General features: G+C 41.7%; 1 protein-coding gene across 1 annotated transcript; it reads right to left on the bottom strand.

Moving 5' to 3' along the window:
- Window positions 1-2337: 2337 nt before the first annotated feature.
- On the bottom strand, window positions 2338-118078 carry LHCGR (luteinizing hormone/choriogonadotropin receptor). Its single transcript, XM_075864558.1, has 11 exons — window positions 117576-118078; window positions 87959-88033; window positions 62365-62439; window positions 61580-61654; window positions 47769-47843; window positions 44061-44138; window positions 41048-41116; window positions 38554-38628; window positions 35855-36040; window positions 5571-5660; window positions 2338-3711 (listed from the first exon to the last, which is right to left on the bottom strand). The coding sequence occupies exons 1-11, from the start codon at window positions 117731-117733 to the stop codon at window positions 2571-2573; spliced, it is 2097 nt and encodes a 698-aa protein (XP_075720673.1). The 5' UTR covers window positions 117734-118078; the 3' UTR covers window positions 2338-2570.
- Between the last annotated feature and the right edge of the window lie 2438 nt (window positions 118079-120516).

The raw sequence follows: 120516 nt of genomic DNA, 5'->3' as shown, positions 1-120516 counted from the left end.
CAATAATAAAGGATATGCAGGCAGCTCCCCTCGGTGGCGGCTGCAGGCATCTAGTATGTTATCATTTAACTCTCTGGGGATTTGGAGCTCTGGATCATAAAAACAGAATCTGTGCAGAATGTTGGGCCTAAAGACGTGATTTTTAAGGTGGAAATTTTACTTTAATGTACTACATTTATTTGTCCTAGTTTAACAATATGTCTATAGTACATGGCTCCTCAGTGAAGGATAAAGACAGTAACTGATCTGATCATTTATCTGTATACATTTATTTTTTTGTAGTAAGTACAAAGTAATTGCAATGAAAAAATATATTTTGTTATTTGCTTCAGTTGTTTGTACTGTTAAGTTATTACAATTCTCTTTAGCCGTTTCTTCTTTATATCATTTGCTTTTTTCTTTGTTGTCCAAAAGTGACAACCACTATTGCCACCCAGAGTCTTGGAACAGCATGCAATATGCAACCGTCATGGCACCCGCCTTTCATAGCAGCAACCGAATAGGGTTTTCTTTTGTTGTTATAAGTTGTATTTTATTTTCACATCTGGTCAGAATGTATGGTGTTTTTTTTTTGTTTTTTTTTTTAAAGCAGAAGACCTTTTCACTAAAATTTCATATTGGTCTGTGCTTATTGTTAAAACCTAAATGTATATGCTAATATTATCGTTTTGTCATTTGTCAATATCAGCAATAAAAAAAAAAAAAAGTCCTGTCCGATTTATTGAAATCTATAAAAAAATAACAAAGTAGATTCACACATCGTGGTTTTATAGTGTTTTTTTTTTTTTTGCAACTGCCTCTGCAATATGACCACATGTGAATACACCCTTAGGCTCTGTTCACATCCGCATCATGGCTACTGTTTATAACAGAACACAAGACACAACACCGTGCCGGATCAGTTGCTTGATGGATACCGGCGGAGCTTACGGGCCGCAATGACTCATAATGGGTTGCGTTGTGGTTTCTGTTTTGACGGGAATGCAGTGTACGCGGTGCTTTCTCTTCAAATCTGATTAAATTTGTGTTGGAAAACCTGCCCTTATTTCTGACACGTGCACGGCTTTCTAAAAGAAAGAGTTGTGATACACTCAACATCATGACATGATTAGGGCAGGTTTTAAGCCTTTGGATATAAACTAGAATGTTCTTGTTTACTGACAGCAAGCAGAGATCTAAAAACAATTGTGAGAAATTGATACACAAAGTATATTAGAAAGCTGTATAATTTTTTCATTATATAATGATTTTACTTAATTGACAGGATTATAAAACCTTTTTATGAGACAATCCCGAGTTTGATTCTAGGAGCATGTACGGAGAAGCATATTGTTGTGGATCTGTAGGGATTTGCACGTTTTGAGAACTCTTTTACAACATCGGAAACAAAAAGAACAGATATTTTCTCCTTGTGTGAATTCATATTGGACGAGCTGCGAGTGGTGAGTTGTCCATTATGTACCACTTAACAGAAAACTGCAATCTACGTCCCAAGACCATGCATGTCCCTAAAGTGTATGTCCCTAAAGTGTATGTCCCTGGCCATACACTTGAGATTTCTGCTGGATCGGCCACTAATGTGTATTTTGAAAAACGATCATTTTTGAGCAAGTTATGAACAATTTTAGATTTATGCTAATTAGTTTCTTAAAGACCAACTGGGTGTGTTTTTACTTTTGACCAAGTGGGTGTTGGGGTATGTGCACACACACTAATTACGTCCGTAATTGACGGACGTATTTCGGCCGCAAGTACCGGACCGAACACAGTGCAGGGAGCCGGGCTCCTAGCATCATAGTTATGTACGATGCTAGGAGTCCCTGCCTCTCTGCAGGACAACTGTCCCGTACTGTAATCATGTTTTCAGTACGGGACAGTAGTTCCACGGAGAGGCAGGGACTCCTAGCATCGTACATAAGTATGAGGCTAGGAGCCCGGCTCCCTGCACGGTGTTAAGTCCACTACTTGCGGCCGAAATACGTCCGTCAATTACGGACGTAATTAGTGTGTGTGCACATACCCTTGTAAAGAAGTGTATGAGGCTGACCAATCAGTGACCAATCAGCTTCATACACTTCTCATTGTTCCAGTAAAGATTTTCAACTTTGTTTAGAAGGAGAATAATTGGATAGACTTGAAAATGGACAAGCCAATTAGATCTCTTTCTAGAGCGTTCTGATGCTGTTTTCCCAGTTGCAGAAAATTTTAAAATGGAAGAAATCTGGCTCCGCGCACCGATGCGCTAGACAATCACAGATGGCTACGGTTTTCCAGATATTTTCACTTTTTAGCAACATTACAATATTTGTTAGAAATTTCTGGTGTCACCACTTTGCTTGGGACATCATCAGACTTTTATTAACACTTTTTCTTTCTCCTAGTACAATTTCTATCGGCGCTTGTTCCTTTAGAACATTTAATAAAAAAATACATGTTTACAGCAATTAAAATAGCAACTGTCTAGTTGCACCTCCTATATACATAAATAGATGTACATATTTACATAGTGATCTCCCTTTAAAGGAATGGTTTGTGCAGTTTGAATAGATATCACAGCTTGGGTCGGACACTTAAGAGTCTGTATACTCTGGTTTATCATTTACACTCAAGTATTGGCAATCGAAGGTCGTAAGATGCAGATCGGACCGGGAGGTCTTCTTTGGCCCAGTATATAAGCTGTCGGTCTTGCAGTTGGAGGTATAGGCAGTAAAATTGTTGACTCTGTAAAGTTCTGCTTGAGTCTTGCAACAACCAAACTTGCTCATAAGCAGAAAAAAATCCCTTCGAAACGCTTTGGTAAAGATTGCATACAGGAAAGGATTGGCGCATGAATTCACAGGGTAGAATAAGACCAGCAAGATCTTGGAATTGGTCACAGTAATGAGTGGAACTTTAAAGGCAGCTGAAATGGCAAAGAACGATATCGGTGCCATGCATGTAAAGTCAGTGAAGATGAGTACTGCCATTTTCTTGGCTATTTTGGTATCTTTGTTGGTTGGCGTGAGCTCTGGATTCTGCACAGCGATGTAGATTTTAATGTAACAGGCGCATATAATAATAAAGGCTATGACGTTGAGCACCAATATGATGATTATGTATGCCTGCGAGAGAGGGGTTTCTATGTCCATTGGTAGGCATATACTGACTTTAATGTAATTGCTTACTCCAACAAGTGGTAGAAGAGCAATGAGCAGAGAAAATATCCAGCCTCCTAGCATGATCAGAATCGCATGTCTCAACCGGAGCTTTCGGTCAAGTTGCATTGCGTAGGTTATTGTGTGCCACCTCTCGAGGGTTATTACGGTCAACGTGTATACAGAAAGCTCACTGGCAAATACAGTGAAGAAACCAGCTGTACTGCAGCCACTCCCGGTCTGCCAGTCAATCGCATGGTTATAGTACTGACTTTTAGTCTTGGAGTCGACTGACGCTATTAGCAGTAGATATATACCCATGCAAAAATCTGCAAAAGATAAGTTGCACATCAGGAAGTGAGGGACAGTGAGCTTGTAATGACTGGTCAACAAGACGAAAAAAACCACTGCGTTTCCTGCAATAGCAAGTATACTTATAAACCAGATTAGCACTCGGAGGAAGTCGTAGCCCATGATGTCCTCACAAGGGTTGAAAGCATCGGGCTTTGGTGTGCATTTGAGGGTTCTCGACTGACATAAAAAATCAGTAAACAAATAGTAGACGGTCAGTTCCACACTGTAAGAAAAAACAAAACAAGCAATTACGGATGGCTACAGATACACATCCGTAGCAGCCCGCAATTTTGCACGCACCCATACACTTCTATGGATGAGTCCGTGCCGAAATTGCGGACAGGAATAGGACATGTTCTATATTTCGCAGATCATTTCTACAGCCTGGACACACGTCCGTAAATATATACGGAAAGGTATATGCGTCCACAGATTATACGTAATTAATAAAAACCACGGTCATGTGCATGCGGCCTTAGTAGAGGGAGGTCTCTTCTTCAGGCCTACAACCTGGATGTTCCATGCACTATATGGACAGGTCATTGATTTCAATGGCCACCATGTAGTCTTCAATTCCAGCGTGGTGGCTTGCTGCCTGCTTCCCCCCACATATTACAGAAGACAATGTGAACTCCTGTGATCCGCTTATTTCTGTAGTACCCTTGTTATAAAAAGAGATTGGTTTTACACTTTTTTTTTAATAGTCTTTGCATATCAATTCCTAAGGCCTTATTTACACGACCGTGAAAAACGTCCATCAAACGGCCGTTTTCAGAACAATGATGTTCTATGGGTGTATTCACACAGCCGTTTTTCTAATGGCCGGTGAACAATGGCCGTCAAGAAATAGGACATGTCCTATTTTTGGCCGTTTTAACCGCCTGACCACCCCCATATAAGTCAATGGATCAGTTTTTAACGGCTGTCAATACATATAACTACCGTTAAAAACGGATCTGTGACATGGGGATTGGCAAGGGAACTACTAGTCCCTTGCTATCAGTGGCTCGATTACACACTCACCGATGCAGCGCCGACCTCTTCAGGTGTGGTCTCTCGTCTTCACAGGTTCTGCGAAGGCGACGTGATGAAGTAATCGCGCCGCCTTCGCATATCCCGTGAAGACGAGATAACACGTGAAGACGAGCTGCATCGGTGAGTGTCATCGCGTCGCCCTCGCAGATCCTGTGAAGACAGCGCTGCATCGGTGAGTATGTAGGGCATTCATGGGCTGTGTGGCATCATATACAGGGAGTTGCGTGGCATATAAAGGAGGGCTGTGTGGCATCATATACAGGGAGGTGTGTGGCATCATATACAGGGAGGCTGTAAATAGTGTCTAGGTGAACATGTGACCTTCCTTTGGGTGTTTTCAGGGGGTTGGGACAAAAAAAGCCTGCCCAATGAAATTCATCAGTTTCTTTAACGGCCATGAAAAACTGATGCAAAACGGATGTCAAACGGTCATTAAAAACGGACAGACAGACTGGAAATGGATGAAAATTTAGAAACACACGGATGCAAAATGGCCATGAAAAACTGACAGTTTATCAGTTTGTAATTGAATTTTTTTTCACTGTTGTGTGAATATAGCCTAATAGTTTAAGATCTCTGCTTGTAGCCATTGAATGGAATCCTTTACTGTTTTCTTCCAGAGGATACAAATCTGTTCTATTCATGTAATGATCACACAGATGCATGGCTCAGTCCTATTCCCATGCGGAAGATTTTGTTTTGTTTCTGCAGCAGGTGCGACGATTTCTGTAAGTTCCATTCAGATAAATGGCAATGATCATCAATCGCGAAAATTTCTACAACAAAATCTGCCATGTTTAAATCCACCTTTATAAGCTGTGCACCCCCCTGTGGTCATCACATTTCCAGGACAGATTCTCAACTTCTGGTTCTCAATTCAATGACTACAAGCAGAGATCTTGAAAACAGTGAGGTACTGATACACAACGAATATTAGAAAACTGCTGATTTCTTACAATGAATACGCTTTATTTACTAAAACCAGAAAACCGCTATAATGTCAGATGAAGATGAACAGTTTCACTAAACAAAATAACGGTCACTCACTTGTACTTTGTGTCATTTGTTTGCTTCCTTGGCAAAATATCGCATTGGTTTGTTAAGTTTCCAAAGTATGCAAGCAGAGAGGAGTTAAACCTGTAGGGGCAGAGCATAATAAAACATCAAATAAATGAACGCACTCTTCTATTGATTTTAAGATATAAACAGTAAAGCGCAACATAGAATACAGCTGTACAAAGAATACGAACAAAACCAGCAGGAAATCTCTGACAAAAAGAAATCCTAAAGGGGTTTTCCCATGAGAGACATTTATGACATATCCACAGAGTATGTCATAAATGTCACGTAGATGCGGGTCCCACCTCTGGGACCTTCACCTATCTCTAGAACGGGGGCCCCTAAACCCTGTTCTAGCTTTATCTGCCTCCCGGCCACCTCCTGGTTATATGGTCGGGAGTTAAAAAAGCAGCGTAACTCGCTGAGCTACGCTGTTTCCGTAACTCCCATAGTAGTGAATGGCAGTTACGGAAGAAGCGTAGCATGCGAGCTACACTGTTCCCGTAACTACCATTTAGTTCTATGGGACTTACGGAAACAGCGTAGCTCAGCGAGTTACGCTGCTTTTGTAACTCCCGACCATATAACCTTTTTCATGGCCGGAATTCACCTGATTCAGCCACAGAGCGGCAGAATGGGTTTAGGGGACCCCGTTCTGGAGATAGGTGCCGGTCTCAGAGCTTGGACCCGCATCTATCTGACATTTATGACATGTCCTGTGGATATGTCATAAATGTCTCTCATGGGAAAACCCCTAATACTTCAAAAATAACAGAGCAATGAAAACTAGACCCACTATAATATAATATAATATAAAGAATATAAAAGAAAAAATACAGATGTAGAAAGTAATAGGAAAGGCAGGAAGGTTGGTCAGGCGGGACATAGAGGCCAGGAGAGAACAGTCGGGAAAGGAATCTGGGAAAACACAGGTTGGAAATCAGGGACGGATCTACTTATATTACCTATAGGCACAGTAATGAATGATGATGAAAGATAAAGTCCCCCATCCAGACTACTTTTTAATGAATTCTCCGTAATATAAATAGAAAAGAAAAGTAGATCCAGAGTTTTTTGTATATAAAATATATTTTATATACAAAAAACTCCGGTTCTACTTTTCTTTTCTATAGGCACAGTAGTCACATGCCTATAGGTGGCTCTGAGGAAAGGACGCCTGGTAGAGGAAAATTTCACATAAGGCCCCATGCACACAACCGTAGTTTTTATCCATAATTACGGATAATCTGTGAATCCATGTCCTACGATGTGTATCCGTTGCTGTCCGTAATTGGGCAATTCCCCAAGATAATGGTGATCATGTGACCTTTTCAAGGGGTTGGGACATGTCGGTGACATCATTTGTAGCCTTCCTTTTTTTTGTGGATCCATAAATACGAATGCACTATGGACCATATTTGCGGACAGCGTGCCAGATATGCGGATGACTTGCGGACAGTAAAAAACACTACAGTCGTGTTCATGAGGCCTAAGTAAATGATGTGTGTTATGACAGTGTCAGATGATACTTCCCACCGTTTTCTGCCATAATTGCACTGAAAAGAATTGTGTTTAACATGAACACCTTATTTACCAATCACCTTCACCACTTTTTCTGGGTGTGGACTTCAGTAAATATGCCGTATTGATCAAGACATGTGCGCCGCCTTGTGGAATAGAGACCACACTGCACTGTAACTACTTACCTGTGTAACTCTGTATTAGTTAATATGTCTGATTGTAACCGGAGCCCATTCTGCCGAATAGGTGTATATAGCTATATGCTTCCCAAATACATACACCAGGAGAGTATAGTGGGGAGGGTTAGCAATGCGGGACATTTGACATCAGTCTGCAGTCTTTCTGTGCATCGAAGTTGAAGCATATATTTTGCACACAAAGCAATCTCTGTCTCTGATTGTAGGTAAACATTTCAAAGCCATACGCGACTTATAGGGGTTTGTCTGATGAAGACAACCCCTTCTCTATAGATAGTCGCTAGGTAAGCAGTTGATCAGCGTGGGTCCGGCTTGTGGAACCCCCAATAATCAGCATTTTCTGACGGGTAGATGTAGTATTACATTCAGGCCGTTCATATGAATGGTTGACCATGTAATGCATTGACGGGTCAGGTTCGCCAAAGTGGAAGATGTTCTTTATTCCCCTCTATGGCTAATAGACAGGGGTCCTGAGCAGCGGACCACCCTCTATGATGTCATTATGTCCTAATTCGACATTTTATAGCATACAATTTATAAGAGGGAGCTGTATAGAGAGGAATTCCTCGGTGGAGGAGAACAGTTGTAGTTCCATTACATTAATAGATATACAGCAAAGCATAAATATTTCGTTAACAGGAGTTGTGTTTGGTATTACAGAATAGGTCTCCATATAACCCATTTATACGAGGATAGCCTTCACATTTTTGGACAAATGAATTATGAGCAATTTAAAAAGTAAATCAAGAGCGCACAACCTGCAGCCCGTTATGCCATTCTGTGCTGGCCCCTAACAATCAAGACACTATATGGTTGCTTGTGTCTGATAGATGCTGAATATTTCCCATGTCACAGAAAAGAGGAACGTCGGCGAGCGCGGGAGCAGGGACAGGTAAGTACTAATGTCCGGCAGGCCCTAATGGTGTACATTGAGTGGCTCGCACTGGTTTGGTGGGGCACTATATGGCTGGCACTGTTATGGATGGTGAAGGGGCATGGTGTGGGTGGCACTTTTATAGGGGGCACTGTAGGGCTGTATGAGTTCTTTTTTAATCAACTTACAGACTAAGGCCACTTTCACACGGCAGTATTTTGGTCAGTATTTTATCAGTATTTTGCATCAATATTTTTAAGCCAAAACTAAGAGTGGAACCTACACAGAAATAAAGTATAATGGCAAGATTTGCACCTCTTCCATGCATTGGACCCACTCCTAGTTTTGGTTTACAAATACTGATTCAAAATACTGACCAAAATACCGATGTGTGAAAGCAACCTAAGGGATATGGCGGGTATATTAATTCTGCAAACATAATGGTTTCTTTGTTTGCATGTAGGGTGAATAAATGCCTTATATCACCTTGTTAGATAACAATATCTTGGCTTGCGACTACTATGGGGCCCCTACATGTTGTTACACTCATAGCAGCTGCAGCCACCACTTGGGGGAGCTCACTGCATACAGATTTATTCAGTTCATATCAAGTTCAATACTAGCAGTATGAATCCATATGCCATTAGCTCCCCCTAGTGGTGGCTGTAGGCAGACAAAATGATTTAATTTATCAAGTCAGAAAAGCAGAGCTCCTATACACATATATAATAAAATTATACAGCAATTTGGACATTTAATTACATTTTTAGTAAGTCAGTCCTGCTTTGGGCCCCTATGATCTGGTGAAGTTAATTCTTCAGCAGCCAAAGGATTAAACTTAAAGATAAGAATTCACACAAATAACACTTAGAAACCTGATGAACGCTGTATACAGTAATATTGTGCTGTCTTTGTGCTCTCAATTGATTGACAAGAATATACATGTATATTATAAAGAAAGCAGAATACCTTTGACAAGTCGTGAAACATAAGAAGACTGTAGACAATAGTTTTGTCTTTTTCTTCTGTTCAAGCATTAAAATTGGCCTTTTAAAATATGCAGGCGTTTTTTTCAGGCATAATTCGAGGCGTAAAATGGCCGAATTACGTCTGAAAACACTGCGTGTGAACATACCCTAATACACGAACATATTACACACATCACATACACAAACATAAATTTCCTGCTCCTGCCGCTGGTCTACGCTCCTCTTCCTTGCACCTTCGCTTCGTTGAACATATGGCCGGAAGCCGCTGCCGGAAGTCGTCATCTTACTGTCCGGCAGCGGCTTCCGGTCCACATGAAAATGGCGCCGGATTTCGTTCTATGAACGAGCTTCATTTTGGTCTGTGTGGGAGCGGCGCATGCGCCGTTCCCACACAGACGGCGCACGCAACTGCGAATGGAACGGCTCCTGTTTGCATTCTCTATGGGTTTGTATGTGCTGTATTCCAGCTCTGTATGACATACAGAGATGAAAAAAAAATGGCAGCCCCCATAGAGAAGTAAAAGTCAGAAAACATAAAAAAGTAAAACATGAGAACACAATTTAATAAAATGTTTGAAAATATTACATTAAAAGCAATATTATAAAAAAAATAAAAATAATTCATGACACCTTCCCTTTAACCCTTTTAAAGGCGTGGTCAGCGATTGCTGGCTGCTGGTGGGTTGTCATGGCAGTCGAGGATCTAATGAAGGCCCCCAGGTCTGCCATTAGTACACCTACCACTAAGATGCTAATAGGCTACTTATAGGATGCCTGCCAGCGTTTTTGCTGCCAGACATATTCAAAAATACAACTCGTCCCACAAAAGCATTCGTACGGCTATGTAGACAGGAAAAAATAAGTTATGGCTCTTGGAATACGATGATGAGAAAAAGATAATAAAAAATCTCTGTGTCACAAAGGAGAAAAGCAGCGTTTTTAGGCAAAATAAATTGTCCCAAAAAACACAGCTAAAAACGCAACAGGAGTAAAATGTGTACGAATACAGTCTAATAGAGGTCAGGGAGCATGCCGGGACCAAGCGTCGCGCGCAGCATGGCCATACGCTCAGGTGGACCACTCGAGTCTGTTGAAATCAATGGATGTCAATGTATTGTTTAATTTTCTCTGCTGCGTCACTGACGTCAAGTCAAACAGCAGTTAAATAAATACGTAAAACATTTCAAATTTCATAAGTTATTATCTTCCAGCCAACTGGTGAGAACGCTATTCGTTTTATCATTGTAATTATCAATGTGGTAATCAAGTCTTGTTTTTATGTATTTGGGCAGCTAAATCATCGCCGCATTATTGGACTTAATTGTCTGCCAGGTTTAATCCCTTATTTACGTAATTATGGATTTCAATTATACATCATTAAAACAGTAAAAGCTGTTCCTGAGAATCTGTATGGATGTATTGAAATGAAGCATAGGGGTTACATGACATTATTACTTAGCAAGTGGGGACATTATGGAAACGACTGTATGAGAAAACTGTTGTTTTGTTGTGGATCCTTATACACTTTACAATATAAGTTCATTCTGCAAAAACGAAAAGAAAAAAAAAATACAGCGCAGTATACGCTTTTTTACAGTGGGAGTCAATGGCAGATGTATGCAACTGTATCGGCCTTTAATCGTATATACTGTACGTCTAGTGCATACATTTGGGGGCACCGTCAAACATGTTCTCCAAATGCATGCCCCAATTCCATTGTGAAAAGAGCCTAAGTAATTCCACTATTAGCCATGGGGGGGGGGGATGAATGATTTGCATGACTGCACCCACTAACCTAAATTAAGGAATAATCTCTCGATATTGGGATCTGTGGTTGAAGTGATGATTATAATTTTCCTACCAGTCTACAAATTCAGACCTCATATACATTGCCTGCTATGATCCCTTATACTTCCATGTCCCTCCGATTTTATTTCCATGAGAAAAAAATTGCAGTATACTTCATCGCATGCAATGCTACAGAGTACGGTAATTTTCTAAAGGCATTGGCACCATACGGCAGCGCACGCAATGCCAACAGGTTCATCATATGGCCATACATGCACGCTCACTCAATATTGAAATGAATGCAATACATGTAAAACCAAAACGGCTCTATCTATCAATCACTCTTTCATGAAATTGATGAAATGTTTAGGGTATGTTCACACGAGGGAGTCCGTAACGGCTGAAATTACGGGGATGTTTCAGCCTGAAAACATCCCCGTAATTTCAGCCGTACCGGCATGTGCAGGCGCTTGAACGCCGCGTCAATTACGGACGTAATTGGCGCTGCTATTCATTGGAGTCAATGAATAACGGCTCCAATTACGGCCAAAGAAGTGACAGGTCACTTCTTTGGCGCGGGCGTCTATTTACGCGCCGTCATTTGACAGCGGCGCGTAAATATACGCCTCGTGTGAACAGACAAACGTCTGCCCATTGCTTTCAATGGGCAGATGTTTGTCAGCGCTATTGAGGCGTTATTTTCGGACGTAATTCGGGGCAAAAATGCCCGAATTACGTCCGTAATTAGTGCGTGTGAACATACCCTTAGACGGGAAACCCGTTTTGGACTCTTGCTCATTTGTGGACGCCATTTATCTTGACTCCAATTTCTCACGATACTAGTTAATTACAATCTCACGACATGATAATAAAACACATAGCAATTCACATCTCAACCACTGTGTGGCCACACATAGACACATATAGCATAGACATCTCGCAAGAGAGTAAGGCGAAATTCATATGAACGTGTGCGTTTTGCGCGCACAAAAACCGCTGCATTTTTTGCGCGTTGCAGTTCCGTGTGGCATCAGTGTTTGGTGCGTGGCTGAGTGTTTTTTGCGCGTATGGCATCGTTATCACACGTGGTTTTGATGTTTATAAACAGAAATGAAGGAGGTAGTTTTATTATTCCCTTCATTTCTTCAACAACTGTAGCACGAATCACGCGCGGCACATGGAAGTGCGTCCGCGTGCCGTGCGCGGTTTTCACGCACCCATTGACTTCAGTGGGTGCGTGATGCGCAAAAAACGCTAAAGTATAGGACATGCTGTGAGTTTCACGCAGCAGACACACGGAATGTCTGAACGGCCCCATTGACTAGCATAAGTCTGTGCGACGTGCGTGACTTTCATGACTACGCTCATGTAAATAAGGCCTAACGCAAAATCATGTTTTTGTTTTTTTTCATAGCTGGTCATCTCGTGCTACTAATCTCGGAATGTCGAGCTAAGAGGAAAGGTAAGGAAGAACACATCTGTAATTCCAGTTATTGGTAACAAGTTACAAATCCTCTACACTGTTGAAAATAGTAGTAGGGGGAAAATCATCGGTTGATCTTGGTTGAAATCACACATTATCATTCACTATCTGTGAATGTAGTCTAAAGGTTATTTGGGTCGGACGGGGCTAACAGCTAAAAGCTACTGATTTCCATGTGGATAATGTCAACAAGTCATCTATAAGGGTATGTGCACACACACTAATTACGTCCGTAATTGACGGACGTATTTCGGCCGCAAGTACCGGACCGAACACAGTGCAGGGAGCCGGGCTCCTAGCATCATACTTATGTACGATGCTAGGAGTCCCTGCCTCGCTGCAGGACAACTGTCCCGTACTGAAAACATGATTACAGTACGGGACAGTTGTCCTGCAGCGAGGCAGGGACTCCTAGCATCGTACATAAGTATGATGCTAGGAGCCCGGCTCCCTGCACTGTGTTCGGTCCGGTACTTGCGGCCGAAATACGTCCGTCAATTACGGACGTAATTAGTGTGTGTGCACATACCCTAATACTGGTGACATCAGCAAGAAGGTCCAGGGGAGAGATTACGCATTGATAACTCCCATCATCATGCCTGGCCAGTTAATATACAGTCACGATCCAGAAGAGGCCTGATTAGGCCTTATTCACACGAACGTATTTTACGTCGCACGGACCCATGTTAGGCAATGGGGACGTTCAGACTGTCTGTGATTTTCACGCAGCGTAAAACTCACAACATGTCCTATACTTGGCCGTTTTTCGCGCAGCACGCACCCATTGAAGTCAATGGGTGCGTGAAAATCGCGCACGGTACATGGAAGCACTTCCGTGTGCCGCGCGTGATTCGCGCTACACTTGTAAAATAAATTAATGAAAAAATAAAAGCACCTCCTGCTTTTATGTTTGTAAGCATAAAAACAGTGTCATAACGATGCCTTATGCGCGGAAATCACGCAAGCACGCACCAAATACTGATGCTACACGGAACTGCTACGCTCGCAAAACGCCGCGTTTTTTGCACGCTCAATAAGCACACGTTCATGTGAATAAGGCCTTAATTTGGTGAACGGCCCTTGTTCATATAGTTTTCAAGCAAAGCTTAGATATAAGGTAAATCTTTTTGGCTTAGGGCAGTGAGTCGGTATGAGTGAAGATATATTTAGTACATGGGTCTCTGAACACAAGTAATGCTCAGTGTGGAGGAGAATTCCCTTTTATTTCAGTCTGATGTTCGTTGCCAAGTAGAGGAGGATTTTGGTGATAGTAGGATTTCATTTCTCACAGTGTATCAAAAAGATGTCAAGGGAGTGCGGGTTTTACGATTTGCTACTTCTTATTTCAGTTTTGCAAAATAATATAAATTAAGTAAGAGTTCTCTCTGAAAAAGAATGAAGTACTTAACGTAAAATGATCACTTCATTACATATGCCATATATCTGTATAGTGGAAAGAGATATAATGTATCTTACAGTAAGACTTTATTCAGACGGACGGGAATTACATATTAGTCTATGGGGCCGTGCAGACATGTTCGTGATTTTTACTCAGCGTGGGTACGCTGAAAAAAAGTCACGACATGTCCGTTCTTTGGGCGTTTTGCGCGAATCACGCACCCATTGAAGTCAATGGGTGCGTGAAAACCACGCATTCCGCACGGAAGCACTTCCGTGCGAACTGCGTGATTCGCACAACAGCTGTCAAAAGGATGAATGAAAACAGAAAAGCACCACGTGCTTTTCTGTTTACAAACATCCAAACGGAGTGTCATTATGATGCCGGCTGCGCGAAAAGCACGCATCCGCGCATCATATGCTGATGCCCCACGGAGCTGTTAAGTGGCTTTTGCGCGGGCAAAATGCAGCGTTTTTGCGTGCGCAAAAACGCCACGCTCGTGTGAATCCAGCCTCAGTCTACACTATTTCTCTACAATGCATGAAGAAGCACTCCCTTGTCTCCTTTCATTTTGCCCCTAACATGTCATCTGTACCTCATCTTTCCCCCACGGGGTCATTCTTTTGGAGAATTCCAGGCACACTGATTAAGGTGTACAGATGTAGCCACATTTATCTTGACTCTTAATGCATTAAATACACAGTGGCAAGAAACTTGACTTTTTCAATGACTTTTAAATGGCTTTTGTTGTGTGATATCAAGCTACAGCAAGTTATCAGAGTCAAGATAAACTTGGCTACACCTGTGTCCAGTTGTAATCTCCCACCTGATCTGACATTGGACATGGGGAGAAGCTACTGTATGTTGGATAGTACAATTATAGTGGCAACAGCACAACACCCAGTAAGTTTTGTGCATGGGTACTATTAATTAGAAAAAGACCCGAGCATGATACTCTCTGGGCGTCATACGTATACCACAGCAACCATACTACCCAGCATGCAATAGCATCTCCAGTATCGAATATCAGATCGGGCAGGAGAACACAACTGGAGGTACACTTTAACTCTTTCCTTGGCATAGCTTTCTGGACAATGAAACCGCTGATAACAAATAAAACCTGACCTTTGACTGTGATTGTGATCTTGCTAGAACAGTATGTACAATAGAACCAGGGGAGTTGGAACCAGCGCTGAGAGTATAATTTTGTTAAAACGGAAATCAAATTTCCAAGTTTAATAGATCTTAGTAAAAATCGGAGCACAGGGGCTACGATCAAAAATTAAGTGACAGGTAGGTATAGTCCGGAGTACAGAGAGAAGGAGAGGATAGGCGGTAGCCTACGCGTTTCAGACCCTCGCTAGGTCCTTAGTCATGGCTTATGATCATCATAAGCCATGTAAGGACCTAGCGAGGGTCTGAAACGCGTAGGCTACCGCCTATCCTCTCCTTCTCTCTGTACTCCGGACTATACCTACCTGTCACTTAATTTTTGATCGTAGCCCCTGTGCTCCGATTTTTACTAAGATCTATTAAACTTGGAAATTTGATTTCCGTTTTAACAAAATTATACTCTCAGCGCTGGTTCCAACTCCCCTGGTTCTATTGTATCTTCTGCGTGTGCCGACACGAGGATCCGTGTGCTGATTCCTACATCCTTCTCGTGACAAGGTGAGCTGGAGGACTTCTTTCATATTTTTTCCTGTAGAACAGTATGTAGCCAGAGCATAAGGCCTCATTTACACGAACGTAATATACGTGCGTGCGACGCGCGTGCTTTTCACGCGTGTCGTACGCACCTATATTAGTCTATGGGGCAGTGTAGACGATGCGTGAATTTTGCGCAGCGCGAGTGCGCTGCGTAAAACTCACGACATGTTCTATAATCGTGCGTTTTTCGCGCATCACGCACCCATTGAAGTCAATGGGTGCGTGAAAACCACGCATGCCGCACGGAAGCACTTCCGTGCAAACTGCGTGATTCGCGCAAGAGCTGTAACAGGATGAATGTAAACAGAAAAGCACCACGTGCTTTTCTGTTTACAAACATCCAAACGGAGTGTCAAATTAGAGATGAGCGCACCGAACTTCACCGGGTTCGGCCGAACTCGTTTTGACCGAACCCGGCAAAAAATGTTCGGGTACGCGACGGCAGGAGACAGTCACTGTCCACGGTGCTGAAAGAGTTAAACTGGTTCAGCACCATGGACAGTGACTTCCGATCACAATATACATATACGTGTAAAAAAAACAAGAGGTTCTGACTTACCGATAACTCCCGGCTTCTTCCTCCAGTCCCACCTCCCGGGATGACAATTCAGACCAAGTGACAGCTGCAGCCAATCACAGGCCAAGCACAGGCTGCAGCCAATCACAGGCTGCAGCGGTCATCCTGGGAGGTGGGGCCGGATGACAAGAGAGGGACGCGTCACCAAGGCAACGGCCGGGAGACCTGACTGGAGGAAGCAGGAAGTTCTTGGTAAGTATGAACGTCTTTTTTTGATTCACAGGTTGGTGTATATTGTGATCGGAACTCACTGTCGAGGGTGCTGAAAGAGTTACTGCCGATCAGTTAGCTCTTTCAGCACCTTGGACAGTGACGGGCGTCGACTAGCCTCATCTCTATGATGGCGGCTGCGCGAAAATCACGCAGCCGCGCATCATACACGGATGACACACGGAGCTGTCAAATGCCTTTTGCGCGCGCAAAACGCAGCGTTTTTTGCGCGCGCAAAAACACACACGCTCGTGTAAATCAGGCCTAACAGTTACGGGCCTGGCTAGAAATACCTATAACTGCCATTATGTAACTGTTATGTATGTGGCATGGAAGGGGTTAAAACAATTTAAGTTCCCCAATATGTCCAGTCAAGCATGTCATCACTAATAACATATATATTCATGTATTTATTTGTCTTTTTAACACTCTTTTTTAGAATGTATTCATGCAGAAAGCAGCAACTGCTTTTCTCAGCCTTTGGGAGGGTCAGTTTGCTTGTCCACCTATTTCTAACCATAGACAACCCTGTACAAACCGTGATATAAACATTAACCCCTTAAGGACGCAGCCTAGTTTTGGCCTTAAGGCTCAGAGCCCATTTTTCAAATCTGACATATTTCACTTTATGTGGTAATAACGTCGAAATGCTTAAACCTATCCAAGCGATTCTGAGATTGTTTTCTCGTGACACTTTGGGCTTCATGTTCGTGGTAAAATTTGGTCGATATATTCAGTGTTTATTGGTGAAAAATTGCAAAATGTAGAGAAAATTTTGAAAAAATTGCATTTTTCAGAATTTAAATGCATCTGCTTGTAAAACAGACGGTTATACCACCCAAAATAGTTACTAGTTCACATTTCCCATATGTCTACTTTAGATTGGCATCGTTTTTTGAACATTCTTTTATTTTTCTTGGACGTTGCAAGGCTTAGAACATAAACAGCAATTTCTCATATTTTTAAGAAAATTTCAAAAGCCTTTTTTTTAAGGTACCTCTTGAGTTCTGAAGTGGCTTTGAGGGGCCTATGTATTAGAAACCCCCATAAAACACCCCATTTTAAAAACTAGACCCCTCAAAGTATTCAAAACAGCATTTAGAAAGTTTTTTAACCCTTCAGGCATTTCACAGGAATTAAAGCAATGTGGAGGTGAAATTTGCAAATTTCATTTTTCTTGCTGAATTTCAATATTATTCCATTTTTTTCTGTAACACAGAAGGTTTTACCAGAGAAATACTACTAAATATGTATTGTCCAGATTCTGCAGTTTTTAGAAATGTCCCACATGTGGCTCTAGTGCGCTCGTGGACTAAAACACAAGCCCCAGAAGCAAAGAAGCACCTAGTGCATTTTGAGGCCTCTTTTTTATTAGAATATATTTTAGGCAGCATGCCAGGTTTGAAGAGGTGTTGAGGTATGAAAGCAATGGAAACCCACCAGAAGTGACCCCATTTTGGAAACTAGACCCCTCAAGGAATTCATTTATGGTTGTTGTTATCATTTTGACCACACCGTTTTTTCACAGCACCTATTTGAATTGGGCTGTGAAATTAAAAAAATGATATTTTTTCCATTAAGATGTAATTTTTGTTCAAAATTTCTTACTTTCACAAGGAATAAAACACCCCATTTTGTTGCCGAATTTGTCCTTAGTGCGGCAATACCCCATTTGTGGTGATAAACTGCCGTTTGGGCCCATGGGAGGACTCAGAAGGAAAGGAGCGCTATGTGTTTGTTGGAGTCCAGATTTTGCTGGATTGGTTTTCGGGTTCCATGTCGCATTTGCAGAGCCCCAGAGGTATGAAAGCAATGGAAACCCACCAGAAGTGACCCCATTTTGGAAACTAGACCCCTCAAGGAATTCATTTATGGTTGTTGTTATCATTTTGACCACACCGTTTTTTCACAGCACCTATTTGAATTGGGCTGTGAAATTAAAAAAATGATATTTTTTCCATTAAGATGTAATTTTTGTTCAAAATTTCTTATTTTCACAAGGAATAAAACACCCCATTTTGTTGCCCAATTTGTCCTTAGTGCGGCAATACCCCATTTGTGGTGATAAACTGCCGTTTGGGCCCATGGGAGGACTCAGAAGGAAAGGAGCGCTATGTGTTTGTTGGAGTCCAGATTTTGCTGGATTGGTTTTCGGGTTCCATGTCGCATTTGCAGAGCCCCAGAGGTATGAAAGCAATGGAAACCCACCAGAAGTGACCCCATTTTGGAAACTAGACCCCTCAAGGAATTCATTTATGGTTGTTGTTATCATTTTGACCACACCGTTTTTTCACAGCACCTATTTGAATTGGGCTGTGAAATTAAAAAAATGATATTTTTTCCATTAAGATGTAATTTTTGTTCAAAATTTCTTATTTTCACAAGGAATAAAACACCCCATTTTGTTGCCCAATTTGTCCTTAGTGCGGAAATACCCCATTTGTGGTGATAAACTGCCGTTTGGGCCCATGGGAGGACTCAGAAGGAAAGGAGCGCTATGTGTTTGTTGGAGTCCAGATTTTGCTGGATTGGTTTTCGGGTTCCATGTCGCATTTGCAGAGCCCCAGAGGTATGAAAGCAATGGAAACCCACCAGAAGTGACCCCATTTTGGAAACTAGACCCCTCAAGGAATTCATTTATGGTTGTTGTTATCATTTTGACCACACCGTTTTTTCACAGCACCTATTTGAATTGGGCTGTGAATTAAAAAAATGATATTTTTTCCATTAAGATGTAATTTTTGTTCAAAATTTCTAATTTTCACAAGGAATAAAACACCCCATTTTGTTGCCCAATTTGTCCTGAGTGCGGCAATACCCCATTTGTGGTGATAAACTGATGTTTGGGCCCATGGCAGGACTCAGAAGGAAAGGACCACCATTTGGCCTACTGGAGCTTTTCTTGTGCTAAGTCATGTATGCAGAAGCCCCTGAGGTACCAGTACAGTTGAAACCCCCGAGAAGTGACCCCATTTTAAAAACTACACCCCTTAAGACATTCATCTAGTGGTGTAGTGAGCATTTTGACCCCACAGTTATTGTGTAAAAGGTAATGCGCAGCAGATGGTGCAAAGTGAGATTTGCAATTTCCTATACATATATGCCATTTCAGTGTCTGATATATTGTGCCCAGCATGTGCCACTGGAGACATACACCCCATAAATTGTAATGTGGGTTCTCCCGGGTACGGCAATACCCTACATGTGGCTGTTATTCGCTGCCTGGGCACACGACAGGGCTCAGAAGGGAAGGACCACCATTTAGCCTACTGGAGCTTTTCTGGTGCTAAGTCATGTAGGCAGAACCCCTGAGGTACCAGTACAGTTGAAACCCCCAAGAAGTGAACCCATTTTAAAAACTACACCCCTTAAGACATTCATCTAGAGGTGTAGTGAGCATTTTGACCCCACAGTTATTGTGTAAAAGGTAATGCGCAGTAGATGGTGCAAAGTGAGATTTGCAATTTCCTATACATATATGCCATTTCAGTGTCCGATATATTGTGCCCAGCATGTGCCACCGGAGACATACACCCCATAAATTGTAATGTGGGTTCTCCCGGGTATGGCAATACCCTACATGTGGCTGTTATTTGCTGCTTGGGCACATGGCAGGGCTCAAAAGGGAAAGATGAGGGGGATAAGCTGTGCGGAGTGCATCAGGGTAAATTAAAAATCAAGGGATGTATGGTAAATTTTAAAACAATCTTTCATACAGAGCCCTGGTTTTTCGGGACACGTGTCGCATTGGTATGTTGTGTCCTTCCTTATCCCCCTCTTATAGCACACTTTGCACCTCTTTTGACTTTTTCCCTTCTTGCCAGTTTGGGGAACTTCTCCTGGAAAGTGTTGCCCTGGTACGATGCGTGTGGCCTCGCTTCCAGAAGTACTGGGTGCCCCTCCTTCCTGGTCGCCAAAAATTAGGTTCTTTATAACCACCTCTTGAAATTCCAGGAAAGTTCCCCTCTGGCCTGCACATCGACGTAGCACGTACGCATTGTACAATGCCATCTGTATGATGTACACGGCCAGCTTCTTATACCACACCCTCGATTTCCGCATAGCGATGTAGGGCTTCAGGACTTGATCTGACAAGTCCACCCCTCCCATGTACCTATTGTAGTCCAGGATGCAATCTGGTTTGGGGGTCTCTGTACTGGTACCTCGTACAGGTACATGGGTACTGGTGTGGCCGTGTATTGTTGTCAATACAAGGACATCTCTCTTGTCCTTGTACTTGACACACAATATGTTGCTACTAGAATGTGCCCTGCTCTCACCCCTTCTGAGTGTTTGCCCAAGCAGTGTTTTAGGGAGGCCTCTAAGATTTTTTCTAGCAGTGCCGCATGCCGCAGTCCTTCTGGAAGCGAGGCACTTGAAGAGTGGGACGCTGGTATAAAAATTATCCAGGTAGAGGTGGTAACCCTGGTCCAGCAGTGGGTGCACCAAATCCCACACAATTTTTGCGTTAATTCCCAGTAAGGGGGGGCATTCTGGGGGCTGAATACTGCTGTCCTTCCCTTCATATATCCTGAATTTATATGTATACCCTGATGCACTCTCGCACAGCTTATACAACTTCACGCCATACCTTGCCCTCTTACTTGGCAGGTACTGGCGGAATTGAAGCCTCCCTTTAAAATGTACCAGGGACTCATCAATGGAAATACACTTCTCGGGGGTGTATGCTTGGGCAAACCGGGCACTGATATGGTCTAATAAGGGTCTCAGTTTATATAAACGGTCAAAACTGGGGTCATCTCGGGGTGGGCACTGCTCATTATCGGCATAATGTAGGAAGCGAAGTATTGCCTCATAACGCATCCTGGACATGGCCATACGGTACATCGGGGTGTGGTATAGTATGTCCGTGCTCCAGTAGGTCCTAATGGATGGCTTTTTTAGAAGCCCCATGTTCAAGAGCAGTCCCCAGAACTTGCCCAACTCTGCTGCGTCTACAGGAGTCCACCTCTGGGATTGGGCATAAAATGAGTTGGGGTTCTTGGTGATATACTGTTGGGCATATAAATTAGTCTGGGTGACCATTAGCTCTATAAAGTTATCAGTGAAGAAGAACTTGAAAAAGTCCATCTCACTGAACCCTGCCGTGTTAAATTTGATCCCTGGGCTGCCCGTGTACTCAGGGATTTGGGGTTCATAATGGTCTGGTGTGGGCGTCCAAATGGGGTCACTTCGCTCAGGGGTATCACTTGTTGTGGGGTCACTTCTCTCAGGGATTTCTACTATGGTGGTGGTCCTGGGGCGTCTCCTAGGGGGTCCCTCCTCTTCATCGCTGGATGAGGAGGTAGACAAATAAAATAGTGTATCGCCATCCGACGAGTCTGTGTCGGAGGCCAGAAATGCATACGCCTCTTCAGCAGTAAATGTCCGTTGGGACATGCTTGTTGTGCTAAGACAAAATTTATATACTGCAAAAAAATAAATCCCTAACTGGGAGCAATAGGATAGCACAACTAGCACAAATGTGTGTTTTGTTTTTAGAGAGCAAGTGGACTTCACCGACACTAAAGCTAACTAGGGCGAGGGTTCCTAACACTAAACCTAACTAAATTTTATGTGGACTTCCCTAACGCTAAACCTAACTACGGCGACGATTCCCTGACACTAAACCTATCTAGATTATTTCAAGCTTCCCTGACACTAAACCTAACTACGGTGACGGGTGCCTGACACTAAACCTATCTAATTATTCCGAGCTTCCCTGACGCTAAACCTAACTACGGTGATGGATCCCTAACGCTAAGCCTATCTACGGTGACCGATTCCTGACGCTAAATTCCCTGACACTATACCTAACTACGCTTTTTGACGGTTCCCTGACACTAACTAACCCTAATACTAAACTAACCAGTTAAATTTTCAAAATTGGCTAAACTAACTATTTTTTTTTGTTTCTTTTTTTTCTTTTTATATATTTTTTTTTTGTTTTATGTTTTATATAGAAAAAAATGAAAAAAAAATACCCAGGGACCAAGAAATGTGGTCCTGAAGACTGAAAAGTGGTCAGTGATAGGAGATCACTGACCAAAAAACGTGGGTAGAACTCAAAGAGGAAGGGAACAGGAGTGGGTAGTGGATGGGGTGGTGGGAAGCAAAAAAAACGTTGTTTTAGAAACTTTTTTTCACTTTTTTTCACTTCTTTTCTCTCTGACTCTCTGCTCACAACCGATCTCAACGCCTCGCTAACTCCAACAGGGCGTTCAGGGCGGTTGCAGCAGGATGTGAGGTCAGAGAGAGGAAGTGACGAGAATGATCGCTGCTATTGGCTAGTTACTCACTGACTAGCCAATAGCGGCGATCGGCGAGGCGGGACCATAGTAAATGGTCCCGGCCCATTATGCTGTGATAGCCTGCTGTCAGAAACAGCAGCTATCACAGCTCATGAACGCGCCGAGCGCGCGCACCGCTGTGCTCAATGAGACCGATCGCTGATATTGGCTAGTTACTCACTGACTAGCCAATAGCGGCGATCGGCGAGGCAGGACCATAGTAAATGGTCGCGGCACATTATGCTGTGATAGCATGCTGTCAGAAACAGCAGCTTTCACAGCTCAGGAACGCCGGGCTCGAGCACTGCTGTGCTGAATGAGACCGATCGCTGCTATTGGCTAGTTACTCACTGACTAGCCAATAGCGGCGATCGGCGAGGCGGGACCATAGTAAATGGTCCCGTCCCATTATGCCGTGATAGCCTGCTGTCAGAAACAGCAGCTATCACAGCGCATGAACGCGCCGGGCGCGCGCACCGCTGTTCTAACTGCAAGACGTACTATTACGGCATGGAGCGCGAACGATAGAGCTGCCATGACGTAATAGTACGTCAAGGAGCGGGAAGGGGTTAACAGGATCTTTCCACTCACTAAATGTCAGTGTGCTCCCACTTTGTAAAGCAGTAAGTGAATGGGCACCACAAAATATCTATCTAGAGTGCCAGTCAACGTGTATAGAAACAAAGCAAGACTATAGAACAAAAAGACACAAACAAATTTAAGAACATTTAAAATCGCACAACCATGTGCTGGAGCCTAGTCCTGGCCCCCAATGGGGCTCAAAGACAAATCACTTGTGGAAGAGACAGGTTATAATGAGTCATGAATCATGGATCCCAAAAATATATATATGAACACATGTGCCCAAAATTATCACGGATTTGACCCCCTAAACAAATAAACTTATAAGCCCAAAAAAATTATATAAATATCCTTAAAATACAAGAAGAGCAGGTAGAGAATGATATGACAATGTATACAATCTCACAAAGGTTATGAGAAGATAGGGGAATCGGTTCACGACTGCGGCTCCATGAGGGAACAAGGACCCCACGGGTATCGCTGTGCTACCGGCTTCCTCAGTGGTGCAAGTCCAAGAGATGCAATGTCTATTAAATAGTGTTCTACGCAAGGTCTAATAAAAAATATGGAAGAGTAAAAACTCTATTTGTAGAGGAATGTACTCAAAAAGGACGGTAAAAATTATCGGGATCCCCACCACCAAGGTTCGCGAAACAGCCAAACAAATTCAAAGTATTATATATAAAAGTGTTGGCGAATCCCTACCTGTAAGAGGAAAAAATTTGCACTCATGCAACGTATCTGCAACACGTGTACTCATGTAGTGTTCCTGCAACACGTGTATAATGAACGAGCGATGGCTCACTAGGCATGGTGCCGCGGAAACCACACATGTCCACGGTCATGTCAACCTAGTATCCCTCCGGCGAACCACACCAAGTAATTCAATTTTTTTTTGTCTTTTTGCATAATGTAATATGGCAATAAAGTGATTTTATTCGTACTAGAGGTGCAGTCTGATATATGTGTTTTCTTATTCTATAGTCGTGCTGTGCTCCCACTTTGAATAGTAAGAAGATGAATTATCTAATTGTTAGATGAATCACTATTTATGGGAAGCAGAATACTTGACCTGCAGGTCCTGTAACAGGCATATTACATTAGGCAGATGCAGCAGACGTGACAAAGGAGCAGGGAGGGCAAAGTATCTGAAATATTGTCCCAATCAACTCTTTACTTCCAGTTACAGTCCATAGGAATATATTGAGCCATGCAACAGTGTAAGTTACACGTGACTGTGACACAACTCTATTTCTAAATACAGCTATATCAGATGTTTCAGTGATTTGAAACGGTTGTTTAACTTTCCCTCATAGAATAACATGAAAATTACAAATATCACTTTCTCTAGAATGAAGGAAAAAAATTTCCACCTAAAACCAATATAATCTTAGGGGCGACTCGTGTAATGCAACCCTGCTGCAAAGAAAATTGTGTCAGAAAATTCTGTGTTTAGCCTCAGCCTGAAATAAGATGAGAACAATATGGGCTGTGTTCACAGATGTTGGTTTTGGCGCGTTTTTTTTTTTTTTTCAAACCGCTTTATTTCTGCAGTGTGTGAACAATGAGCAACAGGGTTATATTAAAATTGCTTGCGATATGGTGCAATTGTAATGTTATGCATGGTGCCCATAAGGAGCCACACGGAGCCCTTATTTAGAGTGGCACGCACTCTTTGTGCTGCTGTATGGTGCACCATATTCCAGATATAGTCTAACCTCGAATCAATAGTAGCATCTTATGAATCACACTATGATTTCTTTTCTTACGGATTTTAACAGGAAAAGCCTCCTTATGAATTCGGAGTCATACAGAGGTACAGTAGGGCCCTTAGACTTCTAAGCCAAATTACGGCTCCATACAACCTAGGGAGTGCATTACATTGTACTTAGTATAAAGATCTGTAGTCATAGAGGCGTTAGGGGTTAATGGTAACCGGTTGAGGGTAAGAAATAACGTTTTGGCATCATATAGTGGTTTCTCCTGTTGGAAACTAAAGATTGTTTTCATTGCCTGGAGAACATTCATCTCTTTCTTCTGACCTGTATGACCTCTGTCCTTTGTAGAATTTTGGAAACTAGAAACTGAATATGATGTTCTGATTAAAGCAAGTATGGAAGCTAATGTTATTTGTATGTAGATTTGTAAGGAATTTGTGCACACCTGCTGTGAAGACCTGGCATCTGTGTGATCTGACCGTCCAAGGCCCTGGTTTAACCATTAAAATAGTTAATGAATGAGTAATAGAAGTTCTCACTTTGTAACAATGTGTAATTATTGGATTATTTATTTCTTAAAGGGGCATTATCATCATAAAAAGGATTTTAGAAAATGTAAAAGAACCAGGGGGTTAATTTATGTAGCCCTCTAGGCCAGTTTTCTGGTGTAGAAAAGTCGCAATTTGTGCAAAAACATTCAAAGTATTGGGCGAGGCTTAGTGGAAGGGGCGGGGCCACAACAGCACAATAAATTTACTATAATTTACGCCAGAAAATTGGCAGAAATTATTGTGCCGATCTACTCCAACTAAAAGCTGGATTAGATTTGATTTTCTTGTGCAAGGACGGTCAGAGCTGCGCCTAATTTATTAAGATGCATGCACCTCTTAATAAATGAGGCGCATCTTACATCTTACTCCAACTTTCTTTAGATTAAGACTGGCGTATGAAATTTCCCCTAAGTGTTAATAGTGTAATAATGATATTTTTTTTCTATAATTCAATTATTTTATATTAATTTCTATTGTATTATTCCTTGTTTACTTTCTGTATGCAGTTCTCAAGTGATCTTCCCCCACTACCTCTTCGCAGCAGAAAAGAGCTGCTTTACAGCAGAGGTGTAGCTAGGGTTTTAGCCCAGGGGGGGAAAAACATATCTGAGTGGGCCCCAACCCAGTGGGCCCCCGCTAACGTATGTTTACAACTGAAGAGGCACATTCTAATTATATACCAGCCATCATCCCTGAATATACCAGCCATCATCCCTGTATATAACCCCCATCATCTCTGTATATACCAGCCTCGCTAGTATGTACAGGTAAGATGGGGGTTATAAACAGGGATGATGGCTGGTATACACAGGGATGATGGGGGTTATATAAGAGGATGATGGCTGGTATAGACAGGAATGATGGGGGTTAAGGCAGGGATGATGGCTGGACTACCCATCATTCCTGTATATAAACCCCATCATCCCTGTATGTACCAGCCAGGCTCTTATTTACAGGGATGATGGGGGTTATAAACAAGGATGATGGCTTGTACATACAGGGATGATGGGTGTTATAAACAAGGATGATGGCTTGTACATACAAGGATAATGGGAGTTATATACAGTGATAATGTCTGGACCAGTCATTATCCATGTATATAACCCCCATCATCCCTGTATACAACCCCATCATCTCTATATATACCAGCCATCATCCCTGTATGTAATCCCCATCATCCCTGTATATACCACCCATCATCCCTGTATATACCACCCATCATTCCAGTATATAACCCCCATCATCCCTATAAATACCAGCCTGGCTGGTATATACAGGGATGATGTGGTTTATATACCGGAATGATGGGTGGTTAAATACAGGGATGATGAGTGGTATATACAGGGATGATGGGGATTACATACAGGGATGATGGCTGGTATATATAGAGATGATGGGGTTGTATACAGGGATTTGAGGTTTTGCATGTTGAAAAGGGTTGTGTGGTGAATAAAAAATGTTTTTACACCAGCTCACAATGGTGTGCACAAAAGAAAAAAAAACATACCTCACAAATCCCCCGCCGCTCCCGTACCGACACTGCCACTCTCTACTTGCTGCAGTGATAACGTTCCGACACGGTCACATGTAACCGGAAGCAGAGACCGGCGGGGGATCGGCATCATCAGTAAGGAAGAGGCAGAGGATTGGGGAGTATGGCTTCTTTTTATTTGTGCACACCATTGTGAGCTGGTTTAAAAATATTTTTTATTTGCTGGACATCTAAGGCCCTGTTTACACTGAGTTTTTTTAACGAGTTTTTTGACGCGGAGACCGCGCCGCAAAAAACGACCGAAAATGCCTCCCATTGATTTCATTGAGGACATGCCCTATCTTCGGGCGTTTACGCCTCTGACCACCAATGGGAGGCAGAGAAAGCGTATTTTGCGGCGTTTTATGCCTGCGGCGCTCAATGGCCGCGGGCAAAAAGCGCAGTGAAAATCGGCATGCAGGCAGAGGAAAATCTGCCTCAAAATTCCAAACGGAATTTTGAGGCAGATCTTCCTCCTCCAAAAAACTCCATATGAACTCCCTGTTCGCACTGAGTTTTTTGACTAGTTTTTTGGGGCAGAAACCGCGCCAAAAAACTCCTCAAAAACCGCCTGAAAATGCCTCCCATTGATTTCAATGGGAGGCAGACGAGTTTTTTTACCACGAGTAAAAAAAACTCGTCGTGTAAAAAGAAGCAACATGACACATCTTGCGGTGGTTTCCGCCTCCAAAACCCCATTTCAATCAATCAGAATGAGGAAAAAAAAACCTCGACGAGTGTTTTGACGAGTTTTTGTCAAACCTCCTGCAAAAAACTCCGTGTAACAGTTTCAGTTTTGGGATGTGGGTTATCGCTCTTAAGGGGGTGCCAGATTTATAAGGTGTATATTTTTTATGACAAGAAGCTGCTGACCAGTCAATGCCAGGCTAGACCATTGAAACGTTGTTGAGAAATTCTGCTAAAGAAGCAAAATGTCTGAGATGCTTTCCATTTTTTTTTTTATGCCGTTTGGGTGGCATTTCAGGTTTTAGTAAGCATGCTCCAACATAAAGAAGTAGCGCCAAATTCTTAGATATCCATAGGACAATTTTGTGCATTTGGCACAAGTCATGAAAAATTGTGCGCCATTTTGCTGTAGTAACTTATAGCAGGAGGGGTCTGGCGCTCAAATGCCCCAAACATGAATTAAAATTCCAGGATGCAGAATCTGTTTTCGAGGGATCTGCAGTTCCTTTTGTTGTCTGAGGAATGGGAGTATGTTCACACTGTTAATTTTCAGCCGTTTTTCGGAGCGTAAACGCCACGAAAAACTGCAAAAAATGCGGAGGCTGAATGCCTCCAAACATCGGCAGTGCTTTCATTGGGAAAAGCGGCATTTCAGTCCCACGGGGCAGTTTTTTACACGGTTGTTTGTTAAAACGGTGTGTAAAAAAAACACCCTGTAAAAAGAAGTGCATGTAAATTCTTTTCTTCATTGTCTCAATAGAAAAACGGCTCCAAAAACGTCTCCATAAAAAACGCATCAAAAAATGCTTGATGCTTTAAAAACGGCTGAAAATCAGAGGCTGTTTTCCTTTTACAGTCGTTTTTAGTTTGAAGTGTGAACATACCCTTAGAGGTTGGTGTAGGAAATAATGAATAGTTTTGCAACTTTCTAATATACTTTCGACATCATTTCCTTGCAGATTTCAGGATGTTGTAGTTGTAATTTAAAGCACTCGTGCCCCAATGCAGAATCTGTAATACTGCCTCCACCTACCATGTGCCATTAATAATACTGGTGTCTCCTTATGTGGCACAAGGGACTTTGGACCCCCCCCTATAGCAACAGTGCCCAGGTGCATTTGCTACCTCTGCATCCTATAGCTACGCTCCTGCTTGCAGTCAGTTAACCTTCATTGTTTACTTCCAGAGGACGAGAATCTGTCCTGGTCATGTTCTGGACCCACAGGTGCACGGCTTGTTACAGTTACAGCACATCATAGCTCTCTCATATATAACAAGTTGTGCACCTGTGTGAGCATCACATGTCCAGGCAATATTTTTTTTATCCTCTGCAAGTAAATAATAAAGTTTCACATTTACTGACAGCAACCAGAGATCTTGAAATCTGCAAAGAATTGACAAAGTATATTGGAAAATTGTATAACTTTTATATAAGACAATGAATACGATTTATTTGAAGCTGGAAAACTAGTGATGTGAAATCTTTTCCGTGTCCTGAGATATGAGATAAGTCATACGTTTTATGGATGTTCAACAAATCTTGGGAGAATAAAGTTGTGTCAATCCAGAGCATAGTAAAAGCTCAAAAATTCTCAGCGAGCTAAGCAATGCCATTAAGTAGCAGAGGTCTCCTCCACTGGGAAGGCTATTGTTGCTTTGCAAGTTTATGCATCAGTGGAGATGATGATTTTATAGGTTGGGCCATGAAAAGTTATCGCAACCTCAGAGACGACTTTCTCTTTTTAGAAAGATGACAAATCTCAGAACACTGAAACAGCATTAATGGCCGGATCCAGGTTTAAACATCAGCACGTTCTCAGAGGATAATAAAGCCATTTATGTAGATTTTCTACAGCTTTTATCAGGCTGGATAAGGGAGAGCTGCTATTTGAGCCAATTTAATAAATGGCATATAGCAAAGTGTTAGAATACTGTAGGGATGTATATAGAGGTGATGTTACCCATGGCACTGTATGGCATAATACTCTACATCAGTGTCACGGGGCCAGTGGACATTCTGTTACGGGGCCAGTAGAGGGCGGTGTGAACTCGCTTTGTCACCAAGAAATTTGACGTGGGGCTACATCCGGGAGCTGAGTCTAAGGTAACCCCGGTATTCACTCTTTAAACCCCGTACAGGGACCTGGACTTCGCTGCAGTGGAACCCCAGGTCGCTTCCCCAGAGCATTCTCCAACGTAACAGGTACAGTGCCAGTAAGCGTGGTCTGGTAGAGCAAAAAGTCACGGTAGACGGCAAGTTTCGTAACGGGTAACGTACCAAATGGTCAGGGCAGACGGCAGGGTTCGTCAGGGGTCACTTAGCAAGAGGTCAAAGTTCTCTAAATGCAGCCAGCTGTGTGAAAAATAGATGTTTTCATTTTGGATTCCATGTCTACTGTATGTCCAGGGTCATGTATCGTTTGTATGTGAATATACTCCTTTTTTAAGTTATTCAGTTTAAATATTGTTTCTTTCCTCTCTGTTTCTCAAAATAGGCACTGGCAGGGTCGGTGTCAGCACCAGTCAAATCTGGACAGTTTCCAGGGCCCACTGGGCTTGAGCTGCCCATAGCTATCTGGGTCAACAAGCTCTATGCTTGTCTAGCTGAGGTTGAGCTAGGTAGGGCCCACCTATCCTTGGAGCCCTGGCCACTGTTTGCAACCATTAGTGATCCAACACATATTGACAACTCACATAACCCAGACTTGTAGGTGACACATCTGTCCAATTCTGCATGAATGGAGAATTTGTAATTTTTTTTTGTCCCCCCCTAGGGAACCTGAACAAGCAATCGTTTGATTGCTGGTACAACCCTCTGCAATACCTATATATTGAGGTGTATTTAATTTTTAGGCTTCTATTAAGCCTTTAATAAGAGCACAAACATGGCTGACCTGGGGGCTTTCCTTAGGCCACCAGGCTGCCATGACAACCATCGGCAACCAGGGGGTGGGGTGATGGGGTGACTGAGGGTCCCCACTTCTTTCTAAGGGATTAGATGCTGTGGTCGCTATTGACCGTGGCATCATAAGTAGTGAATGGCTGGGATCAGAGTAGCATACAGCTGAAGCTCACGGAGTATGGAGCGGGCTTAGCCCGTGAGCACCCCTTTGCGGCCGTAACATACAGTTACGTCACGTGTCGTCAAAGGGTTAAATGTTTTTTTTTCCACTTTAGACATTTATAGCTTATATACAGGATATGCCACAAATGGCTGTTAGGTGGGGTTCTCCTGCAAGGAAAGGTGGTGATCTATGGGGACATCCCAGAGAGGACTGAATGGAGGGGTATGTGGCATGTGTGCAGCTCTCTCCATTAAAGGCTATGAAAATTATGGAAATAGCCCAGAAATCTTGGCTTCAATGGAGAGAGTCACCTCTCCATTCAGTCTCCTCCTGGACTGAGCCCCTGTTCTCCAGATCGGTGCGGGTCCCAGAGGTAGGACTTCCACCTATCAGACATTTATGGCATATCCTGTGGATTTGCAGGATACTTGGATACTTATTTTATTGCAGGACGAGTTATAGTATTTATTTGTACCATTTTGGGGTACATATCATTTTTTGGGGGTGCAAAAATGTAAAAAATATTTTTATTTTATTGACACCATGCGCCATGTGGTATAATTAATGGATTATCTTTATTCTACGGCTATGATTGCTGCAGTACCAAACTTTTTTTTTCATTATGGTGTAGTATTTTAACAAAAAATGAAAAAATTAGTTTATACATTTTTTTGGGGAAGACTTTTTTCTTTTTTTTTAATGAACTTTTATCAAATATAATTTGACTCTTTTTTTGTCCTATTAGGGGACTTGAAGCAGCGAACCTTTGATCGCTTGTATAATGCTTTGGAATACTTCCTATTCTAAAGCATTATTGGCTGTTAGGCGATGCGATTATGTCACGGGGTGCTAATGGGCTGACGTAGGGAACCCCATTCCTTTGTCAAAGACCTAGATGCCACAATCGCTCCCCTTGGCTTTTTCCAGGCACCGCATGGTTAGCCCTCGACAATAATGGGCCGACTATGCAGAATCTTTAGAGTGCTGGGCAGAAAGCTGCCATTTCATTATAGCGATCAGCGGGGGACACATCGGTCGGGCTCTACTGATCAGACATTGATGGTACATTGTATCATAGCGATATGACATCAATGTCTATCCTAAGATAACACTTTTACAATTATACATAATTCACTATCTCTAGGCAAACTTGAGCTGCTATTTATTTTCATCTGTGTTAGTCACATCTATGATCACTTACTATTAGCTGTACTGTCTGGGGAGTTTTATGTGGTCTAAATCTACCTCCCATCCCAACTTAATGATCACAGGCTGCTGCTCTGTCCTTCACACATGCTTTACACTGCAGCTCATTTTAATAACATGTCTCTTGAAAAGTGTAGCACACTAAAATACATTTGCTGTAATGCTACGACCCTTTAAGTATAACGTGAGGCGCCTAAGAGACTGCAGAGTTGTCAATACTTTTATAATACAGGCTATTTGCGACACTATGAAAATGTCTTCTTTTGGAGTCATCATGTATAGAAGCTGAATTGTAGCGTGACTCAAATTTTGGATCATTGATCACTACCCCGGATGGTCGCTGTTTTTCAGACGAGTATTATTACAGAATACAGGTCAGTCCTGACATCCACAATTTTAGTGTTTGCAATATCCCTACGTTTGGGGTTTTTGCTGTTACATACATAATAGGGAACTGTCATTTTTAAGATTAATATATAACAGACACTTAGTGTACAAAATTAAAGAACTGTTGCCTGCAGATCCCCTGCTGTTCCTATGACAACACTCCCTGCACTGTGCTGTGGCACATAAACTTTCTTATATGAACACTTGGAGTGATGTACAAACAATTATGCCAGTTTTTGTAATTTGTTATGATAAACTCGGATGTGGCTTTCTCATTGCACCGATCTAACAATGAATTATGCCAAGTACAACCCACTTTGTGGATCCAAATCACCATTCACATTAACGTCGGCATCATATCTAATTATAAAGAGGACCTGTCATCTTTCCTGACATGTCTGTTTAGTTCCCCATAAACGAACACGTCTAAGGCAATCTTTCCTTAGGACTCTATGTTGTGTCATTCCTCTGTTATTCCTCCTGGAAATGTATGAATAAATTGATAAGTGGGTGTTATCCTTCCCCTTGTCAGTAGTGTGTATCTCTACATAATCTGGGACTGTCCAATCAGTACTGGCAGTGTCAGACTGTGAAGAGACAAGGGGACTGGTGACCAGTTTTTAAATTTTTCATACATTTTCAGGAGTAATAACACAAGGGACAGCACAAAGTAGAGTTCTAAAGAAAGAGGTTCCCAAATTGTTACAGTATTTCATGGGGAATTGATTAAAACATCAGTGAGATTGATTAAAAGATCAGTGAGAAAGAACTGTCTTTTTTAGATTTGAAAATCACAAAAACATCAGATGGCACAATCCACACTAAGGTACATAGGAAAGAAACAGCAACAAATAGTTTCCTGCAATGGAATAGCTGTCATCCCCATTCCCTCAAAAGTGGCATACCAAAAGGCCAATTTATGAGAGTACGTAGGAATTGTAGTTCTATGGGTGATTTTGAGTTCCAGGCCAAGGAGCTCAAAACAAGATTGAAGGACAGAGGTTTCCCCGAGAGGGTTATCAGGAAGGCCTATGAGGGAGCAAGGGATGCTGATAGGCAATGTCTTCTGGTCCCTAAAAAACGGAAAGAAGAACAGGTCACAAGACTCATAGGTACCTATGATTCCAAACAAAATGATATTATGCAGATACTGAATAGGTATTGGCGTATTCTCAGTTCTGATACAGATCTGGTAGATCAAATCACACAGAGGCCGTCTGTCACCTACCGGAGAGGGAAAAATATAAGGGACAGAGTCATGCACAGCTGTTTTGACCCCATTTCACCTAGGGGCACGTGGCTGGACAGACAAATACCAGGCACCTTTAGGTGTGGTAGTTGTAAAGCCTGTGATTTCATTCTTAAAGGTAACAGCTTCACTAGCGTCACCACACAGAAACAATATACTATTCGGGATTATGTCAATTGCAAGACTGCGGGAGTGGTCTACCTAATCACATGTCCATGCCCCCTTAACTATGTGGGAAAAACAGCACGACAATTTCGTCGCCGTATTAGGGAGCATGTTGGAGATATTGTCCATGATAGGGACACCCCAATATCTAAGCATGTGCATGCCAAACACCAAGGCCAGGCAGCATGTTTAAGGTTTCAAGCTATTGAACTTGTTAGACCCCCCAAAAGAGGAGGTGATTGGGATAACCTGATTTTACGCAAAGAAGCACAATGGATCCACAGACTGGAATGCATACATCCAGCAGGTTTAAATGAGCAGACTAATTATACATGTTTTATTTAACACTCCGTATGGACGACCTATCTCCCTTGGGTTGCCCAGGGGGTGGGTGAGTTCATTTTTGCCTAACACATGTAGGTTTGAGATGGCCCTATTGGTCTGCCGTTTTTTAACGGCGATCGTCTCTCGGTCCCCCATGTTATGAGGGATCGTATTTCCTTCCACCCTACATGTGATTAATTACATTTTTAGTTGCTTTGTGAGGTAGCCTACTTGCGGTGTTTAACTGTCCCGCGAGATTTACTTACAATCCATTATCGTGTAGCGCTTACCTTCTCCTATTTTGGCAGTCTGGGCGAATTGTCCCTGACTTCTACTGCGCCTGCGCGTGCGGCTTGATGCGGCCGATGATGACCCCTGGTTGTCAGCTGACGGCGGGGGGTCACATGGGCAGGTGTCACTAATCGTGAGGGTGTGGGGATTGGTCAGTTCATGTTTGCCGCTAGAATTCGAGGGGTGGAGTTTAGCGTTTATAGTAACGTAGCGCCTGCAATGAAGTATGCCGTTGACATCAATACGTGCATCTTTGCCGTGACGCACAGCAGAATATCTGCTGTTAAAGGATTCTATCGCTGGTGTGAAGGCCAGAGTTACCATTATACGGACCCCTGAGGATGAGTACCTGAAACGCGTAGGGTCGTTGTACTGTTTATGGAATGTTTGCATTGGGGATAGTCATATCGTGTTACACCCAGCACTAGGAGACCCGATCTATTCGGACGCCTGTGCTTTATTTTGGGATTGTACTACTGATGTGCCCTGGATATATGCTGTTTCCAGACATAATATTGTTATAAACACCGAGTTAGATGTATCACAATGACTCAGTGTTTTTTGTTTAATACGTTTTTTAACAATCACGGTGGGGCTTATGTCACAGTGGTGTGTTACCCCTGTTTTTAACTAGTTACTAATTAAAAGGTATTTTTTACTTTATTGTTACTTCAGTGAACTATATAATTTACTCATATTGTGGGAGCACAATTAGATTTCTATCAAACTAGACAGTGAAATTGGAATTGATTAAAACATACAAGTTATTGGAGATGACAGATCATTTTAAGAGCCATGATTACGATATCATTGTTCATATAGTCCCCCAGTTGCATTCACCCCCAGACGAAGGCATTAGCGCCGAAACGTGCGTTGGGGTGGACCTTGGCTGCACTCATTCTGTTGATTCATCATGGGTATGTGAGACCTTATCGATTTGGTGTAACTTTCCTTACCTTACTACGGAACTTTTGCATGTTTGATCCCATTGCACTTATAATGACATATGTGCTGGTACGATTATTGTACCATGACTACAATCTTAATATTGTTAAATCATCTTGATGACTATCGGGTGTGATTCTATTTAGTCTGCAGTACTCTGCACTCATATATGTACATAGTTGAACCTATTTACTTAAATAGACTATACTTTCAAAGACGTTCACATACATTTTTCATACTAATTTCAATCTAGGGATGCACATGTGTCTCATTTACTACCCATGTTTAGCTATATGTTGTTGATGATGCTCCAGTCAAGGATCCGTGTTTTTACTGTGGGTTTATGGATTCTTTTTATATGTCAATAAAGTATTTTTTGTATTTTCATTACTTCTCTGTTTCTCAGCATTTTTTCTTTTGGTCTCAAGTCATTGGAGATGACAGATCCTTTTAAGAGCCATGATTACAAGATCATTGTTCATATAGTCCCCCAGTTGCATTCACATTTACCCGATACATAATATGCTACTTACTCCTTTATTCTCATGTCAGTAAAAGCACAGCAGTGACTGGGATATGTTAGCTGTGCATCCATCAAGTTTGGTAGTTTGTCCAGAGCCGGTAATTTCTTCAGATAATAGCATTGTTCTGCTACTAAGACTTGGATGTATTCCAGTCCATGGACAGGGAGATGATCTAATGGTGTTGATGCGATGTCTCTAAAAAACAAAAACATATCTACATCCAAGTTACTTCATAAAAACCTATTTAATGTACAATCATATATTCTACATATTTTCTATATACAGCATTTTCAGTCTCACTTTAAGGATAAGATTTGATATGTGTGTTTTTGCTAAAAATGCTAACTTGAAAAGTCTGTTTTAGTAAATATTTGCATTTCCCATAAAATAATAATTCCAGTGCTTATGGTGGCAGACTGTGTAGGGACACACCCTGTTGACAAGGGGAATGGTAATTTATTTATACATTTCTAGGAGGAATAACAGAGGAATGACACAATGTAGAGTTCTAAGAAACAATGCTCAAGCGGTTATTTTATGGAGACTACAAGTATTTACTAAAACAGACATGTCTGAGAAGATGATAGGTCATCTTTAACATATTTTTAGAGGCTTTTCATTTATTTTGGCAAAAATCGGATTAATATGGCAGTAAAAATCTGGCTCGAGTGCTTCCTTGAGTATAAAGGTCCTATTACATGGGCCAATGATCAGGCAAATGAGCGTTCATATGAACGCTCATTCCCAATAATTGCCCTGTGTAATTAGGCTGATTCATCAGCTGATCTGCTTTTTTATGCAGCATTAAAAATCAATGATGTTGGCAGCACATCTCCCTCTGTGATGAGGGAGATGTGCTGCCAACATGATGAAAATGTACAGGGACGAGCGATCAGAGCAACGAGCCCTCCTCCCTATACATAAGCAATCATTGGCCCGAGTGAAAGGAACCAACAAGCGCCAATCAACGAGGTGCGTGGGTGCATAAGTAGGGTCCCAACCCGATTCAATGGAGAAAAAGCACTATGCACAGTACAAAGACCATAAAGTCCCTTCTGCATCGGTCATATTATGGCAACCCATTTTCTGCGAATGTCAGTCTCACGGGCTGTCAGCACAGAATACTGCCTGTCCTGTCGCAGCGAAGCTGCAAAAATATTATTTCTCCCCGTGCCACTTCCGCTTGTAATTATTCTGGTAATATCATGTTAGAGAACAATTCCTTAATTAAATGATTGTGTTAACTGAACAATCTCCATGCATGGATAATTTGGATCGTCGCTTGCTAAAGGTGCAGGAAAGAGTTTAATTTGGGTAGCTGCAGCATGTGCGGTAGGAGGTTTCCTTCATATAGCCCATCAATGTGTTTTCTTTGAATTTGGATAATTCTTTCAGCACAAGTTTGTGGAATTGCCGTAGAAGCTTAGCAGTGGAGTAAGTCTGGTGGTTTCTATCAGTTCGAGCGACTGGCCAGAAGAGTTGCAAGAGTCTCCAACAAACAGTCATCTGGTTTACTAAGCTTTGGTACCATCTTGAGTATTTGGGAGAAGGCTGTAGTTGCTTTTGCCCTGGTTGAATGACTGCCAGGAGTATTCAAGACTGAAGATGACCACCAACTATTTGGGGGCTGTAAATGTGGCAATCTTGTAAGCAGTGGTAGCCCTAAGTGCAGTTGTACACGACCGAGTTCGGGACGTGAAAAACGTTTCCCGGCACCAGCGCTGTACAGGTGAACGGGGCTCCTGACATCATAGACATTTATGATGCTAGGAGTCTCTGCCACTCCACGGAACTGTTGTTCTATACTGTATCATTTTGTTCAGTACGGAGCAGCGGTTTTTCATGGCCCGAACCCCATTGTTTGCATGAGGCCTAAGTCACCACTAAGTTAGTAATTAAACCCCTTTAAGGCCAGGATCACACACACAGTTTAGATGCAGTTTTTTGAGCCAAAGCCAGAAGTGAATCCAAAAGCAAGGAGACGTATAAAGAAAAGACTGATGTATCTACTTTCTTTTGAGTCCACTTCTGTGTTTGGCTAAAAAAACTGCACCAAAAACTGCATCAAAGCCGGCCTAATGGGGAAGAAGTTCAATCCCAAAAGGGCCCTCCGGTTGAACGCTCACATGTGCCCCAACACAATATAATAAAGTGGTATTCCCATCTTAGACATTGATGGTATATCCACGCTGGCTGCCGCATCCAGGCAAAACATTAATGGAGTGGTGGCCACATATGTGAGTGGATGTCTCCATCCATTCCTTTAGGAGTCGCGGCAGCCGCCTAATGGACAGACAGCTGACCCCCGTTCTCTTGATAGGAGCGGGTCCCAGAGCAGGGGCCTGCATATACCAGACATTTATAGCATACTCCGTGGATATACCATAAAGGTCTAAGGTGTAAATTGCCCTTTTAGACGATCCAAACCAGAGATTCCATTCTATATGAAATGCTTTTTGATATCCTTTTAATTAAACGTCTGCAATTCTTATTGCTACCTTTATAATGTAAAATGAACAGGACTGCTCAAAATAATTGATTCTCATTCTGAACGTACATTACTAATTTATGGACTAGAAACTAATAAACTGAATTGTGCTGAGCTGTATGGATCACGCATTCTTAGATTGTATTAATTGAAGAAATTATTTTTTTAGAATTATTAATAAATGTCTGAAATGAATAAATTAAATGACTATTGTACTTACAAACGCTTTGGTCCAGTAGCTCCCTTTAAGGCATCATTATGGAAACGTTGTAGATTTTTGTTGTCATTAAGAAGCCTGCATGCAACAGATATTAATTACACTACATCTTCTCCATAGAAATTCAATTTTAATAGTCATGAGTTCCTGCATACTAATATTCTGCATAGAGGGAAATTACTTCTCCTGTTGTGATTGAAGCTAAAAAAAATTATCCAAAAAGTATACAACTGGACAGTTCTAACAAGTGAATATCATGTTTTTGCAGACCCTTCCCCAATAATAGGATCTTTAAGGGTCTATAAGACCTCATGCACACGAACAAGTTTTTGGGTCCGCAGTTCAATCTGCGGGTAAATTGCAGACCCATTCATTGCTGTGCGCCCATGTGCACGACCGTTGTTTCCACGGTCCGTGCACTGGCCGGAAGCCTCGACTTCAATTATGGGCCACATTTGCGGTCCAGGCTCATTGAAATCAATGTGTGCACTGTCCGTGATTTGCAGGCAGCCCGCGGGTGACATTCCGCGACCGTCCGTCATTTAGTGGCATTTTTGGCCCATAGACCTACCTGGGTTTTTTTCCTCGTGCAGCGATCACATGGGATGCAACGGCATCCCAGCAGGCCAGAGTGCAGGAAGAAGGAGAGCCTTCTTGGTAAGTTTGATATTATTTTTTTTCCAGAAAAAATTTGCAAATCCACCGCAAAAGTCGCAACACATGGCTTTCTATGCGAGTTTTGCATTTCCATTGAATTCAATGGGGAAAACCGCAACAGAAAAGCCGTTGTTTGTGTGCCGTGTGAACATACCCTAAGGGTATGTTCACATGCTTAACAAAAAACTGCTGTAAAATACGGAGCTGTTTTCAAGGGAAAACAACCTCTGATTTACAGACGTTTTTTATGCATCAGGCGTTTTTTGATGCGTTTTTTTAGCTATTTTTCTTTTCGGAAATGAAAAACGGCTCCAAAAACGGCTCAATAAGTGACATGCACTTCCTTTTTACGAGGTCATTTTTAAAAACGTAAAAAACGCCCCGTGGGAACGGAACGCCGTTTTTCCCATTGAAATCATTGGGCAGATGTTTGGAGGCGTTCAGCCCCCGTACTTTCAGACGTTTTTTGGGGTGTTTACGGCCCGAAAAATTGCTGAAAATAAGCCGTGTGAACATATAAGTAGTGTAGATCACAGCCGAAGTTGCAAGTCGCTCAGTTGAGCACTTGTGCCCCTTTGTTTCAGCAATGATGGGGCTCTCTGCACCTGGACAAGCACCGATCAAAATTTTTGATAGCTATGACATATAAAACATTAGTGGAAAGTGCACTTACTCTTTAGGGTAGGAACACACACAGCGTATTCAGGGAGGATATGCTGCGTCAAGCTGCGCAGCATATTCGGCCTGAACACCGCAGGGAATGCCGTCCAAAAACCCGTACCACGCTGTGGTGCATTTTCTTGGGCGTAAATTCCGCTGCGTAAGGGATCGCACATACTTACCCGCTCCCTCCTCTGACGTCCGCTACGGCCTCCCTGGATGACGTTGCAGGCCATGTGACCATTGCAGCCTGTGCTTGGCTGCAGCGGTCACGTGGCCTGCAACATCATCCAGGGAGGCCAGACTGGGGAAGAAGCAGGGAACTCTGGATAAGTATAATTTTATTTTATTTTTTCTTATTTGCGATTTTTGTGACGGAGTCACTGTGATTCCGCCGCAAGTATCGCAAAACACACACCACTTTGTTGCGGGTTTAAGCACCCCATTGAATTCAACGGTAAACCCGCAACGGAAGAGCTGCGATTCCGCAGCATTAATCGACATGCTGCGGTTGAAGAAACCGCACCGCAGGTCAATTTTTGTGCATTTTTTTCCGCTGCATTTTTCCACAGTGTGGGAACGAGATTTGTTGAAATCTCACCCACATTGCTGCTACTGTAATACGCTGTGGATTTTCTGCAATTAATCCATTGCGGAAAATCCACAGTGTTTACGCTGTGTGTGTGTTCCTACCCTTAAGGCACAGAACCATAAAATTCATCTGTAATTACGGACCCATTAATTTCTATTGCCCACGGACACCTTCCCGTATGTTTACGGGAAGGTGTCCGTACCCTGTAGAAAGGCAGAAATAGGACATGTCCTATTTTTTGCTTTTTAGGACCGTGCTCCATGGGTGGCTGTATGCGGCTATCAGTGGCTGGCCGTGCCCGCAATCACGGACCGTAATTACTGGCATGGTCGTGTGAACGGGGCCTGAGGGCATGTGAACAAAGGGCGTATACGCTGCATATTTCCATCCGACCTGGAACCTGCAGGGAATTCCAGCCGAAAAAAACCACACCAAATTGCAGATTTTTGAGAAGTCTAATGGTAACTTCCAGTATGCTTCTCTATTAGTCTCAATGGTCTGATATATAACAACATTAGTAAATTAAACCAGTGGACAGCAGGCACAGGGTTAAACTTCCATAAGCAGACAGCAAATACTTCTACTTACAGTTGATCCAGCTTTGTGCCATTGAATGCATAGCTGTGTATTTCTTCAAATCCATTTCTGTAAAGTTTCCTAAAGCATAAAAATGCAAAGGGTCACCGTAACACGGACAGGACGGGCTAAGCAGTAAATGGCTTCGTAAACAAGTTTTAACTATTTGCTGTACAGAAATTCTATTTTCAAATTACCTACTTCTTATGTATGTACAGATGTAGCCAAGTTTAACTTGACTCTGATAACTTGCTGCAGCGTGATAAGTTAAAGTTTCTTGCCACTGTGTATTTAAGTTAACAGTCAAGGTAAAGATGACTACATCTGTACCAGATAACCACAAGCTTTGCAGAAGCCACCAAAACTTGGTTAAATAGAAGCCTTACCTTTGCTTAACATTGTAGTCAGCGAATGTTATCATTATCATCTTGGTAAAGGGGTTTTTCAGCCCCATAAAAAAAATATTAAATTAATTCAATGTACAGGGAGGGCCATTTATATGGATACACCGAAATAAAATGGGAATGGTTGGTGATATTAACTTCCTGTTTGTGGCACATTAGTATATGGGAGGGGGGAAACTTTTCAAGCTGGGTGTTGACCATGGTGGCCATTTTGAAGTCGGCCATTTTGTATCCAACTTTAGTTTTTTCAATGGGAAGAGGGTCATGTGACACATCAAACTTATCGAGAATTTCACAAGAAAAACAATGGTGTGCTTGGTTTTAACGTTACTTTATTCTTTTATGAGTTATTTACAAGTTTCTGACCACTTATAAAATGTGTTCAAAGTGCTGCCCATTGTGTTGGATTGTCAACGCAACCCTCTTCTCCCACTCTTCACACACTGATAGCAACACTGCAGAAGAAATGCTAGCACAGGCTTCCAGTATCCGTAGTTTCAGTTGCTGCACATCTCGTATCTTCACAGCATAGACAATTGCCTTCAGATGACCTCAAAGATAAAAGTCTAAGGGGGTCAGATCGGGAGGCATTTCTTCTGCGGTTTTATAAGTGGTCAGAAACTTGTAAATAACTCATGAAAGAATAAAGTAACGTTAAAACCAAGCACACCATTGTTTTTCTTGTGAAATTCTCGATAAGTTTGATGTGTCACATGACCCTCTTCCCATTGAAAAAACTAAAGTTGGATACAAAATGGCCGACTTCAAAATGGCCGCCATGGTCAACACCCAGCTTGAAAAGTTTCCCCCCTCCCATATACTAATGTGCCACAAACAGGAAGTTAATATCACCAACCATTCCCATTTTATTTAGGTGTATCCATATAAATGGCCCACCCTGTAGATTAAAAAAAAAAGAAAAGAAAAAAAAAGAGTTGTACTTTCAAATCCCCTGTCACCTGCACTGACTGGTATCGGGTACTCTACTGCAGCGGTGACATGTTGTGTCGGCGGTGACAAGTAGGCCGCTCTGCGGCCAGTGATTGGCTGCTGCAGTCACGGGCCTAGACAACATGTTATTGCTGCATTACTGCATTAGAGTAAAAAAACATGGGACTAAGTGATGGCCCCTAATAGACCCGACTGTATGCCACAAAAGTGGAACAGGTAATTAATAAATATGGCGCTCATATTTTTCAATGTATTTACACTATACAACTGGCATCAATACAATGTATAATCTCTACCATACAGCTCTAAATCCCCTGCTCCCCTTCACACAGTACATGGTAAAACTCTAGCTGCCGGCAGCCACCACTAGGGGGAGCACAGGGCATATTAATTTATACATTAAACTCAATGGAAGCTGTAAAAATCTCTATACACTGAGCTTCCCCTAGTGGTGGCTGCAGGCTCTAAATCGGGTAGTAGGAGGAGTTCAGACCTGGGCCCCCTTCTCACTACGGCCCCATAGCAGTGGCATGGTCTGCCTCTATGGTGCGTACGCCACTGTACACTGTAGATTTTGAAGATAATCCGTGGCAGAAATACGCAGTTGAAACTAGATTTCTGCCACGTATTGGCATGTACATCTGCATGCTGACTAGCTCCATCGAAGATTAATGGAGCTAATCCGCTGCTTTTTAAAGTGGAGTCCATGTCAATAATAAACATGTTGCATTATGTGAAAATGGTGCCACAATCATTCCACGCTGATATTTCATGTGCATTGTTGGGGGAACACTTGAGAATTCTGTCCTGATGGAATCCACCATGTGAACATGGCCAATAGCTCCTTGTTGACAGTTTCCAGGTAGCAGGAGATTTCTTATACACTACACAGAGAATAAGCAAATGGAAAAGTAGGTGGAGGCTAAAAAAAGAGGTAATAAATATATATTACAAAGATTTTGCACTTGTTGACTATAGAGCCAATATTCAACAATGGTCGAGCTTTAAAGTGAGATTGAAGATGGATAAATCACGAAAAAATTCAGCGTTCACAGACTGTGGCCAGAAGATAATTAAAGGCAGATCAGTTTGATGTATCAAAGCAGAGATAATCTATATTCAATAAATGGAATAAAATTGGAGGCTTATACTATAGATAGACGCCCTGGTCATTTAGTGTTTTTATTTTTATTTTGTGTCATTCAGTAAAGTTGTTTTTCCAGTTTTTATATATGTCCTATAGAGAAGCCTATGGAAAAAAACCTCAGTAGAAAATGCCAGTTCCACATAGGGTTCCATATATTTTGGCTGTATGCACAACCCCTGGAGATGCAAAGCGGCCTTATTTAAGATCCGTTGGATATGCATCCCCTCTATGATAGTCCTTATCAGACTATCAACCTCACCCCAAATGCCCCGCTCTATGTTCATATGACCCCTGTTGGGTAGTTATTTATTTCTGTTACTTATTATTTATTTCTGCTACTTATATAGCGCCAACATATTCCGCAGCGCTGTACAGAGGTCCTCTTTTACTGTCCTCATCGGGGTTCACAATCTCGGGGTGATGACAGCATAATTGGAGAATGCAATCTGCATATAGTTTCAGCTCAGGAATCCAAACACTATATAGAAGGCAAACATTTGTGAAATATATTTTGGTTACTCACAATATCAAAGATTCATTGGTGATTTCTTGGAAAGCATTTGCAGGTATAGCAGTTATATGCAAATTCTCATAGATTTCCCTGAAGAAAGAGAAACATTTAAAGACACAGAAGAAGGAAGGTGACGTCATCAAATACTCTCCAGAGGAGAAATGTGTCTCTTAAAGGGGCTGTCCAGGATTAGAAAAAAAGATCTCCTTTTCTCCAGAAATAGCGCCACTCTTGTCCATGGACTGTGTCTGGTATTGCAGCTCATCTCCATTCTTGTGAATGGGGATGTTGTAATCCTGGACAATGCCTTTAAATACAGCACAACATAACAATACATATACTTGTTACCTACTGTGCAAACAGTAGGGCGACTAAAGGTCCTATTGCACGGCCCGATATGGGCCGTGAAAAGAAGCGCCGATCAAAGAGGCAGCTCGTTGATTGGTACTCATTTGCTCCTTTCACAAGGAGCTATGTATGAGGACGAACGCTCGTTACTACGATCAGATCATGCGTCCCAGTACATTTCTATCATGTCGGCAGTACGTGTCTCTGTTTACATGGAGAGCTGTGCTGCTGATAACGATAATATTTATTGCTGCATAAACAAGCATTTCAGTCGATGAACGAGCATTTTCTCATTCATTGGCTGATTGTTGCCCTCTTTACACATGGCAATGATCGGGAATGAGGGTTCATATGGCGCTTGTTTGACCGATATAAAAAGGCCTTAAGACTGGTCATACACATAAGATAACTGGTGGATGAACGCTCATTCAGCTGACATCTTTTTCCCCTGACCTCCCTATAAACAGGGGCATAGCTAGGGGGGGGGGCACAACTAAGAGGGAAGGTGGGGATAGCGCCTGGAGCGCACCGTCCATGACAGCGGCCTGCTGCCTCTCTGAGGGGGCGGCGGAACCACTGAAACCAGCCGCCACGCCCTCCTGCACTGTAGGCGATGAACGGCAGTGAGCAAGCAGTGAGATTACCTCTTTGCGCTGCTTGCATCGTTGAAAGGCGCTGATTGACAGGGCAAGTCATAGTGCCCTGACAATCAGTGCCTTTCATAGATGCAAGCGACGTGATGACGGCATCGTGCCGCTTGCGTCTATGAATGGCGCTGATTGGCTGGGCAGAATAACTTGCCCTGTAAGTCAGCGCCTTTCAACATCGCAAGCGGCGCAAGGATGTCAGAAGAGAGCTGGTCTGCATTGACACCGGATGGCGCGGGAACGGGATTAAGGCGAGTATGTAAAGTTTTTTTTTTTTTTATCCTAATAAAAATGTAAGTGACATTATCTACAGGGGGCACTATCTACAGAGGGCAGGCTCTATCTTCAGGGGGGGCTATATACAGAGGTCGGCTTTATCTACAGGGGGGCTATATACTGAGGTCGGCTCTATCTACAGGGGGGCTTTATACAGCAGTAGGCTATATATCGAGCACTATAGAAGGAGCTATATGTGAGGCACTATATACAGAGGTGGGCTACATGTGGAGCACTATTTATAGGGGGAGATATATGTAGGGCACTATCTGCAGGGGTGGGCTATATGTGGAGCACTATGTACAGGGGGGCTATATGTGGGGCACTATCTACTTGGGGGGCTACATGTGGGGCACTATCTACAGGGGTGGCTATATGTGGGCACTATCTACTTGGGGGGCTACATGTGGGGCACTATCTACAGGGGTGGCTATATGTGGGCACTATCTACAGGGGGATCTATGTAGGGCACTATCTACATGGTGCTCTATGGGGGGCACTATCTACAGGGGGCACGGTGTGTGTCTGTGTGTGTGTGTGTGTGTGTGTGTGTGTGTGTGTGTGACACAGTGTATGGTGCTAATATAATCGGGGACAGTGTATTGTGCTATTATAATTAGAGGTACAATGTTTTTAAGTATATTTAAGTGTCTGGCACCATAACTTTATATTTGTTTATAGGTGCAGAACTGTTTGAATAGTGAGAAACTGAAGACATTTGAGTTGCAAACTGCAGAAATGGGCTGTGGTCGGGAGAAGTCATCATAGAGGTCTGGACCGGATGGAGAAGAAAAGAGAAACAGAACTAGAATCTGAGATGTCACCGGTGAGTCACTTAATGTAAATATTTATTCTGCCTCTAATCAGTACTGTATTCACTGTATGATCTGCAGCGAGATGATGGGTGGTATGATTTTTTTTGTGAAACAGCAACTCCCAGTATATCCTTACCATTGTTTGGGCCATGCTGTGAGCTGTATACAATTTAGTGCAAACCTATACTGCAGGGGTTGCACTAAATTGAGCTGTATTCGTGCTGGTGTTGTATTTATGTGCTGAGCTTGGTTCTGGGGCTGTATTTATGTACTGAGCTTGGTTCTGGGGATGTATAGATGTACTGAGCTTGGTTCTGGCACTGTATATATGTACTGAGCTTGTTTCTGGAGCTGTATATATGTACTGAGCTTTGTTCTGGTGTATATATATACTGAGCTTTGTTCTGGTGCTGTATATATGTAATTAGCTTTGTTCGGGTGTTGTATATATGTAATGAGCTTGGTTCTGGGGCTGTATATAGAACTATATTGCTTGTAAAATGTACAAATGGCTTTATGCTCGAGTTACACCTCATTGATTGTTAGGGAAAACAAACATGGCAAGGGGGAAGGAGATGTTGGGAAAGAGGTTTGGGTAGGGGAGCGCCACACTGAATCTTTGCCCCGGGTGCTGGAGTACCTAGCTACGCCTCTGCTATAAATATGTGTTTGGCTCGGCCATTGCCTCCTGTACTGACCTCCAGCATAAATAGATTTCAGAACAAGACAAGACACTAAGCGCTGTCAACCCCTGGTTGGCTGATAGAGTATATTTTCTGTGCTATCCTACACTAAATTTGCTCGGCTGAGGTGAGTTAAAGGGGTTTTCTGAATTTATATAAATAAGTAGCCGAGCATGTGATCTCCAGAGAAAGCCATGAGACGAAGTAGCACAACACTCTTATATAACCTCTATCACTTCATTGTAGCGATCACACGGAGTCATACCGATTGGACCCCCAACCATAGCACATTGGTGCAATTTCCTAGTGATATGTCTATGCTGAGACAACACCTTTAATAATAAAATCAGTATAGATTAGTGGTTAGCATGGGATATGGAGCCTGATTCTTTTATTCCTCTTTTTTTGTTACTCCGTATTAAACCCACATATTTTATTAATAATGAATAGCCTTGGATTCGTGGTGTTTTTCTCATATTTTTTGTGCGGGAGGAGGGGGGGGGGTAAAACATTGTCGCCAGATGTTAGTTTAAAGTATCTATTTAAAAAAACACAGCGTTTTGGCTTTATGGCATTTTAGTGGTGTTTTTTGGGTCAGTGGCATTTTTAGGTGTTTTTTAAAAAAAAACACAATCAGAAAAACCCTTTATGAACCTAGCCTTACAGTTATAAAACCCGGAACTCCCACAGTTCAATTGAATTGAACTTAGAACGCGAAATGACACGAAATCTGTCTCAGTAGAACCATGGGAAGTCCGGGTGTTGCGACCATAATACGGATGCAAAAATGTATCTGGGTTATGGCCATGTGAAAGCCGCTTACTCTTTGTACTCTTGCACTTTTGTTAATTTTAGAAAAAATATTGAATTTAGAAACAACCTTTTCATAATATAATAATAATAAAATAAAATAATAAGATATTAACAATATTATCTAGTTGTTATACTTACAAAATAAACCTTATTTCTATTGAGAAGATTTTTGTGACATCTGGAAATTTTCGCATTCCTGTATTACAAATGCTCCTGAAAGATATTAAAAAAAAATATGTGCAATGCAAAGTACAACAAAAACAAAGTGTAACTAATATTGTTATTATGTTCTATGGTAATTGAAGATCCCATATACTCTGCAGATATGTGGCGGTAACAAGAGCGGAGGCAAACATATTTCCACAAGTAGCTATTTTCAGCTGGAAATCACTGCAATAAATATGTAAAGTGAGATTGTATGATGTTCTGATGGTTCTTTTATTAACCACGGTCTATAGATTTAAAAAATAATTGCCTATTAATGCGGAGTAACATGAACTTGCAAGTAATGATGAGGGCCTTAAATCTGGTGGGACGTTTCCTCTGAATACATGCCTTGCAATTTAGGTGATTAATTTACAGGCTGCTATTCAGTTCTATAATACTAACCCGAAGATGTCAAGTAAAGAACACACTTCATGATTAAATGAACCTGCAGCGCAACAGGTCATCCTTCAATATGGAAGCGGCAAGGCAAATGTTGAAGTGCGGATCCTAATTAACTAAGATAAGGTCTGTAGGTTGAGTTTCAAGGCAATTTCTGGACATCTAAAGGGCGAATGTGTGTTGTTAATCAAACAGCGGAGGTCATTCCAGACCTTGTACTTTTATGATATTACAGTATTAATAAATAATGAAACTGCTGACAAGTTGATGGCTGTTTTATAATGTTGTCATCATTTTATTTTCCTTTGTAACATTATTGTGTGATGAGATTATGACTGTCAGCGTCTGACCGCTCAACTCTTTAATTAGTATTGTAAGAAAAGCATCCTGATAATGGAGGGAAAATTAGAGCCGTGCAATCATAGTTATGGTTATATATTATGGTTATATGATATATAAGTATATCATAGTTATATACTGACATAAATAAATTAATATATTTATTTATTTACTTAAATTCTCTAAAAAAACAATAAATATATATACATATTGTGTGTGTATGTATGTATCTATTTATATATATATGTATATATATATATATATATATATATATATATATATATATATATATATATATAGTTAAATAATAAATAAAATGCTGCCTGCACCCACCAGTAGATGGCACTCACTGCATATGAATTTATGAAGTCATAGTAAACTCATCTGTAAATCTGTATGCTGTGAGCTCCCCCTAGTGACAGTTGAATTGAAACAACATTTTATAATTTCACTTAATGATGGTGTGAAGGGAAGCAGCAGGAACAGTTCAGTGTGGGTTCCCCTTTTACTACAGCTCCATAGCAATGGCATGGTCTGCCTCTATGGTAAGTATGCCTCCAAATATGGGAAACCATGCATGCAGCTGTAATATGAACTCAAGTGACTGAAATATTAGATGATGCTCCCAGCATTTGAATTGCTAAGCTGTCAGGAGCCCTTAGATGGTGCACCCCAGAGCAAACACTATGGCTGCTTTGTCAGACATGCTACTTGCTGCTTCATAGTCTTCCCCCTTTTTGCAGCGCCTTCTTCAATTGTCCTCCTGAGGAACACTATCATTAGAAATGATATAACCATGTATTATTTGTATTGTAATGCAGCATTTGTTGTTCCATCTAACCCACAGTGCAGCAGCCATTCCAACTGAATTGAAGCATTTTCTCTCTTATTCACTTAAAGGGACACTCTGGCCAAAACGAAACTTTCCCATGGGCACCATTATTTTATTCCATGTGTCAGTCTTTCATCTGTTACTTTTCTTGCTGCTCTTATATGTATGTATATATATATATATATAGATATATATGAAAAAAATGAAGAAATCCATCAGAGAGAGAGCACAAATGTTAGGAGTGGCCAAATCAACAGTGTGATACATTCTTGAAAAAAAAAGAGCGCACTGGTGATCTCGTGAACTCCAAAAGGCCTGGACGTTCACGGAAGACAACAGTGGTGGATGATCGCAGAATCCTTTACATGGTGAAGAAAAATCCCTTCACAACATTTACCCCAGTGAAGAACACTCTCCTGGAAATAGGTGTATCAGTATCTAAGTCTACCATAAAGAGAAGACTTCATGAGAGCAAATACAGAGGGTTCACCACAAGGTGCAAACCATTAATCAGCCTCAAAATAGAAAGGCCAGATTAGACTTTGCCAAACAACATGTAAAGAAGCCGCCCATGTCTGGAACGGCATGAAACTGAGATCAACCTGTACCAGAATGATTGGAGGAAGAAAGTATGGAGAAGGTTTGGAACGGCTCATGATCCAAAGCACATCCTCTGTAAAACATGGTGGGGGCAGTGTGATGGTATGGTGGGGGCAGTGTGATGGCATGGTGGGGGCAGTGTGATGGCATGGTGGAGGCAGTGTGATGGCATGGTGGAGGCAACGTGATGGCATGGGCATGCATGGCTGCCAAAGGCACTGGGTCACCAGTGTTTATTGATGATGTGACTGAAGACAGAAGCAGCCGGATGAATTCTGAAGTGTTCAGGGATTTACTTTCTGCTCAGATTCAATCAAAAGCAGCATGGTTGATTGGACGTCGCTTCACAGTACAGATGGACAATGACCCAAAACATACTGCGAAAGCAACCCAGGAGTCTAAGAAAAAGAAGTGGAATATTCTGCAATGGCCGAGTCAATCACCAGATCTCAACCCGATCGAGCTGCTATCATCAGCTGCCACTGATACTTAGACAGGTATAATGTAAAAGAAAATAGTGCAGCCTCCCTGGCTGTATACTTATGGTTTCTCAGCTTATTTAGGAGGATATAGGGGGAATGATAATCAGTGTCCCTCAGCATGCAGAAATGGTATGGTCTTTAACTGGTCTGTGTATGTGATGCTGTGCTGATGCATCATGGGATTGATAGCAAATCAGAGAGGAAGAGAAAGCTGGGGAAATCGCAGAATCAAGATGGAGGATTTTAAAAAAGAACAGGGAGGCAGCAGTTCAATAAGTAAGTACAGTATACATAAAAGAATTGTAGAGGGTGTTATACAGTCAGGTGGGGAATGCAGACGTGGAAAGTTGTGTTTCCACTTGACATCTACTTTACTGCATGTCCCCTTTGGTCACAGATCAGGCCTTGCATGACACATAACACATTTGCTTCAGTCTGTTTCTTTGGCAGCATTTAATTTAATTAAAGTGATGGGTTAATTAGTTTTTTTTGTCTGTTAAATTATATTGAGTGCAGAACATTTTTTACATCAATGTGCCCATGTAAATGCTCGCCTTATTTCACCTATCCCATCCAGTGTGTGATTGAGGAAGTTATTTTTTTTGTTCACTACTCTATGTATTAACTGGCAGGTCACATGAACGCCTTTACACACTGCAGGATACCATTTAGGGGACAGGTGAGGCTCACATCCAGTTACCTGGTGTGACCAGGCATTCCCAACTTAAAGGGAAAGGGTCTTCAGAAAATCACCTATTATTTCAATAACGTTTTTATGCTAAACATATTTTGTAAGAAGGTCAGCGTACACCCCCTTTTTTGGATGTCACACGCCGAGTAGTATGTGAACTCACCTGTGGAGTTATTTGCCACACATGCACGATTCATCTGCACCATGTTTATGCCGAAGAAACCCAGATAAACTGAGACCTCTTGGCTGATATATATGCGGCTTGTTCCTTCTCATTCTTGCTTGAAATTGGTATTATACACCATATGTGTAAAGGATCTGCCAGACACAGCTTCTGTGTCGATGCCCGTGGTTAATCAGTCTGCATCTGCTCCTAAGTCTGATAGAGTGACTCCATCTGCTACCACTCAGGCTGGTAGTCTGAGGAGTGGGAGAACCTATCACAGCCTGGCCAGACTGCTCTTCTTTGCCTGTGATTCAGTCTGGTTTCCTGGCTCTGCTGTTCCTGCTTGTACTATTGACCTCAGCTTCATTTTGACCCTGGCTTTACTGACTACTCTCCTGCTCTGCGTTTGGTACCTCGTACACTCCTGGTTTGACTCGGCTCGTTCACTACTCTTGTTGCTCACGGTGTTGCCGTGGGCAACTGCCCCATTTCCCGTAGCTTCTGTGTACCCTTGTCTGTTTGTCTCTCGTGCACGTATTGAGCGTAGGGACCGTCGCCCAGTTGTACGCCGTCGCCTAGGACGGGTCGTGCAAGTAGGCAGGGACTGAGTGGCGGGTAGATTAGGGCTCACCTGTCTGTCTCCTTACCCCATCATTACAATATGATCTACAAAGGAACTTTATTGGGACGGACAATCTCCTCCAGTTACTGCTATTACCTTCTATGTTCTCTTCTGGCTTTTTTCTTTTGGCTGCTAGCCACAACACGGACTGCTGGAAAAAGCACGGACCTGGCAAACCAACAGATCGATACTAATATGGAACTCAGTGCTCATTCCCTGATCTACATTCCAGGAGTTATATCATCTGACGATGAGTATATGATTTGATATATGCCATTGGATAATAATCTCTGCTGGTTTTCGCCTCTATTTATGTTCATGTGATCGATTGCAATTCTTTGATACAACAAGCCTTATGGGCGATATATGTTGATACTATTATATACGTGCATTAAGAGATTATATTCATTTTATATCTACAGCTGATACTAATTTCAATCCTTGTGTGGCATATATTTATTGATGGAACGGCCCACATACTACTCTTCACATAACGGGTTTATTCTTAGCTCACACTTATATATGTCCTATTAAATTTCAAACTACCAGATATTGCAAATTATATGCTACATTATTTCTGTATTGTCTATGTCATTATATATGAATGGTAGAGATAATTTATATGAGCTAAATATTAGTAACCCGGCCGGGCTTGTGACGTCTATTTTTGCTTGCTCATTCAATGTGTTTGTGTTGTGTTTAATTTGTCATTTTTTTTACACAGTTTTGCACTCAGTGCCACCTCTGTCATATTTTAATTAATTGTTTAATAAATTTTGATACTTTTATAAACATGCTGAGCCGAGTGCCTATTTACCAGTGGTAATCCCTGCTAATTCCTTATTTCTCCACCCTTTTTCCCGTTCCCTCCACCAATTTTTTAAATATTTTGTAAGAATTTTTAATGTTTTTTTTTTACATTTTATAACTATCTATTTAAAACAAATAATCCTAAAATCTTGCAGTTCTCACTCTGGCCACTGAGCCTCACAATAGACTGACACTTCCTGTTCTGTATCGATCGCTTCTCTCATCTCATTATCATCACAGGCAGGATTACACTGAAATGTAACATCTTTCTATAGATAACACACTATCTACCATTGACAATAGGTGATGGACACAGCTCCCCTCCTCCCCCTCCCTGCACAACGACCTGTGGACAGGTCACTCACAGAGCATGCACACAACACTCTCACATATAAGTCAAGTGTCCCTTCCTGTTCACAGGTTCCTATAGTCCATGCGGCTGCTGTATAGCATATCTGTAAATGCTATTAAAAGCAGCTCAGGAAAGATGGCTGTTCCCATAATCATGTATAGAACATAGAATAATAAAATCTACAATAAAAAAATAAAAACAGATTAGAAAAAAAGTTTATTTTTTAATATCAGGTTTTAGTTAGAATTTTTTTTTATAGGTGATACATTCCCTATAAAAGTAATAAATACATAAGGAATTAATTTGATCGAAAAAAGACAGATATATGTCATGACATATCATGAGAGCTGCAAAAATGCATTTTCCTTATTGCAACATACTTTGCCGGGGTTATCCAGTTATACTATACTAGTCGTCTTCACGAGCCACCTTCTGGTATGGAATCTTAATTCACAAACTCTCACCTTGTCTTGATAATTTCTTACCTTGAAGTTGTGTCCTATCTTCTTATGCCTTCTTCTGTCTGAGTGTGGCCTACAGCAAACCAGGGTAGCATGGAGATGCAGTATATTGTCTACTTAGCCACTTCCATACATGTGTGATGTGAACCCAGGTTATTGGACGTTTTGTGATGACACAGTGTCCTGATATGTTGTGCTGTGTCTTTAAAATGTTCTTTTGCAGGAAGCTGAATCAGAGCCCCTGCAGAAGCAGATTGGACGGTCAAAAAGTTGTAAAGTATGTTATATCATGCTGTGCTTTGATATGCATGATGTAGCGTCCAAGGCCGCGGATTACTCACCCCCCGGCGGCCGCAGCCATGGATCTGTGAGCGCTGGCCTGCATCTCCTCCCCAGGAGACGCCAGCGCTCACTTCCGGAGCGGCCCGCTGTGTCCCGTAGGGTGCGCGCGCACGCTCGTGCCCGGCCTTAAAGGGCCAGTGCGCACATGGGAATTATCACTAATTAGCCCATGATCACCCTGGACTATAAGAAGGGCCCTGCCCCTTTTTCTCATTGCCTGAGCGTTGTTGTGTTTTCCTATGTTAGTCTTGCAAATGGTCCCTTAGTGTTATCCTGTTCCTTTTGTTTCCCGTGCCCTGCTACCTGTATCCTGTATCCCGTGCTTTTTGTTCCTGTGCCTAAGACATGGAGTCGTGTTGTGCCACCAGTTCCGCCTGCTGTATTACATCACGTCTAGTGTCTGCTGTCAAGGTCCCATCTGTGCCTAGCCGTTGCTACTGTCTAAACCACTACAGGTACCCTGTTTTTGGACTATTTATGCATTGACCTGGTACTCTGTTGGCCAGCTGTTATCCCGCTATGGCGGTACGGCCTAGTGGGTCCACATACCCACGGATCGTGACACATGACATTAATTCTCCCTTGTATTTGCAAGCTATGTGATAATGTAATGTACTGTTTCTGCAATGTTCTTTAGGGGAGGAGTATATGCTTGATGTACAGATGCAGCAAACTTTCAATTTACATTTAACACATCACATGTATTTGAAATGAATGGTATCTAATGCGTTAAATGTAAATTTTGCTACATCCTTAACTCAATGCACTTTATGTACAACTGCAATGTTACGTGTGGCCACTGTAGGCTATGAAACAGGAATCATAATTAGAGCGTAGCTGAGACCACACAGATACCTGGGGAGTCTGTATAGCCGGAATTACAGCCTGAAAGCACCAGGAAGCTGGCTCAAATTGTGACGTAGTAGCGAAAGACAGAAGTGTCTGAGCGAGCCGCCTGGGTAGGGCAAGCGGGAGAAGAGAGCTTCGGGTCCTAGTAGAGGATTCGGGTCAGAGAGAGATGGTGGAAAGCCGGGCGGGGTGTAAGCCGTTGTAGTTTAGATGAATAGGGTACAAACTGCCATCCGTGAGCAGGGTGGAAGATGTTGAAGATAAAGAGGGGCCTGAGAAGAGAGATGGATTAGCTGTTGTAGGGGGATCGTGCGAGGCCCCCACAGAATGATGCAGGTGTAGGACTGGCCTGAGAGAAGGAAGTGAGTACTGACAGAAATTGTTGCTTAATTGACTGAGTAGCGAGTTGCTGTACCAGCATGGAAGACTGGCTGGCCGCAGGGAGAAGTATTCACAGTGCCGCAAGCTAAAATTATTACAAGTACCATCACTGTGTCCTGCCATAGTCCCAAAGTCTGTAATTAGGTTGAATACTGTAACCGCCATGCATTTGTGCCTCCTAGTGAGTGAAACCATTAAGCATTGAACTGTTTTGTAACCATCAAGAACTGTGCCTATCATGCAAACCATCAAGTGTTAGCCCCAGGTGCAGTAAGGTTGTGTTTGGTATATTACCCTTGTGTCATCTGTCATTCTTGCTGCACCATTCCTCTGTGGGGCAACGCCCCAGGCCTACTGTCCCTGTCTGGCTCATTACATGCAATACATGTAGCTACATGTAGTGAAATAGTGGTCACCCAGACAGGGAGTCATGTGGTTGCTAGGCAACCTGAAGTTCCATAGCCTTTTGAAAATACTAATGAGGAGCTACTAGAAGAGAAATGTGTATAATTTCTGTAAATACATGCATGTGCTGCAGTACAGCTAGGCTCTAGGTAGAAAGAATGTAATATTTCACTTATTGTTCTGAAATGTCACAATGTATTGAGAGCCTTAGCATAAGCTGCTTTAGCAGATTTCAAACTGTTAATATTCTCATTTTATTTTGTACTTTTCTATGACCTCCGTGCATTCCTCAGTGGATCCTACTGTGTCTACAATGAATTCCTGGTCAGTGAATAAGTATACAGTCTGTGTCAAACTAACTACTGAGCAGTGTTGGCGGACTACATCAGACTCTGCACTCTAGATGCTCACATTCAAAAACCAGCAGCTGAAAAGGCAGAGGAAACATTTGGGCATGTAACTGCTCACAACCAGAAGAAAACATTGACTAACCATGGAAAAAGAGGTGGGGGTGGGGGGGAATAATAGCCAAACTGTAATTAGTTGATAAGCGATCATTTAATAGGTTTTTTCCCTCTTTCCTCTGAGAATAAACTGATCACAGAAGGTGCTACTCCTGGTAACCCCAGCAATCCGCTTTAATCTGCTGTGTTCAAGTGTTATATTTCCCTGCAGCGCCACCACAGGAGAAATGAAGCACACGGTGCTCTGTGTAATATATGGACATGTTGGGTCCTCCAGAGAGAGAGTTTTTGTAACCACTCTCCACAGTGGCTAAAAGTTGAAGATCCAATATAATAAAGGAAACAAAATAAATAAAGATTTACATGGTGCCCATTGATATAATTTGGCTGCTTGTGTAATACATGGACGTGCTGGGTCCTCCAGAAAGAGAGAGACACTTCATTTTTTCAATGTAATTTTTTCATCTCTGCCTTCCAAGAGCCATAACTTCTTTATTTTTCCATTGACATAGCCGTATGTAGGCTTGTTTTTTTTTGTTGCAGGATGAGTTGTATTTTTTAACTGCACCATTTATTGTAGCATATAATGTACTGAAACCGAGAGGTAAAAATGACATATTACATTCATTATGGAGGTCAGAACGATTTCTACAATACCAAACGTATATAGTGTTTTTTAATGTTTTACTACTTTTGCTAAATAAAAAACAATTTTGGTAAAGAAATACATTGTTTTGTGTAGCCATATTAGGAGACCTATAATTTTTTTATTTTCTCGTTGCTGGAGCTGAGTAAGGGTTTGTTGTTTTTTGAGGGATGAACTGTAGTTTTTATTGGACGTTAATAAGACTTTTTGATCACCTTTTTCCTTTTTTTGTGGAGGCAAATTGACCAAAAAGCAGAAATTCTGCCATTTTTTTTGCAGCCTTCACAAGATAAATAACTAGTAATGTTTCCTTTTCTAACCTTTAATTGTTTTTAATGTATTCTTGAATACTTTATGAAACTTCTTTTGACATTTTTTAGTCCCTGCCTCACGCATGATCTAATAGAAGAACTAAGATGGCAGACCTGGGGGCCATGAGAACCCATTGCAGATCGCGTTGCAGGGGTCTATGGCTGACAGAGTAGGCACTGCTTTGTTGAACCGCTCTGATGCTGCAGTATCTAAGTGGTTTAACAGCTGATATCAGAGTTATCTCTGATCGTGTCCGTTAGAGCAGGGTGTCAGCTGTAATATACAGCCGATACTTGCGGTACATATAAAGCGGAGGTTGCCAATTGGTTAAAACCAATATACTAGATATTATTACTATATTGTGTTTGATGTTCTCTGCGTTTTCAGAAATCCAGTAAATCATTGAGCCATTTATCAAAAAAAGCAACAATTACATTTCAGGCCATTCATGCTTGATGTCTCCTGACTAATAGCTTAACGTTGGCTACAGTAAATACTTGCATTGAATTTTTCTCTGTGCTGTTCCTGGGGTAGAATACTCCTATGTACATACACTTGTAAGTATTCATTATTATATCAAATTTGCGGCAGCCTGTTATGGCATATGTGCGCTGTTACCAGTCATAGATGTTTTTTCTTTGCCATTAATTCTGTCGTCCCTGGTGACCCTTTGAAGCTTCACACGTCATCAGACTGGCTTTTGTTTCAACCGTCATTAAATGGCATTTTGTCAGCGACCAGGGATAATCAGTAACTGGACAGCGAGTGTATATAGACTATTGTGGCCAGACGCTGCAACACAAACCAGAGCCCACTCTGATATTCTGGACCAAATTAATCTGTTTCATTATTTCCTATGAAAAATAAGAGCTCATGAGAAGTTATTAAATAGAGGTTGACTTTTTCCATCAAACCCCCCTCAATATAAAGAGGAAAAAGGATGATGATGATGAGCCTATGCATGTATATAGTATATATTTTTTTGTGAAGGTGACAAATTGAATGGCAGCCACATAGAAACATGTGTTTTTCTGTATGAGTAAAACAAACATAATTACCAAATGTGAAATCTGATTGACTTATATATGGCCGTCTGTATGTTTTTGATAAAAATCCTGTTTAATTGGAAAAACATTTTAAAGAGGACCTATCAATAGGTCATATAAGTTGAAGTGATTAACCGATCTGAATAGCGCTGTCTCCCTGATTCCAGCAGTGTTTTTCTATTTTTCCTGAATAGAATAGCGCAGTATGATACTGATCATCATAAGCGACAGAAACATGATGGAAGCGAGCTAAGGCTCTGTTCACACCACATTTTGCATCCTGTTGAAAGCGCCTGTTCAATTTTTTTGGTCAAATTTACTGTAAAAACAGGATGCACAAAGATGCCAGCTTCTTTTTTCTGTCCTATTTAAGAATAGGAAAAATAAAGAGATCCTGTTATTTGTGCACTAGAGATCAGTGGAAACAGGATGCAATAGGACAGGCATATTTTTTCTAATCTTGGGAAAAAAAACAAAAACCTGTTATTTCAACAGGATGCAAAAAGTGGTGTGAACAGAGCCTAAGGCAAGTGTAAAGAATATTACCATTAACAATACAGGTCTGTAATAATCCATAAACCAATTACGAGAAGCTGTATAAAACATATGTCATGTAATATATCACTAGTTGTGACATTTAAACTGTTCTAACCTAAGCACATGGATATGTGACCACAGGGAATGACTACGTTTTTTGATTGGCCTCAATCCTTTATTAAACATTTATCTGAAACAAATAAGATGTCAGTCCAGAGCATTACACCACGCCAGCTTCTGATATCTATGGTCAGAATAAATAATCATGAGAAAGTCCAGGTTATTCTATTCATGGTAAAGGTCACAAGATCGATTCCCCGGTTCAAACTGTTGTGTATTCTATAATTTACTGACAGCTGTCGTTATAGCAGAAACAAATGATACATATCAAACAGCAACTATACAGCATAATATTGTTTGAATATAAAATGTTGCTAAAAGGGGGTTGTCTGGATTAGAAACCTCATTTTATAATACCTTCTTAGGATTTTTGGAGTAATTAGAGTGGAAGCGCCAACTTTATCCCCCCTTAACTACACGAAATAGAACACCTTTTCTCTGGAGGACCCAGCATGTCCATGCATTACACTGCCAGCTCATTGATTTCAATGGGCACCATGTAATGCTTAATTTCCCCTGTGGTGGTGCTGCAGGGGAATGGATCACTTGCTGTCAGATTCTCTTGCAGATAACAGTTGATCGCTAGCAGTGGGACACCCTGCAGTTTATTTTTGGGGACCCTTCTATCAAAATAAATTATTATAAACAGACAAACCCCTTTAATGTAAAGTTTGATGTGCCAGGTCATTGATCCTTTGCAGATCCAATATTATTCTCTTATATTATCATTTCAAAAATCAGTTCAATGTTACAAAATGTTTCCTTATGTAAAAATCCACCTCATAATGGCAGAATAGATGTAATCATTTCCCGTCGATCAGAATGCAAAAAAGGAAAAATCATTTTAGCTTCTTTAAGACGACCGTAATAGGGGCGATTTTTAGCATCCTTATTATGGCTGCAAAACACAGACCTCTATGGTGATCTAAGTCCAGTTAAGTAGAACCACAAGAGGTCCAGGTATTGCAGTCGTAATACATATGCCAAAATGCGCCCCTATTATGGTCATTTGATAGCGGCCTTAACTACGGCAAAAAACGCAACTATTGCATTTCTACATTTACCCACATGACCATAGATGGGAATTGTTATTCAGACCATCAGTATATCTATGTCCACTAGAGATCATCGTCATGTCATCACATCATATCTTTTGCCTTTGTATCGGCTATTAAACATGTCCATGAAAATCTGTTTCTATTGTACTTTTGTGGGATGGTTGTCATGCCTTTAGCACGGTTCAGTTCTAATTTACAGATGTATCTGAGCCTAATTTGTTTTATGATGGATTATCTGTGGTTTTACACAGGACTGCAGCTCCATGTGTAAAAACAATGCAGCTCCAAATGATTAAACAACAATTTGAGCTCTGCTGCATCTGTACTATAGTTGAGGAGAGAGAACTGCTGTCCTTTTGCTGGACAGGAAACAATCCCATATATATATACGTTTCTGTATTATTACATGCATTTCCTGGAGCTAGTAAAGTTCTAGTAGAAAGTTACAGTATCTTTCTCTTCCTGCCTACATTCTTAAAATATTCCATCTCATTTCATGGTAAAAACTCCATTAAATTAAATCTTCCTTGGACGAGGTGTTATGCTGAAATGAACTGGTATAAATGATTTTGTAATAGGATTTACCTGTCAGTGATAACGGTATCTTATATAAAATGAGGATCGATTGCTGCATACCTCAACCAAATCTAGGAGAGTTTTCTTCATAGGTAACCTGTCTCCGGGATAGTTTCCCATAAGATTAGGTCATCTGTAGCCATGAGTCTTGCTGTGCCTGGTAATTACTACTCAGCCCCATTCACTTGAATAGGCTGAGCTGCAAGTACCAGGTACAACCACACTCACATGGTTGTCACAGTGCCTGAATAAACAATTAAAGGACCACAGTTCTTTGTTCTGCTGATTGGGGGGGCTTCCCAGGGGTCAAACCCCCACCAATCACACATTGATGGCCTATCCATCCGTTATAAAGCCCTTTAGTACGATACCCGATGCTAGAGAAATCTCAATTCACAATCATTCATTACAATCATTTCCAAGCCCACTATTACTTCAGATGTTCCTCATTCTCTGAAATGTCCAGAATTATAGTGCGGAAGTAAAAGTGATAGAAGCATCAGGAATTAATTTACAGGGAATGTATCATCAGCAAATTACATATTCATTTGGTGGTGCTTTTTAGTTCGTTTATGCGGCTATTCAAAAAAAAAAAAAAATCCACAATAGACTGATATTTCCTGTTTTATGTAGCTCACTGGTCAGCTTTGTTGTATAGACTGGGGTATGGTCAGCAGAGTCTTCTCATTATTATTAGGTGCCAGGGGATTTAATGGTAGCATTATTGTACCGCTGGACGCCTACATAAGGTGAGATATCAACATTATACACTATACACACAGTGTCCGTGGGGAGGGGTTGTGCTCCATCACTTCCTGTAGACTGTACTTTTCAATTGACATTTCTGTCCACTAACTCCCATTCATTTCAACTGCCACAAAGTACACACACCCTGCCACACAGTTAATACAGGAAGGAAGTGTTTATCCCCAATATGAATGCCTCCAGGAAAATTTACCTAATTCATGAAAGTAAATTAGATACATGGGACATTCCCTTTAAAACTCCTTTGGAGGAGCTAAAGTTGTTAATTCCTCATCACAGTTTTTTTTGTATGTCAGAATTGGTATTTACTGTGTATATATAATGTATATATCTATTATATTGGAATTTTAGTACCTGTGTATACAGATGTTCAATGCTGTGAATATGAAAATATTCAAGGAAGTCTTCCTGGTACTGCCGATGTAAAAGTAGAACAAAAGTATAGCAGTGACTGCAGAATATAAATGGCAAAAATGAAATAACTTACAAATATTGTAGTTTTGGTAAATTAGCAAAGGCTTCGTGTCCAATATGGATCAGGTTTTTCGTGTTTCTGATAGTTCTACAATGAAATAAAAGAGTTTAGGATTTTATTTCAGGTTAGACCCCTAATGGATTCATAGGTTATTTAAAGATGTTTTCTAGGATCAAATATTATTTTTGCATTGGCCATAAGTGGATCTTTATAATAAAAATTCAGCTCACTTTTTTTTCTGTGAGGTCCCATGTAGCTGGCCGCGGCTCAACACCAAGAGGGACTCCCACCCTCTCCCCATACATCACATAGAGCACAACTACATACAGAAGACATGTGGGCACTAATAGGAATAGAAATACAATGGCAGATCCATTGGATAAAGCGGCCACATGATGAGGTCACATGGCAGCTATATGAAGCATATAATGTATGGGGAGCCAAAGATGATCTTTGTAACCACTCTTTTCTTAGGCTTATAAATGAGAAGCCTGATCTATAAACTCAGAATTTATGAATAGGATCTTTTAAATAAGGGAATAATATCATCCAACTCCCATAACTATTGTTATGTTACGCCTAGATGGAAGGGGCAAATACTTTTTCACACCATAGTATAATATTATATATATATATATATATATATATATATATATATATATATATGTATTCATTTTTATTTTTTTTTTAGTGGCCAGAACAAAAGTACGGAAGATTTTATGAACTTATGTGCTGTTGTATTTATTCTTTCAATAAAGTTTGTAAACTATAGATAAATAAAAGCAATTGCTACTTACAATTCTCTCAGGTGGAGAAGTTTGGCAAATGCTTGATACTGAATCTTTTCCAGTGAATCACTTTGGGATATTGCGCTGTAAAACAAAAACAAAGAAAATGATGACAAAGTGTAGTTTTACAAGTTCTAGTTAAATTAAAACTTATCCTCTGATCTCGCCTGATAAGGTCTTACATGATTTAGTTTTCCCTATGTCATAGGTTTAGGTTATACTTACTTCATAAACAAACTAGATACATGAAAATTGTTACTCACCTCACCCCGCTCCAGCCATATCTCTCCTCCTGCCCACTGGGCTGGTACTGCACACCGGGCTTGTGTGTTTGGGTGGTTTTGTGTCTCCATGGCATCACTGCAACCTTTTTTCTCGACCACTGTCGAATCCTCCTCTCTCGCCTATTGACCTTGTCTACATTGCGTTGTCAACGCTTCATGTCTGTGCATCTCTGATGAGGTCATCAGGACCTGGGCATTTTCCCTTAGTAGGTCAAAACCCTTGTCAGGGGGTCAAGGGTGATGACCAGGGAATACCTTAGACTCTAAGGCGCAGGTCTATTATCTGTAGAGTGTACCAGTGGTTCTCGCACAGTGGGACAGCATCATAATTTTAACAATACAAAATAAAATATTTGAGAAACTTGGATATTCAGAAACCTGACCTCAATAAGAACTGGAACGGACGAGCAAGAAAACACAATGTTCTTTAAAAGCTTGATAAAAACATTGTTCCTATCTCTTATAATATATAGGACAGAAAGTGAAATCACTATTTATGAGCATGAATTTTAAGATATATTTTTCATTTAAAAAAATAATCTTTAAATTGCCTTCAAGAAGAAGAAATGTTTCCTCACTTATCTAGATATGCAATGCATTTGTTCTATAGACAGGGCTCATAAGTGATGTTGTAAAAAGGGGATATAGTAGTGTCTAAACACTTGATGCTCAAGCTATGGCCTGGGGAGCACCTGCAGTCCTCCAATAATTTTCTTGTGGCCTTAAAGGGGTTGTATATAGTTTGTACGGTGCATGTCCGCCCCGCTCCGGAGCATTGGCAGTGGCCTGTCCTATAGGACTGTTGAAGTGTTGCCAAGTACGTTTTGTAGAATCTGTGACTAAGAAGTCAGGAAGGAAGAACGGGATGGAAATATTAATTCAACCTGCCATAAATTATAGTGGAAATCTACGCAACTCCCAACTGGCATAGAGTTCACTCTGTGTGCATAGAAAGGTAGGTAAATCCCACCCATCAGACTCCCCCCACATCAGACAATTAAGAAAGAAGAAGTATGCTGATCTCACCAGTCCTCTTCTCCCCTCCGGATCCTTCAGCCTGTTGCAGCTCATGTACTGACGCTGGGCAGAATCAGGATGTTGTATGTGACGCAGCACTGATGACAATGAAATAAAGCCTCATGCACACAACCATAATCTTTATCCGCAATCATGGATCCGTAATTGCAGATAAAAATACTGCTCCATTCATTTCTATGGGCCACAGACACATTTCCTTATATTTATGTGTGCCCGGGCCGTAGAAATGACCCGCGAAAAATTAGGACGTGCTATTTTTTGCATTTGCGGACTGTGCTCCTATACATTTTAGGGTATGTTCACACGGCCTATTTACGGACGTAATTCGGGCGTTTTTGCCCCGAATTACGCCCGAAAATAGCGCCTCAATAGCGCTGACAAACATCTGCCCATTGAAAGCAATGGGCAGACGTTTGTCTGTTCACACGAGGCGTATATTTACGCGCCGCTGTCAAATGACGGCGCGTAAATAGACGCCCGCGTCAAAGAAGTGACCTGTCACTTCTTTGGCCGTAATTGGAGCCGTTATACATTGACTCCAATGAATAGCAGCGCCAATTACGGCCGTAATGGACGCGGCGTTCAAGCGCCTGCACATGCCGTTACGACTGAAATTACGGGGATGTTTTCAGGCTGAAACATCCCCGTAATTTCAGCCGTAACGGACGCCCTCGTGTGAACATACCCTTAATGTGAGCACGGCCCGCGGCCCGTCCATGCCGCAAAAACTGCATGGACGTGTGCATGAGGCCTAAAATGCTGCATATAAGGCCCTGACCTTGCTCAGCGTCAGGACCTTGTATGAGCTGCGACGTACTGAGGGAGCCTAAGGAGACCTGGAGAGAAGAAGAAGAATCATATGGCCGTGGTAGTTACGGCACAATTGAGGACACATCGGCACCAGGCGACAGAGGCTACATCGACTTACCTGCAAACGCCGATGCTGCTGCAGAATGAACTGTAGCCTCTGTCGCCTGGTGCCGATGTGTCCTCACTCGTCCGACACGATGCAGGACCTGGGGCAGGAAGTGACGTCACAGCGTGATCTCTCGAGAACACGCTCTGTGTCTGTGCACTGCCAGAAGCTGGGTGTTAACGAAGAGAAGTGGATGATGCTGATTCGTCAGCATCATACACTTCTATTCACAACGCCCAGCTAGAAAAAGAAGTAAAAACGCCCAGATGTGTACACACAATACACGCCCAGTTGGACATAACTTTAAACACGCCCAGTAGTACTTTAGAAAGCCTCATTTACATAAATATAAAAATGGTCATAACTTGGCCAAAAATGCTCGTTTTTGAAAAGAAAAAAACGTTACTCTTATCTACATTGCAGCGCCGATCTGCTGCAATAGGAGATAGGGGTTGCAAAATCTGGTGACAGAGCCTCTTTAACTACTGCATAACATCTACAGTTCTTTCCAACAGTTGATAAAAGTTAGCCTCTATTCACACTAGCATCATGGCTACCGTTTATAAAGAAAAAATGATTTCTATGATGAATTAGTTTTCCAACGAGTCCAAATCACTCGGATAAATCCTACTGACTCTATTGGTATTCTGTTATTTTCGACGGCAAGAAGAGCGCTACAGACTGCTCTACAAATACCGGAAAGCTGAAAGGAAACTCCGGAGAACCCCCTAAACAGTAGTGTGAACAGATCACAGAGCAATTGCTTGTTAACAGATGAGGCACCCTATTCCTATTTAAATACCAATCCATAAATAACCCCCCCTGAAATATGTGACGTGTTAAATTACAGGGGGAGATTAATTAAAACTGGTACAAAGGACAAGTAGAGTAGTTGCCCATAGCAGCCAATCATATTCCACCTCTCATTATTCATAAGAGCTTTGAAAAATAAAAGCAGTGACCTGATTGGTTGCCATGGGCAACTCCTCCACTTTTCCTTTGCACCTGTTTTGATAAATCTCCCCCGCAGTCTCTAAAAATGAGTCTTTTTTATGATAGGTAACTGCAGCTAGATTTGTGAAAAACACCTACACTACTACCGTGGCTTACAAGACCCATTTATCACCAGAGAAGAATGAAGCTGTTAAATATAACCTTGTGTCAGTTCAGCCAGTGAGAGGAGCTGAGTGACACATGAATGCAGATCATGCTGAATGAGAAGGTCGTTTAAATAGGCCATACATCATACAAACGTTATTATCGAGTCACAGGACCAAATCACCAAGGCTTCCAACTTGGCACGCTGCTATTGAAACGGAGATGTTCCCATACAACATTACATCTGCACAAATCCCAAAGTTATTAAAAGTTTAAATCATTAAAACCTGCCCACGATCTGTCTGTCTATCTATCGATCGATCGATCGATCGATCGATCGATCGATCTATCTATCTATCTATCTATCTATCTATCTATCTATCTATCTATCTATCTATCTATCTATCTATCTATCTATCTATCTATCTATCTATCTATCCTAGTATATATAGATATATACTAGTATATATCTATATATACTAGTGTATATATATATATATATATATATATATATATATATGTGTAAAAATAAAAAACCTGGCCGAGGTATATATAAGAGTTTGTATTATATAATAACATTGTGACGAGGTACTGTGGAACAGATTATACACTCCTCAACAATGAAATTGCAACACCAAGAAGGAAATATTTTGGAAATACACCCACATACACGCCTTGGCATGCAATCAATGAGGTTATGAATGGTTATCTGAGGAATGTTATGCCACGCTCAATGCACTTGGGCACGTAAATCATCAAGATTAGCTGCTGGCAGCTCCCTTTGCAATTGCCATCCAATGACGTCCCAGATCTGCTCGATGGGAGACAAGTCTGGAGACGCTGCAGGCCATGGTAGCATGTGTAGGCCACAAAGGCTGCTTACAGTAGCACGAGCAACATTCAGCCTGGCGTTGTCCTGTTGAAAAATGGATTTGGGACACTTTGGAGAGATGGCTGTACAACTGGTTCCATGACCAAATCAATGTAACACCGAGCTGTTAGTGTACCTGAAATGTAGACTAGAGGGATTCGGCAACCGTACATTATGCCACCCACACCGTCACAGTGTGAGGTTCCCTTGTGAAGGCCTCTTCATGGTGTTGCCCATGTGGTCCTCAGACCAATCTCTGGCCATCATTGTGTCTGAGACAAAAGTGGGACACGTCGCTGAAGAGGATAGCCCTCCATTCAGGGGCGTAACTAGGAAAGACTGGGCCCCATAGCAAACTTTTGACTGGAGCCCCCCCTCCCCTGGGTGTCACACAACCCCCCCCCTTGTAGATAGTGCCTTTTTTACAGCCCCCCCTGTAGATAACTCCATACAGCCCCCCTCTGTAGATAGCGCCATACATCCCCCTGTAGAGAACGCCATACAGCCCCCCTGTAGATAACGTCATACAGCCCCCCTGTAGATAACGCCATACAGCCCCCCTGCAGAGAACGCCATACAGCCCCCCCTGTAGAGAACGCCATACAGCCCCCCCTGTAGGGAACGCCATAGAGCCCCCCCTGTAGGGAACGCCATACAGCCACCCCCCCCTGTAGGGAACGCCATACAGCGTTCCCCCCCCTGTAGGGAACGCCATACAGCGTCCCCCCTCCCAAAAAAATGCGACCTACAGTGTGTCCTACAAAATACATGTATCCCCTCTCCACAGGATCTCCACAGGATAGGGGATACATGAGTGATCGCTGGCAGCGATAGGGAGAACGGGGGACTGAAAGTCCCCTGAAGTTCTCCATGACTAACCTCTGACTTCCGGCGTCTGCGCAGCTCAATAAAAATGAAAGGAGCGCTGGTCACGCATGCGCACAAGCACGACCGGCGCTCCATTAATTTCTACGGAGCTGCCGACACAGATCCCGGAAGTCCGAGGTTTGTGATGGAGAACTTCAGGGGACTTTCAGTCCCCCGTTCTCCCTATCGCTGCCAGCGATCACACATGTATCCCCTATCCTGTGGAGAGGGGATACATGTCCTGTGGAGAGGGGGGGGATACATGTCTTTTGCTCTATTTTGCTCCTTCAGGACCAGATACCGTTTAGCCATTTTTTAGCACGTGTTAGTTAAATGGCTATAACTTTTTTATTTGTTGGGCTAACGACGTGATTTCTGCGACGTTTTTTCCGTAGACAATGCAGGTTTCATTTTTTATCGTTTTTATACACACCTTTTTTGCTATTTTAGAATTTTTATTCATAAAGTTTGAAAATAATAGTAAAAAAATAAGCTTTTTTACATTTCAGCTATTTTTTTTTGGTAATAACATAGTTTTACCCTAAAATAGACCTTTTATTTGTGATCGTCATTGTCTACCATAAATTTTTATATATTACATGTCTATATTAGGGTAATTGGGTCAGCGCTAGCGTTACAACAATGATTGGCGGGGGGGGGGAACTGTTTTTTTTTGGGGTGGGTATTTTATGTGTATTTATTATTTACATTTTTTTTGCACTTTATTTTATTCTTTTTTTATTACTATGGTCTGTCCCCCAAAGGTCAAAGAAGACCTTTGGGGAACTTTATATATTTTTTTCTTTCTTTTACACCATGTTTTTCCACTGTAACTGGAGCTGCACAGCAGCCCCAGATACAGGGGAAATCAGCCCTCTCATAGTGACGATTGTCACTAATAGGGCTGTGCTGGGTCTTGTAAGACCCAGCAGCAGCCTGCCACTAACGGCACCCGGCGATCATGTGACCAGTCACATGATCACCGGGAGGAATAGAGACAGCGCCGCTGCTGCTGTCTCTATTCCTGTACACAGCGCGCATTGAGCGCTGTGTACAAGTGATCAGAGAAGACAGAAGCAGCGAAAGCTGCTTCTATCCTCTCCTCAGGGTCCCCGGCAGTCACTGACTGCCGGAGACCCGACATTCAGCTGCCCGATAGCGCGGGCAGCAAGTTAAAACCTGCGCCGTAGAAAGTCTATGGCTCGGGTTTTAACCCCTTAGTGACCAGCCCATTTTAGGCCTTAATGACCAAGCTATTTTATTCGTTTTTCTATAGTCGCATTCAAAGAGCTATAACGTTTTTATTTTTTAGTCTACATAGCTGTATGAGGACTTGTTTTTTTGCGGGATTAGTTGTGCTTTTTAATAGCACCATTTTTGGGTACATATAATTTTTATATTAACTTTTATTAACCTTTTTGGGGGGGATTATAAAAAAAAACTGAAATTCCGCCATTGTTCTATGCGTTTTTAAATTGACGCCGTTCACTATGCGACGTAAATAACATGTTACCTTTATTCTATGGGTCGGTACGATTACGGCGATACCACATATGTAGAGGTTTTTTTATGTTTTACGACTTTTGCACAATAATAACACTTTTGAACTAAAATTATTTGTTTTTGCATCGTCGCTTTCCAAGAGCCGTAATTTTTTTATTTTTCCATCAATGTAGTGATTTTTTGGGCTTGTTTTCTGCGGGACAAGACGTAGTTTTGAATGGTACTGTTTTGGGGTACATGGGACTTATTGATTCATTTTTATTATGACTTTTTTGGGGGGCAAAGGAAAAAAATGGCAATTTCGCCATCGTTTTTTGCGTTTTTTTTTACGGTGTTCACTTTGCGGTTTAAATTACATATTAACTTTATTAATGGAGTCATTACGGTCGCGGCGATACCACATATGTGTATAATGGTTTTATTTATTTTTTTACTGTACTTTTTATTAATAATCTTTATTTCACTTTGATGACTTATTTTATTAGTCCCACTAGGGGACTTTACTGTGCGATGTTCCGATCTCTGCTATAATGCTTTGGTATACTTCGTATACCAGAGCATTATTGCCTGTCAGTGTAAATCTGACAGGCAATCTGTTAGGACGTGCCTCCGGCGCGTCCTAACAGGCATATGTCCAGGGCAGACCTGGGGGCTTTTATCAGTCCCCCGGCTGCCATGACACCCTATCGGAGACCCGCGATTGCATTCGCGGGCCGCCGATGGGTGACAGAGGGAGCGCACTCCCTCTGTAAACAAAGTTAAATGCCGCGGTCGCTATTGACGGCGGCATTTAACGGGTTAAACGGCCGCGATCAAAGTAAACTTCGATCGCGGGCGTTGGAGCAGGAGCTCAGCTGTCATCAGACAGCAGAGCCCCGGCTCCTGCCTGCACGGGAGACCCGTGCAGGACTTAGACTAGGCTGACGTGAAAAGGCGTCAGCCTAGCCTAAAGCCCATTAGTGAATGACGTAAAAAGGCGTATTAGTGGTCACTAAGGGGTTAAGGTCCCTGACCGCTGGCCGTAAAAATACAGCCAGCGGTCGGGAACCAGTTAATGGCAGAGCGGGGAGATACCTCCCTGCTCTGCCGTAGTGTTCAGTGGCGTCCCGCTGTAGCAGCCATAGCGGCTGCTAGCGGAGCCTCCGGCCATGGTGGGGGCCCGTGCCGGCGGGCGACACGGGCCCCCTCATGCCGCGGGCCCCGTAGCAGCCGCTACTGCTGCTACGGCGGTAGTTACGCCACTGCCTCCATTCCAGCCTCCATTGCCGTCTTGCTGTGCAACATGATAGCCTTTGAGAGTGGTTGCGTGTGGTCAATGAAACACCTGTAGCTGGACATCTGGCTCGTAGCCCAATGTCGTGCAAACGCCTTCTGATGGTTTTTGTCCACACTGGTTGCCACCCTAGGCTTAAGATGTGATGTCCAATTTCACTTGCAGTACAGAATGGATCATTACGCGCCATTCTCCCAATCAGACAATGAGTCCGTACAGAGGTTCGCCTCTGTGCACCTCTTGCTGTCATTCCCATTTGTTGCTGTTCTCCCAACCTCTGGGACACGCAACTTTGAACAGGGCTGACATCTCGGCCTAGGTGCGTAGCGACCTGCCGGAGTGATAAAACAAGGTCTCTTAGTTCAAGGATTGAGAGTTCCTCTCAGTTTGTGACAAGTGGCGAAAACTGGCACGTCGACGAACGGGAGGCGTCACACAATCATCCCACACAACTTGATCCGATTTTTGAGCTTTCATGTGGCTAAAAAACTTTGCTTTCAATCTGGCTTTTATTCCCCTCACACATGCCACAGATTGGAGCTACCATATGTAGGTGCTTGAAAATGTGATAATTTGCAGATCTTAGCGACACCTGGACTTCCACGATTTGCATAACCTTACGGCTTGCCCTTCTTGTTGCAATTTCAATGTTGAGTGTAGAATGCTGTGACACAGTGACAAGGTATAAGACATTATATTATAACATGGTGAATAGGTATATAAGATTATATTATAACACGAACATAAAGTTTAAAACAGGAGTGCACAACCTTTTTTTGGTCCGAAGGACACATTGCCAGATTTTGCCACTTCCAATGGGGTATTCCTACGTGAGACACATCACCAGTATATACCATATATGTCTGATAGGTGGAGGTTCCACCTCTGGGACTTTCACATTGGCACAATGGTTGTCTCCTGTTCCCCTGTTCAGCACTCCAGAAAGCAAGAGCCAAGTGCGTCAAGCATAAGCACAGCAATCTCTACTGTAAATCCTATAAACTACAATGGAGAGAGCCGCATTCATGCATAGTCACCTCTCCAACTTTTAACCTCCTTGTCTGGAGTGCTAAACTGAGAGGAGTCCCCAAATATGGGGGTGCCAGAGATGGCTGGGGGCCGGACGAAACAGAATCGCAAGCTCCCGGGCCACAGGTTGTGCACCCCAGCTATAAGGCCTAATTCACACGAGCGTATTAAACGTCCGTGCGACGGCTGTTGAAACAGCGGCCGTCCCACGGACCTATGTAATTCAATGTGGCTGTTTACACAGCCGTTGTTTCAACGGATCGGGTAAAGGGTCTGTGGGAAAATAGGACATGTCCTATCTTTTCACGCATCACGCATCCCTCCGTAGACTCTCAACTATGGGGGATACGAGATATCGCGTCCTGCAGCGCCGAGCACGGATGCACCACGGCTGTGAAAAACTATAATTTTTCACGTCTGAGGTGCGCAACGCTCATGTGAATTACGCTTTAGAGATTATTTATTTGATTATGCTGTGATTAGGTATAAGAGATTATGTTATATAATAACATGGTGAAGAGCTATAAGAGATTATATTATATAATAACACAGTAAACCTGTATAAGAGATAATATGATTACACAGTGATAAATTATGAGAGATTATATAATAACACAGTGAACAGGTATGAGATATTATATAATTATATAACAATAAATGTTGAAGGTACAGTATTTTGTTCTTTTGACCTTTTTAGATATTCTTACCACATGTACGCGCATTGTATCATTGTTATTACGTAAAAAGTACAAGCTGTGTTGATAATTCAGCCTTCCTCTGTAAGAAGCATTTACAGCATTGTAATGGGGATATGTCATTGAAAACACTTATAGACAATGAGCTTGACCTTTGTAATTCCATGTCCAAACACAAACTGGCTGTGATTTTATTTATCACATTTCCTGTAGTTATGGTATAATTTGCTTTATTCAACGCATGGTGCAAATAATTTGCTTGTTCAGCACAAAACATATAGTGAACTCTATTTTGCGTTGCCCTGTAGATAGATGTTCAAGTTATTTACCCACAAAAAGTTGATAACATGGAAAACATGTCATAAAACACTGATTGATTGGAGTCTGGCTGCCGGGACCCCCCCCCCCCCAATCATGACAGCACCTTCTGTAACTCCATTTTACTAGATAATGACAACAGATGCGCCGCCTTTTGTCACACAGAAGTCCTGTTCTTGGGAATTGTGGTGTGCCAGAGGCTGAACCCCTGAATGATCAGTGTTTTATGACTTCCCAGATTGGGGAACTACCTTTAAAGGGGTTTTCCGGGAAGTGAATTTTTTTTCATAGGGGCTGCAAATCAAACAAAAAAGCAATACTTACCTATCTAAGCCCTCGGCGATCTAGCGCTGTCACTCTGGTGGCAGTCCCGGTGCTTGTTTACATGCACGTAGCATGTAACCGCTGCAGCCAGCAGGTCTCTGTGGTGACAAATGGTTTTTCTAGCATAATGCCAGAAATACCACGTATGGTCGCTGAGCCCTCTGATTGGCTGTGGCGGTTACATGCTACATGCATGTAAACAAGCACCAGGACATCGCTAGATCGTAGGGGGCAAGCATAGCTAAGTATTGCTTTTTTGTTTTATTTATTTGATTTGCAGCCCCTAAGAATTTTTTTTTCACTTACCGGATAACCCCTTTAACCTTTGGAAACACAGCCAATTTTAGTTTTATCACTTATGTTTTTTCCATTGTTGCATTCCAAGAGCGATAACTTTTGTAATTATGTGTCAATATGGCCATAGTATTTTAATTTTTAAAAGATTTTTTAATAATGTTAAAACTTGTTTTACTTTTTTTTTTAGGGACTTTGCTATGCGGTCATTACTGATGTAGCAATTTTTAACTTGACTTTTAATGCATTAAATACACAGAGTCAAGAAAAGGATTGCCACATCTGTAGATCACTCATGCAATACACTGTGTATTGCCTTTAGGCCGGATTCACACGAGCGTGTGCGTATTGCGCGCGCAAAAAACGCGGCGTTTTGCACGCGCAAAAGGCACTTGACAGCTCCGTGTGTCAGCCCCATATGATGCATGGCTGCATGCTTTTCGCGCAGCCGCCATCATTATGACACTCCGTTTGGATGTTTGTAAACAGAAAAGCACGTGGTGCTTTTCTGTTTTCATTCATCCTTTTCACGGCTGTTGCGCGAATCACGTGCGTCCCACGAAAGTGCTTCCGTGTGGTGCGCGTGATTTTCACGCACCCATTGACTTCAATGGGTGTGTGATGCGCGAAATACGCTCAAAGAACGGACATGTGGTGGGTTTTTCGCTGCGGACTCACGCAGCGTAAAAATCACGCACATGTCTGCACGGCCCCATAGTCTAATATAGGTCCGTGCGAGGTGCGTGAAAATCACGCGTGTTGCACGGACGTATATCCCGTTCATCTGAATAAGCCCTTATAATAACTCTACTATTAAGGCTTAATAACAGGGCACTGGTTGGTAGAACTGGAGGACCTTTATTGGTCCTTCCGCTGCCCTGACAACCGATCGACACTGATCGTGGGGGGGCGATAGGGGGACAGAGGGAGACCCCTCACTCTGTCTATCCACTCAGATGCCGCGGTTGCTATTAACTTCAGCATCTGAGCGGGTTAAGTGGCCTGAGCTATTTCCGATCTCTGACGGTGCAGGTGGATGTTGTTTGAAACAGCCAGCACCAACCATGTATGGCACAAGTACAGCTCCTGAGCCCGCACCATCTTGGTCAAGTGCACATAAGACGTAACTTTACGTCGGATGTTGCCAAGGGGTTGAAAAGCAAATCCATGAAATAAGAGTACTTGAAATAAAAAACAATTGTAGTTTGCAGGTACATTTATTTAAGGGTTTGGCGCATGGTAGTCTGCTAAATAACCATAGGCCAGATTATGGTATAAAACTACAAGACTGGAGTACATGAGGAGCCTGTTGTCAGACTTTGAGTGTACAGATGTAGCTGTCTTTATCTTGACTATTAATGCATTAAATACAAAGTGGCACAAGTAAGTTATCAGAGTCAAGATAAAGATGGCTACATCCGTATCTAAACAAATCTGAACCTTAGAGAATTCAATGATTCTTATCACTGCGTTCTGAGGGCCATAACTTTAAAATGTTTCCATCAACGTAGCTGATGGCGGATAGTTTTTTGTTGAACGAGATGTATTTTTTAATGGTACCATTGTGGGGTACATATAATATATTAAAAACTTTTATTAGCTTTATTTTGAGGGGAATTGAAAAAAAAAACAATAAAGCCATTATTTTTTGGGTTTCGTTTTTACGTGGTGCACCGTACACCGTGCAGTAAAAATGACATGTTAACTTTATTCTCCAGGTCGTTACAATTAGGGTATGTTCACACGCAGTGTTTTCAGACGTAATTTGGGCGTTTTACGCCTCGAATTACGCTTGAAAAACGCCCCTAATACGCCTACAAACATTTGCCCATTGCTTTCAATGGGAATTACGATGTTCTGTTCCCACGAGCCTTTATTTTACGCGTCGCTGTCAAAATACGGCGCGTAAAATGACGGCTCGTCAAAAGAAGTGCCGGACACTTCTTGGGACGTTTTTGGGGGCATTTTTCATTGACTCCATTGAAAAACAGCTCCAAAAATGGCCGTAATAAACGCCGCGAAAAACGCAAGTTGTTAAAAAAACTTCTGAAAATAAGGAGCTGTTTTCGCCTGAAAACAGCTCCGTATTTTCAGACGTTTTTGGTCACTGCGTGTGAACATACCCTTAGAGTAATGGCCACAACAGAGGTGGTGCGTAAGAGATCGCTGTTTTGCTTACATCACAAGTAGTGGAATTCAATGTGGCCGCGTTGCTAACTGCACGATGCCAGAACAGTCGCAAAAAGTTGAGCAGGTTTGGATTTCTTGCGACTGTGGAATCCGGTCGTGGCAACATGCGGGTCGCAAAGCAACCACATAGACTTTCATAACCTCCGATGCATGTAGGGCAACACAGTGATCTTTGGGTACGCGACTTTTGTCACCATCAAAGTGGCCATGTAGCCATTAAAAGCGAGTCATGACTTTTTTTTTTACCGTCATCAGAGCTGTATAAGCTGTATAAGAGCTTACGCATTTGAATGGCACCATTTTGGGGTACATATAACTTATTGATTAACGTTTATTAACTTTTCTTGAGGGAGCATTAAAAAAGAAAACCCAGCTATTCCACCATAGTTTTTTGCGTTCTAAATTTATGCTGTTCACCATGCGGCATATATTCTATGGGTTGGTATGATTGCGACGATACCAAATATATATATATGTTTTTTTTGTGTTTTACCACAATAATAACACATTGACTGGTGCATGATGACTGGGTGCAGTTGCTTCCGTGGGCTGAATTCTCATACCATAATCCCACCAGCGAGTCCACAAGAAATACACAGTTCTTTATTGTCTATGGCCAACACCCACGTATTCCTCTCCTGGAGTCTGATACGTCCGAGGTACCAGCTGCTGACACGGCTTTTAGTGACTTTCTGCAGATCTGGCAGCAGACTCCTCCAGCCTGCTGGCGGTCGACCGCATGAAACGGAAGGTGGACACAACGAGAAGAGAACCTCCTCAGTTTCTACCTGGCACGAAGGCCTGAGCGTACTGTCACGTAGGGTTCGCGCACCCTACAGGACCCGGCAGAGATGAGTGGAAGTGAGCGCTGGCGTCTCCTGAGGAGGAGACTGGGGCCAACGCTCGCAGACCCATGGCATGCGGCCGTTAGGAGGTGAGTGAACCTGACGGCCCGCGGCCATGGACATGACACTACAGCAGTTTGGTACAAACACCATTAATTTTAATGAAATTCCATGTAACGGGGGCAACAAGAACGGAAAACCATGCGTTTCTTGTAGTGCAGATGTACACACTTTACTGAACATTGTCTCAAACAATTTACAGAACACGGGTTAACTCTTTTTTGTAGTGCACAATGTTTAATGGTTACAGAATAAACTCAGAACTATTCTCTGTTTTGCAGGAGGAGGATCAATATGTTTGAACTTGTTTTATTAAATACTTTATTACATTTTCTGCCCTCTTAGCACACCCAGTTCATACACTCTGCTTCACTTGGGTGAAGGTCTCGGGGCAGACAGTCTCTATTTGCTGGACACTCTAATGCAGGTCTGGTGCATCCACAGCCCACACTTGCAATGGCTCCCCAAAGTCTTTCTCCTTTGGAGATGCTCCTTCTACTTGGGCCTTGTCCTTTCTCAGGTTACCATGGCAAGACACATGACCTCCACGCCAACAGATTCTACTTCCTCCTTCCTAATCAACCTTCCTACTGGTCTGTTCTCTACTGCCCCCTGCTGCTCAGTCACAGGTACCACAGAGGACAAATAATCTCACCAAAGAGGGCAAATCATTGGGGTTCATATTGTAATTTAAAAAAGGCTGTGTCAATTTACAATTTTTAAGGAGCAGTGTCACATTCCAGTAACAGTCACATGAGTAGGTGGTGGTAAGACTTACCCACCCTTCTATATGGCAGAAAAACGGTGTATATTCAGAATAAACCTCCATCATTGTGTCTCCTTCTGACGCCCCATTTAAGCTCAGTTCACACTGAGTTTTTGAGGAATTTTGAGGCAGAATTTGAACTGCCTGCACATATTTTTCCACGTTTTTTCACAGCATTTATTGCCAGCGGCCATTGGAGATAATGCAAGGACCGCGGGCAAAAAACGCAGCGAAAAACACTCACAAAACGAGCTGCAGGTTTTTTCTCCCTCTCATTGATGTAAATGGGAAATGAGAGGAGGAAATTGCGCAAGCAAGGACATGCGTTTTTTTTTTTCTGCTAGCGGCCAAAAGCCGACCGGGAAAAAAAACCTGCCTCTGCTTCCCATTGAAATTAATGGACGTTTTTTGGGTTCTGATTCTGATGCTGTTTTTGCGATAAAACCAGCGCTAAAAACTCTTGTGTAAACGGACCCTTACCCTCTCCCAACATCAAACAGTGAAAACAAATAATTGCACTTTCCTTATACACCGTGCCTCAGTGTTGGGGAGTGGCGACCATTTTGCCCTGCACGGGGCTGGCATGCTGGCGGTACATAAAGAATAATGCGGTCAGAAAGAATCATCTTAATGTGATCTTTGGACCAGTTTTTTGTTATATTTTGGTACTTATACGGTTTCGCGGCTAAGACACTAATACAGGTGCATTATGATGGGGTAAATCATGCCTTGGGATAATTGCTATTCATAATGTATCTATGACCAGGGTTATTAAAAATACAGATTTCCGGCAAGAACCGTAAAATGCCCGTCACTATTATTACTAATGTTTGTTAAACCCCTTTAAAAAGATAATTACTAAATAGGTAAAAGGGACATGATACGATGAGCAAAAGACAAATGCAACATACTTTATACTGCAGTACTGCATGGTAAACTCATTAAATGAGTATTATATGCTAATTCAGCTGACAAGCCAAATAACCTTGACGTGTTTATTCTATATGCCGGTGGAAGAGTAAATATTTCTGTCTGACAAAAATTTCACGGATCTCTGACATCACTGGAGCTGGCTCCAAGCACTCAGGAATGCGGTGGAAAGGAGCAGATGACCATAATAAAGTGATAATCGTGCACTGGTTAAACTGCTCTATAGATTGCAGCCATGTCCAGTCAATAATGAACAAATAAAAGTCACCGTAATGTTCAGACGACTGCCAAAATAAATCATTAGCTCTTATATTTGCAACTTTTCAATGTATAAGGCAGTTAAAGGGGTTGTCCAGGCACGGAAAACTGATGACCTATCCACAGGATAGGTCATCAATATATGATCGGTGGGGGTCCGACACCTGGACCCCGCACCGATCAAATGCTCCGGCTGCCTCGGCCCTCGATGTCAATGCAGGAAGCAGATGGCTCCGGTCACGGAATAGCATCTACGTCCGGCTCCGAATACTGCATAGCCTGCATGGCATCCAGCACACGGAAGCAGCTGATCGGTACAGGGTCCAGGCTCATAGACTGATGACCTATCCTGTGGATAGGTCATCAGTTGTCCGTGCCTGGACAACCCCTTTATTGTCCATGGTGATTCAGTAACACAGGTCTTATTATGGAAGGAGTAGAGTCTTAGTCTGACTGGTTCTACAGCAATGCTTGAGTGGTGGATGCCTCAATATGTCACTAGGAAGGTTCGCCACTCAGAAGTCTGGATGTCAACATCTTTAGGATCTGGTGACAACTTTTGAATACCATAGAATTTTTGTGTTCATTCAACATACTGTCAAATTGATTTTCGGAGAAGCTAATTCAAGAGTGACAAACAAGTTTACTAGTGTATGGCTATTTTTACGTTTTGGGTGGAAATGCTCTTTAAAAGGGTTGTCCACTTTGGTCAATCCCTTTTCGTTGGAAGGGTCTGCCAACATTAAGCTGATCATAGAGTGTTCTGCTGCTGCTAGGACCCCCGTGATCAGATGTTATCTGCGGAGGAAACTGACAGCGAGTGTTCAATCTCCTCAGCACCACCACAGGTGAAATTAACTCTTACATGGTGCCTATTGAAATCATACATGGTGTGATGCAGGGTCTAACAGTACGAGAAGCACGTTTTGCAGCCACTCTCCGCACTGGTTAATAGATGACAGTCCTGAACCATGGACTTCTTTTATAAAATCAGAATTCCCTAAATGGACTACTTAAACCAAACAATACCTTTAAGCAAAGCCCTGAGAGTCTGGAGGAAGGTAGAAGGTGCCACAAAAGAAAACTTACTAATATGAATATTAAATTGTTATTCACAATAATCATAGTAGATTTCCTAAAACCCCTGACTGATGGGTGTATGGTTAAATTCATTCTTGGCTATGGGGCCCCTCAACATGTCCCTATCATTAGCATATGTGATGTGGTTCTATTTAGCCCCCGATCAGTAGGCATCATTGGAGGGTCACCGGTACATATGCTTCTTATTGTGAAGTATTGATACTGTAGATACATGCTTTTGACTCTACACATTAATTTCGAACTATCTTTTTATATATGTATAATACACTCACGCTTTAATCTTTTATTCTTAGCTACTACTCTAACTCTCATGCTCATTCAATTCTTTATGAATTCTACTCTATATCCAAATCATTTTAGCTTTTTTCCTTTCCAATTGTGTTGGAAGAAGATACAGATTTCCTTTAAAAAATTACTAATTTCAAGGGTAAAAGACTTGTCCTTTAGAAATTTCAGTAACCTTCATGACTCTCATATTCCCAGCTTCTGGCAGAGAATGATGGGAGTATAACGACATCTGGAGAATCGCATTTCATCCAATGAAACCAACAAAATAATATTGGTAAATATCAATGCAGAATATATAAGTTTTTATTATGTAAACGAAATTTTCCAGTATTTCTCCATACACATTTTATATGTACTTTCAATAAATAAATAATAAATGAAAAAAGATGCATTGTAAGGATAATGGGAAAATCAAAATAGGCATCCAAACCCATAAGCTACTCCACCAGAAGTAGCCTCATCAAAATCCACCAACAATCTAAATAGAGGGTATGGTATGGGAACTACCAATGCAGGAGACATCAATAGTTGTCCAAAGCCTGAACATGGTGTCTCTCCCATCTCTATATGAGTCTGTAGTTCGCTACAATTTGTTCACTATATTGCACTAAAGACAACCTAAAAATGGTTGCCCACTGTTCAACAGCATAACCTACAACAGCCTCTTATTAGGTATTTAGACACAAATGAGAGTACAGCAAGCATTGTATGAGAAGAAATGCAGAAAAACATAGCGTGGTTCAATAGCTGTAAGAGTTAGGACAACTGGTTGGACATCTACTGTTTTACCCAGAGGTCACCTTCATATCCTATCATCTCTTTGCACACGTAGGTTGACTAACTTTTTTAGTTTGTATTTCCATGGGAAATACCCACTCATACGTATGTTCTTATGTGAGGTCTTACGAGTTTACTAGTCCTAAAAGGTTTTGTTTTATAGAGTATGCTCATTCATACGTATTGAAGAGAAAGAGCAAAAGACACACAGCGCCACCTTGTGCAGGTCAAAATGTTGAGTGGGTGAAGCAAGAGGGCAAATACCATGCTCACCTAGGTAGGATGTTTAAAGCGTAAGGGTAAATCCACAGTGCTGCTGCCAGATCCGGATCGGTTCCCCGAAGGGACCGCTTGCTTGTCGGAGAGAGAAGGAGAAAAATATGGATCTTATGGAGGCGCTGCTACGCGGCGAAATTTGTAGAAATGAAGTCCAGAATATAATAAATAAGAATCATTTATTTCAATGGGTGGCTACGCGTTTCAACGCTGAACAAGTGTCTTCCTCAGGCCTGAGGAACCTTCTTAGGCCAGCACAGTGGCTCAGTGGTTAGCACTGTTGCCTTGCAGTGCTGGTGTCCTGGGTTCAAATCCAACCAAGGACAACATCTGCATGGAGTTTGTTTGTTCTCTGTGGGTTTCCTCTGGTTTCCTCCCAAAAACATACCAATAGGGAATTTAGATTATGAGCCCCAATGGGGACAGTAAAAGAGGACCTGCATAATATTTTGGCGCTATATAGGCAACTGAAATAAATAAAACCTGAGGGCGTCCCTGATGGTGTTAGAGGTTCACGAGTCCTTTTGGGTTGTGTTTACAAGGGGTATTCTCATTCAAATGTATGACCTCGTGGTTAGTCCTAAAAGTTCACTGATCCTTTTAGAACGTGTTTCCGCAGGGCATGCTTGTTCATTTATATGACCTTATTTATAGTCTTAGATGTTTATTAGTCCATTTAGGTTAATTATTTTCCACCCATTGAGCCCTCTGCAGTCAGTCAGATGCTCAGACCCCTCTCTTGCAGTATAATCCCCCCTTAGAGCCCTTGCAGTATAATCCCCCCATAGAGCCCTCATTAGTTAATGTACCGCAAGGGAAGGGGTGTCTGGCTGCTTATAGAGTAACTAAACGTTTATAAAACGTTTGACATATCATAGTGATATGCTGGAAGTTTTGATAGGTGGGGATCCGAGGACTAGGACCCCCACTGATCGCTAAAATGAAACATCAGAAGTGCTCGACTTTGTTTCTGATTGTCTTTCCTCTGAGAGCCGAGCAAGCGGCCAAAGCCCTTTTCGAATGTTCGATGGTTGAATAACATAAATTATGTCCAGTGGATTTTTATGAGCTATTTTAAAGCACGTTTCTTTGCAATACTTGTCATTTTAATAGTATTCTAGATGCTGTATTACTTGTTAGTTATTACTATCTTTAAATGTTATATATTCCAAGAGTTTGGGCCATTTTCTATTTTCATTGGGATTTATGTGTCCCGGTCAGAGTAAGTTCATGGAAATTACTAATACTTCTCCATTCTTTGGAAACAGCTGTACCTCCTACAAAGCAAGGCCAGACATTTAGGGCCTTTCGAAACCACAGCATGTAAATTTATCTCGCGATTCTGCTTGCGAATTCTATGGCAGTAGTTGTACAGAAATACGCAGCAAAACCCGCAGCATGAAGATACTGCAAATTACGCAGCAAAATGTAAAAAACGCACCGAAAAACACATAAAAAAACGCGCCTTCGGTTTTGCTGCGTAATTTGTGCATGTAGCCTTAAGGTTACCAGAAATACTAGTACTCAAATAATCACATTAAATAGTCTTCAGCCAAATGCAATTAAGATGGGAATAATATGGACTGTTTTATAAGCTGTCAATGATTGAGACTTTAAAAGTGAAGAAGTTTAACTGTGAAAATAATACTTCTCCTTACTAGATTCACGGTCTCTAATCTTCAAGTCCTTTTCCCTGTCATTACAAGCAAGGATAGAAATGAGGCAGATGTGAGGGAGTGAAGAACAAGCGGAGCAATGAAAGGTCCTCAAGCAACGGAAAAGTTTTAATATGTACTTGACAAAGCAATGTGTTAACACTGCAGATTGAAATTTTGGAAAAATGTCTCTCAGTGTTGGACTACCTAGTTGTCAAACTATCAAATAAATAATATACTTTCTTAAAGGAGTTTTCCAATGAGAATAATTTGATGGCCTATCAGGAGAGGCCATTAATATCTGATCGGTGGGTGTTTGACTCTCAGCACGACCCACCGATAAGCTATTTTGAAGGAGAGCGCTTCTTTCCCTTCATTCCCTTTACTGCTCTGTACTGGGAAACGCCGGAACACTTATAGTGGCGGTACACCGTATTGCGGCCTTCTACCATTGATTTAAATGGGAAAAGGCTGTAAAACTGTGAACCGCCGCTACATGTGTATCAGCGCGTCACAATATGGAGCAGCGACACAAAACAGTACCTAATCTGGAATGGTTTTACTGAACGTATGACTAGTAAGAATATAAAGGGGGTCATTGCGCTGATATTTCAGTATGGGGCACCTCTTTTTCAGGGCAGGCTTTATAGAAAATGGTGCCCGAACACAGACCCATGCTAAAGCATAACCATCAAATGCATGGTAGAAAGTTTTGTCTAAGATAAAAATAAAAAAAAGCTGGTGAAGCTTTATACTCTGGACTGAATTTAGCATTGTTACAACTATTTATCAAATAATATTTCAGTAATTGGGTACTAAGAAATATTGATTACTTAAAATCTGTGTCGAACTGCAGTATATTGTGCCTACAATAGAAATTGACAGAGGAAATAACTCCATACAATATCCAAATGTCCAAGTAAAATTACCCACATATCACTGTAATATTTCGTATTGTACTGGCATTCAATGCCTAAATCAAGCTGGTATTCAGTGTCCAAATAAAACCACCATAGTATGTCTAAATAGTGAAGGGGTTAGTGGTAAAGTCCTGGGTGATCCAGAGCAATGAAAGTTTTCATGCTACAGTCACAAATTGCTCTTGCGGGCCTCCTAGAAATTTGTTATTCTCTAAACCCAGTCCTGCTTCTGTCCCCTGAAAGCATAAATCGATTCTGTATACAGTTTTTTTTTCAGGTCAGTACTATACTTTAATGAAGAGGCAGAAAACAGACCAATGCTAAAGCACAACCATCAATTACATGGTAGAAAGTGTTTTCTAAGATATAAAAAAAATATCTGTCAATCTGTCTAAATACCCTGGACTCAATTTGGCATTGTTACAACTATTTAGCAAATAATCTTTCAGTCATAGGGTACTAAAAATCATTGATTACTTAAAATCAGTGTCAGCCTGGAGTATATTGGGCCCACCAGATAAATTGACTCTGAGGGCTCACCTTCCATTCAGTTCCACACATAAATAATATGGTCATATAATGTACACATAAATAATGCTGCCATATACTTTATACATAAATAATACCACCATATACTGTACATATAAATAATACCCCATAAACTGGATGTAAAATAATGCCACTATATACTGTATATATAAAAAATACCTCCATATAGTGTACATATACATAAAACCACCATATACTGTACACATACATATCTCCATATACTGTACATATACATAAAACCACCATATACTGTACACATACATATCTCCATATACTGTACATATACATAATACCACCATATGCTGTACATATGAATATTACCTCCATATACTGTACGCAAAAAAACTCCATTATATACTGTACACATAAATAATACCACCTTATACTGTGCATAATGATACCTCCATATACTGTATATACAAATACTGCTATATAATGAAACACAACAAAAATGTGAATTCAACCTAACAGAATTGTAAAACCTACAGGTTAAAACAATTAGGCATGATTGGGCAAATGACGTGTACTAATTTTTTATTTCTGAATAGCTGATCTGATATGTTAACCCCTTCCCGCCGTAGCCCCTTTTCAGATTTTCATTTTCGTTTTTTCCACCCCACCTTCCAAAAGCCATAACTTTTTTATTTTTCCGTCGATATAGTCCTATGAGGGCTTGATTTTTGCGGGACGAGTTGTAGTTTTTCGTAGCACAATTTATTGTGCCATATAATGTACTAGGAAAGGGGAAAAAAATTATTTGAGGGGTAGAAAATGAAAAAAACTGTGATTCCTCCATGTTTTTTTGCGCGTTGTTTTTACGGAATCCACTGTGCAATTAAAACAGCATGTTATCTTTATTCTGTGGGTCAATACGATTACGGCGATACCAAATATGTATAGTTTTTTCTATATTTTTCTACTTTTGCAAGTAAAAACCTAAGTGTAAAAAAGAAAATTTATTTTTTGTTGTCAAATTCCTAGAGCCATAACTTTTTTATTTTTCTGTCGATTAAGTGGTATGAGGGCTTATTTTTTTGCAGGATAAGCTGTAGTTTTTAACAATACTATTCCGGGGTACATGCGACGTTTTGATCACTTTTTATTTCATTTTTCGTGGGAGATTAGGTGACCAAAAAAGAGCTATTCTGCCGTTGACATTTTTTTTTTACGGCGTTCACCGTGCGGGTTAAATAATGATATATTGTAATAGTTCAGACTTTTACGGATGCGGCGAAACCAATTGTGTTTATTTATGAATTTTTTTTTACTATGCTCTAGGGGCAAAATGGGAAAAGGGGGTTTTTTTGAACTTTTAATTTTTTTTTTAAAATACATAAAAAAACTATATTTTGCTAATTTTTACTTTTTTTATTAGTCCCCCTAGGTGACTTCAACCAGCAATCGTTAGATCGCTTGCACTATATACTGCAATACTAATGTATTGCAGTATATCGTGATTCTGACAGGCTTCTATAAAGCAGCGCTTAATAGGAGCACAAAGATGGCGGACCTGGGGGCCTTCATTAGGCCCCCAGGCAGCAATAGCAACCATCGCCACCCCGTGATTGCATTGCGGGGGGCGCGATGAGCTGCTAGAGGGGGTCGCCCCCCTCTTTCTAACGATTTAAACGCGGTCGCTCGTTACTCTGAAGTGTCGGCTGTAACAAACAGCCGACACCAGCATCGTATACAGCGTGTTCACTCCGTGAGCCCGCTCCATACTTCCCCTACCCGACTTTGGCGTATGGATACGTGAAATGTCGGGAAGGGGTTTTAAGTAACATCCAAGCCACTTCGGTTCTCAATAGTGCGTTTTTATTGCCTTTTTAACTTGCGTTTCTTTGTTTTGGACGAGTCGCAGCAAAACAAAGGCGAATGTCTGTCAATAGGAGATAGGTTAATTGTATTTTCATATTGCGTTTTAGGCTTGGAGATTATACAGTAATTGACTTGGTGCTGGTGAAACTACATTTTCATGCCGCAAGTTCATGTGCGGTTCCGTGGTTGTGTGGTAAGACGTTAAGGAAGTCAGAGGAATGTTGTCTGTGCAAGTTCAAGCTGCCTACCTATTGACGTATAGACATAAATGTGTCCATACATAGTTCTCTGGAGGTTATTTTTTTTTACAATGCAGAAATATTATAATGAATACACCTTTGGTTTTCTACTCTTTATTCTTTGTAAATAAAGTTGTTCTTTTTAAAAAGCCAAATTGGGCCTCAATTTAATGGACAAACGCCTACAGATATAACGCATGTTAAATAAAAATGCGTGACTAATTAACGCAACAAAACAAATGCAACTGAAATGCAACAGTGTCAACCCAGCCTAAAGGGTTGTCCCATTCAGACAACCCCTGTCCATATGCGCTATTAGGACACTTCATGGGCATAAATACAGATGTAGCCATCTTTATCTTGACATTTAACACAATAAATACACAGTGGCAAGAAACTATTTAACTTGACTTTTTCAATGAATTTTAAATGGCTTTTGTTGTTTGATATCACGCATCTTGAGTGTGTCAACGCAAAATGGCCATAGGCTTGCTCCACATCAAACAGAACAAGGTCTTGAAATAAAGAGGTTTTTATTACCGTAATTGGTGAGTGCCCCGAATTTTTCTACTTTTTTCATGCTATACATAGAATGTTTTCACTGACAGTTGTCTTTATCCACTGTAACATACTTATCCCATCGAGATCCAGCGCCGTCTCTCTGCCGGCTGCCGCAACTATTCTCGGCGGGGCTGGCAGGGATGTCGCGCAGTGCATGCACAGAGTACACGGCCACTTGTCCAGTCAGACTGCTAGGCGTCTTATTTAAAGCCCCAGCGCGCTGGCCTCAGTGGCAGTTATAGGTTTCCTTTTTTTCCTTATCCTGGTTGTGTGATCTGACTGTCTCTAACCTTGAATATTATTGTTGTGACGTGTTTTGTTTCTGACTATTTTCCTGGATTATCCTCTGTACTGCATTCTCGAATCTGCTACATGTATGGACGAGAGGGTGGGGGATCAGAAGTGAGTGATATTCTGTAATTTTATTATATTTCTCAATATTCACCAAGGCCTTTTAATATTTCTCCACGTTATTGCATGTTTCATTTTCTTGAATGTAAAAAACACAACTATGGGCTTCACTTTACACTGCGGAATCAATAGGCGTCCAGATTTTCAAGCACTTCTGTGCATGTGCAAACTATGCATATTTTTAAGCTGCCCATATACTTTAGATTAATGTGAGGGAATCCTGGAAATTTCAACCGCATCTGTTAACAATCTAATTTGACAGAGGCCTCCTGAGTGTCCCACAGCAGCAGATGTCTTTTATTCAGCTGGGTGGTAAGCTTGTCTTCTTCTCCCCATTTAAATATATGTGCACAGTTGGCGGGTCCTAGAATGCATATTTATGGGGTGGTCGGGAGAAGATCGCTGTTGGCAAATAAGTGTTTGGCCATTTTAGATCACGAAAGCAATATAATCATGTGATGTGCGATTATATTGTAGACCATGCTTCACTATATGGGTTAATCCAGGGGCGGACATTCCGTTGGTGCAGCTGCAGAGGGGTCCAGTAGGTATGGGGGCCCACTGTCAACTTAAAGCATCCTTCCATTTTCTATTAGATTGCATGCTAATGCCTGAGCGAATTTTATAGCTAACATTCACTGATGGATTGTTAGAGAGATATACAGATGTAGTCATCTTTATCTTGACTTTTAACACATTAAATACACAGTGCCAAAAATGTTAACTTGACTTTTTCAATGACTTTTTCAATGGCTTTTGTTGTGTGATATCACGCTGCAGTAAGTTATCAGAGTCAAGATGAACTTGGCTACATCCGAAGAGGGTGATTTATAATGAGATATTGGAGAGCAAGGGTTCCGTATACTGTTATTGCCCCGATGCCCTCAGCTCTCTGTGTCCAGCCCTGTGTTAATCGATATAGTATACAATCAGAATAACTTTGTTTACAGTGCATTCAGGGAACTGGGAAAATTACTAGGGACTAAACAGCTTTTTTTTTCTATAAATTATTTTTTTTAGAACCCCTTTAACATGCGGTTTTAAACTTTTTTCCCCTATAAATAAAGCTGTTTAGTCAGATTTAATAGTTTGGATAATGTATATCATAAAGATCAAAGCCACAAGCTGCTACAATGTAGAAACCATACTGTGACAGTAAATACTAGGAGCACAAAGCCTTTAAAATGTGCTGATTTGGGAGAAATAAAGATAATACATGATAGGCCATTTCCAGATACACAATAACAGCACTCATGCCTATTAAAAGCATCAAATATGAACCATAGCAAAAACATGTGAGCATTTTTCAGCAAGCGATCAATAGGTTTAGTAACATTACAGTTACTAACAGCTTCTTCAGTTAATCCTTTCCTCAACACGTCAGCCGTATTCAATATAGGTCAATACTTTAACAGAATAATTACACGCTTTTCCAGTAAAAACACTTACATGCTTAAGATGTCTTGGTGAAAATTCTGAAATACCGCAGTTGGAATAACTTTAAAGGAGAATTGGTTAAATGACCTAGAAGAAAGGAGATGGTATTTTCAATAAGTGTCTTCAACAATTTAAATGCTTAAAAACGTAAAGTACTGAATAAGCTTGTCTGCTATCTGGGCATGTGTTTCTTCACGTCTTAATGTCCTGGAAGAAGTACATTTGAAGATAGAAATTCGCCATTTTGTTTTTTTTAAACCCCTGGATGACCCATTCTGTGTCAAATAAAATTATGTCCATTCAAGCTGGAAATAAATAAATATGCATTACCCCAGTAGGAAAATCCAGACTTTCCCGGCCTACTAAGAGGGACATCACTTGGAGGTTGGAAGCGTAACTCCTTTTGTTGGTATGCTTGCACACTATAAGCATTGTACGTGTAAGCACATTGTGGCACTTTACAAACTGCTTTAATTGCTTTTTAATACCTTTAGAAAATACTGTTTTTAGTGTGCACAAGAAACATCCACTTTTGTGTGACAGCTGACCCAGAACGGAAACTATGGGATATCCACCATGGATATACTTGAGCCCCATAGCAAAACCAAAGAGCTGGTTTGCATTTCTTAGGTTTGTCTTCTCCTGAACTCGGCATCATTGGGGGCTGTTTTGCCTGACAGGACTGTGACAGTCAAGAATATGCAGAAGACAAGAACAGGGTTGGAAGCAGAGACCAGTAGGCTCACACTCCTGATGCTAAATCGCACCTCATAAACGAAAAGGTTTGATCAACAGGGGCCCTGCAATTCTTCCCATCGAGGCATCCCACCCTGGGGGTAAGAGAAGATATTAAAAGGTCCAACTGTGAATGAATTGTCCAAAAATGACTCGATGATGACAAAAGAACTCTCAAAACAACTGGCAATATTCTAGAATAGTAACAGCCGGGGCATGGAAGAACATTTCCGAGCCACTGAATAGCCCTTTGTTTAAGGCCATGAAGAAACTACAAGCCTCCAAGACAGCAGAGACTGTACCTATACTGTTGCTTGGGTGCATTTATCACTAGTACAATATTATAGAACAAAAGCAAAGAAAATGGCACTGCTGAAATAAGTACATGACCTCCTGGCTACAGTTTTACAAAAAGCATATGGGAGACGCTAAGGTTTCTATGATTTGATCGGTTCGCTATTATGCTTTTTGTTCTTAAAATGACTATATCCACTGTTAGCCAAAACCAAAACACCACCAAAAACATCATCATCTCCAATGAGGTAGAAGCATCCTGCTATGAAGATGCCATTTCTAGAAAGTAAAATTAATGGGACAAGTACTGGAGAAAATGTGCTGAATCTGACCGAGAGATGAGAGCTACACTGGAATGGCCATAGAAAACAAAAAGAAAAACACTGTAAAAGGTCACTCAGTTCGGTAAACCTTTAAGTCAAATTTCTGACATGTCACAGTAACATGTTAGAAGTTCGTACAGGTGAAGGTCCAGGCGCTGAAATCCCCATTCATTCTAAGAATAAGAGCTCCGAAGAGCATTGTATCCCTTCTGCACCTCAGCATTTTTTGGCATTGACCAAAGCTAGCTGGCCATGTCCTAATAGACTGTTTACCGGTCATCTTGTGATCTCGGTGGAGAGGTGGATAATGACAGCATAAGCTGAAGGGGCACATTACTCAGTCGAGTGTTGTATCTAGCATTTGGTGGCGTTCTCGGTGCCTGGACCCTCGCTATTCAAATCATATGACATATCTCTATGAGCAGCCAAGTCGGAATCCAGACTTCAATCCAATTTATATGGACTTGGAAATAGTATTTCTATTTTGAATCCAATGCATCTCGAAATTACAGTTTCCACATGTGCAATGCTGATGGAGACCAATCCACATAGTTTTAAAGTTAAATATTCTGTGCTAAATATTTTTATTATATATCTTTATAGGGATTGGAGCTCCCGTTTTCACACAGATTTCCAGATTCATTGTATAGCCATAGAGTAAAAGCATACCTAACCTTTCAGGGGACTTTTCAGAATAAGCTGTCATATTTGTGGCCATTATATGACTTGTATGTGGCATTATTTAACAGTTTTTCCCTCTGCAGGCTCTATCTCTAATTTCCAGTTGTCTCAAAGCTAGTAGGCGGATCCTAACGGCTATCATGTCTTCTATACATTGCATACATAGACAAGAGGAGAATCCTGCTCTCCTAACTATCACATATATAGAAGCTGTAGCATCATGGAGGATAATATACAGCAGTAAGGAGCAATCTAGCTGTGAATCCAGCACTGGGGTGATATATTGTAGTGCTCCCCGGCCGAGTTTGTACCTCCATACGACAGCCATGCCGCCCTCTTCCTGCTTGTTCAGCGTCTGGCGGCCTCTCCAGCCATTGATGCTCTCCCCCAGGTCCTAGTACACACTGATACCTGCGTTCTTATTCTCCCAGACACGCTGGGTATAAAGGACCTCCTCTCCCAACATATTTTGCCAGAGAAATTTGGTTCCCTTGTTTTCCTTTATGTTTCAAGTTATCCTTTCTGTCTACTTATTGAATTCCAGTGTACCAACTTTTGCTTGTTTTTGACCATCCGTGCCTGCCACCTGCCCTGACCATTAGCTATGTTAACCGTAATGAACCTCCGCTTCCTGCCCTGACCTATTGCTCACCGGACCAATCCGCACCTCTTACGTCAGCCGTCACCAAGAGAGACTACTCTGGGGTTAGCGACCTAGGGTTCCCCTGCAGCGAAGTCCCCATCCCTGTACAGGGTTTAAAGGGTGAGTTTAAGTTCCCTTAGACTTCGCTCCCCAGGGTATCCCCCAGTCAAATCACTTGGTGACAAGTTGGGTTCACACCGCCCCCTACTGGCCCAGTTACAGCACATACCTCGGGCTCCGTGATAGATATATAACACTTACTAGTAGCTGCAGCAGCGTCTCAGCATTGTAATCCCTCAGTGAGCTAATATTCTGTCTCGTCTTGAGGAGATGGATTTAGCAGTAAATTCAGAGTGAGTGAAAAGTTAGGGGGAAGGGGAGCCTTATAAGTGGAGAAAGAGGAATTTTTGCTATTAAGAGACATTACAAAGCTTCTTATATTCCCTTGTACTATTCAGTTATGCAAAGTTTGTTGAAAAGTTAGTGACCATTTAAATCAGAAAATTTGACCTGTCTGCATCCACCACTAGGGGGAGCTTACCATATGCAGATTTTTTTTTTATTTAAAAAAGAACTTTATAAATACGTAAACCCCTACCAGCCAGAATTTTATAATTTAAAGGGCTTTTCTGTTTTGGATAAACCCTTCCCTTTCCTATGAGTCCCTTGATGATGACGACCTGTCTATGAGGTTCTGGCTACTAGCCCCTTTGCCTGCAATCAGCTGTTATCTCTAGGGGATGTATGCATTTTTAATGGAAAGTTTTTAAATTAAGCAATTATTCAACTGAACTCAATGAGCTGTTCATGCAATCACAGATATGCCAGGTCCAACTTCTTTGCAGCAAATCGCTATACTGACTGACAGAGGGGGTACCAAGCGGGGCACTTGCCTCCATTATATTTGCAAAAGCCTAGTTAAATCTTCTGTGATTCAATGTTTTTACACAAATCCAAGGGGTGAATACTTTTTATAGGCATTGTAAATATATATTCATGAGGAAGATATGTTTACATCCAGAAGTTAATCAGGAAGATGACGTTACAGTTTAAATTTCAGAGTGTACTACTCGAGGACTATTAGGATCTGGGTATGAATGGTCAAGTGCATTGTTACAAAGAACATTTTAATATAACACCGGGCTGTTTAGTGATGATGGAAATCTCTCGGAATACACAGGTCAGCGATCAAACAAAAGGAGACTAAATAACTTTGTAACAGGAGTAAGAAAAAAAATTGGCACATGAATAAAGTACGATCTGATCTGTAAAATGAGCTAAACAATACAAGCAGCCAGGAACTACTATTTGTAGTAACTATCAAATTGCCTGTAAAAAAATAAATCTCAAATCTATCTATCTATCTATCTATCTATCTATCTATCTATCTATCTATCTATCTATCTATCTATCTATCTATCTAACAAACATATTCATATCCATCTAACTATGGGCTTAATGGATTCTATGTGTAAATGAAGGGACATTGGCGTAATGATCTGGGTCCGGAAGGGAAGGAATCCCGGATCCCACGCAGGCTGCCACATATGAGAGGATTGTGCCCCGGCACAATGAAGATCCTGATGCTGGGAATCCATGGCGGGTGCACACTGAAGAGCCACCAGGGGCGGTGCGTAAAGCTTTTCTTTTTTTTTAATGTCTGATGTGGGTTCTGATTTAGGGGTCTAATCTTGGTGGATCCATCTGGAGGGATCCAAACTGGCGGGATCAATGTTGGGGGATCCATGCTGTGGGGGGCCCATTCAGGGTGGCATGGAGACCTGCACTCTTTGGTTACGCCCCTGTGCACAGACGTTCCAGCTCCACTGAAACAAGAAGAATTCTTTGTAAAGGCTCTCCACTCTAGCTAATAGATGAGAGTCCTGATGGGGTCATCCCCTCTTAACTGGAGTCCATAAAACGTAATAATCTCATGAAATCATATCCTCCAACACTTGAAAATGGGTACAGCCCCCATCCCTCCTGGACAAAAGAATGAAGGAAAATTTGAGTAAGTTTTAAGGTACTGCCTTGTGTGTGCTCACCAAATGTTTCTCATTGCAGGTCTTATTGGCCACAATGTTTCTGAGAGTAGGATGCAAATGTTATCTTCACAGTGTTTGCCAGCCACAGGTGTGCCCACCCAAGTGCCTCGATGCCTGTGATGCCTAATAATGCCCCATGAATACCATGGATACCCCATTGGGGCGTTCCTCAGATGCCTACGTGAAAGCGTCAGCTTGAGATGCTCCATTAAGTGCCTACCACAAATGCTTTGAATCACTGAATAAGACCTCAATAGTAAAACTGAAAATGAGAGTCTGAAGGGTAATTCTGCACTGGTTTCTCCTCTGTCTATAGGTCCCATATGCCTCTAATTTATATCAATACAAAAATATAGACCAGATGGATGCAAAATATATATTCAGACTCAGTTAAGCATAAGGTATCGAATAAGCAGAATAGCATTTGTTTGGGATAACTCATGTTGGCCATTGGGTGGCATGCTATAAAGAGATGAAACTACGGACTCTGGTCTTGGAACCAACGTGTTAGTTGACACTGTGTTAAAGGGGTCCTACCTTTTAATAAATCAGTGCCCCAGAGGCAGCTATCAGTACATAGTGCAACTTTCTAATACACATCATGTCGTTTTCTTGCCCTCCTGCATCAATTATGGCTCTTTCTGTGTGGGGGAGGGGGAACAGGCAAGATGTAGAAGAGCTCATGCAGAAAGTGCTCTCCTATTTGCGCAATCTCTTATTCTATAACACAGGCTTCTGCACAAAGCATTTCACTTCTTTGATGATATACACAGCTTGGTGCGGAGAGGCAGAATTAGGATGGGATGCACGGATGTTGCCATCTTTATCTTGACTCTGATAACTTTCTGCGGCGTGATATCACACAACAAAAGCCATTGAAAAGCCATTGAAAAAGTTAAGAAAAAGGATCTTACCACTGTTTATTTAATGCGTTAAAAGTCAAGATACATCTGTATTTAGAAAGTTGCACCAATGACTTGATTGCTGCCTCTGGGGAAGTAAATAGTTTACATCCAAAGTGAAGGTGACCAGTTACATCACATATATACCATGTAAATTGTGCAAATACTGCTTGGAATAAACCTCTATTATGATCTCAGATACAAATAAGAAGTTAATTCCAATGCAAAATTTCCTTACGCACAAATGTGTGTTTAGTGGTTAGCAATAAAATATCATGTACTGCTTTCTAAAAGAAAGGAAGAATACCTATATCTAAATTGTAGAAATTGCTGTGCTTTTATATACTTTTAAAATTCCTTTTTGTTAAAATGACTGTCCGACAATAAGCTGATCACAGCTGTCCCACTGCTGAAACCCAGAGCGATCAGATGTAATCAGAGCGTGAACCTGACAGCAAGAGTTACATTTTCCTGCAGTGCCACCACAGGGGAAATGAAGCATTGCATGGTTCTCATTTAAGTGGACCCACCATCCTTTAAAGAGGCTCCATCACCACATTATAAGTGCCGTATCTCCTACATAAGGAGATCGGCGCTATAATGTAGGTGACAGCAGGGCTTTTTATTTAATAAAACAATCTATTTTGACAACATTATTAGCGATTTAGATTTATGCTAATGAGTTGCTTAATGCCCAAGTGGGCGTATTTTTACTTTAGACCAAGTGGGCGTTGAACAGAGGAGTGTATGACGCTGACCAATCAGCTTCATGCACTCCTCTCCATTCATTTAGGCAGCGCATAGAGATCCTTTTAGATCGCTATGCGCTGTCTTCTACTAACACATTAACAATACTGAAGTGTTTAGACAGTGAATAGACATTCCACGGGACGTCTATTCACAATCTCTGCACTTCGTTACTCTGTCTGTGGTAGTTACAGCAGAGGAAGCGTGATCTCGCGAGATTACGCGGTAAATAACAGGTTACAGCGAGATTACGCTTTGCTCTGCTGTAACTACCACAGACAGAGTAACGAAGTGCAGAGATTGTGAATAGACATCCCGTGGAATGTCTATTCACTGTCTAAACACTTCAGTATTGTTAACGTGTTAGTATAAGACAGCACATAGTGATCTAAAAGGATCCCTATGCGCTGACTAAATGAATGGAGAGGAGTGCATGACGCTGATTGGTCAGCGTCATACACTCCTCTGTACGACGCCCACTTGGTCTAAAGTAAAAATACGTCCACTTGGGCATTTAGCAACTCATTATTAATGATTTTAGATTTATGCTAAAGTGGTGAAAATAGATTGTTTTATTAAATAAAAAGCACTGCTGTCATCTACATTATAACACCAATCTCCTTATGTAGGAGATAGGGCACTTATAATGTGGTGAGAGAGCCTCTTTAAGTCATGTAAAGACCTTTCTAAATGAATGCCTGTTTGTTCCCAGCAGCGCAGCAGCCGGAAATTACAAACAGAAGTTTTAAAATGTCCTCTGCCATATGTAAAAGAGACCTAAAGTGTCCACTGGGCGTTTACTCAGCTTAGAAGTACCTGTTGTTTCTATCTCTGACCAAGCCTATCCTTCCCTGATTGATGTGGACGGTGCCTCCTGCAGTGAACTGGCAGATGCACATAGTGAACTCCCTGTTGTGGGCAGAGGATTCAATTCCTTTCTGAACATGCACCAGTCCCGATTTGGTGTCAGGAAAGCGTCATCCACATCAATCAGAGAAAGATGGGTTGGGTCAGAGGTGAAAACAGTGCACACTTGTATGCTGAGTAAATGCCCAGCAGACATGCAGTGTGTGTGTATATATATATATATATATATATATATATATATATATATATATATATATATATATATATATATATATATATATATATATAATGTTGACTTCAGATAATCGTCACCTGTATTAGCCACCTGCACCTTGACAAATGGATCGAGATTCGGGAGTCTGATAAATATATGTGCAGAAAATGGGATTTTCACAGTTCCAATTCCTTTTGTTTGTGCTAGTGATTCACTGACCTCCAGCACACATGCACTTTAACAGACAGACACATTCACCCTTTTCCACTCATAGAGAAACAGCAGCCCTGTACTGCGTCTTAATTTCACTGTATAGTTTGATAAAAATTTAATTGTGCTCCCACAATATGAAAGAAATTATAAGGTTCACTGAAGTAACAATTGAGTAAAAAATACCTTTTAATAGTAACTTGTTAAAAACAGGGGTAACACACCACTGTGACATAAGCCCCACCGTGATTATTAAAAAATGTATTAAACAAAAAACACTGAGTCATTATGATGCATATATCTCGGTGTTTGTAACGATATTTTGTCTGGAATCAGCATATATCCAGGGCACACCAGTAGTACAATCCCCAAATAAAGCACAGGTGTCCGAATAAATCGGATCTCCTAGTGCTGGGTGTAACACAATATGACTGTCCCCAATGCAAACATTCCATAAACAATAAACGACCCTACGCGTTTCAGATACTCATCCTCAGGGGTCCGTATCTTGGTAACTCTGGCCTCTTCACCAGCGATAGTGATATTCAACAGCAGATATTCTGCTGTGCGTCACGGCAAGATGCACGTATCGATGTCAACGGCATACTTCATTGCAGGCGCTAGGTTACTATAAACGCTAAAACTCCACCCCTCGTATTAGGCGGCAACACATGAACTGACCAATCCCAGCACCCTCTCGATTCGTGACACCTGCCCATGTGACCCCCCGCCGTCAGCTGACAACCAGGGGTCATCATCGGCCGCATCAACCCGAACGCGCAGGCGCAGTAGAAGCCAAGGACAAGTCGCCCGGACTGCCAAACACGAGGAGGTAAGCGCTACACGATAATGTATTATAAGTATATCTTGCGGGACAGTTAAACACCGCAAGTGGACTACCTCACAGAGCAACTAAAAAGTAAATAAACACATGTAAGGTGGACAAGAATACTAGATCCCTCATGTCAGGAGGGACTGAAAGGCGATCTCCAAATGTATCGGCTGACCCATATGGCCATCTCAAAACTTGGTATATTAGGCAAATATGAACTCACCCACCCTATAGGCAACCCAGTGGAGATAGGCCACCCATAGGGGAATGGTAAGGCATGTTAGATAAAACATGTGTAATTAGTCTGCTCATTTAAACCTGCTGGTTGTATACATTCCAGTCTATGGATCCATTGTGCTTCTTTGCGTAAAATCAGGTTGTCCCAGTCCCCTCCTCTTTTAGGGGGTCTAACAAGTTCAATTGCTTGAAACTTTAAGCATGCTGCCTGACCTTGGTGTTTAGCATGCACATGCTTAGATATTGGGGTGTCCCTAACATGGATAATGTCTCCAACATGCTCCCTAATACGGCGACGAAATTGTCGTGCTGTTTTACCCACATAATTAAGGGGGCATGGACATGTGATTAGGTAGACCACTCCCGCTGTCTTGCAATTGACATAATCCCGAATATTGTATTGTTTCTGTGTAACGACACTAGTGAAGCTATTCCCTTTAAAAATGAATTCACAGGCTTTACAGCTACCACATCTAAAGGTGCCTGGTATTTGTCTATCCAGCCACGTACCCCTAGGTGAGATGGGGTCAAAACAGCTATGCATGACTCTGTCCCTTATGTTTTTCCCTCTCCGATACGTGACAGACGGCCTCTGTGTGATCTGATCTACTAAATCTACATCAGAACTGAGAATACGCCAATACCTATTCAGTATCTGCATGATATCATTTTGTTTGGAATCATAGGTGCCTATGAGTCTCGTGACCTGTTCTTCTTTCCGTTTTTTAGGGACCAGGAGACATTGCCTATCTGCATCCCTTGCTCCCTCATAGGCCTTCCTAATAACACTCTTGGGGAAGCCTCTGTCCTTCAATCTTGTTTTGAGTTCCTGGGCCTGGCACTCAAAATCACCCATAGAGCTACAATTCCTGCGTACTCTCATAAATTGGCCTTTCGGAATGCCACGTTTGAGGGAATAAGGATGACAGCTATTCCATTGCAGAAAACTATTAGTTGCTGTTTCTTTCCGATGTACCTTGGTGCGGATTGTGCCTTCTTCTGTTTTTGTGATTTTCAAGTCTAAAAAGGACAATTCTTTCTCACTGATCTCACATGTGAATTTTAGTCCTACATCATTATTGTTGAGGGCTGCTACAAAACTATGGAACTCATCCGCTGTAGAGTTCCAGAGGATCAACACGTCATCAATATATCTAATCCATAATCCAACGGATGAAGTCCATTTGACAAATTTGTCCCCAAAGACAATTGTCTCCTCCCACCAGCCAAGAAATAAATTTGCATAGGTGGGAGCAGCAGGACTCCCCATTGCAGTACCACATTGCTGATGAAAAATTTTGTCTTCAAAAATAAATATATTTTTTTTAAGAACAAACTGTAATAACTGCAAAACAAATTGGTTATGAGCTGCAAACTGAGTACCTCTAGATCCCAGATAATACTCGACCGCTTTATAACCACATTTGTGAGGTATGGATGAATACAACGCCTCAACATCCAGACTAGCCAGGATTGTATCTTTCTCCAGAGAAATACCGTCGATCTGTTTCAAGACATCCATAGTGTCACGTACATATGATGTAAGACTCAAGACAAAGGGGCGCAACACCTGATCAACATATGTACTCACATTTTGAGTTAAATTATTGATGCCTGAAACAATGGGTCTGCCACGTAAGGGAGGATACCCTTTATGGATTTTGGGCAGGCTATAAAAACACGCCATAACAGGAAATTGTGGGTATAGGAACCCGAACTCACCTGCACTAATCAAAGATCTGCTCTTTGCATCACTCAAGATGCTCAGCAGCTCTTTCTTGAATAGTGCCGTAGGGTTATCCTTTAAAATGGTGTAGCAGTCATGGTTAAATAAAATGTCCTCACACATTTTCTTATAATCATCCCTGCTCATGACCACAATGTTCCCACCTTTATCAGATGCCTTTAGAACAATGTTCTGTTTTTTCTCTAAAGTGGTCAGAGCTAATCGTTCAGACCAAGACAAGTTGTTATCCATGCCCCTACTGTCCTGACTAAGACTTTTGATCTCATCTCCTACCATATCCACAAATAAATCCACATTGGTAAAGTCTCCTATAGGTGGCAGCTTCCTACTCTTCATTTTTAGGTTGGTGAAGGGACCTATACCTGGAGCTCTTCCAGATTCCTCTAGTAACCCCTCTAGGGCTGAAAGGCCTTCCATATCAGACTCCTCTAACCCCAATTCCATACATTTTTTCCTATTATGGTGTTTAAAAAATTTTATCCATTTGAGTTTACGAGCAAATAAGTTGAGATCTTTTATCCACGAAAATGAGTCAAATTTAACTGTAGGGACAAAAGAAAGTCCCTTTTCTAATAATGTATTCTCTGATGCACTCAAATTATATTCAGAAAGGTTAATGATTTGAAGCCTATCCATATTATTCCCCTTCACTAATCCTTTTGTCCCCTCAGCATATAGCGGGAAATGGGAGGATTGTTGGCTGAAAAAATTATTGCCACTGTTAGAAGAGGCTCTCCCACGGCCTCTATTTCTACCTCTTGCTCCTCCCCTAAATTTTTGTTTCCCACCACTACCACCAAAAAATGGGCCCACTCTTACAGAGTCTGTAGTTTCACTCTCTGATGTGGAAGGGTCAGATTCCCTCGGCCCCCTATTGGTCTGTTGATATTGCTGTTGTTGTGTAGTAACAAAATCATACGCTTTTTTCTCCCTAAATTCCTGTAGGTCTCTCTGGAATTGGAAGTGTTTACGTTCCTTTAGATGATTAGTGAACCTTTCTAAAGTTTGTTGGAGGATTTTATCCCTTTTATCAAAGCCAGGGGTATCTACCAAGGACTTAGCTGCCTCAATCTCCTTTTTAAGCTCAGCACTAATAAAGTCAAACTGGACTTTTTCTTCCTCTACCAAAATCTGCATCAGCCTAAGTGAGCTCCCTGTGATCTCCTGTTCCCACCTTTCTTTTATATTAGCGGTTTTTAATCTTGATGCTGGAACAATGGGGACCCTGAGACCTCTGGGAACTATCTTGTTCTTTAAATAGTTTTCCAGACTCTGGATCTCCCACCAACTTCTAGTATAATCTTTATGCAATCTATTAAGGTTTTTGAAGGTAGTTTTAAGAGATGCACCCTGAACTGTATACATCAGTTCACATTCAGAAAAAACGCTTTTAGCCTCACTCATCCACCCATCTGTGTTTAATTCAGAAAGTGCAAAGGCTGCCATACCTAGATATAATGAAATTATTAACTGTATGGACTAAATGTAATTTCACTGTATAGTTTGATAAAAATTTAATTGTGCTCCCACAATATGAAAGAAATTATAAGGTTCACTGAAGTAACAATTGAGTAAAAAATACCTTTTAATAGTAACTTGTTAAAAACAGGGGTAACACACCACTGTGACATAAGCCCCACCGTGATTATTAAAAAATGTATTAAACAAAAAACACTGAGTCATTATGATGCATATATCTCGGTGTTTGTAACGATATTTTGTCTGGAATCAGCATATATCCAGGGCACACCAGTAGTACAATCCCCAAATAAAGCACAGGTGTCCGAATAAATCGGATCTCCTAGTGCTGGGTGTAACACAATATGACTGTCCCCAATGCAAACATTCCATAAACAATAAACGACCCTACGCGTTTCAGATACTCATCCTCAGGGGTCCGTATCTTGGTAACTCTGGCCTCTTCACCAGCGATAGTGATATTCAACAGCAGATATTCTGCTGTGCGTCACGGCAAGATGCACGTATCGATGTCAACGGCATACTTCATTGCAGGCGCTAGGTTACTATAAACGCTAAAACTCCACCCCTCGTATTAGGCGGCAACACATGAACTGACCAATCCCAGCACCCTCTCGATTCGTGACACCTGCCCATGTGACCCCCCGCCGTCAGCTGACAACCAGGGGTCATCATCGGCCGCATCAACCCGAACGCGCAGGCGCAGTAGAAGCCAAGGACAAGTCGCCCGGACTGCCAAACACGAGGAGGTAAGCGCTACACGATAATGTATTATAAGTATATCTTGCGGGACAGTTAAACACCGCAAGTGGACTACCTCACAGAGCAACTAAAAAGTAAATAAACACATGTAAGGTGGACAAGAATACTAGATCCCTCATGTCAGGAGGGACTGAAAGGCGATCTCCAAATGTATCGGCTGACCCATATGGCCATCTCAAAACTTGGTATATTAGGCAAATATGAACTCACCCACCCTATAGGCAACCCAGTGGAGATAGGCCACCCATAGGGGAATGGTAAGGCATGTTAGATAAAACATGTGTAATTAGTCTGCTCATTTAAACCTGCTGGTTGTATACATTCCAGTCTATGGATCCATTGTGCTTCTTTGCGTAAAATCAGGTTGTCCCAGTCCCCTCCTCTTTTAGGGGGTCTAACAAGTTCAATTGCTTGAAACTTTAAGCATGCTGCCTGACCTTGGTGTTTAGCATGCACATGCTTAGATATTGGGGTGTCCCTAACATGGATAATGTCTCCAACATGCTCCCTAATACGGCGACGAAATTGTCGTGCTGTTTTACCCACATAATTAAGGGGGCATGGACATGTGATTAGGTAGACCACTCCCGCTGTCTTGCAATTGACATAATCCCGAATATTGTATTGTTTCTGTGTAACGACACTAGTGAAGCTATTCCCTTTAAAAATGAATTCACAGGCTTTACAGCTACCACATCTAAAGGTGCCTGGTATTTGTCTATCCAGCCACGTACCCCTAGGTGAGATGGGGTCAAAACAGCTATGCATGACTCTGTCCCTTATGTTTTTCCCTCTCCGATACGTGACAGACGGCCTCTGTGTGATCTGATCTACTAAATCTACATCAGAACTGAGAATACGCCAATACCTATTCAGTATCTGCATGATATCATTTTGTTTGGAATCATAGGTGCCTATGAGTCTCGTGACCTGTTCTTCTTTCCGTTTTTTAGGGACCAGGAGACATTGCCTATCTGCATCCCTTGCTCCCTCATAGGCCTTCCTAATAACACTCTTGGGGAAGCCTCTGTCCTTCAATCTTGTTTTGAGTTCCTGGGCCTGGCACTCAAAATCACCCATAGAGCTACAATTCCTGCGTACTCTCATAAATTGGCCTTTCGGAATGCCACGTTTGAGGGAATAAGGATGACAGCTATTCCATTGCAGAAAACTATTAGTTGCTGTTTCTTTCCGATGTACCTTGGTGCGGATTGTGCCTTCTTCTGTTTTTGTGATTTTCAAGTCTAAAAAGGACAATTCTTTCTCACTGATCTCACATGTGAATTTTAGTCCTACATCATTATTGTTGAGGGCTGCTACAAAACTATGGAACTCATCCGCTGTAGAGTTCCAGAGGATCAACACGTCATCAATATATCTAATCCATAATCCAACGGATGAAGTCCATTTGACAAATTTGTCCCCAAAGACAATTGTCTCCTCCCACCAGCCAAGAAATAAATTTGCATAGGTGGGAGCAGCAGGACTCCCCATTGCAGTACCACATTGCTGATGAAAAATTTTGTCTTCAAAAATAAATATATTTTTTTCAAGAACAAACTGTAATAACTGCAAAACAAATTGGTTATGAGCTGCAAACTGAGTACCTCTAGATCCCAGATAATACTCGACCGCTTTATAACCACATTTGTGAGGTATGGATGAATACAACGCCTCAACATCCAGACTAGCCAGGATTGTATCTTTCTCCAGAGAAATACCGTCGATCTGTTTCAAGACATCCATAGTGTCACGTACATATGATGTAAGACTCAAGACAAAGGGGCGCAACACCTGATCAACATATGTACTCACATTTTGAGTTAAATTATTGATGCCTGAAACAATGGGTCTGCCACGTAAGGGAGGATACCCTTTATGGATTTTGGGCAGGCTATAAAAACACGCCATAACAGGAAATTGTGGGTATAGGAACCCGAACTCACCTGCACTAATCAAAGATCTGCTCTTTGCATCACTCAAGATGCTCAGCAGCTCTTTCTTGAATAGTGCCGTAGGGTTATCCTTTAAAATGGTGTAGCAGTCATGGTTAAATAAAATGTCCTCACACATTTTCTTATAATCATCCCTGCTCATGACCACAATGTTCCCACCTTTATCAGATGCCTTTAGAACAATGTTCTGTTTTTTCTCTAAAGTGGTCAGAGCTAATCGTTCAGACCAAGACAAGTTGTTATCCATGCCCCTACTGTCCTGACTAAGACTTTTTATCTCATCTCCTACCATATCCACAAATAAATCCACATTGGTAAAGTCTCCTATAGGTGGCAGCTTCCTACTCTTCATTTTTAGGTTGGTGAAGGGACCTATACCTGGAGCTCTTCCAGATTCCTCTAGTAACCCCTCTAGGGCTGAAAGGCCTTCCATATCAGACTCCTCTAACCCCAATTCCATACATTTTTTCCTATTATGGTGTTTAAAATTTTTTATCCATTTGAGTTTACGAGCAAATAAGTTGAGATCTTTTATCCACGAAAATGAGTCAAATTTAACTGTAGGGACAAAAGAAAGTCCCTTTTCTAATAATGTATTCTCTGATGCACTCAAATTATATTCAGAAAGGTTAATGATTTGAAGCCTATCCATATTATTCCCCTTCACTAATCCTTTTGTCCCCTCAGCATATAGCGGGAAATGGGAGGATTGTTGGCTGAAAAAATTATTGCCACTGTTAGAAGAGGCTCTCCCACGGCCTCTATTTCTACCTCTTGCTCCTCCCCTAAATTTTTGTTTCCCACCACTACCACCAAAAAATGGGCCCACTCTTACAGAGTCTGTAGTTTCACTCTCTGATGTGGAAGGGTCAGATTCCCTCGGCCCCCTATTGGTCTGTTGATATTGCTGTTGTTGTGTAGTAACAAAATCATACGCTTTTTTCTCCCTAAATTCCTGTAGGTCTCTCTGGAATTGGAAGTGTTTACGTTCCTTTAGATGATTAGTGAACCTTTCTAAAGTTTGTTGGAGGATTTTATCCCTTTTATCAAAGCCAGGGGTATCTACCAAGGACTTAGCTGCCTCAATCTCCTTTTTAAGCTCAGCACTAATAAAGTCAAACTGGACTTTTTCTTCCTCTACCAAAATCTGCATCAGCCTAAGTGAGCTCCCTGTGATCTCCTGTTCCCACCTTTCTTTTATATTAGCGGTTTTTAATCTTGATGCTGGAACAATGGGGACCCTGAGACCTCTGGGAACTATCTTGTTCTTTACGCAAAGAAGCACAATGGATCCATAGACTGGAATGTATACAACCAGCAGGTTTAAATGAGCAGACTAATTACACATGTTTTATCTAACATGCCTTACCATTCCCCTATGGGTGGCCTATCTCCACTGGGTTGCCTATAGGGTGGGTGAGTTCATATTTGCCTAATATACCAAGTTTTGAGATGGCCATATGGGTCAGCCGATACATTTGGAGATCGCCTTTCAGTCCCTCCTGACATGAGGGATCTAGTATTCTTGTCCACCTTACATGTGTTTATTTACTTTTTAGTTGCTCTGTGAGGTAGTCCACTTGCGGTGTTTAACTGTCCCGCAAGATATACTTATAATACATTATCGTGTAGCGCTTACCTCCTCGTGTTTGGCAGTCCGGGCGACTTGTCCTTGGCTTCTACTGCGCCTGCGCGTTCGGGTTGATGCGGCCGATGATGACCCCTGGTTGTCAGCTGACGGCGGGGGGTCACATGGGCAGGTGTCACGAATCGAGAGGGTGCTGGGATTGGTCAGTTCATGTGTTGCCGCCTAATACGAGGGGTGGAGTTTTAGCGTTTATAGTAACCTAGCGCCTGCAATGAAGTATGCCGTTGACATCGATACGTGCATCTTGCCGTGACGCACAGCAGAATATCTGCTGTTGAATATCACTATCGCTGGTGAAGAGGCCAGAGTTACCAAGATACGGACCCCTGAGGATGAGTATCTGAAACGCGTAGGGTCGTTTATTGTTTATGGAATGTTTGCATTGGGGACAGTCATATTGTGTTACACCCAGCACTAGGAGATCCGATTTATTCGGACACCTGTGCTTTATTTGGGGATTGTACTACTGGTGTGCCCTGGATATATGCTGATTCCAGACAAAATATCGTTACAAACACCGAGATATATGCATCATAATGACTCAGTGTTTTTTGTTTAATACATTTTTTAATAATCACGGTGGGGCTTATGTCACAGTGGTGTGTTACCCCTGTTTTTAACAAGTTACTATTAAAAGGTATTTTTTACTCAATTGTTACTTCAGTGAACCCTGTACTGCGTCTTAGGCTAATCATTATTTTATATTTAGCAGTGATATTCTATATACCGGGACATCTATCCTAAGGCGTAAGCTGTGCCTTAAAGGGGTTATGTGGGGACCGAAAAGTATTAGCAGTGTACTCACTGCAGTATGTGAGTACACTGCTAATATACATTCCAGTCCCCCGTCACGCTGATTATGAGATTTTAATAGATTTTTATAGCGCTGGTGGGGGACTGGAAGTCTAGTGGCACAGTCTTTCTTCATGACGACATGACTCTTCATCCGGCCCTGCTGCACTCTATGTAATCGATGTACTACTGCTACAGCGATTACATAGAGTACAGCGGGGCCGGTCACATGACGAAGAGTATTGTCGTCATGAAGAAAGCCCGTGCAACTAGACTTCCGGTCCACCGCCAGCGCAATAAAAATCTATTAAAATCTCATAATCAGCACGACGGGGGACCTGAATGTATATTAGCGTTTGTACTCACTTTCTGTGGTGAGTACACTGCTAATGCTTTTCGGTCTCACTAGACTCTCACAGGACCCACTAGACCAGTCTCACTCGACCCACTAGACTGCTCTGCCGTAGCGGAGAACCAGCTGGCCAAACAATAGTCAATAACAGACTCTCGGACAAGAGTACCTGGGAGGATGTACAGGCAGTTGCTCGGAGTAGCAGACATGTAGCACAGGTGATGCTTGACGTGGCAGATGACACCAGATGTGGTAGATGACACCAAACGTGGCAGATGATACCAGACGTGGCAGATTATACCAGACATGGCAGATGAGGCACGCACCCTGCAGGAGACGGGAGAGCTGCAGCCATCTGTGTCGGCGTCTCTGAGGAGGAAGCCAATGGCATGAAAACAAAGTCCTGCGGTCGTGGCTGCCAGTCAGTGGAACATGCCGGTGGTCAGCAACTGTGGGCATAACAGTACCCCTCCTTACTCCCCCTCCTCTTAGGTGCAGAGTGCAAGAGGAACTTTTGGATGAGAGCTGGGGCATTGATGTTCTCCTACAGCTCCCAGGACCTCTCCTCAGGACCAAACCCTTTCCAGTCCACCAGATAGAATGTCTTTCCTGCTACCCTCATGTAGTCCAGAATCTCTTTCACCTCAAAGATGTCAGAAGAACCGCTGGGAGCAAGTGCAGAATGAGGGGACTTACTGTAGCGCTTCTGAACCACAGGTTTCAGGAGGGATACATGAAATGAGTTGGGGATTCTGAGGGCAGGAGGCAGGTGAAGCTTATAGGACACAGGGTTTATTTGCTGCAGGACTTCCAGACTTTGGTTCCAGGGGAAAACTGAGAAGGTTCTCTTCTTCTCCTATTAGCATTCCTCTTTATGTGGTCGACTGCCTGTAGGATAGATGACCTGGTCTGCTGCCTGATGTGAAGAAAGTTCCCAAACGCAGAGTTAGCTGCGGGTACCTGAGATGTAGCAGGAACTGGATGAGGGACCCGGATGTTGGCTGTAAACGATGAAGAATGGAGTAGAGGCAGTAGATTCACTTGTGTGGTTGTTGTAGGAGAACTCGGCACAAAGAAGAAGCTGCACCCAGTTGTTATACTGAACAAAAATAAAGTGACGAAGGTAATTCTTCAATATTTGTTTAATTCTCTCGACTTGACCGTTAGACTGAGGATGATAGGCAGAGGAAAAGTCCAATTTTCCATCGAGGAGTTTACAGAGGGCCCTCCAGAATTTTGCAGTGAATTGAACCCCCCGATCAGACACGATATGGAAAGGCAAGCCATGCAGACGAATGATATGTTGTATGAAGAGGTTCGCCAGATGAGGAGCAGAGGGAAGACCGCTTAGTGGGATGAAATGCGCCATCTTAGAAAAACGGTCCACACCACCCAGACAGTAGCGCATCGAGCTGAAGGAGGAAGGTCCATAATAAAGTCCATTGCAATATGTTGCCAGGGAGCATCAGGCACTGGTAGGGGTCTGAGCAGGCCAGCAGCTCTGGAATGAGCAGCTTTATTAGAGGCACAGACAGTGCAGGAGGAGACAAAGTCCACAATATCTTTAGGCAGCATGGGTCACCAGTATTGGCGTGAAATAAGGTCCCGAGTTTTACGGACGCCTGAGTGCCCGGCCAGTTTGGAACTGTGTCCCCAGCAGAGAATCTTTCTCCTATCTGCAAGATGGACGAAGGTCTTCCCAGAAGGAATGTCTCTAATTTGCAGAGGATTGATGAGAATAACACTGGAAGGGTCTATAATATATTAAGGAGTCTCTTCAGAGTCTTCCATCTCAAACGACTGGGACAGAGCATCTGCCCTCACATTCTTGCCAACGGGACAGAAGTGGAGCACAAACTAGAATCGGGTGAAGAACAGCGACCACCTGGCTTGACGAGGATTTAACCGTTGAGCCGACTGGAGATAGCAAATGTCTCCATTCCTCCAAGGCCAATTTGATGGCCAGTAACTCCTGATCCCCAATGGAGTAATTGTGCTATGCGGGGGAAAAAATTCTCGAGTAGTAGCCACACACCACTGCCTTACCCTTGGAGTTTCTATGGAACAGAAGTGCACCTGCACCAACAGAGGAAACGTCAACCTCCAAAGACAACTGTTGGGATATGTCCGGATGATGGAGAATCGAGGCTGAAGTGAAGGCACTTTTGAGGTTGTTAGATGCTGACTTTGCCTCCGGGGTCCATACTTTAGCGTTCACACACTTCTTAGTAAGGGCAGAGATAGGAGCTGTCAGCCACGAGAAGTTTGGGATAAACTGCCGGCAGAAATTTACGAATCCCAGAAATTGCTGTATGGCCCAAATACCCTGAGGATGTGGTCTTCACCTTCTCTGGATTCATTTTGATGCCTCGATCGGAGACAATGTAGCCCAGGAATGTAAGAGAATTATTTTTGAAGATGCATTTCTCTAGTTTAGCATACAGACGATTCTCCCTGAGCCGCAACAAGACTTGATGAACATGCTTCCGATGCGTTGTCTGATCTGGAGAGTAGATCAGGATGTCATCCAAATTCAGCATGCAGACATAGAGGAGATCCCGGAAGATGTCATTCACAAATTCCTGGAATACTGCTGGATCATTACACAGACCAAAGGGCATCACAAGATACTTGTATTGTTCGTCTCGAGTGTTGAATGCGGTCTTCTACTTGTCACCCTGATAAATCCGGATTAGAAAAAATCTTGGCTCCACATATGCAATCAAAGAGCTCTGAGATTAGTGGCAAGGGATACTTATTCTTGACCGTGATCTGGTAAAGACCACGGCAAAAAATACAGGGTCAAAGAGATCCGTCTTTTTTCTTTACGAAAAAGAACCTGGCTCCGGCCGGAGAAGTAGACCTCCGAATGGACCCCCTCTTAATGTTCTCCTTGACATAAGATGACATGGCCTGGGTCTCTGGCAAGGAGAGAAGATATACCCATCCACGAGGATGCAAGTAGTTCTATTGGGCAATCGTAGGATCGGTGAGGAGGAAGAGCCTCAGCTTTCTTTTTGCTGAAGATGTCCGCGAAGCCAGCATAATGTGAAGGTAGTCCAGAAAGTGAGTGAGGCAGAGGAGGCTGGAAAGAACGAACCTGTGGCAGGCAGCGGTGGAGACACTTGGAGCCCCATTGGCGGACCTCTGCGGAGTTCCAGTTGTGTACCAAAGCATGTAAACGAAATCAAGGCAGGCCCAGCAAAATAGTATTGACAGCTTTTGGCAGGACAAAGAAGACAATTTGTTCCGCATGGAGAATTCCGACTTGAAGTCTCAGCGGTTTTGTCCTGAACAATGTAGGATTGGGCAGGGGTCTCTCTAGAGGAACCGTAGACAATTGGAGATGATCTACTAGATACTGTTGAATGAACCATTCTTGGATGTCGATCCAGGTTGCTAACAATATGAGGGCAGCCAGGGTGGATGGAAGGTTACGGACGGCAAGCTCATCTTTTATTGCGGAGACAATCCTTGCCAGAAAGTCGCGAATAAGGCCTCATTGTTCCATGCCAGTTCTGCTGCCAGAGTGCGGAACTGGATTGCATATTCTCCAACCGTGGTCTCACCTTGACGGAGAGTAAGAAGGGAAGCAGCTGCGGAAGATGACCGACCAGGTTCTTCGAAAACAGTGTGGAAAGTCTGTATAAACAATTGAAAATTGGAGATTTCAGGGCCCTCACGCTAATCCAGACAGGATTAGCCCATGCCAGGGCCTTGCCAGTAAAAGATGAAAGTGATCCTGGTCTCATCGGAGGGAAACAACCTTGCGTGCAGCCTGAAGTGGATCTGGCATATATATATATATATATATATATATATATATATATATATATATATATATATATATATATATATATAGATAGATAGATAGATAGATAGATAGATCGTTGTGTTAAGCACACTTTATAGAAGGTCGAGCAGGCTAAGTTCAGAGTTGTCCTATAAAACTCTTTTAAACATACATAAGCTAAAATAAATACTGAGCAGCTCAAAACTACCCAATGAATCCACAAAGTCAGTCCAATAGTCCTGATAGTATCCTTCTCCTAAACGTCTTGATTAAAGCTAAAGATGCAGTATTACTTGTGTGGCAGATGTCAGTGCATGCTGGGCTCAGTAGGTCTACTGATGTCTCCGGCCTAATCTGATGTATTCATAAGCCTACTAAGAAGAAGACAACACATAGAGTAGCACAGCCAGTAATTTGCAAAAAACACAAGGTTTATTGTATTTACAAACAAACTTTTAAAATCAGCATATAAATACATGGCACGCCAAGTCAGCCCTTGACTTGGTGTGACACGTTTTTAAATACAGATTTTAAAGTTTGTTTGTAAATACAAGAAACCTAGTGTTTTTTGCAAATTACTGGCTTTCCTTACTGGCTCGGAGTAGCACAAACGTGGCACAGATGATGCTTGACATGGAAGATGACACCAGATGTGGCAGATCATCCCAAACATTTCAGATGACACCAAACATTTCAGATGACACCAAACATGGCAGATGATACCAAACGTGGCAGATGATACAGACGTAGCAGATGAGGCACACACGGCTCCAGCAATAGGCTTAGGATCAGGAACGAAACACAGCAACAGGATACAGGATACGGGAAGCAGGAAACGTCAACACTGGGAGTAGGATACAATTAAGGGACCATTTGCATAGATGAACACAGGAAGACTAACAATGCTCAGGAAAGAAGAGGAAGGGCAGAGCCCTTTTTAAAATCCAGGGTGTCACAGGGTTGTTTGGGAAAGTTTAGACAGGTGCACGCGCTGGCCCTTTTAAGACCGGGAGTGAGAGCGCGCGTGCTCCTTACGGGAGACAGGGGAGAGCTGCAGCCGCGTGTGTTGGTGTCTGAGGAAGAAGACGCCGGCATGAAGACAAAGTCCTGTGGTCACGGCTGCCGGTAAGTGGGACATGCCGGTGGTCAGCGACCACGGGCATAACACCCTTTAAGTAATACCACTCATAGTGTCAATAATAATACCAGTGCCCAAAAAAACAGGAGCAAGAGTACCCATATAATCATACCAGATACCAACTAAAGTGCCTAAATAATGTCAGATATAGTAACCTAGTGTGGTGGTCATATACAGTAACAATAGCAATAATCGTACTCATATACTCTCAGTTCTAGTGCCCATATAGTACTAGCTATAATACACAAAGCTATTGGCTTCAGCTCCCATATGATATCAGTAATAGGGCTAATTGGTTCCAGATGTACTGACGATCTTGTTACTGACGGTGGTCAGTCACTCATTTAGTCGTTTGGGAGGGTGAGAGAATCACAATTGATACTCAGATTAGGGCCTTATACAGCACCAATGAGGATCTGATCAGAGTCAGAGCCACGTTTAGTAGTTATGTTTCGTTTAATCACAGAGATATTGCTATTTTGCTCTTCAATTTCAGCTGTCATTTTTGCAATAGTGCAGCCATATTGATTGTAACCTTAGATCAGTGATTAGGACCACCCACTGGACTCCTGAGACCAGAATGAGCAGAGGTTTACAAGTTAGAATGAATCTTTTCATACAAAAATATATATAAATCTGCTCAGCTCTCCCTGTTCTTCAAAATGCTGCCTGCAGATTCAACAACAATTTTTAATGGGACAGGTGATCCATGTCATTTTTGGGTTCAAACCTTTGAGCTGATTCAACCCAGTTTTTAAAGGGTTGAATTATTCTGATGCAGAGCTTCTAATCCCCTGTATAGCCGAAGAGTCAAATGATAAAATTCTTTATTGACAATTTTTTCTATAACATTTGCCATTTTTCCCATCATCAGTTAAGACTCAACTTCCTATCCATTGGTAAGGCCTCATGCACACGAACGTAAAAACGCCCGTAATTACGAGCGGTAATTACGGCCCGTAATTACTGGCCCATAGACTTCTATTGACCACGGGTACCTTCCCGTATGCTTACGGGAAGGGGCCCGTGCCATTGAAAAATATAGAACATGTCCTATTTCAGGCCATAATAACGGCACGGGCAGGCCCATAGGAAGTCTATGGGGCTCCCGTAATTACGGGTGGCTACGTGTGTGCACCCGTAATTACTGGAGCGTTGCTAGGCGATGTCAGGGGATAGTCCCTGTCCAGGGTGCTGAAAGAGTTAACTGATCGGCAGTAACTCTCAGCCCCCGGGACAGTGTCTACCACTGGAGTTAATAGTATTAAAAGTTAACTTACTCAGAACTCTTTTTTTCTTCTTCTTTCTCCAGTCCGGCCTCCCGGGATGACGTTTCATCCCATGTGACCGCTGCAGCCAATCACAGGCCAATCACAGACTGCAGCGGTCACATGGACTGCCGCGTTATCCAGGGAGGTTGGTCTGGATGTTAAAAGAGGGACACGTCACCAAAACAACGGCCGGGGTACGTATGAACTTTTTTTTACTTTGAAACGCTGCGGAAACTCTGCCCGAAAGGGCTGCCCTTTCTCTCTATCCTGATAGAGAGTAGGGGCTGCCGATTAGTGCAGAGAAAACGGGTCCGTAAATACTGGTGGAATACGGGTCGAATACGTGTGAGAATGGACCCGAATTTACGCCAGTATTTACATTTACGGGAGGAAAAAAATAAGTTCATGTGCATGGGGCCTTAAATTGATGTAAAGTTTGTCACCAGCTTTATATAGTATAATATCATGTTTTGAAATGTATTCAATAGATGAGTCGCTAGCTTGATCTTTGCTTCTAACTTCTTCTGCCTTTTAGCACAATTATATAGTATTAGCAGCTTTGGTACAAAACCGATCCTCTACAGTAGATACTGTCTGTCACCAATAAATTCAGCAAGCATGAATCTGGGAATGTCGGGATGAAATTGAGTCGAAAACCATAATTGTGTGAAACTGTACTTTTTTTTAAAAAATAAGAAATCTTTTCTTTCAAATGCCTCATAAAATTGTAAGCAAGTTTACGGCTCACTAACTTTTTTCAGTATTGCTTTTTTTTCCCTAAAATCACCTCTTTACTTTCAAACCTTAAAAGCTGCAGAGGGAACTAAAAGTGAAAAATGATGATATCTAGCGCATTTAAGGATCATGTTACTTTCAGCGAGTTCTTGTAATACTATTGTCTGGTACAAGAATCCTACTACGCATTCATTTATTTTATTTTGTGAATATGCGAGCAGTGTTGCATGAATATATTAATGGTGTTTTCTTAGGAAAGACACAGCTGACCACTTTATGGCTGAGAATATTCACTCTCTTCCAAAAAATATTGCCCTTTAAAACAATGGTGTTATTTTGGTAACTTTTTTTGGTCCCTTCTTACTACTTTTGGCCTTTTTTTTGGTTACAGAATTTATGGTACCAAATATGAACTAATATCTTTCTATAAATGCACCCCATAATCCAATCCAAACTTACGTTAGCCTCCCCTACCGGTGCCACACTACAACCCAATTATCAGTTCCATATGGCCTTGTTCTTGTTAGCTTTTACCATCTTTTTCAGAAGTGAGGGGTGGTCCGACAATCTAGCCAGTTCCCCCCAAATCTTTTGTTTATTAGAAGTGCTGAGCCTGTGGAGAAGGAGTTTCCTACACAAGTTAACACCATCCAGATATGTGGAGCAAATCTGACCTGAACCACTTCTCTCTATGCAGCCCATAGAAATTATACATTGGGGACTTGCATTGTGGACAAGCAGTTTTTTTTTCCACATTACATTTATTAATCACATTTTCTTTGCGTTTTTGGTAGTTGTCCAGGAATTAGGGTTATTTAAATCGAAATTCTTTTCCATCGATCTGCTGCTTTTCTACCTTTGGTGTTTTGACCTTACACTGGGTGCGTGGTTGTTTAGTGGTGAAGGTAAGTGAACATTGCAAAATTTGGGGTTTTGCACTTTTTTTTGCCTTTTTGTGGGGTTACTATACCATGAACCATCCCCAAAATTTAGAAAACCCCCTTATAGTGAGCTGTGCATTTTGAGTCTCATTGAAAATATGCTCAGATATGTTCATAAAACCTACAGGCATTTAACAACAACTTTAAAACCCCTCCATTAAAAAAGGATTCATATTATCATTTCAAGTGATACCAGGACTAAATTAAACTCTCCAGTAACAAAGAAATTGATGGCCTATCCTCAGGATAGGCCATCAATATCTTACCGGTGGGGGTCTGACTCTCAGCACCCCCGCCGATTGGATGTTTTGAAGGGGCCGCAGAGTTTGTATGAGTGCCGCTTCCCCTTCATTTCCTTTACTGCTCCATACTGCAAAACGCTGACACACTTGTAGCTATGGTTTACAATATTACAGCCTTCTCCCATTTACTTGAATGGGAAAAGGCTTTAATACTGTGAACTCCTGATACAAGTGTGTCGGTGTTTCCCATTATGGAGCAGTGACAGGAATGAACAGAGCGCTGCAGCCCCTTCAAAACAGCTCGTTGAAAGTACCGAGAGTTGGACCCCCACCAATCAGATATTAATGTCCTATCCTAAGGATAGGCCATTAATTTCTTCTCACTGGAAAACTCCTTTAAATATTTGGAACTTGTCTGTACTGACCACATATTTCTGAAGATTCTTAGAAGTGAGGATATGAATGTGATCAGTGGGATCCCATTGATCCCAGCCTGCAATGGGAACTTATATACTTTACATTACCTATGAGTAGAAATCGTAGAAATAATTTACCAGGTTCAAGATTTGCAGCAAATCTCACAGTTTGGAGAATCACTAGAAAATAGAATCTTTGAAGATTTGCTCATTTCTACCTCTTAGTTGTCAAAATACTCCTATGACCGCTCCCCCACTGCTTCATATTTTATAATCATATAATCTTGTCTTGCTAACTGAAAACTTTTTTTTTTTTTTTTAAGGAATATAAAGCAGAAGATGCTCCTAAGATGCCGAAGATAGGACACTTACTCTCTACCCATCTCAATTATTTTTCCATTTAGCAAATGCCACCATCTTGTTCAATAAATCTTTGTATTGCGAGAGTGTCATTGGACCCTGACATTTACCGTTTGTGTGAACTTCCTAGTTATGATAGCAATAAGAAAAAAATCCTTTGTTGCTTGGGATGTACATTGAAAAAGACAGTTCCTAGATTCTGTAGAATTGCAGAATTCTGACAGTGATGTGAGGATACAACTCAGATAAAAGGTACATTAGAAAAATTTGTCATGGAAGTAAATGTGTAAACACAATTCTCTCTGCCAAGATAGAATACCGTCCAGAAATGATATTCAACTTTACCCAATAATGGAATTTGTGTAAAGTGTTCTGTACACTCTTTTTTTGGTTAGAAACTCAGGCTGAAAATGTTCTTCTCAATGTATCTTTCGGCACAAGCCAACAGAAGCAAAATGTCTATAAAGAGTTGACAACCCAAACATTTTGTATCTGCAGTGAGAAAGAGCTTGACCAAGGGCGTACATACCATAGAGACAGCCTATGCAGCCCATTCCAGATTGGTCTGATCCACATTTTAAAAGGTGATGAGAACCTGCAGAGAGATGTGGTCTTCACAGGGGCTGCAATGTTAGCAAACCAGGAAGAGGAAAATGTAGCTGACTCATAAAACAGGAATGTTGGCACCAGGACCTCCTGTCACAGGTGGATAGTAGTGTGATGGTGTCAGGCAGCACCTGAAAAAGTCCAACCTTTTTTCTTTGCTATAGGACCTCTCGTTCTCTATGTACCAAGCTACACTACTCCACACCGTGTGTTCTACTTCCTAAGCTAATAAGATATTATTGTTCATCAAATACAGCAAGGAAACAGAGAGAAGATTATTTTTTTTGTCTTAGCACGTCAAATATATCCTGTTCTATCAGCTTTGTTTTCCATCCAAGATAAGAGATCTCAGGGGAGAAAATCCACACTTCTCTAGGTACACCAAAAATATAATGACATCATTTTTTTTCCTTCTATTGATAACTATCAAGTAGCGTTACAGCAAATTCTGCAACATTTACTTTCTTCACTTCCCCTTTACTCAATGCAGACTAAAAAGTAACTCTTGTTTCTTATGTCAGCATGTTCCAAAGCGGAGAACATAAAGAAAGTTTGAGCTAATGTGGAAACAAGGAAATATAATGACGACTTTAAGTGGAAGTTAGACTGGTCTACGTGCTGCATGTCATCTGATGAGTTCCCTTTTTGACGTCTTCATGTTGGATTACAGAATGACATACACTTGCTTTACCACATAGAATTTTCTGAGTATCTAACAAAGTTTACATAGGGTCGATTATTTAAAAATGAACTTTCTACTACTAGATTTACCATGACTTGAATAAAAGAAAACCTTCATAAGCGTTTTATTAACCCTTTCTTAGGAGGCTTCTAGTGACCACTTCAGACACAAACATAGTTGAAAATGAAATAACACGTCATTCGTTTTACAACTATATTATATTTACGGGGATCTCCCTATATAAACAATTTTGGCACAGGATATGCCATAAATGTCTGATAGGTACAGGTCCCACCTCTGGGGCTCCCAGCTATCGGGAGAACTGGTATCCCATCACATCCAGACGTAGAATAAATGAAGAGGTGGGCGCGCATGTAAGCAGTTCTCTCCATTTACGCCTATGGGTGTTGCAGAAACAGATGAGCCGGATTTGGATATGCTAGAATTGTCTGTAGTGGGAAACTCCTTTGCGTGGGTTATATAGGGATTTACTTTATCTATTGGATTTGGAATCATAATAACATTAATACTTATGACCAATTTACATAAAATGCATATCATTCAGATTCAAAGGATTCTGAGTATTTATAACTATAATTATATCTTTCTTCAAGGACAAAACGTATCATTCATACGGAATACAGAATAATTTGAGCAATCCCAAAGTATTAATGCTTATCCTTCCACACGTGAGATGTTAGACATATTAATGAACAGAATGATTGTGATACTCATTGGCCACCCATTGGTGCCCAATTTTTTTAACATGAGTTGTAGTGATATACTTCATATTACTACATGCGTCATGCATTATTACACATAAACAATAGAAAACAATGTAAGCAATAAAATATAACTGCATTTTCTAAGCAAATAACACAGAGTAGTGGAACAAGCTTGTTGTAGACTAAAAGAAACAATGATGTTGTTAGCCAATAAATATATATTAATATTCTTCCATATAACCATTATGGGTCAGGTATCAATATCACTACAAGAAAAAAAAAATATGGCAGGTGGAACATCCCTTTTCATTTCTAAAAATACTATATGACTTTAGTACTGTATGCCAGTTTTTTCCACCAACACGGTGGTGTATATGTAAAATAGGTTAGACCTACCCTATAAGCTTTCCTCTATTGAGGATATTTGTAGCATTGTAGGAAATTTTGATTCATCCGCATTGCAATTACAACTATTGATGCTTGATCCCTACTGTATTTAACGTTAATACTAAGTATTTAGATGGATAAAATATAACTTTATAATTTGGTAGTAGTAGTAATAGTATTAATAAAAAAAATAATAATATTCAATATATCATTGAATACACATAAAGCATTGTACAGTGAGATCAATCACATTAGAAATCATCAGCATATCTACTACTGTTAACCTTTCACATTAGGAGTTGTTGAATTCTAATAACTGTTATCATATACCAGTGTTTCCCAATGTTTCTTAGCCAAATACTCCTCAAATAAATTACATCAAAGTACACCCAGGGCTATCATCATAAACAGTACCCCCTAGAGTCATGTCATGTACCCCTACGGGTATACGTACCATCGATTGAGAACATAGGATCTATCTCTATGTTTGTAGTAGGTTTCACATATGCATCTAGTCGCTAGAAGTCAAAAGCATAGCTTACAACACAGTCAGGTGACATATATACTACAGTGTGTAACTTTGTAGTTGTCTAAGTTGTTTCTATAGGTCTTAAATACTGTACAAACCCATTCTATAGCACCTTAATGTAGTGCAGACATAAACAGTTTAAAGTATATGTTCGGTAATATTCATTCACCATCATAATGCGTAAACGTACTGTATACATTTTGGCCAAAAGAAAAAATAAAGTGTAATCTAAAAGAAAGTAGTACTAGATTTTGCTCATTCCGCAGATTTCCATACAGTAACATGAGATCTAGTTGTACTTCACAATTACATGTAACTTTCATTTCAGATGATACTTACAGTTCTAAGCCAGGTGGTCTGTACGCTGCTGCTTGAGCTGGACACCAAAGGCTCACCCCACTGCAGTCACAGTATGTGCAGGCATCAGTAGATGCTGAGCAGACTTGGTTCAGGTAAGTCAAATACATCATGAGGTAATAGAAATGCAGGGTCTCCATGGTGAGATTGTCCTTAGGAGATTAGTAGCAATGTTATTTTAATTCCATTTTTTCTTTTGTCATGTCCTTAACTTTTTTTGTTTGAAGTGAATTACAGCTGGGAGATGGAACAGTTTGTATTCCATGCAGGCAACGTGTTCCTATTTTTAGTCTGCATTTACACTGACTAACCGTGAGTCGTTGTCAGGGCTCCTCCTGTCTTTAACTTTGGAAAATTAAAATTTCACTCCCAAATCGAATAATTGTGGCATAAATAAATGCAGTCACCATCACCGACCACTAACCCTTGTAATTTATAGTATGAACACGTATATATTTATTATTGTTGTATTAGGCTGAATGATATTTGTTAACTGTTGTTTCTCTGCTCAGATTTGATTCTCAGAGGGAAGAGGTTCTTATAAGAAAGGAGAAGACAACTGAAAGTCATCTGACCATGCGTGATGGAGTACTGTGTGACTCTTGGTATATTTTATCTGGATTATACAATATCCATAGGGAGTTCTACGTATGTGTATGCATTCACGGCCACAAAAAAACAGATTTAGTGTAAAAACTGCTAAATACTGACGCTCCTCAGGTTCCGCCTTCAACACTGTTTATTTGGTGTCTTGTTTTTAACGCCTAGGACTTGGGTGTAGTTACTCGTCAGAGTCATTTCTATAGAGTTGGAAAAAATGTTCCAAAACATAAAACATGACAAGTCAGCCACAATTTATATTACTATCTATGGTACATTAACTATCTCTTAGTAAAGCTACCCATATACGTTATAATTCTATTTATGGATCCGGTCGATCTGGCCCTCCATATATGATCAGATTGAATTTTTTAGTAGGGTCCGGTAGGAGAGGTGTAGATTTTAACGGAGGAGTAGTAGGAGATGTTGTTGACTTACATATTTTTCGACTGCCAGCTAAACAGTGCTGCAACAAGTAGGATTTGTTAAATAACTATTTTAAACATCACACCCATCATGATTTAGGATTAAAGCATATATATCAAAATAAATAAAAATAAAAAAATCACACTGTAGGCAGCTGAAGTTATATATTAGATATTGCGCAGCCAGTTATTGTGTGTTTAGAAAAAAAATTCTTTTCTTTTTCCACGCCACCGCTTGCCTGTTGAAATGCCTACTTTCACTCCCTCTGCTGCTGAGTAGATGGGTTCTTCTTGTGATGGTCTGAGCCAATCATATGTCTCCTCACTTCTGCTGTCCCCTTTCACAGCATGCAGCCCTTCAGACACACAGATAGAAACTGCAGATGCATCCCCCTCCTCCCTGTCTTCCAGTTACTGTATTACTTTATTACTATAATTTTTGGCGGGATTAAAGAGGGATTCTGAACATTAACATAGGGCCTGTAGGCAGGGAAATGAAAACTATAGACTCCTGGAAAGTGAGGAAAATGGCACTAGTTGTTGCCCTTTGCTGGGTTATATAATTTGTACGAGTTGCTAAGAGATGGAAAGAAGGTACAATTGCCCTGAGCATATTTTTGATTTTAGAAAAGGTTTCCACTTTTAAAGCATATGCAGTGCTGCATTACTGATAGCAAATGTCATATATCTGAGTAGAAATGGTCTTTTATAAGGATCAGATGACTTACTAAATTTTTCAATATTTTTTTACTTGGACAAAGATGTCTGCCTAATGTTCAATGTAAACCTAAGTTTTAATGGTAAATTCATCTAATAAAAATGTGTTTATTTATAGTCAAGTGCAATATGCAGGGATTTTGTTTTTTTGTGGGGTTAGGACCCCCATGGACAGTGATGATCTATGAAACCCGTTTCGCTAAGATATCGATTTAAGTAATGGTACCATCTTTTGATTTATGTAGATTTTCCTCTCTACCCTGTTCAGTTTTCATTGAGCATCCTTTTTATAACAACTGTGCAGATGTCACGAAGTGTCTGTGGACCCACTGGACCGTACCTCCTTGGCGGTAAGGCAGCTGGCCAACAGGGCCAGCAGGTGAATGTCTATAGTTCGTATAGGTACCTGTGGCACCCCAGACAGCAGCAAGGCAGGCTCGGCTAGGACTAGGCAGCAGGTAGACGTCAGGCGAGGTAAAGCAGGTCAGACGTGGATACAGCACGACTCGACTTTGGCACAGAACAGTGCTCAACCAGGGTGGTATGGAATGCTAGGGACAGGAACAGGAACAGGTACAGGAACTGTAAACAGGTACAGGAACAGGTAACATGCTAGGAGGCCATCACATAGACAAACTAGGGAACAACAACAACGCTCAGGCATCGAACCAGTGGGCTGGACCCCTCTTATAGTCCAGGGTACTCACGGGTCAAAGTTCGTCAAAAGGTCTGGTGTGCGCGCTGCCCCTTTAAGAGCGGGCACAAAGCGCCGGCGTCTCCTGAGGAGGAGGCTGGGGCCAGCGCTTGCCGACTTGTGGCTGCGGCTGTCAGGAGGGGACCGGAGCTGACAGCCCACAGCCACGGACATTACAGCAGGTAAATTTATTGTTATAGACACCATAGATCATACAAAGCTCCTCTGGGGCAGGGACCAATTAAAAACTCAATAAATTTCCATATAAAGTGACAGTACTTTATAAAGGTGGATCAATAGTAATCACTATGGCTACTAGTCTCTACTCATATATAACATTTCTTTAAATATTGCATTAGTATTACACTCATGCAACCTCATGTAGTTATTTGGAGATGGACTATTGTCCTGAGACACATCAGGTACTGAATATTATAACAAGGGGGCAAATCAAACAAAGATCTTAAAATTGTACATAGAGATCTAT

Source organism: Rhinoderma darwinii, chromosome 4 (assembly GCF_050947455.1).
Source record: "Rhinoderma darwinii isolate aRhiDar2 chromosome 4, aRhiDar2.hap1, whole genome shotgun sequence".
Lineage (NCBI taxonomy): Eukaryota > Metazoa > Chordata > Amphibia > Anura > Rhinodermatidae > Rhinoderma > Rhinoderma darwinii.
The sequence above is the reverse complement of the archived record's forward strand: the minus strand, read 5'-3'. Positions and strand labels throughout refer to the sequence as shown.

Bases quoted from the DNA above. Each gene is read 5' to 3' on its own strand.
- LHCGR (XM_075864558.1), bottom strand. From the start codon at position 117,733: ATGGAGACCCTGCATTTCTATTACCTCATGATGTATTTGACTTACCTG. The intron at 47,844-61,579 runs GTAAGTTATTTC...AATATCTTTCAG, and splicing joins TTACCAAAACTACAATATTT to GAGCATTTGTAATACAGGAA. The intron at 3,712-5,570 runs GTGAGTGACCGT...TTTTTCTTACAG, and splicing joins ACAAATGACACAAAGTACAA to TGTGGAACTGACCGTCTACT.